Raw genomic sequence first — 121,896 nt, forward strand, 5'->3', positions numbered from 1 at the left:
CTATCAGCTGTTTTCTGAAACGAAATTCTACAAGCCAGAAGGGAATGACATGATATATTTAAAATGATGAAAGGGAAGAAGCTACAAGCAAGAAAACTCTACCCAGCAACACTCTCCTTCAGATTTGATGGAGAAATCAATAGCTTTCCAGACAAGTAAAAGTTAAGAGAATTCACCACCAAACCAGTTTTACAACAAATGCTAACGGAACTTCTCTAGGCAGGAACAAGAGAAGGAAAATATTTACCTATAGAAAATAAGCCCAAAACAAGTTACAAAAATGGTAATAGGACCATACATATCAATAATTGCATTAAATGTAAGTAGATTAAATGCACCAACCAAAAGACATAGACTGGCTGAGCAGATGAAAACATGTGCATGTATGCAATTCCATCACTCTGCTTGACTCTCCAAATTGCATGCAATTATTTTATATTGTTAGGCTAATCATGTTCTATTATGGCTTGCAATTGTAATTATCTTTTATTTTTGTCTGGCTATTGATTGTGAAAACTGATAAACATCTTTCACTATTGTGATTACGTAACTATTACTCATTTAATACCATTTATCATGATTGGTCAACAGAAAAATAATAGAATTCTATATCATCAAAGCTACCACTTTATAGAAAAATCTGTAATCACTTTTTAAAATTCAGATGCTTATCAGAATTATCTTGGAGTTTTTTCAAAAAATACAAACGTCCAGGTATTGCTTCTTCTTTTGACTGGAGTTCCAGATATGTTTCTAATGAGCAGCCATATTTAAAAACAACTGGACAATATGAGGACGTTTTACTTTTATCTAGTCTGTTTCACTTTTCCCATTTCATATTCAATGCTCTCATTTAATTTAGTTTATGTTTTCCAACTTCTCCATCACTTTATGTTCTTTCTCAAACTTTTATTAAACAAAGTAGAAAATCTCCTGTATGCATACATATAAATAATGTCTATTTTAGAAAATTAGGAATTTTGCCTAGCTAAAAATTTATGACATTTTGATTCCACTCGCTTGACTTATTATGAATAAAATGCTATTTTTCTAATTTAGAAAAATAGATACACAACAAACAACAAAGGTTTACTGTGTAGCACAGGTAACTATAGTCGATATCTTATAATAACCTATAATGGGAAATAATTTCAAAAATAATATATGTATATGTATAATTAAATCACAAAAAATTTTACTTTATGAAATTTAGTACTGTTTATCTTTTTGCCAGTTTTTCTAAATGTCCTATGGACACCTGATAATAATGTATGAGACACAAAATTTTAAATATATTTGTGTAGTATATAAGAATAATATAAATTAATAGAAATAGAAATTTATTACATTTAAATTATGAATGACATAATTCAAGTTGCTTTTACTTTTTTCTGCACTTGATAAAGTATTCTCAGAGAAATGTTAATATGTCTCAGTATGATTATAAACATTTTTCTTTTTCCTTCATTTCTTTTGATTTTTGATTTATGTATCTTTGTTTCTTTGTTTTTTAGTTAATGATTTATGATGTCTATCTTCTTTGTGAACTGTACCTTTTATCATTAAAAATATTCATCTTTGCTTCATTTAAAAATGAATTCAATTTAAAAAAGAAAGACTGAGGAGAGAGGAAAGGAGAACTTTACTGTAGCATAATGCATATTATATTATTTTAAGCTTAGTTTCAAGGTCATCTTCCAGTATTGTACGAAATTTATTCATGTACTTTGTTGCTTATTGATAAGTGTTTCTGAATTTATAAATGTCCTTTAACTCCAAAGGTATCCATTGAGTCATCTTTGACCAAGATTCACTTGGAGATATGAGTTAATTCAAGCGGCGAAAAAACTTTTCAATTACCTCTCAGTATAGCTTTGTAAATATTCGTATTGTTTCCAGATGCTAAGCTATACACTTTCTTTTCCTTGAAAACCAAAACCAAATGATAAAATAAAATTATTCACTGAAAAAAAGTACAAGTACTGTTTCCAAACAGACCAACTCAAAGTAACACTCAACAAAATGTCTCAAAGTTAGCCAACAGAAAATGTATAATCCTCCATCAGGATAATGCAAGACTGCATCTTTCTTTGATGACCAGGCAAAAACTTTTGCAGCTTAGCTGGTAAATTCTGATACATCCGCTCTATTTACCAGACACTGAAACTTTGGATTTCCATTCATTTTGGTCTTTACAAAATTTTTTTAATGGAAAAAAATTTATTTCTCTGGAAGATTGTATAGAAGGCATTTGAAATATTTCTTTGCTCACAAAGATTAAGTTTTGGGAAGATGCAACTATGAAGTTGCCTGGAAAATGGCAGAAGGTGGTGGAACAAAACAATGAATGTGTTGTTCAATAAAGTTCTTGGTGAAAATTAAAAATGATTTTATTTTTACTTAACAAACCAAATTGACATTTTGGCCAACCCACTATCTGTCTGCATTGGAAGGACTGATGCTGAAGCTGAAGCTCCAATACTTCGGCCACCTGATGCAAAGACCTAACTCATTGGAAAAGAGCCTGATGCTGGGAAAGAGGAAAAAGTCAGGAGGAGAAGAGGACAACACAGGATGAGATGGTTGGATGGCATCACTGACTCAATGCACATGAGTTTGAGCAAGCTCCGTGAGTTGGGGATGGACAGGGAGGCCTGGCATGCTGTAGTCCATGGGGTCGCAAAGAGTCGGACATGACTGAGCAACTGAACTGAACTGAACTGAATATCTGTCTGCAGGACTTTGTTCTGGATGTAAGTTGTCAACTCTTTTGAGCTGATACCAAGGAACATAACTTTAAGATTATATGGTAAAAATGTGCTTAGTTTTGTAAAAAAGAAAAAAAAATCAAACTGTCTTCAAAAATGTCTAAATGATTTTGCATTTCCATCACCAACAAAGGAGGGTTCCTGTTGCTGACACCTCAGTCAGCATTTGGTATTGCCAGTGTTATGGATTACGGCCATTTTAATGACTGTGTTAAAACTAAATATTAAAAAAAAAATCTAAGATCAGGCATCTGGCCACATTACTTCATGGCAAATAGAGGGGGAAAAGGTGGAAGTAGTGACAAATTTCCTCTTCTTGAGCTCAAAAATCACTGGGAATAGTGACTGCAGCCATGAAATCAGAAAACGTTTGCTTTTGGGGGGAAAGTTATGACAAACCTAGATAGTGTGTTGAAAAGCAGAGATATTACTCTGCCATCAAAAATCCATGCTGTAAAGGCTATAGTCTTCCCAGTGGTCACAAATGATTGTGAGAGCTGGACCATAAAGAAGGCAGAGTGCCAAAGAATTGATGCCTTCGACTGTGATGCTGGAGAAGGCTCTTGAGAGTCCTTTGGACAGCAAGAAGATTAAACCAGTCAATCCTGAAGGAAATAAATCCTGAATATTCATTGGGAGGACTGATGCTGAAGCTGAAGCTCCAATATTTTGTCCATCTGATGTGAAAAACCGACTAATTGGACAAGACCCTGATGCTGGGAAAGATTGAAGGCAGGAGGAGAAGGAGGCGACAGAGGATAAGATGACTGTCAAATTGTATGGCATCATCGACTCAGTGGACATGAGTCTGAGGAAACTCTGGGAAATAGTAAAGGATAGGAAAACCTGGAGTGCTGCAGTCCATGGGGTCGCAAAAAAGTCAGACACAACGGAGCAAATGAACAACAAAAAGTGATCTAAGTGAGTGCAGTTCCTCAGTAATGTGGTTTGTGCCAGTTTGTAGTGTTAAAATAGAAAGTTAGAGGTACAGAAATAAAAAGAGTGAGTCTAATTCTGCTGTTACATGTTTTTCTTCACCAGCTTCTGTAGCATATAATCGTGCTACATATAATCTCTACTTCTGCATCTGACACCCTGTTCAGAACACTCACTTCGTTTAGATTTTGATCTTTTTCTCACGGGTTCTCTCAGCTGTTCTCAGGTTGCCTGTCGGTTCATTAGCATCCACGCTCTGAAAAGAACAGATGTTACTGCCTATGTTCTAAATCACAGCGACTTAGAATAAGCAGAAATCCATCACAAAGGGACACAGTGGGAGAGATCCGTGTAGCGATAGAGAGGACAGACTTGGTAGACCTTTTTAAGGGACTTCCATCCTTACCCTCCTGTTAATGTGTCTGATCACAAATCACTCACAGCCAGATGGAGCTAGACTTGCATGGTCTGATTTTCTGACAAAGACCAGACTTCTGTCACTTCTCACAGCAGAAATGCCCAGTCCTGCTGCAGAGGCTGCCCACTGTTTACATTGCAACATGAAAATTTTTATGCTGTTGTTCTTGCTCCTCTTTGGTATTATAAAACAGTCAAGTAAGATGAATATGGATGGTAATTTATTCCAGTAGCTTGCATTGAATTATACTTGGATGACTTATTAAATGAAGGATATGATCAATATTACATCTGTCATAAGTGAACAACTCCTCTTTTGAGTGAATCTAATCAATTCATTGTTTAATGAGCACAGTGGCCTCTGGAGAGAGGCCACAAATCCAAATAACATCACTTAGTGATGGATTTTAATGTTCTCTTCTCTGGCATGGCTAAAAATTGTGTGAGATCATTATGCAGAATGAAGGTTCTCCTTTGGCAAAGCACTGAAGCATTGAAAGAATAGAAAAGATTCATGAAACTATCAGGAAATGTCTTTGTTCAACTGCAAAGTTTATAAAGGGCAAGGTGGTAAATGGCAGATGGGTAAATATGGCCTCAGTGAACAGAACATTGCACTTAAAATATGTGAGTTATTTTCAAATATCTCTTGATATTGATTTGTAACATAATTCCACATGATAAGAGGACAGACTTTGTATGATTTCAATACCTTTAGACCATGAAATTTTGTACCTTGTTTTATGCCTATGGATATGTTCGAGTGTCTCCTGGTTTGTAATCTATGAATAGAATTTGAATAGAATTTGCATCTTGTGTGAAAATTGTATTAGTCTTAATTATGTTGAATTGGTTCATAGTGCTTCTCAGATCTACTTTTCTGTCTATTCAGTCTATTGATTTTTGAGAGTTTGATATTGAAATTTCAACTAAAAATTTTTATCTACTTAAAAAATTAATTGTAATATATAATGTAACTATATGTAACTTTGTAATCTCCAAGTCTCCTATAAATGTGTTATCACACTTTAATAATTTAAAAAATTTAAAGAAATCAAGAAGAAAAAAGGCACTCTCATTACACCTATCTATTTCAGAGATATTTTGGAAAAATCAACTGCTTCCATTCATCATATTTACATAAAATCTCATAGTAATTTTTTTTAAATGGATGACTACTATTGCAGAGTTCTCTAGAACAATAGCAGTCATATGTTTCTAAGTACTTTTCAATAAAATTAAAATTATTTAATCCTAGAAGACCTCAGTGAAATAGGGGTACATTATTATCTCAATTTTTAGACAAGAAAACTGAGAAACAAAAATATTATTTTCATTTGTTTACATATTTTCTGTGGCTGCTTTTTAAAAATTGAAGTACGGTTGATTGGGGCTTCCCAGGTGGCTCAGTGGTAAAGATTCACCTGCCAGGGCAAGAGGAGGCGTTCAGTCCTTGCGTCAGGAAGATGCTCTGGAAAAGGAAATGGCAACCCCCTTCAGTATTCTTGCCTGGAAAACCCCATGGATAGAGGAGCCTGACGGGTTACGGTCCATGCGGTCGCAAAAGAGTTGGATATAACTGAGCAACTAAACAACAGCAAAGAGTTGATTTACAATATTGTGTTAGTTTCAGGTGTACAACAAAGTAATTTGTTTATACATGTATATATATATATATCTTATTCTTTTCCATTGTAGATAGTGAATGTACTTCCCTGTGCTATGCAGTAAGGCACTGTTATCTCTCTATTTTATATGTGGTAGTGTGCATCGTTAATCCCATACTTCTGATGGATTCCTCCTTCCCTTCTCCTTTGGCAATGATGGTCTATGTCTGTGGGTCTGTTTCTGTTTGTAAATAAGAAATCTGTCCTATTTTCTATATTCCACATATAAGTGATGTACTATTTGTCTTTCTCTGTCTGATTTATTTCATTTAGTATGACAATATCTAGGTCTTCCCATGTTGCTGCAAATGGCACTATTTCATTCTCTTTTATGACTGAATAAAGACATATTTTTTAAAATTGCTTAATATCAAATAGCATGCTTCAGAACTCCAGAACTCTCATTCTTAACCATTAAATATAATATTTCATAAATCACTTGTACAAGAAAATTTCTTACAGTGATTATACATTATTCTACTGATTAAAAGGGCTCATCAAGTGCCCAGCCAACAGAATGAGAAAGATATCTCACCAAAACACATAATTTTGAAATATTACAATAGTAGCAAGGAGTCGTAGTAACTAGAGATTTCAGAAAGAGCAAATATTACCTACAAAGGAATGGAGAACTACATGTCAAAATGTAATTTAATAGCAAGTTTCAATGCATAACAGAAGAGTAAATAGAGTTTTGAGAGAAACAAGTTTCAGGAAACCACAACCAAAACCCAAAAGAACATTACTAGGCCTTCCCAGAAAGATTTCTGTGCCCTAGGCCCTGAGGGTCCTGAGCCAGAACTGGAGAAAAATCACTAAGGAACAAGGTTACTCATTAAAATATAAGAAACGATGGCATGTTTGTAAAGAGAGAGAGAAAAAAAAAGGAGGAATAATTAAGTCATTGTCTTGGGGAAAGGGAGAGAAGGAATATTGCAGAAAGAGGAATTAATAGCTTGATAATGAATATACTTAGGGAAGAATCAAGAATGGGCAGATGTAAGGAAAAAGTTATTTTGAAGCAGAAGTAATTACCAGTTGAGAGAAAATTATCTTGTGCTTCTAAGATGATCATAGTAGAACTTTATTTTATATTTCCAATTAGGCCACTCCCAAAGTAATTTTTTTTTAATCACCTTTTGTTGGTTGGAAAGGAACTTTCTTATGGTTGATGCAGAGTGAAGGAGGAGGAACTAAAGGGCGTTCCTTCCCTACCCTCATCTTCATCTTCATCCTCACCCTTGCCCTATCAACGAGAGGAGAAAAAAACTAAATTCCTAATTAGAATCGACCAAAATTGCCTGGATCTAGAGTAATATTTTCTGCAAGTTCCCAAGCCTATGCTTGTATTGTGGGAGGAAACTGGGGAAGAAGGGTTGAGGAAAGACAGCTTTAACAAAGGAATCAACATTTTAATTTGGGGTAGGAGTTAATGAAGTCAAAGTGGACAGTAGGGAAAACCTTCCAGACTGAGGGACTAGCTTTGTCAAGAAGTGAGGAGACATCTCACATTCTGATCAACATTTCTGTGCGACTACATGGTGAAATATCTCGATTCATGTGAGGAAAACACACCAAAAAGCAAGAGCAGTTCAGAAAATCCTTGGAGGATTGGACCCTGCAAACCTGAGCTATTCAGCATGAAGCAGTTCTGAGTCCATGTCTAAATATAGGCAATTTAGATGTTCCAATATTTTTTTTAAATGAGAAAGGAGAGCAAACACACGTGAATGGAGAAATGCAATTTTACATTAAAAAGTCACAAAGCAGGAAAAATGGTGGAAAGCAATTGTGATCTGAGCAAATAGTTCTACTATTGTAGTTATACATATATTATATATTAATATTAATATATGATATTGTGCATTATAATATTATATAATATATTATATTTAAAATATTATAAACATCATAAAATATAAAATATAATATACTTATATAAATATATAATTATATTTATATGTGTTATTATATATAATGTATATTATATATTAATATAATATTATACATTATTATATAATTATATTATTTTACATATTATTATATATTATATTATATATTATTATATACTATATAATATAGTATATTATATATTATATTATTACTCTTTATTATATATTATAATATTGTATATTATTATATAAAATATTATAATAAATTTATATATTATATATTAATATAATATATACTGTTTATATGTATATATAAATATATAATTATATATAAACAATGCAAAACTAAAGTAAAGACTCTCCTCACCTTAGCCAAGAAATAAAACAATACTACTATGGGAAGAAAAACAGTCATTTCTTTTGATTAAAATCTATGTAGTTATCTAGCTATAAAAATTAAATAAAATGACCAATAATCCTCTACTGTTGCTGCTAAGTCGCTTCAGTCGTGTCCAACTCTGTGCGACCCTATGGACAGCAGCCCACCAGGCTCCTCAGTCCACAGGATTCTCTAGGCAAGAATACTGGAGTGGGCTGCCATTTCCTTCTCCACAATAATCCTCTATTTTATATTAACACCTATTAGGCATCTACAGAGGAAAAGAAGACTCGACATCCTCTCTTTACCCACAGTCAGATTTATGTTATTAAAATAAACAGATGCCTTACTGTGGAGAAGAGTGTATTTCTAAATTCAATCAGGTGGGTTGGTGTTAAACCTATGAGCATATTAGGGAATCTCTAAAGATAAACTTATTTCTGCTGGAATAAAACACTATTGTGAAATAAGTCTCTTGGAAGTCCAGTTATATAATGTACCTGTTTTAAACTTTATTTTACCTGTTTATTAATATCCTGAACTAGGTGTTTCCTTCAAGGTCTATTGTTAGTGAAACGTCATAAGCAAACCTCAGTGGGCAACTAGGGCTCCTGGAATATGAACTCAGACCCCTCACTTTAACCAGTCAGTCTATAGTGTTACATATATGAATACACCTGCCATTGCCCTAAGGGCACGTTACACACCCTTTCCTGTCCTTCTTCCTTATTAGACTGGAAGCTCCCAGAGGATTGGGAGCTTATCTTTCATGTCTTCATGTCATCTTCACTCCCTATCAAAATATTGGAAGTGTAGCAAAGTTAAATAAATACTTGCTCATAGAATTAATATATGTCATCCATTCACACTACTTTTTATGTTGACTTAGCAAGTTATGTGTCTTCCAACATGTCTGTTAGAAAGAATACTGACTCCTAAAAAGAATAACACAATTTGAAATGTTCTATTTTGTGTTTTATCCCCACTCTGTTTATCTGCCCTCAAGGTCTCATGGCTAAGGCATTTTAGGCAGGAAAATAAAATATGACAAGAAAACAGCTTGAGATAAAACTGACCCTCATACTTAGCCCATGCACAATCAAGTTAAGCCCTCCATACCTGATCTGGTTAATTGAAATGGATGGCAGATAATCCCACAGAAAGATGATACAAATGAATTTAGGGGTCTTAAGGACAAGATTGGGAAATTTGCATATTTCTCTTTTCTGGTATTTTTATAACTAAATCTTCTATATTTGGGTCAGCAAGGTTGGGAAGGGGTCAACAACCCCCCAGAATAAAGGATAAAGCAATAAGGTGGCAGTGAGGCTTCGTGAACTAATTGAAATCCTTACTTTTTAACAAGAAAATTACTTTTACCTACATTTTTCTTAAAAGCTAAAGGTATCCTTGTATTATACTTGAATCCCTCTCTTTAATGTGTAGCAATATCATATACATCAAGGTCTTTGCTTAGAAAGCTGTATGCACTGGTATTAAAGTTAACATGCAGGACTGTGTTGGATATCAACATGTGTTTCTTTGTAGACAAAATGTGTGCTGACTGACTCACCCATATACAAGGGAATTCTTTACTTCATTTTAATTTATTTAAAGTATCTTAGAAACTATTTGATGGCAAATCACTTCCACTGAAAGGGAAACAGTGACATCTGGTGGAATAGTTTTATCCAAACAGACAGTCATCAACATATCTATCCCCTCAAAATAAGTGTTTGAAATACATACATTCTTTCCCTAGAGAAAAAGTGTGCCTTTATAATGGAACTGGAGATTCTTCAGTCCAGAGCAATAAATCTTAAAAAAAAAAAGAAGCCCCAAAACGGATTACAAGGATTTGTGTCTTCTATCATTCTAGCTATTTGAGCAATGCAATCTGAAAGTCACAAGCAATATGGTAATACAGAGATATGTAAACATACTCATATATATATATCTATGTATATGCATATATTAATTATATGTTATATGTTTTATGTATAGCCCATTAATTATATAATATATATTATAGTGCTATATTAACTACATATTATATATATTATATTATGTTTAACTATATACTATATTAACTATAAATATATGTGCATATAATACACACATATATATCAATTATGTATGATATTATATACAATGTACATACAGACATATATTGTATATTAGTATTAATCATTTATCCACACATCAGATATTTAATATAGCTACATATGTGTAATACACAAGAAAAATTTGTGAGGTTTGTCAATCTGTAAAAAAGTGAAACATGCTTTTAAAATGCTCATGAGGGCTTAATCTAGACCATAATAAATGTGCAAATATTAAAATGTGTATGTACCATATCTCAACCACTGGACCACCAGGGAAAGTCTCCTTTTTTTTTTTTTCCATTTTCACTAAGAACTGATTGAACAATATATTCACTGTTTTGTTCCACTACCTTCTGCCATTTTTCTGGCAACTTTATAATTTCATCTTCCCTAAACTTTTTATCTGTTTGAGCAAATAACTATTTCAGATGCCCTTTGCAGTCTTTCATGGAACTGAAATTTTTCCATTAAGACAGTTTGGTAAAGACAAAAATCAACGGAAATTTAAAGGTGCAATATCCGGTGAATATGGCGGATGAATCAGAACTTGCCTGTCAAGCTGTAACAGCTTTTATCTGGTCATCAAAGAAATATGTGGTCTTCCAGTATCCTGAGGGCAGACTGTGTGTTTTCTGTTGACTAATGCCAGATGCTATTCACTGAGCGCTGCTTTCGGCTGGTCTAATTGGGAGCAGTACTTGCAGAACTTGTTGGAATTGTACACTGTTGTATAATACATTGTATGACACAGTATGTTATATCAAATATTTCTCATTGTGTAAAACTGTCTGACCTTGATTACAAAGATCAGAGCAACCCAGCAGTTGAGAGCTTGGAGTCTAGAGCAAAATCAGAATGTGGTTCAAATCTTGGCTCTTTCACTTGCTGTGTGGTGTTGGGTAAGTTACTTAATTTTCCTGTGACCCAGTTTCATCATCTATAAAATGAGAATAAAACTCTATCTTATCTCATACAGTTTTATTATGAGAATTTACTATGAGACTTTATTGTGAGGTTTAAATGTGTTTATGCATGCCCAAGCTTTAGAGCTCTGTCTGGCAGGGTAAGGGCTGTATAAATATTACCTCTTAGTATTGAATTATCTAAAATGTAATAACACAGAAATCAAACAGAACACTTGGTCTACTTTCCCAAATAATTTCAAGAGATGTGAGTGGAAAACTTGATCTAAATTTGATTCCTAAAGTGTGTGTGTGTGTGTGTGCGTGTGTGTTTGTGTTGCTTACTCATGACCCCATGGACTGTAGCCCACCAGGCTCCTCTGTCCGTGGAATTCTCCAGCAAGAATACTGGAGTGGCTTGCCATGCCCTCCTCTAGGGGATCATCCAGACCCAAGGATCAAACCCAGGTCTCCTGCATTTCAGGCTCCTGCATTGCAGGCAGATTCTTTCCCATCTGGGGGCTTCCCTGATAGCTCAGTTGGTAAAGAATCCCCCTGCAATGCAGGAGACCCCAGTACGATTCCTGGGTCCAAAAGATCCGCTGGAGAAGGCATAGGATACCCACTCCAGTATCCTTGGGCTTCCCTTGTGGCTCAGCTGGGAAAGAATCTGCCTGCAGTGCAGGAGACCATGGTTCGATCCCTGGGTTCAGAAGATCTCCTGGAGATGGGAACGGCTACCCACTCCAGTATTCTGGCCTGGAGAATTCCGTGAACTGTGGGGTCGCAAAGAGGTGGACACGACTGAGTGACTTTCACTTTCACTTTCTTTACCATCGGATCTACCAGGGAAGACTTCCTAGAGTATAAATAGCCCAAAAGAGAGTTCCATGGCCACTGATCACTTTGACTAACTTATCCATTAATGAGTCTATATACACAACTGAAATACGTAATTCACTTTTCCCTTCTTATGTATATATGATCTCACCTTGGGTGTTGGTTAATTACCCTCACTACTGATATTCAGACATTACTAGGTACATCTGATTGATGGGAATAAACTGTGTTGAGTAGTATTGTGAGTTGAACCCACATGGTAAATAGAAGAAAAATCAAAAAGGACCTTGAATATTAAGGGCTATCTATCAAATGGAGAAGTTTAATACATAAAGTCTTGTTCTTTGACTATCATGTACCATTTCCTGTAATAAAGTTGTTTCTCCTATATTATGCAGAACTGTAGAAGCTCAGGATTGGGTTAGTAAGTGAGTGAAAGTCACTCAGTCGTGTCCGACTCTTTGTGACCCCATGGACTATACAGTCCATGGAATTCTCCAGGCCAGAATACTGGAGTGGGTGGCCTTTCCCTTCTTCAGGGGATCTTCCCAACCAAGGGATCAAACCCAGGTCTCCCGCGTTGCAGGTGGATTCTTTACCAACTGAGCCACAAGGGAAGCCCCAGGATTGGGTGACATGATCTCCTAATTCCAATCAGGCAAGATCCTGTCAGCATCCCTCTTGAGTGATTGTCCATTCTCTGCTTGAACACCTCCAGTGGTTGAGAAACATCATCTCTTGAGATAGCACATGGCATCTTATAGAAAGTAATTACTGTAACTAAAGTCAAACATGAAATACTAAGCAACCGGTTTATCTCCTTTTTCATCACCAAAAACCCAAGTAAAACAAGTATAGCATTGCTTTTGAAAAATCCTGCAAGAGCCACGGATGTTAGTGAAACTTTGGAAGCTGATTTGGCAGAACAGAGAGGCTGAGTTTTAAATCTGCAAGGGGGAAGACAAACCATGGAAAGGCTCAGGTACATCTGAGGGGTGATATGGGGCTGAAAGTGAGAGTTTATTGGAAGGTTGCTTTTAAAAAAGTCAGACACCCAGATTCTCTCTCTCACCTCATAAAGCCAGTGAACTCTTCTCCCTCCCACCCAGGCATATGGATTTACATTCTGAAGATGTTGAACTGTAAAGATTGTCATTTGGACACCAGGCACAGAGGACTGTGAAGCATCTTCTGGAAACAAGGGGTTAAGTGTAGATCTGCATACTGAACACTGAGCCCCTCAGCTGGTCTGCTAACACGGTAGCCACCGCCCAACTCCTTCCCCCATTTCATCTGTGGGAATGTAACAGCCCAGGGGAAATATCTCTGATACTGACAATTAAGAATCCCCCTAAGTGATCTTTCTCCCAAAATGATCACCTTCTGGTGAGGTCTACCATTTGCCTAAGCTCATGCACATCACAGCACTTAATTACCATGCTCTCGTGGATTCCGGATTCACCCTTCAGGGGCTGAGGCAATTCTCCCAGTTGTTGGATGTATCAGTGGCTTATGGATCATAGCTGATTTCCTTTCTGGAAATCACCCCAAATGAAGACAGCTGCCGTGCCCAGAGGACAAACCCAATCCAGTGATTTGTAGATGATTACAATCTTTCCCAGAGGAAAACCCAATTCCAGCACACTTGCCTCAATTTAGTATATCTCTGAGGTGTCATCCCAGTACCAGAGCTTTCCCTGTTATTGCCCGGTAAGTGATTGAAACAATATTTCTACCAATTTCTCTCTCATCCTCTCAGGTGTTGATCCCAAGAAAATCCCAAGTAAACTTACTATACAATCTATTTCCCAGGGAACCTGATCTAACAGACTCACTCTAGAATTTGAAAGGACATCCCAGCCTTTATTTTTAGGAAAGACTCTAACATGAAAGAATGAGTTCAAATCAATTCAAAGTGAGGATACAAAAAGGAACTTGGAGGAGAAAGATAGTGCAGAGAATATTAAGCTAAATTTTTCTCAAAGAGATAAATTTTATTCGTAAAATTAAAAATGAGATGCTCTAAGACAGAACTTTCAGAAAACAAACAAGAACTCTTGAGAATCAAAAACACATTAATAGAAATAAAAATTCTGATAGATTGAAAGATAAAGTTGTGTAACTCTTCAGAATATAAAGCAAATTACAAAAAGATAAAGATTAAGAAAGAGCATGAGAAAATTAGATCCAGGAGGCACCGCGTTTTACTAGAAAAGGAATTTTAAAAATACAAAAAAAAAAAAAAAAAACTAATAGAGAACATGAGAAAATGTCTCAAAACTGCAGGCCAAGAGTTTCTGAAATATCCCACACAATGAACAAAAAACTCCACATTAATGCAAATCACTAAGAAGTTTCAGACTAGTAAAGAGTCTGAAATGCAGTACTTGGGTGCAATCTCAAAAAAAGACAGAACGGTCTCTGTTCATTTCCAAGTCAAACAATTCAATATCACAGTAATTCAAGTGTCTGCCCCAACCACTAATGCCAAAGAAGCTGAAGTTGAATGATTCTATGAAGACGTACAAGACCTTCTAGACTAACACCAAAAACAGATGTCCTTTTTATCATAGGAGACTGGAATGCAAAAGTAAGAAGTCAAGAGATACCTGGAGTAAGAAGCAAGTTTGTTCTGAGTACAAAATGAAGCATGGCAAAGGCTAACAGAGCTTTGCCAAGAGAAAGCACTCATCATGGCTAACACCCTCTTCCAACAGCACAATAAAAGATTCTACACATGGACATCACCAGATGGTCAATACTGAAATCAGATGGACTATATTCGTTGCAGCCAAAGATGGAGAAGCTCTATATAGTCAGCAAAAACAAGACCAGGAACTGACTGCGGCTCAGATAATGAACTCCTTATTGCCAAATTCAGACTTAAATTGAAGTAAGTAGGGAAAACCACTAGACCATTCAGGTATGACCTAAATCAAATATCTTACTATTATACAGTGGAAGTGACAAATAGATTCAATGGATTAGATCTGATAGAGAGTCTGAAGAACTATGGATGGAGGTTCATAACATTGTAACAGGAGGCAGGAATCCAGACCATCCCCAAGAAAAAGCAAAGCAAAGAGGCAAAATGGTTGTCTGAGGAGGACTTACAAATAGCTGAGAAAAGAAGGGAAGCCAAAGGAGAAAAGGAAAGATATACCCATTTGAATGTAGAGTTCCAAAGAATATCAAGGAGAGAAATAATAAAAAGAAAATATAATATGAATAAGAAATAATAAGAAATATTATAGAAAATACATTATATACATACAATATGATAAAAAAGTAATAAGAAGCCTTCTTAAGTGATCCATGCAAAGAAATAGAGGAAAACAATAAAATGTAAAAACCTAGAGATCTATTCAAGAAAATTAGAGACACGAGGGAGCATTTCATGCAAAGATGGGCACAATTAAGGACAGAAATGGTATGGGCCTAGCAGAAGCAGAAGATATAAAGAAGAGGTGGCAAAAATACACAGAAGAACTATACAAAAAATGTCTTAATGACCCAGATAATCATGATGGTGTGATCACTAACCTGGGGCCAAACATCCTGGAGTGTGAAGTCAAGTGGGCCTTAGGAAGCATCACAATGAACAAGCCTACTGGAGGTGGTGGGATTCCAGCTGAGCTACTTCAAATCTTAAAAGATGATGCTGCTTAAGTGCTATACTCAATATGCCAGCAAATTTGGAAAACTCAGCAGTGGCCACGGAGCTGGAAAAGGTCAGTTTTCATTCCAATCCCAAAGATAGGCAGTGCCAAAGAATGCTCAAACTACCACACAATTGCACTCATCTCAGTTCAGCTCAGTTCAGTCGCTCAGTCATGTCCGACTCTTTGCAAAACCATGGACTGCAACACACCAGGCCTCCCTGTCCATTGCCGACTTCCGGAGTTTACTCAAACTCATGTCCATTGAGTCGGTCATGCCATCCAACAATCTCATCCTCTGTCGTCCCCTTCTCCTCCTGCCTTCAGTCTTCCTCAGCATCAGGGCCTTTTCAAATGAGTCAGCTCTTTGCAACGGGTGGCCAAAGGATTGGAGTTTCAGCTTCAGCATCAGTCCTTCCAGTGAATATTCAGGACTGATTTCTTTTAGAATGAACTGGTTAGATCTCCTTGCAGTCCATGGGACTGTCAAGAGTCTTCTCCAGCACCACAGTTCAAAAATATCAATTCTTCAGCACTCAGCTTTCTTTAGAGTCCAACTCTCACATCCATACAAGACTACTGGAAAAACCATAGCCTTGACTAGATGGACCTTTGTTGGCAAAGTAATGGCTCTGCTTTTTAATATGCTGTCTTGGTTGGTTATAACTTTTCTTCAGGAGGAAGGGTCTTTTCATTTCATGGCTGCAGTCACCATCTGCAATGATTCTGGAGCCCCCAAAAATAAAGTCTGTCACTGTTTCCATTGTTTCCCCATCTATTTGCCATGAAGTGATGGGACCAGATGGCATGATCTTAGTTTTTTTAATGTTGAGTTTTAAGCCAACTTTTTCACTCTCCTCTTTCACTTTCAACAAGAGGCTCTTTAGTTCTTCTTTGATTTCTCATGTAAGGGTGGTGTCATCTCCATATCTCACTTGCTGGCAAAGTAATGCTCAAAATTCTCCAAGCGATTCTTCAACAGTACGTGAACCAAGAACTTTAAGATGTTCAAGCTGGACTTAGAAAAGGCAGAGGAACCAGAGATCAAATTGCCAATATCCATTGGATCATAGAAAAAGCAAGAGAATTCCAGAAAAATATCTATTTCTGCTTCACTGACTATGCTAAAACCTTTGACTGTGTGGATCACAACAAACTGGAAAGTTCTTAAAGAGAAGGGAATACCAGACAACCTGACCTGCCTGCTGAGAAATCTGTATGTAGGTCAAGAAACAACAGTGAGAACCAGACATGGAAAAATGGACTGGTTCAAAATTGGGAAAAGAGTACATCAAGTCTATATATTGTCACCCTGCTTATTTAATTTATATGCAGAGTATATCATGCAAAATGCCAGACTGAATGAATCGCAAGCAGGAATCAAGATTGCCAGGAGAAATATCAATAACCTCAGATATGCAGATGACACCACCCTTATGGCAGAAAGTGAAGAGGAACTGAAGAGTCTCTTAATGAAGGTGAAAGAGGAGAGTGAAAAAAACTGGCTTAAAACTCAACATTCAGAAAAACGAAGATCATGGCATCCAGTCCCATCACTTCATGGCAAATAGATGGGGAAACAGGGGAAACAGTAGAAACAGTGACAGACTTTATTTTCTTGGGCTCCAAAATCACTGAAAATGGTGACTGCAGCCATGAAATTAAAAGAAACTTGCTCCTTGGAAGAAAAGCTATGCCCAACCAAGACAGCATATTAAAAAGCAGAAACATTACTTTGTCGACAAATGTCTATGTAGTCAAAGCTATGGTTTTTCCAGTAGTCATGTATTGATGTGAGAGTCAGACCATAAAGAAGGCTGAACGCCAAAGAGTTGATACTTTTGTGGTGCTGGAGAAGACTCTTGAAAGTCCCTTGGACAACAAGGAGATCAAACATGTATCCTAAAGAAAATCAATCTCAAATATTCATTGGAAGGACTGATGCTGAAGCTGAGCCTCCAGTACTTTGGCCACCTGATGTGAAGAGCTGACTCATTAGAAAAGCCCCTGATGCTGGGAAGGATTTGAAGGCAAGAGGAGAAGGGGACGACAGAGAGCAAAATGGATGGCATCATCGACTCAGTGGACATCAGTTTGAGCAAGTTCTGGGAGAGGTGAAGGACAGGGAAGCCTGGCATGCTGCAGTCATGGGTCACAAAGAGTCAGACACAACTGAGAGACTGAACAATAACAAGGTATAAAGATTATTTACTGAAAAATTTCCAGGCGAATAAAAAAAATGAATGTAATGTATATGCAAATGATATTCTCAGGTTCTAAACAACAATCTTGAAAGTTAGAAAACAATAATTCAAACCATGCCTTTAAAATTTGAAAGAGTGTAATTTCCAATCCAGAATTCTAGTCCCAGGAACACTCTTAATCAACTTCAGAAAAGAACAGAAACAGATTGTCAGGTTTCAAAATTTTTATTTATCATACATCCCTTCTGAGGAAGCTTACTGGGAAAAATGTTCCTTTGAAATAGGGAAATCGAACAAGACATAGGATACATAATATTTCAGAAAGAAGTAAGGAGTGTTGAAAAGACCCACAGCTGCCAGATAGGAGTCAGTGAGCTCAAGGCTCCAAAGAGCATTTTCCTGAGGAAAAAAATGGCATTAAAAGATTGACCAACATGTTTACTGCATTGATTGAAGCCCTACAGCTCTGATGGAGAATCTGGAGGATGAATTAACAAAAGCACCCAGGGGAAATAGCAAAAATAGGATAATCATTAATTCTAAGAAAAACAAAACATTGTGTAAAACAGAAAATATCCTCAATACTTTATGTGACTCAGTCATGAGCTATTTATATAAAATAACATTCTAAATATTGATTTAACCAGAAACAGTTATTTAACTTGCTGGGAGAAAAGGAGGGGAGATGATAGACACCCAAATTCCCATGTTCTATAGTAAAAGTGTTTAGATTTAATGTTTTTAGAGCAGAATATACATAACGTTTAGAAAATAGAGGGAAATATTGGAAGAATAAGTGAAAACAGTCCATAATGTTTGCTCTGGGAAGCAAGGACTAGGATGAAGAGAAAGAAAATAGCTGTTGTTTTAAATTACATGCTTTGCACTGTTATTTGTCTCTGTAAACTGTGTGCATGAATTATTTTAATAAACATTTTTTTTAAGTATTAAGCAGTTGAAAGAAAATTTCTTTTTTTTTTATTCTGACCTATTATCTGCCTCTCTACCTTCTGGTCCTAATTATCCTCCTTATGACTCAACATATAAAAGTATTGATCGTTTCTCTTCATCCTGACTATCTTTCAAGTACTTTAAACCAGATATCTTCTTCTTCCTTCAGTTTGCATGTATAAGGGCTACAACCTCCCTTTTCATTCAACTGCACGTTATATGAAACCATTGTCTCCTTGACCTGATTTCTTGTCTCTTTACTCAACAGCATGGTATCCAGAGCTAAGAAGGATACTCCAGAGATAGTCTGTCTAATTTACAGGAACATCATCACTTCTTTCATTCTGTACATTATAATCCATTAAAGACAACAAAGATCACATTAACTGTCTTAGAATCTGAAACACATTAATGCTTCACAGTGAAATTTTAAAGTCTCTTCCACCTAAAATATTCTTAAGTCACCTATCCATAGGGTGGAATTTGTTGTTTGAATTTCTTTTTCTGTATCTTCATGAATATCCTTATATTTACTCTATTAAAGTGCAATTGATTAAATTCACCTTATAGTCAAATTAAAAAGAAAATATATTTGGCTCCTGATTTATTCATAGAAAATATTGCCCATCTCTTCCAAATTTGCATCACACATAAATGTGTTATCTATACTTTCAATTCAGGTCTTCAGTAAGAATGGCAAACACCACCAGGTTAACAACCATCTGTTAGCCTGTTTTAAGTTTCAAGTTGTTCAACTGTCAATAGATCATCAAATCTAGCCAAGAACCAGATACACCAAGTAGATAACAGTTCTATAGTGTAGCCGTTTGTTAGTGCAGTCATTGAAAAGACAAATTAATATAATTAAATGTACTGCTCTTTTTTTCTGATATGAATTATTATGAAACAAATACAGGCAGCTACTATCATGTCTATTTTATTAGATATTCAGACACAGAGCTGTCATCTGACTGCTCTGTTACCTTATAGAGGCAGACCTTGGTGCAGGTTTTGATTCTGGCTCCTGACTTATAGGCCTGTTTTCTAAAAGTATCTTGGGGTATGTTACTATTGTTGTTGCTGTCGTTAGCTTAACGTGAGTTTGTGAGTCAGAGACTTTTATCTTCATACTCACACCCTGAAACCCCACGTGGACACAGCATAGCTCAGTCCTGGAGGTCATGCCATATATATTTAAATTGTAATGGGCAAACCCCAGCCTCACCAGACCCAGCTATTCCCGTTGCTTTCTGCCAACTGACTGAAGACACAGCTTTAAGCCATTGGAACTTCCTAGGCAAAGAGTCTGTACTTTGACATTTGCATTTATCTTATTATGTTTGATTGGCACATTGAGATCCATAAGCTTGTGGTTAATATACTGCCAAGGATTCTTAATTAAGCTGGTTGTGCAAAAAATGCATCAGAGTCTCTTGAGAAATGTATAATCTTTGCCAGTCATTCACATTGATTTTCCTTTGCTGCTCTGGTGGCATAGCAATAGTGTTACAGGGAAGATTGGAGGTTTGACATAACAAGCTTCCAGTAATCTGGTCCTGCCATTTGAGATGGGAAGCTAGAAAAACCGTCATGATAGAGAGGGGAGACAGCAGAATTTGTTGTTGTTCAGCCGCTAAGTCGTGTCCAACTCTTTGTGACCACATAGACTGTAGTACACCAGACTCCCCTGTCCTTCACTAGTTCTCAGAGTTTGCTCAAATTCATGTCCACTGAGTCAGTGATGCTATCTAACCATCTCATCCTCTGCAGCAGCCCCCCTCCTTTTTTTTGCGTTCAAACTTGCCCAGCATCATAGGCTCTTCCAATGAGTCAGTTCTTTGCATCAGTCGGCCAAAGCATTAGAGTTTCAGCTTCAGCATCAGTCCTTCCAATGATATTCAGGCTTGATTTCTTTAGGATTGACTGATTTGATCTCCTTGTTGTCCAAGGGAATCTCAAGAGTCTTCTCCAGTGCCACAATTGGAAAGCATCAGTTCTTCAGACCTTAGCTTTCTTTATGGCACAATGCTCACATCCATAAGTGAGTACTGGAAAAACCACAGCTTTGACTATATGGACTTTTGTTGGCAAAGCGAGGCCTCTATTTTCAATATGCTGTCTAGAGTTTCCCTGGTAGCTCACGCAGTAAAGCATCTGTATGCAACACAGGAGACTCCGGTTCAATCCCTGAATTGGGAAGATTCCCTGGAAAAAAGAATGGCAACCAACTCCGGTATTCTTGCCTTTAGAATTCCATGGACAGAGGAGCCTGGCAGACTACAGTCCATAGGGTCGCAAAGAGTGGGACATGACTGACTTTCATTTTCACTAGCTTTGTCATAGCTTTTCTTCCAAGGAGCAAGTATATTTTAATTTCATGGTTTCCGTTTTTTCCCCTTCTATTTACCATGAAGTGATGGGACCAGATGCCGTGATCTTAGCTAGTGTCCTGTAAGGCAATGGGTCTCAAAGTTTGCTGCCAGGACCAGCAAGACCATTATCAACTGGCAACTTAGAAATGCAAATTTTCAAGTCCCACTACAGAGCTTTTTAATCAAATCTTCAGGGAAGGGCCCAGAAATGGATGCTTTAACAAGTCACCCAGATTGCTTTGAAGCAGTCCAGTTTGAGAACCACTGCTATAAAGGAACCACTGAGATTTTCCAAGATGGGAACCTCTCAAAGGAGATGATAGAGTGATTCTGAGCAAAGCAAGGACAGCTTGTGGAGGACTCAAGGCTGAGTGGACTCATTTTCTCACTTTTTCCCCTGTCTGCTTGGCTGTCATTGCATTAGCATCCTCTGTGTGGCCAAAGTCACAGGGACCCCAGTGTCCATCAGACATCCTTAGAAGTTCCTTCAGGAAGCAGCATTCCCGCAGAAGAGGTATGATGGCTTTTCTCCCCATGATCCATTACCTGCCAAAGTAACTTCCACTTTTATCTTCTGTTTCCTTCACTCTACCTCAGGACCATAAGCCTGGGGGAACATTAACTTTGTAGACTTCAGACATTATGCATTAATATTGTTCACATATTCTCTCCTTATCCTGTTCAGGGTTACTCCAGGCATTCCCTCTGTGGCCTGACCAGCAGCATGTGGTTTAAATACAGTCAAGAGATCAGTAGTAAGCCACTGAGGGCTGGGCAGCTCTGTTTCCTTTACACCCTGTTGAAATCAAATGATCCCACTCTCAGTTTTGTTCCAAACCCCTAAGTGATGTTGAGACATCTCAACTCTGATGTGCACGCTGAGAATCTGCTAAATAAAGAGAATAAGTGTCAGGCTTTACTCCAAGTAGGATTTGGTGCCATTTCTCTCGATTGTCATATATACCAAATATCCCTATAACATGCAACCCTGCACACCAGTTATCCTACTATTAACAGAAGGCCTATGAGGGTACATGCTGAAACAAGTGCATTTAAATCTTTTCAATCTGTAGATTCCTAGGTTGTTTTCCTCTTGCTATTCACTCGGTGTGCCTAACCTTTGGCAAACAACTGCAGAGCTGTGATCGAGCCACGAGTTTTATTTACTGCCTTTAGTCATTTTCAGTTTCTTTGCAAAACCAAATGCTAGAGTAAAAGTTAATGGAAAGCAGGTTAGTGTAAGCTCCATTCTGACCCCACATATTACCAAGAATCCCTGCATGAACTTAAGGCAAGGACGTAGTTTCTGCTTTGACCTGGAACACCATAAATCCAATAACTATGGTTCCACCACCCCCAAGACAACTGGCATGGCTGCTTCCCAATATTTATTACCACATGTAAGAACTTACAAATGCCAACATGAGTATATTGCCTACACCTGGAAAATTATTTCTGGTTTGTCAGAAAATCCAAAATGCTTTTGTTTGATGTTAGTGTGGTGCAGTTATTGTTCAGTGCCATTTGTATGACAATCACTTCACAGCATCAGAAGGGGTGGGAGTCTCCAGGAGAACCTCCAGGTCTCATATTGTATCATCCTTTTCTCCATAAATGCCAACTAACAAGCCTCTCTTCATATGTGCCAGCATTTAAAGATTTCAAAGATGCAGGTAGCCAGTGAGTTGTATTCATAGTTATCTGCTATAGTTAGTTGAGTTGTTATTTTGCATGAGTGAGAAAATGTGTTTGATGAGCAATTCCATGAGTATCGCGTCTGTGTCAGCCACTGTGCTGGGGACAGTGGACCCTGCCCCTGCCTCAGGAAGCTGACATCCTTTGGCACCATTAGGAGTCCAAGTGGCTCTCTCCCTGCTGGTTTACCAACACACTTAAGTATCTCATGTTATCTGAGCAGTTCTTAGATATTCTTTGTTGCACTATGGGAAGGAGTTAGTTATATTGGCATTGTAACATAGCTACTAAAAAGGCACTTAAAACTCTTAATTCATAGTGTCTAATAGTCAATTCACTTCAGTTCAGTCGCTCAGTCGTGTCTGACTCTTTGTAGTCCCATGGACTGCAGCACATCAGGCTTCCCTCTCCATCACCAACTCCCGGAGCTTGCTCAAACTCATGTCCATTGAGTCGGTGATGCCATCCAACCATCTCATCCTCAGTCATCCCCTTCTCCTCCTGCCTTCAATCCTTCCCAGCACTGGGGTCTTTTCGACTGAGTCCGTTCTTCACATCAGGTGGCCGAAGTATTGGAGCTTCAGCTTCAGCATCAGTCCTTCCAATGAACATCCAGGACTGATTTCCTTTAGGATTAACTGGTTGGATCTCCTTGAAGTCCAAAGGACTCTCAAGAATCTTCTCCAACACCACAGCTCAAAAGCATCAATTCTTCAGTGCTCAGCTTTCTTTATGGTCCAACTCTCACATCCATACATGACTACTGGAAAAACCATTGCTTTGACTAGATGACCTTTGTTGGTAAAGTAATGTCTCTGCTTTTTAATATGCTGTCTTAGTTGGTCATAGATTTTCCTCCAAGAAGTGAGCATCTTTTAATTTCATGGCTGCAGTCACCATCTGCAAACCCAAGAAAATAAAGTCTGTCACTGTTTCCATTATTTCCCCATAGATTTGCCATGATGGACAAGATACCATAATCTTCTTTTTTTGAATATTGAGTTTTAAATAAGATACAGTTTTCAGGAAGAAAGATTTTTCTTTAAAAAATCAATAGTAACAATAAATTATGTACTTAGAAAAAAAATATGAATGTGAAACCACATGTAATCTTGACCACCAGGGAAAAAAAAAAACTTGAAATTTTTGTGTAACTCTGTAAATACAACTATTTACAAACACCAAATAAAGATTAAATTTGTATTAAGTAGCTTCAAATCTGGTTTTTATATGAGCATTTTTCTTTTCATTTAAGTTACAATGGTTACATAATATTCCACTATTTGAAATATGCTATGATTTTTTTAAACCATCTTCTACTGTAGTACATTTAATCTTCCTAAGGTGAAAGAGGAGAGTGAAAAAGTAGACTTAAAACTCAACATTCAGAAAACTAAGATCACGGCACTTTATGGCAAATAGATGGGGAAACAATGGAAATAGTGACAGACTATTTTCTTGGGCTCCAAAATCACTGCAGATGGTGACTGTAGCCATGAAATTAAAAGACTCTTGCTCCTAAAAAAAGCTATGACGAACCTAGACAGCATATTAAAAAGCAGAGACATTACTTTACTAACAGAGGTTTGTCTAGTCAAAGCTATGGTTTTGATGTACTGATGTGAGAGTTGTTGTGTATTCATGTATGGATGTGAGAGTTGGACTATAAAGAAAGCTGAGCGCCGAAGAATTGATCCTTTGAACTGTCATGTTGGAGAAGACTCTTGAGAGTCCCTTGGACTGCAAGGAGATCAAACCAGTCAATCCTAAAGGAAATCAATCCTGAATATTCATTGGAAGGATTGATGTTGAAGCTGAAACTCCAATACTTTGGCCACCTGATGCAAAGAACTGACTTATTGGAAAAGACCCTGATGCTGGGAAAGATTGAAGGCAGGAGGAGAAGGGGACGACAGAGGATGAGATGGTTGGATGGCATCACCGACTCAGTGGACACGAGTTTGAGCAAGCTCTGGGAGTTGGTGAAGGACAGGGAGGCCTAGCGTGCTGCAGTCCATGGGGTTGCAAAGAGTCAGACACAACTGAGCAACTGAACTCAACTGAACTGAACTGAATGTTTCATCAGTTTTAAGGACTGATGTTCTATGACTAACATTCTGATACATATTTGTCTTTATTTCTAATTTATCCTTAGGCTGTATACCTAGAAGCAGATAAATACCTAGGTTAAGAATTATTAGATCTTTTACTATCTTGGTTACGAATTGGCAAAAATGTTTTCCAGAAATGTTATACCAATGTAAATTCTCATCAGGTATATTTTAAGAGCACCTCTGAGACCATGAGTTTATTTGTTTGTTTGTTTTTCAAAATCTTGTATAAGACATTAAAACATCTTATAAGTCAAAAAGTGTATAGTTTTCCTAAACAATCTTTTCTCCAACTGACTGTTTTTAACATTATTCTTTGTACCATTTTGTTCAGGATATATGGGCTGCACAGATCAGATGAATGTTTTCTAGAACAGTAATCTTATAAAAGCTATGATGTGGTCATACAGGGTGTATCCTATGCCCTTTTTTTGCTTATGCATGTGTGCACAGTCGTGTCTGATTCTTTGCAACCCCGTGGACTGCAGCCTACCAGGCTCCTCTGTCGATGGCAAGAATACTGGAACGGGCTTCCATTTCCTCCTCTTTGCTTATACCATCCTGTTTTTTCTTTTCTTTTGGAAAAGCATATCATATCTTCCCTTAGGCACCGGATATACAGGGTGTGACCAAGGCTGGTTATTCCAATATGGTCATATGATTTTACTGGAACAGTCACAGTGTTTCCTAAGAGCTAAGAGGGAGTCCAGGAAGTCATTCTGACGATCACAAGAGGAGCCCCTGCCTGCAGATGGAAATTAAGTGGAGACAAGCGAAAGAGTGCAGGAGAACCCTGAGGACAATTTCTGATTGCCAGGATGCAGCTATTATCTGAAGTTGGCTCTGTTCCAAGAATTCTAAGTTTCATGAGACAGTAGTTACTATTTAGTTCAAATAGGTTATAGACTTTTTTGATACCTTCAAACCAAAAAAAAAAACCTTATTTGAATATACAACTCCAAACTATCCCACAGAGCTATAGGAGATATAAAATCTTAGGCCAAGTCAGAACCACATTGAGTAGAATGAAGTTTATGGGGTTGGTGGAACAATTTATCAGTTTGATCAGAACTACATATCTAAGGAATGGAACAAATTATCAGGTTAAATAAAATGAAATGTTATGTTATGCTCTATAAATAGATTTTTCAAAGATTTTCAGCTTTCCTATAGGAAAAGGAAAAGTGATGGCAGAGGATGAGATGGTTAAACAGCATCACCCACTCAATGGACATGATTCTGAGCAAACTCCAGGAGATAGTGAAGGACAGGGGAGCCTGGAGTGCTGCAATCCATGAGGTCACAAAGAGTCAGACACGACTGAGTGACTGATGAACAGCAACCAAAGGAAAGAATCCGAGTTCATCGATGTAAATGGTCATCTCTGCCTATGGGGTTAAAATCAGATGGTCCTAGATCTTTTTTTCTTTTTTGGCTAAAAACCTCAAAAGAAAGGAAAATGGACACAATGGTGTTGAGTACAGATGAGTGAAAGAACTGGTTTGATTCACAGCTTTTTGTGAAAATCAATGAAGAAAATTTTATGCTATGATTCCATCAAACTCAGCACTGCATTGTATTACGGGGCTAAAACTCTCTGTAAACCTGCAAATATACGGCGGTTGGTGTAGTCGCTGAGTCATGTTGGACTCCTGGTGACACTGGACTGCAGCCCAGCAGGCTCTCCATCAGCGGGATTTCCTAGGCAAGAATATTGGCGTGGGTTGCCATTTTCTTCTCCAGGGAATCTTCCCAACCCAGGGACAAACCCGTATCTTCTGCATTGCAGGTGGATTCTTTACCGCTGAGCCACCAGGGAAGCCCATCTAGTCATTTGAAGCACTAAATAATCATTTGCTATTATGATAAGGAATGGTTGAATATTCGTTGCTAGGGAGAAAGGTGGACACTATAAGAATAAAAGGAACAATTATCTGGAAACATAAAATGTCAAAAATCATTTCATTCAATTTCATTGCTTCAAAATATATGAAATTTAAAACGGATAGAATGACAATACTCGTTCAGCAATCCATACAAATGGGGGCAGAGTTTCATGCAGCTTCTCAGTAAATGATAGATCAGAAACTGCTAAGGACTGAATGTTTGTGCTCCCCAAAATTCATATACTGAAGTCTAACTCTCAAGGGGATGGTATTTGGAAGTGGAGCCCATGGCATGTAATTAGGGCACGGGGATGGCGCCTTCATGAATGGGATCAGTGCCCTTACAAAACAGACCTCAGAGAGCTCTCTTGCTCCCCTCTGCCACAGTGAGAAGATAGTCACCTATGGACCAGAAAGCAGGCCCTCACCAAACTTCAAACCTGCCAGCCTGGATCGTGGGATTCCCACCTCCACAACTGTGAGAAATGAATTTCTGTTGTTTATAAGCCACCCAGTATTTTTGTTGAAGCAACCTGGCTTAAGACAGAGGACAATATTTTAAAATTATAAAAAACTTTTGAATATATACATATATATATATATATGTGTGTGTGTGTGTGTGTGTGTGTGTACATATATGTGAGCTTCCCTGGTAGCTCAGCTGATAAAGAATCCGCCTGCAATGAAGGAGAACCCAGTTTGATTCCTGGGTTGGGAAGATTCCCTGACGAAGGGATAAGCTACCCAATCCAGTATTCTTGGGCTTCCCTGGTGGCTCAGTAATCTCCCTGCAATGCGGGAGGCCGGAGTTTGACCCCTGGGTTGGGAAGATCCCCTGGGCATGGCAATTCACTCCAGTATTCTTGCTTGGAGAATCCCACAGACAGAGGAGCCTGGTCGGCTACAGTCTGTGGAGTTGCAAAGAGTTGGACATGACTGAGCAACTAAGCATACATATATATATATATATATATATATTTCTATTAGAATTAAAATACTGTTTACAATTACTTGCTATCAATCTAGTTGGCTAGAATTATGTACATCTATTTATCAATTCGGAGGTTGTTTTATCTCAAGTAAAATAAAATAATATTAAATTACTAAAATTGCTTTTGGAGGTTGGTTGAAGTGAACAATACAACATAATTTGAAAATGAAACACAGAGGCTGTCTGATGCAAGTTCATGCAAACTGACTTGGAGTTTTATTTTGAATATTAGAAAACAGACTTAAATTGGGAAGTTACAGAGCTTTCTACGAACAATTGTGTATGAAAGTGAAAGCCACGTCCAACTCTTTGCGACCCCATGGACTATACAGTCTACGGAATTCTCTAGGCCAGAATACTGGAGTGGGTAGGCTTTTCCTTTTCCAGGGGATCTTCCCGACCCAGGAATCGAACCAGGATCTCCTGAATTGCAGTGGGATTCTTTACCAACTGAGCTATGACAGAAGCCCCAGTTGTGTATAGGTACATCAATTTATTGTTGTTAATCTTTGAAAAATGAATATGAGGCTTAAGTCTGGTGATTGCACATACCAGATTTGAAATTGAGAGAACAGCATCGAAACATGTGTATTATCAAGTGTGAAACAGATCACCAGTCCAGGTTGGATGCGTGAGACATGTGCTCGGGGCTGGTGCACAGGGATGACCCAGAGGGATGGGATGGGGAGGCAGCGGGGAGGGGGGATCAGGATGGGGAACACATGTAAATCCATGGCTGATTCATGTCAATGTATGGCAAAAACCACTACAATATTGTAAAGTAATTAGCCTCCAACTAATAAAAATAAATGGAAAAAAAATTGATAATTGTAAGGGTGAAGTGAAGTTGCTCAGTTGTGTCCGACTCTTTGCAACCCTGTGGACTGTAGCCTACCAGGCTCCTCCATCCATGAGATTCTCCAGCCAAGGATACTGGAGTGGGTTGCCATTTCCTTCTCCAGGGATCTTCCCAACCCAGGGATCGAGCCCGGATCTCCCGCATTGCGGACAGACGCTTTACGGTCTGAGCCACCAGGGAAGCCCAATTGTAAGGGTATCTACTCTAAGGGCTTTACCTCAACACTTGGCTTAGTCTCCACTGGATTGCTGCTTGTTAATCAGTCTCACTTCACAATGCTTAGGAACCTATGTCCTAAGGGCGATTTCCTTTTGGTTTAATCCCATTTATTTTTCTAACTTACATGTTGACAAAATACTATAAATTGACTTATTTATACTTTGTATAAAATGAAAGCAATAGCATTTGTTCCTTTCTTTGTTCCCATAGTGTATAAATAAAGTGATAATATGAAGGTTCCTACAAGTATGTCCAAAAGCAAATTGATAAAACATCCCCAAACACAAAAATAATTCCTATTTAAAATAGTAAACATAAATTGCAAAATCATCCATCATTTAACAAATATTAATTTGGCACTTTCTCTATCTCAGACACTATGATCAATGACAAAAATGAAGAAGGAAGGGTCCCTTTTTTCCAAAATTTTACCACCTAATAAAGGATATGAATAAATATAAAAGGGTAAATTCTGTATGTATGAAGAGGCTCTCAAAATATAATGGTCAGCTTAATCTGAAGTTATCAAGAAGTAACTTGGTAAGATTTGATGTTTAAACAGAATCTTGAAGAATTATTCTTCAAGCTCATTCACTTAAAAAATGAAGAGAAATGCTGTATCAGACACAGTGACATATAATGGGAATGTGTTCATGTGGTACTTTATGGCTACACATTGAATGTATGAGTTTCAATTATGTATATAAATCACTACTCTGATGCAAGAGAAATACAGCTCAAGTGAACTTAAACATATAAGAGAAATCTGAACTGCAGAAAGTCAACAGTAATCTTTAGGGCAACGGGATCCAGAGACACAACTTCTGTTAGTGCTCTGTTTCTCCATCTTTGTCTCTAATCTCTTCTTTGTTTTGCATCTTATTGTTTGTTCTTTTTCACTCTGCCGGGATCTCTCTACAGGGTGAAGAACACGAACACAGGGAGTTAGAGTCCCACATGCTGATAACTCCATCAAGAGAGAAGAAAGATTTTTCTCTTCCAGCTGCAGAATGAGAACCTCCAGGGAAGGAGTAATAATAAAATAGGTCCAGTCTGAGTCTTAAAAAAGGAAGCAAATATAATAGCTCCAAACATGATTACAGGTAAGGTAGGTCATAGTCGGATTATTGAGAATGGTTTAAGCTATGCAACATTTGGATTTCACCCATTATCTTAAAGGGGATCAGTGAAGGGCTTTCAATAGAAGAGTAATATATCTGGTTTCTATTCTTAAAGCACAAAGAAGGATGGGGTAACAGGAGAGGGTAGGGGGCAGGAGATGGTTGCCTTGATCTATATGCAAGATAATAATGGTTTGAATCAGAATAATAGCAGTAGAAATTTAGGAGAAATTGAGTAAATGGGACTAGTACTCACTAGTCATATGTGTGTGAGAAGGAAAACTATAAGGAATGACTAGAAGATTTCTGGTTTGAGTGCTAGGTACATAATGGTACTGTTAACCAAAATGAGACAAAGAGGAAAGAGACAAATTCAGCCTGAACAAATTGAAGATTAAGTGAGATATCGAGGTGATGTCTATCAGCATCTTGGTTATCTAAGACTATAGAGAAGACTATAGTCATCCAAGCTGGGAATATAAAGTTGGGGAATATTCATATAGACATGGTAGTCAAAGTCATAGAGAAGACTGAGGTGGCCAGGAGAATATGTAAGGCGAGAAAAGAGAACAAAATGCAATTGTCCCTTGAAATTCTCGGGGACTCATTCCAGGACCCCATACAGATGCTCAAACTCATCATACAAAATCATGTGGTATTTGCATATAACCTACACATATCCTCCCATATACTTAAACTTATCTCTAGATTACTTATTAATATAATGCCTAATACAATGTAGATGCTATGCAAATAGTTGTAAACACAAGGTAAATTTTGAAATAAATAGTAAATAGTAAATTCTGAAATAAAAAAAATAAATAGTTCCTGGTGCAGGGCAAATTCAAGTTTTGCTTTCAGAAACTTTCTTGATTTTTTAAAATATATTTTTGGTCTATGTTTGGTTGAATCTGCAGTTGTGAAAATGAGAATATAAGAAGCATATTACATAGAACTCTATAGACTTAATGCATGACTGTTGACTTTGTAAACTGCCTGTTTGACTGAACTATATTCCCATTATCTTTTTGGTACATTTCCAGTTGAAGTGGGCTAGTGATTCTCTTACTAGACATAAGGAGGCAGAAAGGAGCTGCCTTTCTAGATATAAGGCATATATCTAGATGCCTTATATGCCTAGATATAAGGAGGCAGAAAGGACAGCTATTTTGTTTTGTTGTCTAATATGTGGAGAATGTTCCATGTGTCCATGAGAATATCTATTCTGCTCTTGTTGGTTGAGATATTCTGTATATGTCTATTAGGTCCAACAGTCTATAGCGTTGTTGAAGTCCTCTGTTCACTTGCTGATCTTCTGTTGGATTGACCTACCCATTACTAAAAGTAGAGTGTGGCAATCTACTGCTACTTTGCACTATTTCCCCCTTCAATTGTGTCAATGTTTACTTCATGTAGTTGGATCCTCTGCTACTATGAATATAAGTATTTACAAGCATTATGTCTTCCTGGTGAATTGATTATATATGATTACATAATGTCTTTCTTTGTATTTTATAACAGTTTTTACTTAAAATTTATTTTGTCTGATATAAGCATAGCCATCCCTATTCTCATTTGGTTCCCATTTGCTTCATATATATTTCTCCATTCTTTTACTTTCAGCCTAGTCATGTCCTTATATCTAAAGAACATATATGCTCTTTTTAAATAGTATATAATTTGACCTTGTTTTTCACCCATTCATACACTCTATGTCCTTTGACTGGAGAGTTTAAATCATTTATATTTGAAGTAATTGATGATAGAAAAGAACTTTATATTGTCATTTTGTTTATTGTTTTCTGTATGTTGTATAATTATGTTGTCCCTCTTTTCCTCTCACTGCCTTTCTCTGTGGTTTATTTTTATACAATGACAGACTTTGATCCCTTTCTCATTTTCTTTTGTGCATTTTCTACAGGTATTTTCTTTACCGATTATATAAAACATATTATAACTAAAATAATCAATTTTAAACTGATAACAAATTAAGTACAGTGACATAACAACTCTACTTCTTTAAGTCTTCACCACTCCTTTGTTATCAATGTCAAAAATTCATCTTTTTAAAAATATTTTTAACCCATTAACATATTTCATAAGTATATTTTTATAATTTAAGCTCTATATCTGAATTGAAAATGATTTATGTACCACCATTAAAGGATTCTGTATTTATCTATATACTTCCCTTACCAGGGAGAGTTTTATATCCTTTTGTGTTCCTGCCTAGGGTCTTTTATTTTAACTTGAAAGACTTTCTTTAGCAACTCTTGTTAAGGCAAGCCTAGCAGTGATGAGCTCCCTCAGGTTTTATCTGGGAAGTTCCTTATTTTTCCTTCATTTTTGAAGGACAGTTTTGCTCCATTTAGCATTCTTGGTTGGCAAGTGTTGCTTTTTTTTTTTTCTTTCAGCTCTCTGACTGTATCATCCTACTCCCTCTGGCTTGTAATGTTTCTGCTACAAAATCCTCTAATAATTTTATGAAAGAACCCCTGTATATACCAAGACTTTTTTTTTATTGTGATGCTTTCAAGATTCTTTATCTTTGTTTGTGCGTCTCATACATTTATCCTCCTGAGTCAGCTTACCTATGCTATATCACGCCTGCTGCTTAGTTGTGTCCAACACTTTGCAATCCTATGGATGATAGCCCACCAGGATCCTCTGTCCATGATTTTTTCCTGGCAAAAATACTGGAGAGGGTTGCCATTTCCTTCTCTGAGGTCCTTCCAGAGCCAGAGATCAAACCCATGTATTTTGTATCTCTTGCATTGACAGATGGATTCTTTACCGCTGGGCCACCTAGGAAGCCCCATGGGTAAACTGAAAAATGAAACTCCTGGACTTGCAAACCCAAGAGCAAAACCATGGCTTCCTAATCAGTTTATTTCCCAGGAAGCCCTCTCTTAACTGTAAACTGTGAGCTCCTTCCTTTCTCAGTGGAAGCTTCTACATGGACTGTTGGGATCAGAGCTCCAACCCATACAGGCATACTTTTACTTTTAAATTGATCCTGCAAGATAATCAAGCAAAACACTGGATTAACACCTAGACAATGTTTGAGCTCTGTACTAAATAATTTTAAAGCTAGTAGATGGAGTGAGCTGATGAGGAAGACTACGAACAAGTCATGTTCTTCAACTCGGTCAAACTGCTGATGGTCATACAAGTTAACAAGAAGTTAAGCCTGTTCTCATTAAATCGGCTTAAAAGAAATAGAATACTAAAACAAATTAGTAAATCTTGTTTTCTTAATAAACATTGTATCATCTCTGCACAGCTTTGTTACTGGCATTAATAGAATACCTTAAATAATAACCTGTCACAGTGAAACGGATTCACATTCTATATCTATTCACATCTATAATTGATGCCATAGCTGTTTGACACTATTGCTTGAATGAATACAACTTATGTGACTTCACAAACTACAAACACTACTAACATAATAGGTATTAAAATACCTTGAGTGATATGAGCACTAAGACTTAGAGTTGCTCTCATGAATGATAGTATTATTCACTCCAGCCATGGTACTGGAATCTGTACATTAACACCCCTGCAAAGGAAACTGAAAGGATAGAATACTTGTCTATACTAAAGGAACTTCATAAATATAAATTTAATCCTACTGTAATCATTCAACATTGTATATTTTCTTTTAAACTAACTTTCATATCTGGTCTACTCTAACCTCTTCTGTATTCACTTTATGCTATACTTATTGCTAACAGTTAAATTACCATAGGAGCTCTAATTAATTATTTTTTTACTTGCAATGCTAGTGATAGAACCAAAGGCTGATACATACATCAAACAGAAGAAACATAATGGAAACTGTAAACAATTTTATGTAATAACACTGCCGTGCTCCTATACAGTCAAATGGACACTCAAAAGGACGTGATTTTCCTGAATGTTTATTTCAGAAAGTTAGAACTGGATGACTGCAAACAATAAAACTAATAGTATATTAATATATAATAATAATAATATACAGTTGGTTATTCTTTTTCCTATTCTACCACAGCTAACTGACTGGAAGTCAGTTTTAGTAACTACTACTAACATAAGACCCTCACCAATAAGTGAAGATATATAGGAAAATCCATAATAGATCTAAAAACCATCAAAGATAAAAATGATGACAAAAAAATACAGGGACATCTTAGTTGGTATAAGAAACAGGATGATGATGAAAGCAAAGCCAACAATCATGTACAGGCCATGGAAGCCTGTAGCTGTGATGAGTGTTGACTTCTCCTTTATCTGAGGTTGTAAAAAGTGCTTGGTAAAATGCTGAGGTTTGCAGCAGTTCTAACCTCCTGAAGAGACTGCAGTAAAAAGTGTTTCTAGAATATCCTGACGATTTCCATCTACTAGGCCATGGTGAGCTCAAGTAATACATACTCCAGAGGACAGAAGACAGACATGTTGGGAAGTGGGAATGACTTCTACTGCACGTAGGGAGAAAGGGAATGTTGCACAATAGAAACACTGAGTTTTCATGGTCTCACACAAAATTAGACTCACTTATGACTTTGCTTTGAGAGGAGTTCAACTACTCATTGTTAAAGAGAAATGATCCTTTCTTCTCTGAAGATTTGTTAATCATTCAGTTGGGTGTGGTGAATAAAATACTTAAGGATCTAATACATAAAAATGCAATAGGCAAAGCACATAGATTTTTTGCTCCCTTCCTCAAAGGATGGCATATTTTGTATTTGCACTGATTTTATGTCTTGAATTCATGTACAATTATATATTGATATTTTTAGTTGAAATACAATAGGACTAAAAATATTGATATAATACTAATAAATCATGTTGGTATGTGTGGTTGTCACATAGGATTCACAGGAGATTTAAATTCACAGTTGTCAACGTAAACAATTAATGCTATTTAGCTTCTTCATGAATCTATACCATGCATGAAGAGCTTTTCTCAAAATATTTCACTGAGGGAACTACAAGGATGATAGGCATGACACTATGCTTCAACTCATGCATTTCTAAGCATCGCTCACAACACAGATCTGATTTTCAACATTAGGGTTCTTTCAGTGTCCTTGAACAGCATTTGTTTCTCTGTATACAGAAGAAAAAAACTCATGACTATCAAACTTGTTCACATAAAATGAGTGTATGAATTGTTATCTTCCCAACCCAGGGATCAAACCCACATCACTTCCATCTCCAGCACTGGTAGGCAGATTATTTGCTGACTGTGCCACCTAGGAATCAATATACATTTCAATAACCACAGCCATCAGCTTCTCCTGTTCATGACCAGGGTAGAAGAAAGAACACTGGAAGAAGTACTTGTAAGCATTATTATTTAGTCAAGGAACTGTTATACTGGGTACTCCAGTTATTACTGGGACAAGTCAGTTCCTCCGATGATGATGGGTATAACTGAAAAATTATTACAAATTCATGGGATGCGAGGTCTACATGATAAATGTGTTCATCTTACGCTGCTGCTTCAGGTATGCCTACTTCAGCCTGAAGGACTGCACTTAAAGAGATGCCTACTATTCCAGCTCAAGCAACAGACAGTGAAGTGCAGATCATTGTCCTTTGTTGAAAATAATCAGCAGTTTGTCAACATATGTAACATGCCAGAGCAAGCCTTGGGATGGAACTCTAAACACAGGTTAGGCCCTCTTTTTGCCAAGCCCTGCAATAAAATACAAATCAAAAAAAGAAAAATAGCAACAATTCTGTCAGGACTTCCTCACCTTTTCTTTCTGGATGGCAGGAAGCAGACATTGAGGCCAGATGACTTCAGGATTTAATTGTGAGCTAACACTGGAAGGGGTGGAAGCTCATCACTCTAGTAAGAATGTGGCTCAATTAAACTGTTTGACTTTCATTCACTTCATGTACATAGAGTTCTATAATCCTTCGTTAAGGAATTAAATAAGTTATACTTCCTTACACCTTCACAATCACTTGGTTTCACGAATATAAATTCCTAGTTCAGCACTTATACAATGAGTGTTACAGGTAATAATAGTGCAAAAATGATGATGAGCAATGACAGGAAGTTTATTTATTCTGTTTGAATTCTCTATTTTTATACAATCAAGCAGTGAAATATACTTACAGATGTGAATATTTCAGTGGCGTGTATAAATACATGTTGACTAGTGCTATGATAACTCATAGTGTTGGCACAATACTTATCATGGTATTATGTCTTTTTCATATATTCCTTTTGAGATTCTGTTCCATTATATGTTATCATAAGATATGCAATACAGTTTCCTAAACTATACAGTAGGTCCTTGTGGTTTCTTTCATATATAGTACTATGTATTTGTTAATAATTCAAACAAAAACTGGTACACAAATATTCACAGTGACATTATTCACAATAGCCCAAAGGTAGAGCCCACTGAAGTGTCCATCGGTGGGTGAATGAATATGCAACACAGGGTAGATTCAGAAGCTTGAACAGTATTCTACCGTACAAAAAAATAAACTGAAATGGTTCTGCCGCTGTGCAAGACATTACAGAAATTACTGCAAAACTAACACATGGAATAAATATATATTTCAATTCTAATTCATGTTGTGTACCCAAAAGGTTTGGAAAACAGCGCTGAAAAATGCATATTTCTACAGTCATATTCACAACAGCATGATTCACACTAGCCAAAAAACAGAAGCAATCTAAGTGTCCATGGACAGCCAATTCCATAAAAACTGTGGTATACACACAATGGAATACGATTCACCCCTTCAAAGATGGTAATTCTGACAATGCTACAATGTGGACGAACCTTAGGGTCATCATATCAAGTGAAATAAGCCAGACCAAAAAAGAACAAACGTTCTGTGATTCCATTAGTATGAGATATCCAAACAAGTCACATCCAAAGCCAGAAAAAGCAGAAAGTGATTCCCAGGGATCGAAGACAATTCATGTTTCATGGAACCCACCCAATTTCCCTTGGGGAAACTGACTTCCCATGACATCTCCAAAACCAATTAGACAACTAATTGGAAGCCATATCCAGTCAAATGAATGTAAACATAATTTTACAATTTACACCAACCTCACTCAAACTTCTCAACAGACAAAAGGCAAAACTGTATCTATGGTACCTCAGCTTTGCTTAAAACTGTGTATCTACACTACCTCAGTTTTGCTTATGAAATTTAACCAAAAAAAAAAAAACAACACTAAAGTATACCCAAAAAAGGATATAAAATTTATAACATGAACTTTAAAAAATTATAAGTTTAAACTGTGAAAAACTGTATTCACAAAATTTAAACACAAGCCACAGAAAAATATATTTACAAAATACATATTTGATAAAGGATTGTACTCCAACTATACCAAAAAATCTGGAACAAACAACCTCATTTAAAGTGTATAAATCTGAACACCTGGCCAAAGAAAATATACAGATAGTAAATAAGCATATCAAAGATACTCAAAATCATATACCATTAGGAAATTACAAACTAAAACAACAGTGAGGTAGCACTGCACACCTATGAGATCCAGTAAACTCAAAGTGGGCGGGGCTTCTCTGGTAGCTCAGGGGTAAAGGGGGCGGGGCTTCTCTGGTGGCTCAGGGGTAAAGGGGCGGGGCTTCTCTGGTGGCTCAGGGGTAAAGGGGGGGGGGCTTCTCTGGTGGCTCAGGGGTAAAGGGGGCGGGGCTTCTCTGGTGGCTCAGGGGTAAAGGGGCGGGGCTTCTCTGGTGGCTCAGGGGTAAAGGGGCGGGGCTTCTCTGGTGGCTCAGGGGTAAAGACTCTGCCTGACAATGCAAGACACTCAAGTTCCATCCCTTACACAGGAAGATCCCACATGCCACAGAGGAACATAGCTGGATTTTCCCACAGCTAAACAAGGCTCACCTGTGACCTGAGCACTACACATCTAGTACTTAGTAAACAGCTTTGAAAAAGCATCCAGACAAAAACTATCACACAATTATACACAACAGCTCTACTTGTAACAGCTAAAAACTTTCAAATATCAGGATGTCTTCAGGTAGATGACTGTGCAAGCAAATTGGGGTACATCCAAAGTGAAAGGGTGCAAATGCTACCCCAAACTATACCGCTTCAGCATGACAATTAGTTGGACCCAATTAACTTTTTTTTAAGAAGACACATGATCATCTCTGAAACCCAAGTTCAAGACGGCTCTTCTGTGAGTCACATTTACAAGAGAAATCTCATTTCAAAGGAATCCTCAATATAAACCAGATAGAAGGATAACAGTTTTGTGAAACACTTTTTTTAAACAATAGGGAAAGCTAAGACGTAAATCTGTACAACAACCATACCCTTCCTTTCCTTTGGTTTTATTTTTTTAATATTTATCTGTTTTTTTATTTGGCTGAGCCAGGTCAACCTTCGTTGAGGCAAGCCAGATACTTAGCTACAGCATGCAAACTCTTCGTTGTGGCATGGGAGATCTAGTCCTCACATTAGGGATTGAACCCAGGCCTCCTTCTTTGGGAGTGTCCAGTCTTAGCCACTGGACCACCAGGAAGCCCCTGTTTTGTTTTTAGATGAAGATGTGATCTAAGGTGATATCTTGGGCCATTTCAGTCACTGACTCAGTTTCCTGAGTTTCTCCAAAGCATGCACAAGGTACACATTATTAAACTGGTTTGCAAAACAAGTAAAGGTAGTTCATACGACAATACTGTATGGTTACAAATATCTATGTGGTAAATGGCATGCTATTTATTTTTAATTACTATGGGGGAAAAAAAAAGAATGCAGGATCCATACATGTTACAACATGAATAAACATTACAACCACTTTTAGTGAAAAAAATTCATATAGAAAAGGCCACCCAGATCCCATATTCACCATGTCTGCTTTAAATCCATCAAGTTTGTCCAAATAACTGAAAATCTCAGTAACACTCTTAAAGGCGGGGGCGGCGGGGGGGGGGGGGGCGCTGAGGAAAAGGATGGGAAGAAAAGATATATTCATACAACTGAACAATTGATGAAAGGGAAGTGGGGCTGTGGATTACATTATAATGTAGAAACCATATGATTTCCTGATTTTGGAGGTTATGTGCTGGTTCTGCAGGAAAATACATCCATTTTGGATAAAACACACAGAGTATTTTAGATGATGTGGCAAATGCAAGCACTTTTTCCCATTGCTAGGAGTTTTCTGTACATTTTAAATTACTGGAAAGTAAATTATCTTTCAAAACAACCTTGTCAATACCATAAAAGAAAATCAGATTAGACAGGCATGAAACTTTCTTATAGAAGCCAAGACTTACCCAGACGAAGTTCAAGGGAAGCTGGGATGCTCACCGCTCTTGAAGGAGTCCACATGGGATGAAGAAGTACTCTGGGAAGTCTATTAGTAACCACCATGTCTTGAGTCCTCCGGATGACCTATTGCAGGAGAAACAGATTTTACAAATGAAATTTTCCCCATAACTTCACAAAAACTTGTTAAACTACATTCAGTAAAGTTGAATACTTTCAGATCACTGTACAATGATATAAAATAATACAATTTACAATCCAACCAATATACAAAACTCACTTGCATTTCTATACACTAATAACAATGACACAAAAATTAAGAAAATCCCACTTATAACTGCATCAAAAAGAATAAAACATCTAGCAACAAACTTAATCAAGGACATAAAACACCAGTAATCAGAAAGCTAGAAAGTACTGTTAAAGAAATCAAAGAAAACACAAATAAACAGAAAACTATTCCACGCTCATGCACTGCAACACTGAGGAATTAAAATGTCCATTCCAACCAAAGCCATCAACAAATACACTGACTACAATCACAAAATAATATGCAATGGCATTTTTCACAGAAATAGAAATATTCCTAATATTAGGCTGCTAATATTGAACAGGACCGTAAGCAGCCAAAAAGACTCTGAGAAAGAAGAACACAGCTGGACGCATCTTCCTCTCCGACTTCAAACTACATCACGGAGCGGTAGGAAGCACCACAGTGAGGAACTGGCACTAACACAGACACGTGGACTCGAGGAAGGCATAGAGAGCCCAGGAGTGAACCCACATGTATGCGGTCAGTTCATGAACATCAAACCAGGAACGAGCGAAGAGGAAAGGACAGTCTTCTCAAGAAACAGTGTCAGGAAAACTGGCCACCTGCACTGAAGAACATCACTGGTCATCCTCCAGATCATCTAAAAGAAATCTAACTGAAAACCCGCTGTTTTGCACATGGAGCTCTCCCCCCGCGCCCTGAGTCCCCTGAGATGGCCCTCCGGTCAGCACTCAGCTGGACACAGGAAACGTCTACTTTGTCCTCATTTTTCCCTCCTGCAGCGCCTCCCTGCTGGGGCACTGAGGCGAGCCCGCTCCTCTCAGCCTGGACGCAGCCCCGTTTCCAGAAGCCCGAGCCCTGACGGCCCTGAGGAGAGAAAGCTCCCGCCAGCTGCTCACCCAGCCCAGTCTGAGGGCAGAGAGTCCTGCGCCCGCGGGTCAGAGGGGGCTTTGGCGCCCCCTGCGGGCCGCCGGAGAAGAGCGGGCAGCCCCGCGCTCACACAGCCCAGAGGGCTCACCCAGAAGCAGCTCTGCGGGAGCACTCAGACTGGAAGCCCAAACCCAAATGGAGCCGAATAGCTCCACGACCCTCCTCAAAACACGGTAAGGAACAGTCAGAGCCTGCATGGAATGCGGCCATAAAAAGGATCACATTTGAGGCACTTGTAATGAAGTGGATGAACCTAGAGCGTATGAAACAGGGAAGTCAGTCAGAAAGAGAAAAACCTGGACTCTAGAAGGATGGTCCTGATGAATCTGTTCACGGAGCAGCAGTGGAGATGCAGACATAGGGAACAGACTTACGGACAAGGGTGGGCAACGAGAGGGAGAGGGTGAGGTGAACGGGGAGAGCAGCACGGATGCGTGGACACCAACCTTGGTAACTAGACAACCACTGGGAATTTGCTGTCTGCCTCAGGGAACTCAAACTGGGGCTCTCTGAGAGCCTAGGGAGGTGGGAATGGGCGGGACGTGGGAGGGAGATTCAAGAGCGAGGGACCACACGCACCCCTACGGTACATTCATGTTGATGTATGACCAATCAAACCAATATTGTAAAGCAATGATCAATCAACTAAAAATAAACAACTTTAAAAAAAAAAAAGATGGAATGAAATGAACGTAAACACAAGCTTTGCAACACTGTAATTCCATTTAAAAAACTATAAACATATTAGAAAACAACAAAAGATCTACAAGACCTTTGGTCTGGTGATCAGTTCTAACACACAACAAAAAAGCCATCTTACCAAATTATTAATATAAATTATTGAAAACACTGACTTCTATAATTTTATACATTTACTTTGTGGAGGACCTTACTCGAGAGAACCAAAAGACAAACGGTTAAATGAACCACTGACCACCCACCCTTGCCAGGCAACAGAGAAGAGAAAACACTTGCAGCAGTCATCTTACAACAGGAGGTCCTGGTAAGGAACAAGGAACTAACAAGCTACCACCAACCAGGATTCTGGAGAGGTCAAAAAGAGATGGGAGACTCCAGTCCAGAGGTCCTACCAACTTCCCAGCATCCTCCTCGCTGGAATCCATTTCGGCTGAGTGATGCATGTGCCCACAGGAAGGATCCCAATTCAGAATGACTGGCAAGAGACAAACCAGAAACTATAAAACCTGAGACTGTGAGGCACGTGGCAGAGCAGTTCTCTCCGTTTCCCTCACCCCCTGCCCTCCGCCCCGGCAGCCCCTCCCAATAGTCTCTCGCTTGGACAGCACTCCTCTCCTCAGACGATTCATTTCCAAGTGTCAGACAAGAACCCACTCTCAAGCCCTGGGAAGGGAATCCCCTTTTCTTCATCAAAACCACAATCCAGGAGAAAATAACTTCAAAATGCTATCTTGCAGAGAAGGAAATGGCAGCCCCTCCAGCATTCTGGCCTCAGAAATCCCAGGGACAGAGGAGCTTGGTGGGCTACAGTCCAACAGCAGGGCATTTCTGAGGGGAGGAAACAGTCCCAGGGAAGCTGAGGCACTCGCCAAAGGCCCCAGAGCTTTTGATAGCACAGCCAGAACTGTGGCTGTGGATTTCCAGGTGCCAGGCCTCTTGATCCTGGCCTCTTTCACCAGATACATGTGTGGAAAACTAGAATCGAGAATATGCCCTGGTGGCTCCGTGGTAAACACTCTGCCTGCCAGTGCTGGAGATGCAGGTGTGATCCCTGGGATGGGAAGATCCCACATGCTATGGAGCCCGTGTGCCACAACTGCGGAGCCTGTGCTCTGGAGCCTGGAAGCCACAACGCCGAGCTGACATACTGCAACTACTGAAGCCCGTGAGCCTGTGCCCCACACGAGAGGAGCCGCTGCAGTGAGAAACCCGCACACCACTAGTTATAGCCCACGCTCACCCAAACTAGGGAAAAGCCCACACACGAAGACCCAACACAGCCAAAAATAAATACAATCGTTTTCCTAAAAAAATGCATGTCTGACAAAGAATCTGCACTCAAATTGTCCAAGAATGCTAGAGCAAACAAGTCCATTCATAACTGGTAAAGACTGAAATAGACACCTGGCCACGGAGGGTATACTGAGAGTAAACTATCATACAAAAACATACTCAAGATACTGGTGGAATGCATGCACAGCCCCCTTTGGAAGACAGTCTGACAGTTTTTTCAGTAACCACATGGGACAAGCACTGAATTCTATACATGACAAGTGGTGGAAGCCAGGTATCTTACCACTGGAATGGGAAGTTACAGATAAACAAAAGGAAAGGTTACAATATCTATGGAGACATCATCACACACTACCTTTAACTGAATATGTTCAAAGGTAAGTTGGAATACATGTATATATTTCCATGTATTGTCAGCTGAGCAAATTTAGCTCCTACATGTATGTTTTAAATATCATTCTCTAATAAAAGGGAACAGGAAACGTCCTTGGTGGCCCGGTGGTAAAGAATCTGCCTACCAATGCAAGGAACACAGGTTCAATCCCTGGTCCTAGACGATTTCACATGCCCGGGGGCAACTAAGCCCCCATACAACTATTGAGGCTTGCATGCTCCAGAGCCCAAGTTCTGCAACCAGAGAAAGCGCTGCAATAAGAAGCCATGGCACAGCACCTAGAGGGTAGCCTCTGCTCACTACAACTAGACAAACTAGCAATAAAGACCCAGCATAGTCAAAAATAATTCAATGTTTAAAAAAAATGGACAGAAGTTCTTTGAAGAAATGACTGAGACTAGGGGTGAGACAGTAAATATATGAGCCAGGGTAATCTTAAATTATGAGAAAGTAAAGAAAGTAAAGACAACTATCAAGCTGTCCAAACTGATAAAAAATGAATGATTACACAGTTTTTATCTGTATACACTAGCAAATAACAATCTGAAAAGGAATTTAAAAAAACAATTCCCTTTCAATAATGTCAACATTAATAAAATACTTTGCCATGGATATAATGAGGATGACAAGACTGGCACACTGAAAATTATACACGATTGCTGAAAAATATCCTAAATACATGTACAGATATTCCATAGCAATGGAAAGACTCAGGATAGCAATACCATGGAATGCATCTTCAATCTGAAATGAAGATTCAATGTGAATTACAAAAGGCTGAAAGGTTGTTGCTAGACCATGAAAGATGCCAGGATTCTTGGCCTCCAGAGAAGAATTCAATTCAGGGCCAGTGATGAAGCTTGATCACTCAGAGCTTTTGTGTCATAAAGTTTTATTACAGTATAAAAGAGATAGAGAAAGCTGCTGACATAGACTACCCCCTGCTAGTCTTCAGCCAGATGTTATACAGCCACTAGCAGTCTGCTAATGAAAGAAAGGCAATGTCTCAGAGAATGGCACCAGGCCCCTCACCCATAACATGCATTGAGATAACATTGGCAGCAGGTGAGTCATCCCGGGCCATAAAATGATTGACATGAATCTTGGAAAAAGGCAGATTTCTAAGCAAATATATAGTTTCATTAACATAGATTAGGAGAACAAGGTGTGAGTAAAACATACTGGTTTGTCAAGTTGGTTCTGAGCCTTTAGGAGGAACCGACTTGAAGACAGAATCTAGGGTAAATACATAGTACATTAACATAGCTTAAGACAAACATTTCCCTAAGAAAAATGCATTGTTTAGCTCAAGGTTTGAGAAAAGTTAAATTCAGGTGGAGCCAGGAGTCATCATGGCAACACAGAATTTTAAGAGAAACCTCTTTTTAAATTTGTATGGAGAAGGGGAAAAAATGTAACACTAGTTTGCTTCTCTGCCTCTTAAGAGAGAGATAAAAAAACATCTGACACTTGCAGCCTATTTTATCTGTCCGGAGACCCCTGGCTTTCCTGCCTGTTACCCTCTGGAGGCCTTTAGGAAGCAATACACAAGCTGACCCTAACATACATGTGTAATGACAACGGACTCCAAGGAGCCAAAACAATCACACGAGTCTGCAGCTCAAAGGCCCTCTGGTATGCTGTGCTAAGTCACTTCAGTCACATCCGACTGTCAGAGCCCGCCAGGCTCCTCTGTCCACGGGAATTTTCCAGGCAGGAATACTGGAGTGGGTTGCCATGCCCTCCTCCAGGGGATCTTCCCAATCCAGGGATCGAATTCCTGCATTGGCAGGTAGGTTCTTTACCACTAGCACCACCTGGGGCAAAAGTGCCTAAATGGAGAACACGGAAACCCAGTTAGGGGAAGGGACTCAGAGAAAAGGAAGTGAGGGAAGGAGATTCTTAGTCACATTCAGAGAAGCCCAGCAGGTAGTTCTGCAAGTGGAAGAGGAGGAGGAAGCAGGCTGGAGCTGTGCAGAAGATGAAAGAGGGAACTAAAGCAGGGGCCAACCTCTAGGATCTAATGCCTGATGATCTGAGGTGGAGCTGATGAAATAATAATAGAAATAAGTGTTTGGTCACTCAACCATGTCCAACCCTTTGTGACCCTATGGACTGTAGCCCAAAACACTCCTCAGTTCACTGAATTCTTCAGGCAAGAATACTGGAGTGGGTTGTCATTTCCTTCTCCAAGAGATCTTCCAGACCCAGGGATTGTACCCAGGTCTCCTGCATTGCAGGCAGACTCTTTACCAATGGAGCCACCAGGGAACAGAAATAGAAATAGAGTGCACAATAAATGGACTGCACTTGAAACATCCCCTAACCTTCCCCCACCCCTGTCTGTCAAAAAACTGTCTTCCAAAAAAAACTCCCGAGGTCAAGGAAGGACCTTCGAGTGTACTCGGCTGTCCCAGGTTGCTGGCTTAGGGAGATGCTGAAGCAGGGGTGTCCTAGGAGGTAGAACCTCCCTTGCGTGGGGAGTCCCTGGCCCTGCGGGATTTGCCTAGGGGTCTAGTCTGGGAAATTCTTACACATCAGGAGATGGCTCCGAGCTGGATTTCCACAAACAAGAACATCCACGCAAAGGACAAGCCTGCTGAGCTCTGTGCCCATCAGCCACAGGAAGAGACTGCCGCCCGACAGCCAGCAGCATTTACAAGTGACCTCCTAAGGCCTTCGCCAAACTACAGGGGCACCTCTGAATTTTCTGTTTCCCTCACTTTTCTGACTCTTTTCTTAAAAAAAAACGCACATTTCTTCATAGAATACCACAGTGGAAGGAAAATAGGCCTTCAATTTTTAGACCTCAATTTGCAAAAACTTTGGAGCTTTTTTAATTAAAGCACCACATAATTTAAAATTTTTACACGTTCTGATTATTCAGTTCCAAAACACCACACTTATTGCACAGGGTCCCCATGGAAAGACCCTCTCTCAGCAGGACAGCCACAGATTCCACCATGAAAGGGCACCAAGGTGCCCTCCTCCCTTCTTTTCTGCCTGGGTGGCCAAGGTTTTTAAATCCATGCACCCTACTAAGGTTCTAGGGTGCAATTGGCGGACCCTTCCCTTTCCCATCCCAGCAGGTGATTAAGGGCCCGCTGGACTGCAAAGTGCCAGAAGCAGGGCTGGGCCAGCCGGCCAGACTAAGGGTTGTGGAGTCCCAGCAGGTGAAACCACCAGGCAGGATAAATCCCTTGGACTTCCTGGGGACCTCGCTGCAGGCACTAGGCTGCTTGGAAAAACCGCGCGGGTCTGAACTTTATGCGAAGGGGTAAAGTGGTAAAGGCCTTGACCCCAATGGCGAGGCCTTTCTGCGACCGCCAAGTTAGGGGGCTCCGACACTGTGCCAACAGAGAGGGCGGAATACGTGGTTCCCCGCTCCACCCTGCACCACCGAGCCCCAGTTCCCTTACGTGTGGTCCGTACCCCTCCGCTCCACTCACTGGATGCCGATGGATGGGGACCCAAGAGCCCACGAAATGGGTGTTCCCTGGTGCAATGGAGACCCTTGAGACCTGGAACCCACTGCCTAGGAGCTCAGAGGAGGCGCGCTCCGCTCCCAACGCGGGCCAGGTGTGCTCCGCCCATACGCCCACTTCCAGGAGAGGCCTGCGGGCCTCGCTACTGCTGCCAGGTGAAATCCATCCAGGAGCAAATCCACCCCACCAAGACAACCAAGCTTTTTATCAGCTGTGAAGTGAAGTCACTCAGTCGTGTCCGATTCTTCCTGACCCCATGGACTGTAGCCTACCAGGCTCCTCCGTACATGGAATTTTCCAGGCAAGAGTACTGGAGTGGGTTGCCATTTCCTTCTCCAAGGGAACTTCCCAACCCAGGGATCGAACCGGGCCTCCCGCACTGCAGGCAGACGCTTTACCATCTGAGCCACCAGGGAAGCCCCACGCTAGGTACCTGGAAAAGGGGAGGCGGGCGAGGCCCACGGCGCGCCCCAGGGGCCATCAACCGGACTTCGACCACCACCGCCCGCCCACAGGCTTCGGCGCTGCCGGCCCGTGACGCATGGGGGCCCTACCGTGCCCTGGTCGACCGCCGCCCGGAGGTCCCCGCCGATGCCAGACGACCATCCCCAGATCCCCCTGTAACGGGGCAGAGCCCTCCCCCACCACCTCGCACACCCTTACGGCTGCCCCCCCGCCCGGACCCCGTTCTCTCCCCTCAACCACCGGGACCCCTACCCGCGCCCGCGTCCCAGGCACCCTTCTCCCCCCACCACCAAGGGCAGAGGGAAGGGGCTCCGACGGGAAGCGTGGCGCCAAGCGGGCAGGGGACACGACAGAGGTGAGAGGGCGAGAGGACCGGACAAGACAGCCGCGGGAGGCGTGGGGTGGGGGGGTGGGGGATTGGAAGCAAGCCCCGAGGCTCGGAGGGCGTGGGGAGGCGCCTGGCGACCGCGCGGCAGGCCCTGCGCAGCGGACGACCGACGACCGGCCGAGGCAGACCTGTCCAGGGCCAGCGGCGGGAGGCGACGGGCAGGCACGCGGCCCCGCGGCGAGGAGCCGCCACCCATCAGGCCGCACAGCCCGCGAGACGCGACCCGAGGATCCGCGCCGTGTGGTCGGTGGCCGGGGGGAAGGCAGTTGTGACTGGCGCCACGGGCAAAGGCGCGTGGGGTGGGGTGGGGGCGCGCTGAGCACCTCCCCCCCGACCCCCGCCACCCCAACCCTCGGACCCAACCTCGAGGGAACGTGGCGGGGAGGTCGGGCGGAAGAGGGACACAGGAGACGACGCCACCGGGCACGGGGGCAAGAGTGGCGGGGCGCCCGGCTGGGGATGGAGGCGCTGAGGGGCCGGCGGGGCGGGCGGGAAGGCGGAGGAGAGCCGTCTTTCCCACCCGACCCCCACTCTGCACGCCGCCCCACACCTCGCGCTGCTCCTCATCCCCTACCTCCGGAAAGGCCACCGGACCCGACGGCCCGCCCGGGGCGTGCCGCCTTCCAGACGTCCTTCCCTCCCTTCCTTCCCATCCCGCGCCCCTCGGGTGGAGGAGAGGCTCACGAGCCGGGCGGCGCAGGGCGAGGCGAGGCGAGGCCACAGTGCAGCTCTCCAGCTTCCTGAGCCGACCACGTTAATGATCCTTCCGCAGATTCAACTAGGTAAACCTTGTCAGCTGATCTGTCTATAATTCAGGGATAAAACTATGACTACAGAAAGGCAAGATGACCTGACCTAGGATGGCCATGATATTCTATAGAACCAGAGAAAATTGGTTAAAATAAAAAAAAATTTTTTTTCTTGGAAACTGTAAAGCTGGTTCTTTTGCATATGCAATTAAAAACAATTAGCTTATTAAAAAGGCCTGCCTAGGGCAAAGCTTGAAGTTAACCCTTTCCTTGAAAAACACTGCCCACTTTGCCTGAGACCTCAGCCTTGGGCAAATGAGAACTTCAAGCGCCGCCCCCCCCCCCCCCGCGCGCCCCAAAAAAAGGAGGTCAAAGAGATATTTTAAATCTTAGGCGGAAAACTAGAAGATCTCTGTCTGTGTGGATTTATGTATGTCTCAGTGTGAGTCTTCTGTTTTTTTATAATATTGCTGAAGTTGGGAGTTCTTATTTAAATAATCTAAAGAAAAGGAAGCCCTTACAAATCAAACAGTTCTAACTACAAGAAAAAATTGACCTGAGTGATTTTTAGATTCATGTGAACTGGGAAATAGTCAATATTAAATACTAGTATTTTTTTTCCACAACTCTAATATAGACATGCCTAAGAGTCATTAACATTAAGCATAAAATTTTCATAGTGCCTAGGTTTATTATAAGTTAAGTATTGCTATATTGTTATATCTGTCACAAGCTTGTCAACAAAGAAAGTACCTCTAAATACAAACCAAAAAAACTCCTTAACAAATGTAAATGCAATATGAGCTTTTAGATAAACTATTAAAAATAATTATACTTTAAAATATCTGTCTATAATAGTCGCACTGGGAAGACCCAGAGGGATGGGGTGGGGAGGGAGGTGGGAGGGGGGATCAGGATGGGGAATACATGTAAATCCATGGCTGATTCATGTCAATGTATGGCAAAAACCACTACAATATTGTAATTAGCCTCCAACTAATAAAAATAAATGGAAATATATATATATATGTCTATAATAGTCTCTATTGAAGGCAGAGGAGAAGGGGACAACAGAGGATAAGATGGTTGGATGGCATCACTAACTCAATGGACATGAGTTTGAGCAAGCCCCGGGAGTTGGTGATGGACAGGAAAGCCTGGCAGCCTGCAGTCCATGGGGTCACAGGACATGGAACAACAGACTGGTTCCAAATAGGAAAAGGAATATGTCAAGGCTGTATATTGTCACCCTGCTTATTTAACTTATATGCAGAGTACATCATGAGAAACGCTGGGCTGGATGAAACCCAAGCTGGAATCGAGATTGCTAGGAGAAATATCAATACCCTCAGATATACAGATGACACCACCCTTATGGCAGAAAGGGAAGAAGAACTAAAGAGCCTCTTGATGAAAGTGAAAGAAGAGAGTGTAAAAGCTACCATAAAGCTCAACATTCAGAAAACTAAGATCATTGCATCTGGCCTCATCACTTCATGGCAAATAGATGGGAAAACAGTGGAAACAGCAGCAGACTTTATTTGGGGGGGCTCAGAAATCACTGCAGATGGTGACTGCAGCCATGAAATTAAAAGATGCTTGCTACTGCTGCTGCTAAGTCACTTCAGTCGTGTCTGACTCTATGCAACCCCATAGACAGCAGCCCACCAGGCTCTGCCATCCCTGGGATTCTCCAGGCAAGAACACTGGAGTGGGTTGCCATTTCCTTCTCCAATGCATGAAAGTGAAAAGTGAAACTGAAGTCGCTCAGTTGGGTCTGACTCTTAGCGACCCCATGGACTGCAGCCTACCAGGCTCCTCTGTCCATGGGATTTTCCTGGCAAGAGTACTGGAGTGGGTCGGCATTGCCTTCTCCGAAAAGATGCTTACGACTTGGAAAGAAAGTGATGACCAAACTAGACAGCATATTAAAAAAGCAGAGACGTTACTGTGCCAACAAAGATCCATCTAGTTAAGGCTATGGTTTATCCATGTGTCATGTATGGATGTGAAAGTTGGACTATAAAGAAAGTTGACCACCAAAGATTTGATGCTTTTGAACTGTGGTGTTGGAGAACACGATTGAAGGTCGCTTAGACTACAAGGAGACCCAACCACTCCATCCTAAAGGAAATCAGGCCTGAATATACATTGGAAGGACTAATATGAACCTGAAACTCCAATACTTTGGCCACTTGATGCGAAGAGCTCACTCATTTGGATGTCACTTTGATTCCCCTGTGAGTGTGGGAGCCCAACTTAGGCGCAGGGCCTCAGGGGCTATTGCCACTGAATAATGACGTTAAAGCAAGTCTGTTCCAGCCCTCTGTGACTCTCAGCACACAAGAGGCTGGGAAAGCTATATATCTTGGAGGAAAGAAAGGCAGGCGACAGAATGTGTTTTCAGGGCTCTCCTCGCAGCAGGGGTTTGGCTCCTCAGAGGTCGGACCTCCAAGCCTGCTCCAAGGGCCTCAATTCCCAAGTAAGGGCTGTGTGTCACCCTGCACATTCCCAGCCTTGCAAACGCATTTCTAGGTCAACACAGTACTGCCCAGGGGGAAGGAGCCTGCGGGAGTGTGTCTGAGGGGGCCAGGTGCCATGCTGGGGTCACATGGCCGAGGGCACCTGGCACCTCCAACGGGACCCCAGCAAAGGGTGGTGGCCCAGCACATAGCTTGCAAAAAACCGAAGCAGGTAGCAAAGCTAGCTCTGGCAGAAGGAAGCAAACAGCCATGGGAGGCCTTTGCAAGCAGTTGCTGGACCACCCTGCATTAGGGATCCCCTGGCAAAAAAAGCCAGTTTGGGCCCCAGGTCCAGGCTCCAGGTCGGCGCCCAGGGTGTTCTGCCCACAGAAGCTGAGCACAGTGCAGATCGGCCTAGGCTCAAGAGCTCTCTCCTGCAGAGCAAACGTGACGGAAGAGCCGTTGGAGGTTGGCTGGACATTCCCTGGGAGTGTGGGAGCCTCCCTGGGCGCGGGGCCCCAGGGGCCAATGCCACTGCAAAATGACCTCCCAGTCAGGGCTTCCTAGCCAGGGGTGACTCTCAGCCCGCAGGCAGCTGGGGATGCTATCTTCCTGGGAGGCAGGAAAGGCAGCCCCAGAGAGTTGGTTTTCAGGCCTCTGTCACGCAGCCAGTCTGTGGCTCCTCAGACGCCAGACCTCCGGGCCTGCTCCAGGGCCTCAATTCCTGAGTCAGGCCTGGGTGTCTGCCTGCAGTCTGCAAGCCTTGCAAACACATTCCTAGGTCAGCGCAGTCCTGCCCATGGGGAATGAGGCTGTGGGAGTGTGTCTGAGGTGGCCAGGTGCTATGCTGGGGTCACCTGGCCTAGCCACCTGGCACCACCCATGTGTCCCCGGCGAGTGGTGGCAGGCCAGCCCCTGGCATGCCCAATGCCGGAGTGGGGAGCAAAGCTAGCTCTGGCAGAAGAAGCAAACAGCCACGGGAGGCCTTTGGAAGCAGATACTGAGCCGCTCCGCGTTAGGGCTCCCTGGGAGAAAAATGCCAATTGGGGCCCCTAGGTCCGGGCTCCAGGTGGGCGCCCAAGGTGTTCTGCCGGCAGGTGCAGAAAGGCCTAGGCTTGCGAGCTCTCTCCTGCAGAGCAAACGTGACGGAACAGCCGTGTGGGGGTTGCCTGGACGTTCCCTGGGAGTGTGGGAGCCCTCCCCAGGCGCGGTGCCCCAGGGGCCATTGCCACTGCCAACTGACCTCCCAGCCAGCGCTTCCCAGCCGAGGGTGACTCTCAGCCTGCAGGCGGCTGGGAACACTATCGTCCTTGGAGGCAGGAAAGGCAGCCCCAGAGAGTGGGTTTTCAGGCCTCTATCGCACATCCAGTGTGTGGATCATCAGACACCAGGCCTCCGGGCCTGCTCCCAGGGCCTCAAATCCCAAGTCAGGCCAGGTGTCTGCCTGCACTCTGCGAACCTAGCAAACACCTTCCTAGGTCAGTGCAGTCCTGCCCACGGGGAAGGAGGCAGCATGAGTGCATCTGAGGGGGCGAGTGCCATGCCGGGGTCACCTGGCCGAGGACACCTGGCACCTCCCATGGGCCCCCAGCGAGGCGTGGTGGGCCGGCCCCTGGCGTGCCCAGTGCCGGAGCGGGGAGCAAAGCTAGCTCTGCCAGAAGAAGCAAACAGCCACGGGAGGCCTTTGGAAGCACCTGCTGGGCCGCCCCAAGTCAGGGCTCCCCAGGCGAAAAATGCCAGTTGGGGTCCCTAGGCCTGGGCTCCAGGTGGGCGCCCAGGGTGTTAGGAAATGCCAAAGAATGTTCAAGTTCAGTTCAGTGCAGTCGCTCAGTCATGTCCGACTCTTTGCGGTAGTTTAAGCATTCTTTGGCATTGCCTTTCTTTGGGATTGGAATGAAAACTGACCTTTTCCAGTCCTGTGGCCCCTGCTGAGTTTTCCAAATTTGCTGACATATTGAGTGCAGCACGTTCACAGCATCATCTTTTAGGATTTGAAATAGCTCACCTGGAATCCCATAACAATTGCACTCATTTCACATGCTAACAAAGTAATGCTCAAAATTCTCTAAGCCAGGCTTCAACAGTACATGACCCATGAATGTCCAGATGTTCAAGTTGAATTTGGAAAAGGTAGAGGAACCAAAGATCAAATTGCCAACATCTGTTGGATCATCAAAAAAGCAACAGAGATCCAGAAAAGTATCTACTTCTGCTTTATTGACCACACCAAAGCCTTTGACTGTGTGGATCATAACAAACTGTGGAAAATTCTTAAACAGATGGGAATACCAGACCACCTGACCCGCCTCCTGAGAAATCTGTATGCAGGTCAAGAATCAACAGTTAGAACTGGACATGGAACAACAGACGGGTTCCAAATCAGGGAAGGAGTATGTCAAGGCTGCATACCATCACCCTGCTTATTTAACTTACATGCAGAGTACATCATGAGAAACACTGGGCTGGATGAAGCACAAGCTGGAATCAAGATTGCCGGGAGAAATATCAATAACCTCAGATATGCAGATGACACCACCCTTATGGCAGAGAATGAAAAGGAACTAAAAAGCCTCTTGATGAAAGTGAAACAGGAGAGTGAAAAAGTTGGCTTAAAGCTTAACATTCAAAAAACTAAGATCATGGCATCTGGTCCCATCACTTCATATCAAATAGATGGGGAGGCAGTGGAAACAGTGTCAGCCTTTATTTTGGGGGTCTCCAAAATCACTGCAGATGGTGACTGCAGCCATGAAATTAAAAGATACTTACTCCTTGGAAAGAAAGTTATGACCAACCTAGACAGCATATTAAAAAGCAGAGACATTACTTTGCTGACAAAGGTCCATCTACTCAAAGCTATGGTTTTTCCAGTAGTCATGTATGGATGTGAGAGTTGGACTATAAAGAAAACTGAGCACTGAAGAATTGATGCTTTTGAACTGTGGTGTTGGAGAAGACTCTTAAGAGTCCCTTGGACTGCAAGGAGATCCAACCAGTCCATCCTAAAGGAAATAAGTCCTGAATAGTTACTGGAAGGACAGATGCTGAAGCTGAAGTTCCAATATTTTGGCCACCTATTGCAAAGAACTGACTCATTTGAAAAGACCCTGATGTTGGGAAAGATTGAAGGCAGGAGGAGAAGGGGATGATAGAGGATGAGATGGTTGGATGGCATCACTGACTCAATGGACATGAGTTTGAGCAAGCTCTGGGAGTTGGTGATGGACAGGGAAGCCTGGCATGCTGCAGTCCATGGGGTCACAAAGTGTTGGACACAATTGAGAGACTGAACTGAACTGAAGCTCTTCCTAACTAAGGTCTTGATGATGACTCTACCTAAGACCCAGACACTGTCATTAATAACCTAACTCTTTCCCTATGTAACACCCTAATTGTGGCCCTAACTCAGGACCTGACAATGGTCCTATTTCTCTGATCCTGTTCCTTGGTAACCTCAAGAACCTCCTCCTCACAAAGGCCCTGACACTGTCAATAATGACCTGACTTTTTCCCTAAGTAACACCCCGATTTTGTCACTAACTATTGCCCTGACACTGGTTCTAACTACAGCCCTGATGCTGGTCCTATGGAAAGCCCTGAGATATCCCTAAGGAACAACCTTACCTGAAGCCTTGACACTGTCCCTAGCGTAGGCCTTGATGCTGTCCCTTACAGTCTATGCTGTCACTAAATATCCCTCTGATTCTGTCCATAACCAAGGCCCTAAATATGTCCCTAATAAAGTCTCTGAAGTGTCCTAATGAACAGCCTTAACTGACTCATGCTAAGGCCATCAAGTTATCTCTGAGGTCCTGACACTGTCTCTAAGGCCCTGATGCTGGCTCTAATGGCCTGACACTGACCCTTACTAAGTCCTTGCCCAGGAGTTGACCCAAGCTGCTGGGACAAATGTTTTCCTCCTCTCTCGCCAGCTGCCGGCCATGGTCATTCTGAGATTCTGTGATGCGGTGGTCCCACATAGGGTGTGCCTGAGGAGGCTTACCTGCTGGAGGATGGTCACGGCCATTAAGACATTCTGTGATGTGGTGGTCCCACATAGGATGTGCCTGAGGAGGCCTACCTGCCGGAGGACGGTCACGGCCATTCTGAGGTTCTGTGATGCGGTGGTCCCACATAGGGTGTGCCTGAGGAGGCTTACCTGCCGGAGGACGGTCACGACCATTCTGAGGTTCTGTGATGTGGTGGTCACACATAGGCTATGCCTGAGGAGGCTTACCTGCCGGAGGACGGTCATGGCCATTAAGACATTCTGTGATGTGGTGGTCACACATAGGGTGTGCCTGAGGAGGCTAACCTGCCAGAGGACGGTCAAGGCCATTCTGAGATTCTGTGATGTGGTGGTCCCCCATGAGTGTGCCTGAGGAGGCTTACCTGCCGGAGGATGGTCATGGCCATTCTGAGAGTCTGTGATGCGGTGGTCCCACACAGGGTGTGCCTGAGGAGGCTTACCTGCCGGAGGACGGTCACGGCCATCTGAGATTCTGTGATGCGGTGGTCCCACAAAGGTGTGCCTGAGGAGGCTAACCTGCCGGAGGATGGTCATGGCCATTCTGAGATTCTGTAATGTGGCGGCCCCACATAGGGTGTGCCTGAGGAGGCTAACCTGCCGGAGGATGGTCATGGCCATTCTGAGATTCTGTAATGTGGCGGCCCCACATAGGGTGTGCCTGAGGAGGCTTACCAGCCGGAGGACGATCATGACCATCCCACCCTCCAAGGGACAGTGGCTCAGGGTGGGAATCTCTTAGCCAGTGTTTGACCTCAGGTTCAGTGTCGCTATTTGTTGTAAAAACCTTGGAGTTACTTCAGTAACATTCTAAATGGATCTCCCCCTTGGCATATTTATAAGATAAATTTTTACTGAATTAAAAATCAAGAACAACATTATTAGAATGAGCAGGAAGACAAAGGATGCCCCCCAATGATCTATTACTTAGAAGATTTTACAGTTCTCATCAGAAAACACTCACTCTCATCACCCTCTAGGCATCAGCACGAGATAGGAATCATCTGCATTCTTTATTTATCCCTCTGAATCTTTCAGAACCTTTCCTTCAGGAGAAATCTCTGGGCTCTTCAGGAACTGTGAGTGGTGATGTCAGGTAAATCTGAGACTGAAAAGCAAGAGGAAAAGAGAAGGTGAGGAGATGAGAATTCTTGATGGAGAAGCAGGGGCATCCACGTTCAAAGTCAACCTGAGAGTCTGAATTAGTATCCAATGAAGGGAAGGGCCACCAGGACCTGGCCCCACTGGCCTTGTCACCTGCTGTGGGGACTGGAGACACCCAAACTGCCCTGGCCACTTTCAGAGAAATAAAGAAGGTAGGAGAACACCAAGGGAGCCACATTGGAGAAGGTCACTGCTATGAAGTAAGATGTACTTTTCCAGAAAGTGAAGGATGATCCCTTGGTTGTCAAAGACTTGCAAAGATTCCGTGTTGTTTTGGAGACGTGTTGAAGCCTCCAGTCTTTGAGGGCAGTTATGAGAAGGAACTGTGCTCAAAACCATCCAGCACTCACTCCTTGATGGTGCTGAGGATGACCAGTGTCCAGCCCAAGGGTGTTGTGGGCCTAAAACCCCCTTATCATCTGGGATGGGAGGGGCCCCACGGGCACCCCACTGGGCCAGCGGGGTCTCGGCTTGTAGGCTACAGACCTTTTTCAGGTATATGATCTGCAAACATCTTGTGCCATTTTGGATGGCAGATCTTTTTCCTTATTCCTTTTGTGCACAACACCTTTTGTTTTGAAGAAGTCTAATTCATCTCTTTTGTCTTTTTTTGTTTGTGGTTTTGGTAGCAGATCTAAGAAATCATGGCCAAATACAAAGTCATAAAGTTTTTCTCTCATGTTTTCTTCTATGGGGTATATAATTTTGGTTCTTACATCTAGGCCTTTGATCCATTTTGAGTTGATTTTGAATAGTGAGGGAAGTAGGGGTCCAACTTTGTTCTTTTGCATGTGGGATCTGGTTGTCCCAGCACCTGTATTAATTGTTTGGGAAAATATCTGCAAATGATGCCACCAAAAACGTCTAATTTCCAAAATACACAAACAGCACATGCATCTAAAACAAATAAACAAATAAATAATGGGCAGGTATAAATAGACATTTCTCCAAAGAAGACATACAGATGATCAACAGGCACATAAAAAGACACTTCACACTGCTAATTATTAAAGCAATGCAAATCAAAACCACAATGAGGTATCACCTGATAGTCATCAGAATGGCATCAATAAAATGTCTACAAATAACAAATGCTGGTGAGGGGGTGGAGAAAGCGAAATCTCATACACTGTTGGTGGGAGTTGATGCAGCCACTGTGGAAAACAGTATGGAGGATCCTCAAAAAACTAAAAAGTTGCCATATGAATTACCAGTCCCACTCCTGGGCATATATCCAGACAAGACTATAATTCAAAAAGATACATTCACCACTATGTTCATAGCATCACTATTCACAACAGCAAAGATGTGAAAGCAACCTGTCCAACAACTGATGAATGGATAAAGATGAGTGTGTGTGGCTATGGTGTGTGTGTGTGTGTGTGTGTGTGTGTGTGTTTACAGTCCATGGGGTTGCAAAGAGTCGGACACGACTGAGCAACTTCACTTCATGAGGTACACACATTATTTAACTTACTTGTGCAACCATGTGAAAGTAATTAATATCACAAAACTGCATACTTAAAATGAATTAAATGGTTAATGCCACGTTTTGTATTTTTAATGACAATGAGAAAAAAGTGTAGTGGTTGTAATTGTTACAACATAAATGAATAGTAAAAACACCCTTAGTGAGAAAAGCCATACCATAAAAGGTCACCCAGATCCCATATTCATCTTGTCTGCTTTAAATCCATCAAGGCCGTCCAAATGAGGGGAAACTCAGGAATGGCTCCAGGAAAAGAAACCTGGATCAGGATGGAAAAAGGTATCTTCACACAGTTGGGGCAGCAGGTGAAAGTGCAAGTGGGCCTGTGTATTAAACTATGACACAGAAGTCATGATTTCCTCATGGGGGGCTAGGTGTTGGTTCCTCAGGAGAGTGTCACTGTTTTGGGTAAAACACACTGAACTGTGTGAACTGGCAAATATGAGTACTTTTTACCATTATAAAAATTTTCTGTACATTTTAAATTAGTGGAAAGTGAGTTACTTTTCAAAACAACCATGATAGTACCATTCAAGAAATCAGGTAAGACAGGCATCAGACTTTGTTATAGAGACCAAGACTTACCAGACCAAGTTCAACCAAAGTTGTGACACTTATTTCCCTTGTAGGAGTCCATACGTTATTAGTATTAAGAGGCATCGTGGGAAGAGGGTGTTGGTAGCCATTGAGTCGTGGGTCCTATAGATGATCTGGATTGCAGGAGAAACAGTGAGATTTTAGCTTCACAATCTTTTACATTATTTCAAAAAATACATTAAAAGATAAATTCAGCAAAAAAAATACACACAAATCAATTTTTTTCTATACATGAATAACAAACCACCAAAAAGAATAAGAAAACAATCCCATTCGAAATTCAAGAAAAAAAAAAAACTATCTAGGAATAAATTTAACCAAAGACATAAAAGACCTATAATCAGAAAACTATAGGGCATTGATAAAGATATTGAAAACAGAAAAAATAATCCTATACTCATGCATCAGGAAAAATATTTTTAAAATATTTTCTACTGAGCCCAAGAGCCTAGAAGCCCATGCTCCACAGCAAGAGAGGCCACTTCCAAGAGAAGCCCCACAACCACAACTAGAAAAAGCCCATGCACAACAAAGACCCAGTGCAGCCAAAAATAAAAATAAAATAACTTTTAATAAAAGTCTATCAACAAAGAAAAAATAATGTGGACTTTATAAAATTAAAATTTTCTACTCTATGGAAGACCTTATTCAGAAAACCAAGAGACAAAGCACATACTGTATGTATGCTCAGTTACTTCAGTCATGTCTGACTCTTTGTGACCCTATGGACTGTAACCTGTCAGGCTCCTCTGTCCATGGGATTCTCCAGGCAAGAATACTGGAGTGGGTTGCCACACCCTCCTCCAGGGGATCCTCCCAGCCAAGGGATCAAACCTGCATCTCCTATGTCTCCTGTATTTGCAAGTGGGTTCTTTACCACTAGTGCCGTTTCCAAAACACATATCTGAAAAAGGATCTGACTTAAATTATACCAAACGACCTCTTTAAAATTTGGTAAAGATTGAAATACACACTGGCCAAAGAAGATAGATAGTAAATAAGCACACAAGAGTACACTAAAGATGCTGGTGGAATGCATGTACAGTCAAATTTGGAAGACAGTTTGGCACTTTTCTCCAAATCTAAAGTCTCACCTCAGGATCCAAGAAGTGCATCGCTTGTATTTAGACCACTGCTTTGCAAAACTGTGAAATAAAAGCTAGCGTCAAGTAATGTATGAGAGCTCTATTCATAATAGTTAAAAACTTAAAGATATCAGGATGTCCTTCCATAGATGCATTCTTAAGTAAACTAGGACACAGACGTGTCAAGGGGAGCACAATACAGCACACCCAAAGTATGCAAATTTGACAAAAGGATTATTTTGGACTGATTAATTTAAAAAAACAGCAGCACCAGGAGAATCTTGGAAAACCAAGTAGAAATGCCATTTTATGAAGCAGATTTACATTTATTAAGGATATCTCCATCTGTAAGGGTGCGTCCCTCTCTGGGACAGGAATCGGATGATGATAAATATCAAGAAAAGCTTGTCTAAGCTGGATGTTAATCTGCAAAACCACCATACCCTTATTTACTGTGATTCACCTAATAAATTCCCTTAAATGTCTTCTTCCATTCCCTAACCTCCTTCTTTCATTCTTAGTTGATGATAGTGTTTAAGGTAAAGTCCTGGACCATTTCTTGGACCAGTCATGGAATGCAAAAGTCAAGAGATACCAGGAGTAACAGGCAAACTTGGCCTTGGAGTACAAAATGAAGCAGGGCTAACAGAGTTTTGCCAAGAGAATGCACTGGTCATAGCAAACACCCTCTTGCAACAACACAAGAGAAGACTCTACATATGGACATCTCCAGATGGTCAACACCGAAATCAGATTGATTATATTCTTTGCAGCCAAAGATGGAGAAGCTCTATACAGTTAGCAAAAACAAGAATGGGAGCTGACTAGAGCCCAGATCATGAACTCCTTACTTCTAAATTCAGATGTAAATTGAAGAAAGTAGGGAAAATCACTAGACCATTCAGGTATGACCTACATCAAATCCCTTATGATTATCCAGTGGAAGTGACAAATAGATTTAAGGAATTAGATCTGATAGACAGAGTCCCTGAAGAACTATGAATAGAGGTTCGTGACATTGTACAGGAGGCAGTGACCAAGACCACCCCAGAAAAGAAGAAATGGAAAAAGGCAAAATGGTTGACTGAGGAGGTCTTACAAATAGCTGAGGAAAGCAGAGAAGCTAAAGGCAAAGGAGAAATGAAAGATATACCCATTTGAATGCAGAGTTCCAAAGAATAGCAAGGAAAGATATGAAAGCCTTCCTCAGTGATCAATGCAAATAGAGGAAAACAATAGAATGGGAAAGACAAGAGACCTCTTCAAGAAAATAAGAGAGAGCAAGGGAACATTTCATGCAAAGATGGGCTCAATAAAGGACAGAAATGGTATAGACCTAACAGAAGCAGAAGATATTAAGAAGAGGTGGCAAGAATACACAGAAGAACTATACAAAAAAGATCTTCATGACCCAGATAACCATGATAGTGTGATCACTCACCTAGAACCAGACATCCTGAATTGCAAAGTCAAGGGGGGCCTTAGGAAGCATAACTACAAACAAACCTACTGGAGGTGATGCAATTCCAATTGAGCTTTTTCAAATCCTAAAAGATGATGCTGTGAAAGTGCTGCACTCTATATGCCAGCAAATTTGGAAAACTCAGCAGTGGCCACGGGACTAGAAAAGGTCAGTTTTCATTCCAATCCCAAAGAAGGGCAATGCCAAAGAATGTTCAAACTACCACACAACTGCACTCATCTCACACACTAGCAAAGTAATGCTCAAAATTCTCTAAGCCAGGCTTACACAGTACGTGAACCATGAATGTCCAGATATTCAAGCTGGATTTAGAAAAGGAAGAGAAACCAGAGATCTAATTACCAACATCTGCTGGATCATAGAAAAAATAACAGAATTCCAGAAAAACATCTACTTCTGCTTTATTGATTATGCCAAAGCCTTTGACTGTGTAGATCACAACAAACTGTGGGAAATTCTTAAAGAGATGGGAATACCAGACCACCTGACCTGCCTCCTGAGAAATCTGTATGGAGGTCAAGAAGCAACAGTTAGAATCAGACAAGGAGCAAGGGACTGGTTCCAAATTGGGAAAGGAGTACATCAAGACTGTATATTGCTGCCCTGTTTATTTAATTTAACTGCAGAGTACATCATGTGAAATACTGGGCTGGATGAAAGACAAGCTGGAATCAAGATTGCTGGGAGAAATATCAATAACCTCAGATACACAGATGACACAACCCCTATGGCAGAAAGTGAAGAGGAACTGAAGAGCCTCTTGATGAAAGTGAAAGAGGAGAGTGAAAAAGTTGGCTTAAAACTCAACATTCAAAAAACTAGGATTATGTCATCTGGTCCCATCTCTTCATGGCAAATAGATGGGGAAACAATGGAAACAGTGAGAGACTTTATTTTGGGGGGTGGGCCCAAAATCACTGCACATGGTGACTGCAGTCATGAAATTCAAAGATGCTTGCCCCTTGGAAGAAAAGCTATGACCAAATTAGACAGCATATTAAAAAGCAGAGACATTACTTTGCCAACAAAGGTCCATCCAGTCAAAGCTATGGTTTTTCCAGTAGTCATGTATGGATGTGAGAGTTGAACTATAAAGAAAGCTGACTGCTGAAGAATTGATTCTTTTGAACTGTGGTGTTGGGAGAAGACTCTTGAGAGTCCCTTGGACTGCAAGGAGATCCAACCAGTCCATCTTAAAGGAAATCAGTCCTGAGTATTCATTGGAAGGACAAATGCTAAAGCTGAAACTCCAACACATTGGCCACCTGATACGAAGAACTGACTCATTTGAAAAAACCCTGATGCTGGGAAAGATTGACGGCAGGAGAAGGGGATGACAGAGGATAAGATGGTTGGATGGCATCACTGTCTCAATGGACATTGGTTTGAGCCAGCTCTGGGAGTTGGTGATGGACAGGGAAGCCTGTGTGCTGCAGTCCATGGGGTTGTAAACAGTTGGTCTCAACTGAGTGATTGAACTGAACTGAACTTGCACCATTTCAGGAAGTGACTCAGTTTTCCCAGGTATCTTTTAAGTATACACGAATGCATGGCATATATTAAATCTCTGATTGTTTTTCTCCAGTTCATCTCCCTTTCATTATGAGGATCTCAATAAAGAACATCAAAGGGTAGAGGGAAAACTATCTTTCCTCTCATATAAGACAACACAATAGTATTCAGAGATACAAACGAATGAACCACCAACCCATTTATTAAAAAAAAGCATGAATCTAACACTTATATTACTAAGTGAAGGAATCCAGCCTCAAGTGCTACACACTGTACAAACTTATAAGACATTCTAGAAAAGGCAAAACAGACATGATAAACAGTTTATGGAATATGTGGCTGAAATATTTCACATGGTATTGTAGTGATGAATACCTGCCACTGTGCATTTGTCTAAGCACATAGATTTTTGTTTTTAGAACCCAACAAGTAAATTATTACCTATTCACATTTATTTATTTATCCAAGTCAAAGACTGGAATGCAGAATTTAACAAAGAATCTAACTGACTGAGAAATCTATGAAAAACTTCAGGACTTCCCTGGTGGTCCAATGGTTAAGACTCCATGTTGCCAATGCAGGAAAGGTGGGTTCAATTCCTGGTCAGGGACCTAAAATCCCACATACCATATAGCACAGCCAAGAGATTTTGTTTTAAAAGAAAAGAAAGAAAAAAACCCACTCTTAGTGGCAGGACAAAATGAGCTGACCTAAGTTCACTGTGGAAATGAATGGAATCTGCAGGCCAAAGGCAAAATATACCATGCAGAAACAATGGACTCTGTACGTTCTTTCCTATGGGAGGTTGTAGCTAAGAGGACTGAAACTACTATATCAGTCATCGAATGGAAGAAGCACTGAATTTGATAAATGACAAGTAATGGAAGCCAGATTTCTTACTGCTGGAGTGGGAAGTTACAGGCAGACAAAGGGAGAAGGCTACAATACCTGTGTCAAAACAGATCAGGTTGGAGTCACAATTATAAACTATCTTTAGCCTAATACAGAAACACATAGCTCTGTTCTGCCCGTAGTCTGAGTCCCCGGTCGGGAAAGAAGACTCTTCGAAACAATGCAACTCGCAATAGGGGAATTTATTACTGACTCCAGCCAGGGCCTCCCGCCCTCATCAGGTGTGTGAGGATGAAAGGCCCCGAGCCCCAGTTCTCTCGGGTATTTATTAGGTCAAAATAAGCAGCAGGTAGTTGGCGCAATCGATTGGTTACACAGTGGGTAGTTGGCACAAGCTGATTGGCTACACATTTGCAAGGTAATTTTTGTTGGCCCAACGTGGGGCTTTCAGCTTTCCCCTGATAGGTTCCCTTTTCTCTGGCTAGGCATATGTTGATTGGCTGGCCCCAGGAGGCCTGATTATTATGTTACCCTGGGAAACCAGGCCTACTCCTAATCCAGGCTGCCTGCCATGGCATTAGCCGTGATAGCCTCACATTTCCCCCCTGTCTGTTGTTCAAGTAGAGGAATCTTCCTCTTTACCCTGTGAAATTGACTGATATTGTTGTCTCAATACCATAATTTGGATGATATTTAGGCGCTCTTTAATAAATGAGACCAGACGGTTTAAAATGCATGGACCAAAGGTCAGTAACAATATTAAAATTATAAGTGGACCCAGGAGGGTGGAAATCAAAGTGGTCAACCAGGGGGAGCGCTGAAACCAAGATTTAAACCAGCCTTGTTGGGCTTTTTGTTTTTTCCTTCGCTGGGCTAGTCTCTCTCTTACTTTTTGGAGAGATTTTTGTACCGTCCCTGAATAGCCGATATAGAAACAGCATTTTTCTCTCAGTGTTGCACATAATCCTCTTTGTTGCAGAAACAATAAATCTAAACCTCTCTTATTCTGTAACACTACTTCAGCCAAGGAGCTCAAGGATTCTTGGAGGTGCGAAATAGACTGTTCCCGTGGTTTCGCAACCCCAAGCAGCGCAATAAAAAGAGTCAATTCCCCCACATTTTTCAATTTGGTTTCAATCTCTTTTTCCCCCCAGGCAGACATAAACAGGCACCTGTTTGTAGTACTGTGGGCCTTTTCGCTCACAGTTACAGGTGAACAGACCGAAAGAGCCGTGGGCAAAGAACTTGGTCAGTTGGTGGGGACCAAACCCACTACTGTCAGCCACCAGCACGCACAAATTAAAGGTCAGTACTGGCCACCATGTCTCTTTGGGGGCCATGTTGGAGCTCGAATTAAGCACTTTTCTAGTCTCAGGATTGTAGATCACTCAAGTCAGGTTAGCTGGCTGATGGGGGTTGTGGCTGGTTGCTTCTGGGCCGATGAAAACTGTTATCAGCAGGAGAGTTAAGAGGGCTCCCGTCGTACGAGTTTCAGTTTCAAAGGATTTGACGGGTGAGGTCTTGCCTCCCATTCTGCTTGTGCCTTCTCCTGTTCTTCCGGGGTGGCTTGCCGCAAATGATTGCAGTGAACCTAGGGCCCGATCCCGTCGACCTTAACAGCAGTAGGAGTGGTAAGGAGAACAACATAAGGGCCTTTTTATCTAGGTTCTAATGCTTTAGATTGGTGTCGTTTTACCCAAACCCAATTACCCGGGCCAATATTATGTGAGGGGATGGTCCCCTTGCTTGTTACTTAATGCCATCAGTGTTTGTTGGAATTGTCCCAAGGTAGGGGGTGGTAGGCATTTTAGGACACACAGGAGGGGGTCTTTCATACAGAATCTCAAAAGGGGTAAGATTCAGCTTATAAGGGGTGTTATGCACTCGAAAGAGCGCGAAGGGAAGGAGGGTCACCCAGTCCCCGCCAGTCTCCATTGTCAACTTTGTTAGAGTTTCTTTTAGGGTCCGATTTATTCTCTCAACCTGTCCTGAGCTTTGGGGATTATATTTACAATGTAACTTTCATTTTGTCCCCAGAGCTTGGGCCAGCCCTTGTCCAATCTGGCTCACAAAGGCAGGTCCGTTATCAGAGCCCATAGTCACTGGCAGCCCATACCTAGGCATCATCTCCTCTAAGATCTTTTTAGCAACCACTGTTGCTGTCTCTCCCTTAGTGGGGAAGGCTTCTACCCACCCCGAGAAGGTATCTACCAGAACCAACAGATAGCGATACCCGTACTTGCCTGGTCTTACCTCAGTGAAATCTATCTCCCAGTGTTGCCCTGGCTCTTCCCCTCGGTACCTCGTTCCAGTGTGCTGCCTTTTCCCTGTCCTCATCAGCTGGCACGCTTTGCAAGCCTGGATTATCTCTCGTACAGTTGCATTTTGTCAAGGGAACCTCAGGCAGGCCGTCTGGAGAAGAGTCAAGGTCTTTTTCTCTCCCAAGTGTGTAGTTGTGTGCAGGTGTTCACATAGGTGATGACCCAGGATGGCAGGCAATATCAGGTTGTTGTTTTGATCTCGGTACCATCTATCTTTGTCATCTTTCTGGAGGGTGGTATCCTCGTTGATCCAAACGAGGTCAGGGAGGGAATAGTCGGGGACTGGCAGCAGAGTCCCCATACCAGGAGGTGGAAGTCCCACGGCTAATATGGGGGCGGCGTAGTCCCTGCTGGCCGCTTCTAGTAGGGCCCGTCTGAGTGTCTGGAAAGCCTGTTTCATTGGCTCAGTCTAAGTCCAGTTTGGGGTCTCTTTACTTCCCTCATATAAGGGCTGGGCCTTCTCAGCAAACCCCATGATCCACAGTCTACAATATCTAACAGTCCCCAAAAGCTCTCTCACCTGGCGGGGGTCTTGGGCTCTGTTATCTGCAATATTGTTTTTTTCATGGCCTGAGTTAGCCACCTTTGCCCCTGTCTGATCTTATACCCCAAATAGGTGACCTCTTGCCGGGATATTTGCACCTTCTTTGCGCTAGCACGATATCCCAAGGTGCCTAGAGTCTGTAAGAGGTCACCGGTGGCATGGCTGCATGCCTCCTCTGTGGTTCCAGCCAACATAAGGTCATCCACATATTGCAGCAGGATGACCTCTGGGTGGTGAGTCCGATATTTATAGAGGTCCTCACTCAAAGCCTCATTAAACAAGGTAGGGGAGTTTTTGAACCCTTGTGGGAGGCGGGTCCAAGTTAGTTGTACTACCGGTTGGCCTTTCCCTTTAGTCCACTCAAAGGCAAATATTTCCTGGCTCTGGGCCGCCAGGGGTAGGCTGAAAAAGCATCTTTTAAGTCCAACACAGTGTACCAAGTGTACTCAGGCAGCAGACTGCTCAGGAGGGTATACGGGTTGGGGACAGTAGGGTGTATGTCACTCACCCGCTTGTTGACTTCTCGTAGGTCCTGGACAGGTCTGTAATCCGTACTCCCTGGCTTCTTTACCGGTAGTAAGGGGGTGTTCCAAGGGGATGGGCACCGCTTGAGAATTCTGGCATCCATGAGCCATCGAATGTGGGGAGTGATCTCCCGCCGAGCCTCCTGGCTCGTAGGATATTGCTTCACCCTCACAGGAGTTGCCTCGGCTTTTAGTTTGATGACGACCGGTTGTCTCTGTTTAGCCAGTCCCATTCCTGCTGTTTCTGCCCATGCCAACGGGTATTTGTGGACCCACGGTTGTATATCTGGTGCTATAACCTCTGAGGGCTTAGGCACAAAAAGTCTGTATTCATCTCTTAAAGCTAGAGGCAAGACATGTATCGGCTGTCCAAGTCCATCCGTGACTGACATTCCCCCAGGGTCAAAATGGATCTGAGCATTAACTTTAGTCAACAAGTCCCATCCAAGTAGAGGGGCTGGGCATTCTGGTATCACCAAAAACGAATGGGACACCTGATGGGTCCCCAGATTTACTTTCTGTTCTGTGGTCTAACAATTTTTTTTTTTTTTTGTCCCCGTGGCTCCCTGCACCAAGCTGGTTTTCTTAGACATTGGTCCCAGTTTTTTATTTAAAACAGAGTGTTGGGTGCCAGTGTCCACCATGAAGCCAACGGGTTTCCCCTCCACATGTATGGTTACCCAGGACTCGGGGAGGGGTGTCGAGTCTTGACTCCTCTAGTCACTGTCTTCCCCCACATATAGAACTCGAGTTCCAGGGGAAATTTTCTCTCTGGGTTGTTCTTTTCTTTGGGTCTCTCTTAGGGCACTCATTTTTCTAGTGCCCCCGTTCTTTGCAGTAAGCGCACTGATCTTTTTTTAGGGCCTGCCTTTTTGGTCTCTCTGTTTCTCCCATCTGGGGGCCTCGAGGCTCTCTCAATTCTGTTCCAGCCTTCATCCCCGCAAAAAGAATCTTGGCTAGCTCTCTCTGGTTCTTCCAGTTTTCCTTCGCCTTATGTTCCCTATCTTTTTTCTTGATCTTTTCAGCTAGTTCTCTTTTCTCTCGACGAAGTCGTTCCTCTCTTTCTTCTGGGGTCTCTCTATTATTAAATACCTTTTCAGCTGCTTTCAGTAAGTCTTGTATTGTCTGTTCTCCTAACCCCTCTATCTTTTGTAATTTCCTCCTAATATCCGGGTCTGCCTGATTCACAAATGCTAGCAGAACTGCAGCGCGTGATTCCTCAGCCTGGGGGTCCATAGGTGTATATTGCCTAAAGGCTTTCATTAGCCTCTCTTGGAAGGCTGACGGGCTCTCAGTGGGCTCTTGCCTTACTAAATTTACCTTCGCCAAATTTGTCGGCTTCCTAGCTGCGGCCCGCAGGCCAGCCATTAGAGTCTGGCGGTACACTCGGAGACACTCCCTACCTTCCACTCGCTCAAAATCCCAGTTAGGCCGCAACAGAGGAAACCCCTCGTCCACAAGATGAGGCTGGGCGGTTGGTCTCCCGTCGACCCCCGGGACCCGTTTTTGCACCTCTGCCAGGATTCGCTCCCGTTCTTCCGTGGTGAAGAGCACCTGCAACAGCTGCTGACAATCATCCCAGGTGGGGTTATGAGTGAACAAAATGGAATCTAAGAGGTTAATGAGGCCTTGGGGGTTCTCCAAAAAAGGAGGATTTTGGGTTTTCCAATTATACAGATCACTCGTGGAAAATGGCCAGTACTGATAGGTTCGCTCTCCATCCGGGTTAGCTGGCCCCACTCGAATGGGGAGTGCCTGTACAGTAGATGAAGGTAACTCTGGGTCCCCATGATCCTGCTCACCCCTATTTCCTCTATTCCTTCTCTGCAGTCGTGGTTCCCTTATCCCTTCTGATTCATTGGGGGGGGGGGGGCTCTTCCCCCCGGGGGAACCTGCAACGGAGGAGGGGCATATGGCGGGGGCCTAATTTCCATCTCCAAGTCAATCAGGTTCTGGTACCAGGATTCCTGCAAGACCGGTTTTAGGCCCTTATTCTTCTTGGCTTCCTCTGGGGCAGTGGGGGTTTCCATAACCAGGGCTTGTACATTAGGAGAATCAGGGAGTTTGTGAACAAAAGGTTTTAACCATTCGGGCGGATCTTCTACTAGATCTTGCCAGACCATAACATATGGGACTTGGCTCGGGTGGCCCCAGGTATCAGGAGCCATAACTTTCTCTTTCACCGCCCGAATAATAGAAGGTTGAAAAGTTCCCTCTGGAGGCCATCCAACTTGGAAGGTGGGCCACTCTGCAGAGCAAAAGGTTATTAATTTACTATTTGTAACCAGTAGCGACAGATCATATGTTCTAGCCCTGACATTCGAGAAATGATCAGTCATGAGAGAGAGTGGGGTGGATTTTCCTTGCCCCATAGCGAGAGTCAGAAGAAAGTCACTGAGAATTACCACCAATAAATCCTGTTGGGAGTGGTGGCAGCCAGGAGGTTGGGCTTGTGGTATGCTTCGTGGAACTATTTGAGTGCCTTAGTCATTGCACTGAAGTTTTCTTGTTGGGGGCGGGCACCCTAAGGGTTTCTAGCCCATTCCGTGACCCCCTTATCCTTTCACGGGAGTCTTCCAGTGGCAGGCGCCCTATCGGCTCTTAAGTGCCTGTCCCGTGCCCACACAGACGGGTTTTCATTTGGCCAGATTCTCGGTTTAGAATACGAGAAAAAAGAAAAGAGTTTCACCCTCTCGGGCTCCCGTTACTGGGGCTGACTTGTTGGGAGGCCTTCAGAATCCGCCAGGGAGTAGCCCTGGCCGGGACTCGTCAGTTGCCCTGACAACTGTCTGCCTGTTCACTGAAACTCTCAGAAACAGAAGTGAGGCTCCAAGGCTTTATAGGAGGAAGTAGACAACGACACACTAGAGAACAACGAGACAGGAGACAATGCCGGCAGTTATACAGATGCAGAAAAACACATAGACAGACACACATCGGCCGACAACACAGAACTGGGGGGCAGGACCCCCTAAGTTTCCCTATCCTCTGAAACAAGGGTCACCTTACCGAATGGCGTCCACTGTTCCCCAGATCCGGGCTTAGGAGAGGAGGTCTCCTTCCCGCAGAGCTGGCTGCCTTCCAGCAAGCTCACTGGCCTCGGCCTCACGCCAGCTGGAATGGCCAATCCGTTCCCTCACGGAAAACTTTCCTCACGCCAGACACCTTCCTGCTTCACAGCAGGGCCTCGGATTTACACTGGGCTTCCTGCGCCAGATACCTTCCTGCTTCACAGTAGGGCCTCGGATTTACACTGGGCTTTTCCAGACCTGCCTGAGCACCGGTGCTATTACCTGTCCTTTTTCCCCTTTGTTCCAAAGAGCGTTCTTCCCCGGTCAAGGGATCCTGGACGAGCCCCCAAATGTTCTGCCCGTAGTCTGAGTCCCCAGTAGGGAAACAAGACTCCTCGAAACAATGCCTTGGCCCTGGCTCGAGTCAGTAATAAATTCCCCTATTGCAAGTTGCATTGTTTCGAGGAGTCTTCTTTCCTGACTGGGGACTCGGACTATGGGCAGAACAGGTTAAAACCAGTTGAATAGGTTTTGACCCCCTTTTTTTCTTTTTCTTGTATTAAATTTGCATATGTACACCCTTTAAACAGAATATGGTTGACGGCATCCAGTAAATTATTCTAAATGACTGGTAGCTAGCTGTACTATTGAGCATCTTCTTTGGATGCAAATGTTTCTAGAATTAAGAAAATTGATACCATGACCACTATTACTTATGTGAATGAAATTATAAATACAATGAAATTAGACTTTGTGTATGCATCAGAGTGGTTGGAAACAATATCAGGGAATCCATGAAATGCCAACAAACTGCTCTGAGAAGGAAGCTATATTTACTTTTGCAAATATAACTGGAACTTGTATTCATGTTGCATTGTCTATAACCTCAGGATAGTTGGAATCAATATACACTTCAAGAACCGTTGCCATCAGCTTCTATTCATGACAGGAGTAGTAAGAACATGGGAAGAAAAACTCAAAAGCTTATACTATTTAGTCAAGGAAATGTCAAACTAGATACTCCAAGTATTACTAAGTCAGTTTCCAAGTCCTCTGATGCCTATAACTAAAAAATTATTACAAATTCATGGGATGCTATGGCTACATTATAAATGTGTTCATCTTATGGTACTGATTCAGGTACCCCCTACTTCAGCATGGAATACTGGATATCAGCACCAAATAGTAAATATATAGAGTGCTGATCACTGTCATTAGGAGAAAATGATCAGCACTTTGTGAACATTTGTAATGTTATGTTTAACCCTAACCCAAGCATGGCGCCCTGACGTCTTTCCTCTCCAGGACCTGACTCCGCCTCTCACTGCTCCCCGAGATCGTTCCTCTCTAGGACCTGACGCCACCGCTCACTGCTCCCTTAGGTCTTTCCTCTCTAGGACCTGACAAGGCCTCTCACGGCTCCTTGGCGTCTTTCCTCTCTAGGACTGACGCCACCTCTCACGGCTCCCTGGCGTCTTTCCTCTCTAGGACCTGACGTCGCCTCTCACTGCTCCCTTAGATCTTTCCTCTCTAGAACCTGACAGGGCCTCTCACGGCTCCCTGGCGTCTTTCCTCTCTAGAACCTGGTATCACCTCTCACGGCTCCCTGATGTCTTTCCTCTCTAGAACCTGATGCCGCCTCTCACGGTTCCCTGACGTATTGCCTCTCTAGGACCTGACGTTTTTCCTCTCTAGGACCTGACACCACCTCTCACGGCTCCCTGGCGTCTTTCCTCTCTAGAACCTGACGTCGCCTCTCACTGCTCCCTTAGATCTTTCCTCTCTAGAACCTGACAGGGCCTCTCACGGCTCCCTGGCGTCTTTCCTCTCTAGAACCTGGTATCACCTCTCACGGCTCCCTGATGTCTTTCCTCTCTAGAACCTGATGCCGCCTCTCACGGTTCCCTGACGTATTGCCTCTCTAGGACCTGACGTTTTTCCTCTCTAGGACCTGACACCGCCTCTCACGGCTCCCTGACGTCTTTCCTCTCTAGAACCTGACGCTGCCTGTGACCGGCCCTGGCTTTTTTCCTCTCTCTGTGCCCTGAGACTGCCCCCTTCAGGTCCTCTCCACAGACCCCCGTGCGCCGCCACTCGTCCACTTATGACTCCCCACCCCAGGTCGGCTAGACTGCTCCCCTCAGGGTCCTCTCCGCGGACCACCACCGCCCCCGGGTTCTCTCTGTGGGCCCCCCCCCAGGTCCTCTTATTGGCCGTAATCGGGTCCCCACGTCCTCTCGACAGCCTGCCACTGGTCGCCTCTTGTCGCCTGCCACTGGTCCTCGCCTTGGCCCACTGCTGGTCCTCACTACATCCTGACCTTGGACCTCACTACGGCATGTCTCTGGACCTCACTACGACCTGACTGTATTCCTCACTATGCCCTTACTCTGGACCTGACTACACTTTGATTCTGGTTCTATGTCCTGACATTTTTCCATTCAATTCCTGACACTGCTTCTCACTTTGCACTGACACTGGTCTCATTACATCCTGACTTAGTTTACTCTAACTCCAGATTTGGGCCCCACGGCAGCCCTAACTCTTTGCCTCACTTGGACGTGACTCTGATCCACACTCAACCTGTCTCTGGTCTGCAATTGGGCCTGACTCTAAAATAGCTGTTGAAATATGCCATACAATATCAACATAAACAGGGTGAAGTTATTTCAAACAAATACAGATCTCTTAAAAGCAAAGGAATTCAGAAGCACCTTCCAGATAAGATTTGCTGGAATGAACAACCACCAAAATGGGAACCAATCACCCTAAGCCTACAGAACCACAGAGTGCATGCCAGCGAGTTATCACACACTATCTGATTTTTGCAACACTACAAGTGCTACTTTCCAGGTTTCCCAGATTAACTCCTTGGAGCAGGACATTTGGAAAAGTCCGGTCAGGATGAAGAGAGGATCGTCCTAAGGACAGAGTTGGACTTGGCAGCGGCGAGGGCAGTCTCTCTTCCCTAACCCTAACATGACCCTGACCCTAACCCAACCCTACCGTAACCCTAACCTAACCCTAACCCTCACCCTCACAGTCACCCTCACCCTCTAACACTCACGCTAACACTCTAACCCTCACACTCACCTTCATCCTAAATCTCTAACTGGAACCTGAACCAGAACGACTACCCTAACCCTAACCCCGAACCCTAACCCCTAACTCTAACCTTACCCCTTAACCCTAACCCTGAACCCTAACCCTAACCCCAACCCTACCCTAACCCCACACCCAAACCCAACCCCAACCATAACCATAACCCTAACCCCTAACCCTAACCCTAAAACCCTGACCCCTCTACCCTAACCCTTAACCCTGACCCTGAACCCTGATTCTGACCCTGACCCTGAACCCTAACCCTGACCCTCCCTGACCCTAACCTTAGAAGGTCAAATGAGACTACTAATAAAATTTGTAAGACTATTAATAAAGCAACAGATGATCCTTAACTTTGTAGCATGGATGAAATGAGATTTTGCTATAGCTGGATGGGTTCCTGTGGATTACTGTTGGGCTCCTGTCCATGGGGTCACAAGAGTCAGACACGTTTACTGACTAAGCCACCACCACCATTTTCATGTAACAAATAATCCTTAGATTGTTTACATACTGGTACATGTGACTTACAAATGAGAAGATAGTTATTGAACTGTAGCCTGCCAGGCTCCTCTGTCCGTGGGATTTTCCGGTCAAGAGGACTGGAGTGCCATTTCCTCCTCCAGCAGAAAACCTTCATAAAGCTTTCATTTCCAGCATTACCACATTTGGGCGTGTGACAATCCTGCCTCTTTGTGACCATTCCCTGCAATAGCAACCTTAAAATTTTTGCTTATCAGTACCTAATGTGCACAAAAAATGCTGTGTTCTAAATGACACAAGCTCAAGAAACCTCCTGAGTAAAGCAATAAAAACATGCAACGCAAGGCAAATTATCATAAGAAAATATCAAGAGGTAAATAAAATCTTCAAGGTTTTAAAATAAAACTACATGAAAAGTCATTCAGGTGAGTAGACACAGGAAAATCAATCTGACGATGATGAATCACCTTGGAGAAGTGAAAAAGACCAATCTCAAAAAAGTCTACAGACAAGAAATGCTAGAATGAGGTGAAGAAAAAAGACCCTAATGTGGTGCTGGTAAAATATCATTGTTAACAGTTGTCATGAGGATTTCCATAGATGAGCCCTTTTTAAAAATGAAATAGATCTCCTATATAATCTGACAGTCCAACTCCTGGGAGTGTATGTGGAGAATATCAGATTTTGTAAAACGCATCACTGAAGTCTGCCCTGCAGCAGTACCTACAGTAGCCATGACATAGAAGTTAGCAGGCTATACAGGGACAGGTATGACTCATTTGAAAAGCCCCTGATGCTGGGAAAGATTGAAGGCAGGAGGAGAAGGGGACGACAGAGGATGAGATGCTTGGATGGCATCACTGACTCGATGAACACGAGTCTGAGTAAACTCTGGGAGTTGGTGAAGGACAGGGAGGCCTGGCGTGCTGCAGTCCATGGGGTCGCAAAGAGTCAGACACGACTGAGCACCTGAACTGAACTGAATAGGGACAGGTGAATGGATAAAGAAAAAGTGGGATACAATGAAGCATGACTCTAACTTAAAGAAATGAAGTAATGCTATTCGAAGGGATAGATAGATCTAGAGGTAATCTTAGAAGGTAAAGTGAGTCAGATTGAGACAGGGAAACATAGTTTGATATCATGTACAGGTGCGAAAGAGGTACTCACTGGGAATGAACTTATTGACATGTGAAACAATCATACAGTCTTAGGCAACAAACTTATGGTCATCAATGGGGAATGGTGGGGAAAAGTGGTAAATTAGGAAGAAGGGATTAACTCATACCCACAAATACGTAAAAAATAAATGATCAGCACAGACCACCTTTTAAAAGGGCGTTAGACTAAGCACACTTTAATAACCTATGTGTTTAAAAAAAGATGAATAGATAAGTATGAACAAGATTTTGTACACCTAAAACAAACACAACACTTCTAAGTCATTTTTCCTCCAATAAAAGTTACATATTATTATGAGAAGCAAAATAATTAAAGAGACAAAGCTTTCGATGGCTTCTTCTCACTTATTCTAGTTTACAGCCAGGCACTACCACCACAACTCAGGCATGAACACCACATTAACAAGCAAACTAAGTGAACAGAAACACATGAATGGACAAAGAATAGGGTTTATCACAATGCAATATTACTCACCCACATAGACTGAGCAAATAATGCCAAGTCCAGTCAAGGGAAGGAAATAGACAAGATGGTAATAAGTAAAGGAGGAAGTTATGCCAAGTCCAGTCACAAGGAAGGAAGTAGGGAAGAGCATACCAAGTGAAATAAAGGAGACAGGGAGACACGTATGTCATATGAAGTCACTTCAGGTGAAATCTAAAAATGAATACAAATGAGCTTCCTGACCAAAAAGACACAGGTCAACATACATGAGGAAAAAGCCTATGTCCCCAGAAAATTAAAGAGTGGGGCAGTGAGAAATGAGCTGATTCAGACTGACAGACTACTATTTATAAAATAAGCACCAAGGACCCACTGTGAAACACAAGGATCCCTACTTAACACATAACCTCTTGGGAAAAACCAAAAAAAGAACACATAGATCTCTGTCTAAGCGAATCTTGTTGCTACCAGTCAAAAAGGGAAAAATAAACCCCACCCACAATATTGAAATTCCCCTATATACTCCAGCAAAAATTACAGAAGCAAACCCACCCTCAAACAAAAAAAGGAAAAGCAAAAGCTGACTCTATGCCCTTCATACCCTGGTGACCTGGGCTGGGGTCACATTTATGGAGGCTGAGCAGACTTGGGTCCCAAGGCTCCACTGTTGTGAAGCTCGGGGAGCCGGCAGAGCTTGGCAGGCAGTGTGCCCCGCCCCCATAGTCTTTCCCCTTGCTGCCACTTTGTGGCCGTTTTCCATAACAACTTGAAAAACTGAAATGATGGACACTAATGCATTGGAGAAGGAAATGGCAGCCCACTCCAGTATTCTTGCCTGGAGAATCCCAGGGATGGTGGAGCCTGGTGGGCTGCTGTCTAAGGGGTCGCACAGAGTCGGACACAACTGAAGCGACTTAGCAGCAGCATCAGCAGCAATGTTCAGAAGGTCTGAGGCACTGTAAGTAACATCACCTTTCCTCAAGAGATATCCTAGCAGTGGTCACCAAAAACAATTCAAAACAGAGCAGGCATTTAAGAAGCCATATCAAGAAGCAAGTTTATCTAAGTGTGAAAGTGTTAGTAGCTCAGTTGTGTCCAAATCTTCGCAACAACATGGGCTGTAGTAGCCCACCAGGCTCCTCTGTCCATGGGATTCTCCAGGCAAGAATATTGGAGTGGATTGCCATTTCCTTCTCTAGGAGGATCTCCAGGGATTGAACCTGGGTCTCCTGCATTGCAGGCAGATTCTTTACCACTGAGCCACAAGCGAAGCCCCTAAAGTTTATCTGAAAGTGAAAGGTGCTCAGTCGGTTACTGACTCTTTGTGACCCCATGGACTATATAGTCCATAAAATTCTCCAGGCCAGAACACTGGAGTGGGTAGCCTTTCCCTTTTCCAGGGGATCTTCCCAACCCAGGGATCGAACCCAGGTCTCCACACTGCAGGCAGATTCTTTACCAGCTGAGCCGTCAGGGGAGCCCAAGAATACTGGAGCGGGTCGGCTTTTCCTTCTCCAGGGGATCTTCCCGACCCAGGAACCGAACCGGGGTCTCCTGCATTGCGGCGGATTCTTTACCAACTGAGCTATCAGGGAAGCACCTAAAGTTTATTTAAGCCATGTGATTTTTTTTAAGTTTATCTAACAACCCTTAAAAAAAAGTCAAGATGTCAATATTGCAAAAAATTAGAAACATGCAAATCAAAACAACAGCAAGGTATAACCTCGCACCAGTCAAAATGGCCATTGTCAGAAACTCTGCAAACCGTAAGGGCTGGTACATCCCTTCACTGATGCTAGAAATATAAACTGGTAAAAGATACTGTGGAGGACAGTGTGGAGGTTACTGAAACAAAAAAAAATGAGAATGAGGTTGGAATACCCCCCTCTCACCGTACACAAACTCCAAGTAATATAAAGATCTAAATATCAGAATGGATACTATGAAATTCTTGAGGAAAATATAGGCAAGACAGGATTTGATGTAAATCATGGCAAGTTCTTCTTGGGTCCACCACTTAGAGTAATGAAAACTAAACCAAAAATAACAAAAAGGAATCTAATTAACCTTAAAACTATTTGAACAGCAACAGAAACCCTAAACAAATGACAAAGACAACCCTCAGAAAAGGGAAAAAATAATTGTAAACAAAGATCAGTTCAGCTCAGTTGCTCAGCTGTGTCCGACTCTTTGTGGCCCCATGGACTGCAGCACACCAGGCTTCCCTGTCCATCACCAACTCCTGGAGCATACTCAAACTCATGCCCGTTGAGCTGGTGATGCCATCCAATCATCTCATCCTCTGTCATCCCCTTCTCCTCCCACCTTCAAACTTTCCCAGCATCAGAATCTTTTCAAGTGAGACAGTTCTTCGCATCAGGTGGCCAAAGTATTGGAGTTTCAGCTTAAGCATCAGTCCTTCCAATGAATATTCAGGACTGATTTCCTTTAGGATGGACTGGTTGGATCTTCTTGCAGTCCAAGGGACTCTCAAGAGTTTTCTCCAACACCACAGTTCAAAAGCATCAATTCTTCGACACTCAACTTTCTTTACAGTCCAATTCTCACATCCATACAGGACTACTGGAAAAGCCATATCTTTGACTAGATGGACCTCTGTTGGCAAAGTAATGTCTGCTTTTTAATATGCTGTCTAGATTGGTCATAGCTTTTTTTCCAAGGAGCTAGTGTCTTTTAATTTCATGGCTGCAGTCACCATCTGCAGTGATTTTGGAGCCCCCCAAAATAAAGTCTGCCACTGTTTCCATTGTTTCCCCATCTATTTGCCATGAAGTGATGGGACCAGATGCCATGATCTTAGTTTTCTGCATGTTGAGTTTTAAGCCAACTTTTTCACTCTCCTCTTTCAATTTCATCAAGAGGCTCTTTAGTTCTTCTTCACTTTCTGTCATAAGGGTGGTGTCATCTGCATATCTGTGGTTATTGATATTTCTCCCAGAAATCTTGATTCCAGCTTGTGCTTTATCCGGCCCAGCGTTTCACATGATGTACTCTGTATATAAGTTAAATAAACAGGGTGACAATATACAACCTTGGTGTACTCCTTTCCCTATTTGGAACCAGTCTGTTGCTCCATGTTCTAACTGTTGCTTCCTGACCTGCATACAGGTTTCTCAAGAGGCAGGTCAGGTGGTCTGGTATTCCCATCTTTTTAGGAATTTTCCACAATTTGTTGTGATCCACACAGTCAAAGGCTTTGGCATAGTCAATAAAGCAGAAGTAGATGTTTTTCTAGAACTCTCTTGCTTTTTTGATACTCCAACAGATGTTGGCAATTTGATCTCTTGTTCCTCTGCCTTTTCCAAATCCAGCTTGAACATCTGAGAGTTCACAGTTCATATACTGTTGAAGCTTGGCTTGAAGAATTTTGAGCATTACTTTGCTAGCGTGTGAGATGAGTGTAACTGTATGGTAGTTTGAGCATTCTTTGGCATTGCCTTTCTTTGGGATTGGAATGAAAACTGAATTTTTCCAGTCCTGGGCCACTGCTGAGTTTTCCAAATTTGCTGTCATATTGATTGCAGCACTTTCACAGCATCATCTTTAGTATTTGAAATAGCTCAACTGGAATTCCATCACTTCCACTAGCTTTGTTTGTAGTGATGCTTTCTAAGTTCCACTTGACTTCACATTCCAGGATGTCTGGCTCTAGGTGAGTGATCACACCATCATGGTTATCTGGGTCATGAAGATCTTTTTTGTACAGTTCTTCTGTATATTCTTGCCACCTCTTTTTAATATCGTCTGCTTCTGTTAAATAAAGATACCCATAAGGAAATCATCTCCAGAAAATATAGTCCACTCATGCAGTTCAATATCAAAAATACAAACAACTCAAGAAAAATATGTGCCTAAGATCAAAAAAGATCCAGACCAAGCTGCCCTCTCAGGTCAGCAGAAATCCCAGGCCCTCAAAACACTTCTGCTGCCTCCATTAAACTAAGGAAATTCAAACTAAATTCAAGCCACATATACCATGACTCCTCCAAAATGGTTACGGGACAATTAGCTGGAAACTATATGAAATGAAATTACTGTAAATACAAACTTGAAAAATTTACACCAAATTCACTCAAACTGATTAAGATATTTATAATACAAAATCATCAAAATTACAAAGAAACAGAAGAAAATCTACATGATGCGGGGTTTGATCCATACATCATAAGCTTTGAGTTTTAATACACAAAAAGCCAGTCCATGTGAGAAAAAACAATGTGGGCTTTATAAACTTAAAGGTGTCTACTAAGAAAGGTATTGACTTAAAAAAAAAAAAAACAAAAAAACACATGGCCTGAGAGTTGCGAGTCAAATTTTATTTGGGGCAAAATGAGGACTGCAGTCCAAGAGACAGCACCTCAGGTAAGTCTGAGAAACTGCTCCAAAGAGAGGGGTGGGGGGGAGGGAGACAAGGAGGTCAGTATATATATGTGATTTGGGTGAAGGGGAGATACGAGCAATCAAGCACATATTTTTTCAAATATGTGGTTTCTACTAGGTTTCTGCTGGTCTCATGAAGCCTTTGCTAGTCATGAGGAACAGTCACCACCATGAAGGATTTTACTGCTTTTCTAGAGATGAGGAGATACAAGAACTGGGCTCATAAGATCAGCTCCTGAGAATGTCTATCTGAAGGCTTATCCTGTTAGGTTTGCTCCCCCCACCCCACCCCAGCTCTGAGGGCCTCATTCCTGCTCTCCACCCTGAACGCCTTTCAGGGAGGGTTCAAGGTCAGCAGCTGCAGCAGCACATGATTTACTCCCCGTGCAGGCAGATGGCAAGCACCCACGGCAGGTGCCACTTTGTAGTCGGCAAAGACATTATTCAGAAAGTCAAAAGACAAGACACAAACTGTGAGGAAAATATTTCTAAACCACAAGTCCAAGAAAGGATTTGGGTTCAAAATGTTGCCGAAAGAAGTGTGGTGGGGTCCAGCTACTCACCACCCAAAAGCTCCGTAAATAGCCCAGGTTGGTGGAAAGGAAAGTTTGCTTTATTTCAGGTGCCAGCAACTGGGGCAGGGAAGGGTGGTGGACATCTGTCCAAAGGCCCCTCTATCCCTGACAAGCAAGGGATGAGAGCTTTTATGGACAGAACTGGGGTGGGGGGGGGGGAGCTACATGCAGAAACAGCACAGTCATCTCTAATGGTCACCTTCAACTGGTCATCAGTGGTCTGACAAGTGTCATCTTGGTTGTTTTAGGTACTTCATCTTCAGGCCCAGGGTCCATTTGTTCCCATTTCTTTGCAGTCAATTCTCAGAATTGTGGCAGCTCATGTTCTGGGTTCAGCCTGATCATCATGTAGTGAACTTCTCTTCCTGGGGTTTCAGTATCTGTAAGACAGCTCATAGGATATGGCAAAGAATATTATCTATAGCCCTTGAGAAATAAGTAAAGGTCCTTGACTATGCTTAATGCCTACGTTACTATTATTTAGTCTCCTTTGACTGTTTTCCTTTGTTTCAGCATTTCTCATTTCTCTGGTGAAACTTATTCTTTGACTAAAGTTTTCCACAGACTAAAGGGAGTCAGGGGACATGGTGGGGACGAGCAAGGACCATACGGCCCTGCTACGTTTCAGAAATAGACAAAAACCTCTAAAACAAACCCATGCTAAAAAAAAATGGGTACGGATCAAACAGACACCTGGCCAAAAAAAGACTTACACATAGTAAAAATCATACAGAAATTATACAAAAATATCATACTACTAGGGAATTACAAATTAAAATCATGAGATATCACAGCACACCTAAAACCTATATTTGAAGTTTAGGACTGCTAAACTTCAAATATATGACCATATCCACCGCTGGAGGGTGAGGAACAACAGGAATCTCCCTCAATGCTGGTCGGATGTAGGTACAGCCACTTCATAAGACAGCTGGGCGGTGTTTTCTAAAGCTAAACGAGACCCAACAATCATGCTTTCAGTTTTTAGTTAACTGCTTTGAAAATCTATCTCCAAATTCAAACAAGAATGCAATTACACCCAGCAGCACTATTCATGATAGACAGGGTACAGAGCCGGGCCGCAGGGTAAGGGACAGGGCGGAAGGTAAAGGGCGGGGAGGCAGGGTAAGGGGCAGGGTGGAGGGTAAAGGGCGGGGCGACAGAGTAAGGGGTGGGGCGGCAGGGTAAGGGGCGGGGCGAAGGGTAAAGGGCGGGGCGGAGGGTAAAGGGCGGGGAGGCAGGGTAAGGGGCGGGGCGGCAGAGTAAATAGTGGGGCGGAATAGGGGGCGGGGCGAGGTAAAGGGAGGGGCGGGGTAAGGGGCGGGGCAGAGAGTAAGGGGCGGGGCGGCAGTTGGTAAGGCGCGGCGCGGCAGGGTAAAGGGCGGGCGGCAGGGTAAAGGGCGGCGCGGCAGGGTAAGGGGCGGGGCGGAGGGTAAAGGGCGGGGAGGCAGGGTAAGGGGCGGGGAGGCAGGGTAAGGGGCGGGGCGGCAGAGTAAATAGTGGGGCGGAGTAAGGGGCGGGGCGGCAGGGTAAGGGGCGGGGCGGCAGGGTAGGGGCGGGGTGTGAGCGGAGCGGCAGGGTCTGAGCAGGGCGTAGAATAAGGGACGGGGCCTCTGGTAGGGGCGGGGCCAATGCGGGCTGCTCCTCGGAGCCTCCTCCAGGGCAGAGCCGGCCTCCTTCCGGTGAGGCGAGAGCTGGCCCGGGTTTGTCTGGAACTGTCGTGAAAGGGGGCGTGGCGCTCCGCGGTGTGCTCTGACGTAACAGGAGCGCGACGCTTGCGCGGCGGCCGGCGGCGCGGGCGCTATGGAGCGCTGTTCTGGTGCCTTGGAGGAGGCGGCGGACGGGGCCCGGCAGCAGGAGCGGCACTACCAGTTGCTGTCGGCGCTGCAGGGCCTGGTCAAGGAGCTGCCCAGGTGCGCGGCCGCTGGGGCGGGCAGGCTGGGGGGCCGGGCGGGCGGGCCGCGGGCTCACCGCGCTCCGCCCGCAGCTCCTTCCAGCAGCGCCTGTCCTACACCACGCTCAGCGACCTGGCCCTGGCGCTGCTCGACGGCACCGTGTTCGAGATCGTGCAGGGGCTGCTGGAGATCCAGCACCTCACCGAGAAGAGCCTGTACAACCAGCGCCTACGGCTGCAGAACGAGCACCGAGGTGCGCGGGGGCGGGGGCGGCCTGCCCGGGCTGCTTGGTCTCGGGCGGAGCCCTTCCCCGGGTTCCGTTCGGCAGCAGCCCCTGAAATCGACCTCATTGAGGGAGCGGGGCTTGATGGCATATGGGGTCCAGTCAGCTCCACGTTGTCAGTTGCAGTGTCACCTTCGCGCGGGACCCCCAGAGATGCTCTCACCCACTCCCAGGCGGGATCCGTCAGCCCGTGAGCAGCTCTGGCTGCGCGTAGCCCCGCAGCGCCCGATAGGGCCCGTTCCCTCTCCAAGGTGCATCAGGTTCCCATGCACGGAGCCCCGAGGCACCCTCTGGGCCCTGATAACTCGTCCCTTGGAGCCACACACTGGGCAAAACCTCCTGAGCCTTGGCCCCTCCCAGGCATCCCTACAGGGGTGGGAGGGGCCTCCGGAGCCCCTTCCAGCGGGGTGTGCCGGGCCGCTTTTCTGGCCCCCTCAGATTTCTCACCTTTGTCGTTTTATTTTTACCCAACTTTATTTTTAAAATAAACAGGAAAGTTGAAAGTACACTATAATGAATACCCATACGTTCTCCAGCTCCACTCAGTAATTAAAGTTTTGACAAGATTCTTTTTGTCCATCAATGTATGCAACACCGCCGACTTCCCCAGAAGCCCTCAGCATTCCTCTAGAGCAAAGTTTTTAATAGCAGCGATGCTGGAATCTGTGGCTGGACAGGTCTTCATGGTTCTTTGCAAAACATTAAACAGCATCCCTGGCTTCTATACTAGACGAGAGTGGCACCTTCCCCCAGAGCCAACAGCCAAGAATGTCTCCGGACATCCTTGGGGTCAGCCTTGGTCCAATGTTAGAACCAGCGATCTAGAACAAGAACACTGCTGTGTAACCACAATGGATAGAAATCAGTCATTCCAGGGTGCGTTCTGATGTTCAGACACACCAACACTTGTCTCAGATTATCCACTGACAAGGATCCAGTGTGTGGTTGTGCATTGCGGTTTGGCCTCTGCTTCTGAAAGAATTCCCACCATTCACTGTGGTGCTGACTTTTTGAAGAGTCCGGGGCATTCTGCCTTAGAACATCCCCACTCTGCATCTGATGGACTGCCTCATGCTGACATCCTCCCTCCCTGTCCACCTTCTGTGCTCCCTGTGACCTGGACAGCATGACGATATGTGCTAAATGTTTGTGGCAAAAGTGCCTCCTGGTGATGTGAGGTCCCTTCCCTGTGGGGCGGGTTTGATGGACGTCTGTCCCCGGATGAGTGTATCTGTCAGGAATGGATGTTGGGTTTTGTCAAAGCTTTTTTTCTGCATCTTTTGAAATGATCAAGTGACTTTTTGGTGACTAGAGTGAATTAACAGTATTTTTTAAATTCCTGGGATAAACGGTGCATTTTTTAAATTCTTAGGATAAACGGCATTCCTGGGATAAATCCTACTTGGTCATCATATCCTTGGGCCCCCTACGGTCTGTGCCACCCTACTCCCTTGGGAGCTGTAGACAGGGTGTGCAGGGTGGCTCCACCCCTCCGCCAACCAAGGACAGCAGAGGAGTGACTGCTGTACCCTGGAGCAGAGGTCATCCTGCTTGTCCTCCTTTCCCGGGCCTTTGCCTGCGTGGTCTCTGGGACATCTCAGTGGATATCCCACAGATGATAGGCCTGTCACGCCGGATTCCTGGCCTGTAGCCATGTGGGCCTAGAAACCTCCAGCCCGCAGTCTCTCCCATCCCCATCTTCCAATTCCCTGCGCTCAGGCTGTGGCCCTGGCTCCACCCTCACCCCACATGCCTGGCCTCCCCCTCCTCTAGGAGTCTGGAGCCCTGCTGCTGCAGACCACCATACCCTGGGTAAGAGCAGGCCCGAGTGGGCTGGGGGCTGCATGTCCGGAGCTCCGCCCAGCATCCGGTGCAGGCCTCTACCACATCCCCACCATTCACCTCACCCCTCCTCACCCTTCGCCACCTGACGGTGCCTCTCTGGTCTCGTCCTCTCCCAGTGCTCAGGCAGGCGCTGCGACAGAAGCATCAGGAAGCCCAGCAGGCCTGCCGGCCCCACAACCTGCCTGTGCTCCAGGCGGCCCAGCAGCGTGAGCTCGAGGTAGGGGTGTGGGCATGGGGGGGGGCCCACCTGCACTCCGCTGACAGGGCCATGTGGAGGGGATCGGAGTGGTGTGGGAGCCGACCTGGGCTGGGCCGCAAGGGCCTGATGTGCCTGCGTGTTGCTCTTTGGATGGGTGTGCTAAGCATGGGTACCACAAAGGCCTGACGTGCCCATGTATTGCTCTTTGCTGGGGGGTGTACACTTGGCATGGGTGAAGAGTGTGTGGTGCCCCCACCCCTCCACGTGCTCCCACAGACCACAGCTCCTCAGCCTGGGCCTTTGCAGGGCAGGTGTGAGTGGGGGCCACTGTGCCCCATGTCCTTGGGGATGCGAGGACAGTGGTGGGAGGATGGAGCCACCAAGTCCTGTTCCCAGATGGACAGGAACAACCCAGAGGCCCACCCACAACCAAGAACCCCCAGGGGAGGGTGCATGCCCAGACCTGCACAGGGTCCCGAGGCAGCCCCAAGCCAGGGCGTGCAGGAAGGAGGTGCTGAGTGGGGCGGTGGCAGCTCTAGTGGGAGGAGACATGCAGAGGCTAAAAGATGGTGGTCAGCTGGACAGCCAGCAGAGGTGGGGCCAGCATCTGGCCGTTCATGGGGGTCAGTGCCAGGTGGCACCCGGCAGATCAAAGGGAGGACACCTGGCAGGAGGTGGGAAGAAGGGTGTTGGGAACAGGGCTCTGTGTGGGAGGGTCATAGGTGCAGGTGCAGTGCATACACCATCCTTAGTTTTGAACCTGGAGCAACTGGGGAGGGAAGAGGGACCAGAGGTGGCAGGCCAGGAGTGTGTCTGTGACATCAGTGGGCGGGCAGGAGGCTGAGCCCTGAGCCGCCCTCTCCATGGCAGGCGGTGGAACACCGGATCCGTGAGGAGCAGCGGGCCATGGACCAGAAGATTGTGCTGGAGCTGGACCGGAAGGTGGCAGACCAGCAGAGCACACTGGAGAAGGCAGGGGTAGCCGGCTTCTACGTGACCACCAACCCGCAGGTCAGTGCCGTGGGCCTCGCCTGGCACAGCCCAGGGGCTACTGGTCCCCAAAGGCCACATCCCCTCTGGGGGTCTAGCTGGTCACTGGGGGGCCTCTGCCACCGGAGGACAAGCCAGCTGCTTGCAGGGCATCGCCCACCTTGCTCGGGCCCGCTGTGCGCCACATGGCCCTCATCCGCGGTTCCCTGCATCTCTGCGCACCTCTGTGTGTGCCAAGCCAGGGCTGCTGCAGACCCTGCTGCGGGCCGAGTCCCAGCTTCAGCCCGTTTCTGGCAGGCAGCGGCCAGACTTCCCACAGGCTCCCTGCCCGGTGCCCCCTCGGCCCTGATGGTCGCCTCGAGTGCCTGGGGAAAGGAGGCTGCTTCCCTGGGTTCTGCCAGGGCTGAGGAGGACCCCCTGGGCCCATCTGCACCCCAGGAGCTCACCCTGCAGATGAACCTCCTGGAGCTCATCCGGAAGCTGCAGCAGAGGGGCCGCCAGGCAGGGAAGGCAGCCCTGTGAGCCTGGCCGCCCGCAACCACTACCCGTCCCAGCTGGGAGCACCACCCCGCCCCGCAGTGACCACAGGCAGCAGATAACCCCGTGGCACTGGTCTTCCTGAAGCCTGGCCACCACTCTCCCAGCAGCCTGCAGGAGGGGCACCCTGTGAGGAGAACCCAGGTGGACCACGCTGCCCCTGCCCCCCACCGTCACCCCAGCTGGTGAGGGTGGGCAGGCAAAGGGCACAGCACGCCCAGCTATCTGGCTGCCTACCCTGGCCTCCCTCTCGGCCCCTCCCTTGGTAGGTGCGGCCTCTGAGAGGGACAGGCTTCCAAACTGCGTGTGACCCCGAGAAATAAAGCTGCCTCAGCGTGACCTGCACATGGCTTGTGTGACACTCTGTGGAGCCTGTCATGACCGGGCCCACACAGCCCTCATCTGGGGGCTCCGTGGTCTACAGAAGTAAGAAGATGCCCCCACCCCCCACATCACAGGGACCCCTCACCAGCCAAGTCCCAGGGCACTTGGGCCACAGCCAGCCTGCTCCGTGGGTTGTCAGAGCAGCAGGAGTCTGGTATGGGTCACTGGGGGGCAGGGGTGAAGGGCACGGGGCAGGGAGGGTCTCAGGGGAAAGACCAAGGCCGGGCAAGCATGAAACCTGCCCATTGGAGGTGCTATCTATCTGCATTGCTCTGAGCCCAGCTCTGGGGCTGGGGTCGGGGGTGTCCAATGCCCTGCCTGGCCGGGTCTGCATGGGGTGCCTGAGGCTGGAGTGGCTGAGCCTGACCCTAAGGCCTCTCAGGCCATCAGAGCCACTCCCTCAGCCGCAAGCGAGGGCCCGATGCTGTAGAAAAGTGGTTTATTGACAGGCCAGCTTCCACAGCCAGCCGCTGCCCAGCATGGGGCTCAGGGTGCCAGGGTTGGACTCTGGGGAAGGTGGTTCTTAAGATCCAAGGTCGTGGGGGTGGGCAGGCAGTTCCTGACGGCTCCCAGCTCCTCTGGCAAGTGTGGGCCTCAGCCTGCACCTGGCTGCCCACGAGCAGAGCAGAGATCTGCAGGCTCTCCCAGCTCAGGGTGAGGCTGGGGTTGGCCGGAGCCCCGGGACGTCGCCGCCTGGGTGTGGGTACAGGAAGCCTAGGCCGGCTGGTGGAAGAGGCTGCCGGTGCAGAGCCTCCGCTTGAGCTCCTGCCACAGCAGCTGCCGCTCCCGCTGAGCCCCCTTCATGACCCCGCTGTTCTCTAGGGCGCGGCGGGACAAGTAGGGCAGCACCTCCATCACGGGCCCGTAAGGGACATACTTGTACACCGGGAAGCCTGCCTGGCCTGCACGCAGGGGAGGGATTGGTGAGGCCCCGCCCCTGGGGAGACCCAGCCCCACCCCCGAGGCTACCCCCGCGCCCGCACCCAGTCCCACCCTTGAGGACATCCAGCCACGCACCCCGACTCCACCCCCGGAGGCCCAGCTCCGCCCCTTGCGCTACAGCCCCGCCCCCCACCATACAGCTCCGCCCCTGCACCCTGGAAACCCAGCCCCACCCCTGTACCCCGCCCCGTCACCAAAGAAGCCCAGCCCCACCCCCGGGAGGCCCAGCTCCTCCCCTCTGCGTTACAGCCCCGTTCCCAGAGAGACCCAGTCCCGACCCCGGGGAGGCCCGACCCCGCTCTTCTGCACCCGGCCCCACCCCCAGGGAGGCCCAGCTCCAGCCCCACCCCAAGGAGGCCCCTCACCCAGCGGGAAGCTGATCTGGTCGCACATGCCCAGAAGCTGTCCAAAGTACACCTGGCGGTCGGCGGGGTGCAGGCCCAGCTCCTCCATCCTGTAAACAGGCAGAGTGCGGGCTGAGACCCTCTCCCCTCACCCTGAGACCCCTACCTGCAGGGTAGGGTGAAGGGCATAGGCTCTGTCCTGCCTACTGCAGGCCTCCGCCCAGCTGCTCCTGCCGCGGGCCAAGGCCACCAAGTGTCCCCTTCCCCAGCCAGCCTCCCCTCCTGCTGTGCTTGCCCCCAGCTGCCCAGAGAGGCAGACTCACCCAGCGGCTGGCCCTCTGTATGGCCTGGGAGGCCCTCAGCCCTCCCACCACACCCTCCTCAAATCCTCGGTACCAATACTGTGTTCCCAGCCCCGCAACCCTGCCACCAGCCCCTCACCCTCCCCTCGCTGGCTGCTCTGTGCACAGTGCAGTCACCAGCCACTGGTGGCCACTGAGTCTCTGGAGGATGGATGGTCTGAGTTGAGATGCACTGCACACATCAAACACACATGGGCCTCTGAAGACAGTGTGCAAACAGAATGCAGAGTATCTCACTGCTTTTCTGAAAAGGTTTAAGTGGTGCTGTTTTGGGTATGTGGGGTTAACTGAAATGTATCAAATTCAACTTCTGTTTTTTAAGTTGACTGCAAAGCATTTGGGATTAATGCCTGTGGTTCACATTTGTCCTAGTGCTGCTCAGACACAGGTGGGGGCCCCAAGTTTGGTCCACACCCTCCCTACTCTCACTTCTGGTCGTAGGATCTTAAAAAAATCCCGAGTTCGAAATACCTATGCACTGGTGATGCCCACACTTTACCTCTGGCTCCTGACCAGGCAGATCTGCAGCTACCACCCTCCCTCCACCTGGGTCCTCACACTCACCCAGGCTGGGCCTGTCATGGGACCCCCATCCCATCCCTGGAGCCCACCACCCTTCTCACCAGAGCACCCAGCGCACCTCACCCTGGACATCCACACAAGGGGCATCCCACAGACACTTCTCTCCCTCCCCTGGGGCTGGGCTCCGAGGTCGGGCCCCAGTCTGGGAACACGCACGTGGCATCCTGTGAGATCTGCCCCTCCCAACCCCCCCACTGCAGCCCCTTCTGTGCCAGCCCATGCCCACAGCTGTGTGACTGCAGCTGCCCCAGCACAGGAGAGGCTCTCCATCCGCCCGGCGACACCTGAGCTGGGCCTGACTCCCTCTGGCCCACAGAACAATAACAAACATCACACGGGCAAAGGCCTGCTATCTCCAGGGCTTCTGGAAGCCTGAGACCACCTGTGGAGAAGCCTGAGCTAGCCTGCTGGACATCCGACCTGGGAACCAGTGTCCTTCGCTGCCCCGGCCACAGATGAAGCTGTTCAGGGCCAATGGGACCCCAGCTGACCACGGACGCAGGACAACCCCAGGCCAGGCCCGCTCACCCTGCTGGCTCACAAAACACTGTGCACAGGCCCCCGAGCTGTGGGTGGGCTCATGACTTGGCCAAACCTAACCCAGGCTCTCTGACGGGGTCCCTAACATGTGGCACCAGAGGCCACAGCACTTCCCCGCGAAGACCAGCCCAAACTCTTCCGGGCCCAGGGCCTCTGGAGCAGGACGCAAGACCCCAGCCTGCCTGCAGGGCAGAGGCTCCCCCAGAACGGCCTGGCCAGGCTGCAGGGCCTGGGACGGCAGGGCACTCGGGTCAGGGAAGCCACGTCTAGGGTCGCAGGACCGGGCCAAGATGGGAGGCCAGACCAGCTCCTGTGGGACGATCCTGAAGTTAGGAGAAAGGAGGCCTTCTGTGGACAGTTACACCTTCAGCATCCTCATGGTCCTTGCCTAGTCAGGCTGAGAGGACCGGCCTGGGACCAAAAGCTGAAGAGCAAAAGGGCAGCCACAGGTGGCGGAGACGGCAATGGGCCTAAGGATGCGGGCGCCAACAGGGCCTCTGTGAACGCCGTCAGGGGGACCATGGGCACAGAGGGACCAGTCTCAATCAAGGCTCCAGCACAAAACTGTGTTTTAAGCCTAAGCAAAAACCAGCTTTTAAAATTTGCAACTCAATCCTGTGTTCCTTCCAGAGTCAAGGAAGCCAGAACTCATCTCCTCTGAGCACAGAAGGGTGCCCCTGGCCACCTCACATCCAAGGACGGGGTGGGGTGTCCAAGGAGGCTCCAGGGAGGAAGAGAAGAAGGCAGAACAGCCCACCCGGCCAGGATGCCAGTCAGACTGCCCCACACCAAGGAAACACCTGACCTCCCCCACAGGACTCCAGAGGCTGCCCTGGCCACCCCGTGGCCTCCACGCTCCTGTTCCCAGTCAGGCGGTTTCAAGGGCAGGCATCAGAAACCGTGGCTCTGAGCTGCAGATTCAGGCTGCAGAAAAGCAGCCCTTGGCAGGAGAAGGCCAAGCAGGACATTGCTGAACCGCTCAGGGCAACCAGTCACCCCAGGCAGCACCAGCAAGTGCCCCGGGCACACCTCGGCACCTCCAGTACCCAGGCCTTGCCTAGGGGTGCCCGCTGTGGGAGAGGGGCCCGCCTTGCTCCTGGGGAAGGCGCGGGCCAGCCAGGCCACCACGCACCCAGCTTCCTGTGGGGGGAGGGGAGGAGCCAGAACCCCTGGTGGGGTCCAGGTTCGGTTGAGATATGAGATAAAAGAACATAGGACGAGGAATCTCCCATGGTTAAGACTCAGCACCTTTACTGCTGGGGGCACAGCTGTGATCCCTGTTAGGGAACTAAGGAGTTTCCCCAATGGCTCAGCGGGTAAAGAACCCACCTGCAACACTGGAGACACAAGAGACTAGGGTTCAATCCCTGGGTTGGGAAGATCCCCTGGAAGAGGAAATGGCAACCCACTCTAGTATCCTTGCCTGGAGAATCCCATGGACAGAGGGGCCTGGCGGCCCACAGTCCATGGGGGTCACAAAGAGTCGGACACAACTTAGCGACTGAGCACTGCACTGGGGAACTAAGATCCCACAAGTCACGAATCAATGCCAAAAATAAAAAGGAATGTATTTCACTTCATTCCTATCTGTGACTTACAAGGCTACCCCATGGGGACACAGACCACGTTAAATCCCAAGCGCAGTTTAAAGTGCTGCGGAGCTGTCTATAAATGAGGTGATACGTCTCAGGTCGCCAACATTTCACGCTGTGTGAATCACCTGATGACATTTATTTTTAATCAGAAACCTGAGGAAGTCGGGTATTAATGCTAAAAGCCACAGGAACTACAGGCAGCCTTTCTGCTACTGCAGCGAGATGCCCAGCCAGGCCCAGGAGGTCCAGTGGCCACAGATGTCCCCCGAAATCCCCACCTGCCTCATGCTTCCAGCGCAGCCCAGGGCATCGGGGGGGGGGGGTGGGGCAGGACCCACCTACGCAGAGTGAAGCGCACGGTGTCCTCGTTGTGCGAGGCCACCATCACTGCAGCCCTGGCGTTGTGCTTCAGCTCCTCCAGGACATAGTCCAGGCACCTAGAGGGGGACGCGTGAGCCAGGCCGCACAGCCCCCCGGGGGCAGAGGCCACGGGCCAGCCCGGGGTTCCGGGACCACGGGGAGAAGCAAGTGTCCCACTCACCTGGGGTCGTGCGTCCAAGACCACGGAGGCTGGCCCCCCAAGACACCCGGCCCGCCCCTCACGCCCAGAGCCCTGCCCCCTGGGAGCTGGGCGCCACCCACCTGTGGTACACAATGCTAGTGGCCTCGTACGTGGGGTTGATGGGGTCCTCGTAGCCCACCTCCAGCGCACGGGCGCGCTCCTGAGTCATGTACGCACCACGCACCAGCTTCGCCCTGAAACACCAGCCCTCCCGGCGAGCCAGCTCCACGTCCAGGGTGACATTGTCGTAGGCATCCTGTGGGCCACGCCGGAGGTCAAGGACGACTGGGATGAGACTCCCTCCGGCCTGTGTCCCCCAGCGGAGCCTCCCTGGGGCCTGGTGCCCCCAGCGTGTAGCCAGCAGCTGTGGTCACTTGGCGGGGGCTCTGCAAGCTGCCAGCACCTGCCAGGACCCCACCCACCCACTCGCCCTGTCCCCGAAGCCCCGACGCTGACCCCTCCAAACACCCAGCTGGGCCCCGAGTGGCCACCCAGGGTTTGCACTCAGGGTCCCTGAAGCACATGCACAAGTCTGGGCGGGGGCCCAGAGCCTGCGTTAGACACTTGGAGAGAACCAGGATGCAAGGGGCCAGAGAAGACAGCCACTCAAAACCTGGGGGTTGAGGCACTTTAAGTGGACTCAGAAAGCTGCTCCATCCATGTTCCTGCAGCCCCTCATCCCCAGCGTGGGGCAGGAGCACACCCTGAGGTAGCACTGGAACGTATTGAAGATGAGCGGCCTCTCCACGTTGAATCTGCGCTGCATCTCCAGCGTCAGGCGGCTGATGGCTGGCTGGAAGTAGGTCTGCTCCGCGTCCACCATCAGCCGCACACCCGCCTGGCTGGCTTTCTGAAGGACGCAGGGGAGGAGGTCTGTGTGGGCACAGGTGAACGAGCACCCCCCTGACCCTACTGCGTCCCGGGCGTCCCCCCCAACCCCAGCACGTCCGGGGCACCCTCCCGACCCCAGCACGTCCTGGGTGCCCCCCCAACCCCAGCATATCTGGGGCACCCCCATCCCAACCCCAGCGCGTCCTGGGTGCCCCCCCCAACCCCAGCATATCTGGGGAGCTCCCATCCCAACCCCAGCACATCTGGGGCACCCCCATCCCAACCCCAGCGCGTCCAGGGCACCCCCCGACCCCAGCACATCCTGGGCGCCCCACCTTGGCCAGCACGTCCATCCTTTGCAGCATGCGTGTCATCTGCCGCTCCTCCTCCTCTGTGAACCGTGACAGCAGGGGCTCCAGCCGTCCCGTCTGGGGGGCAGGGCCATCTGGTCAAGGCGGGCTCCCTGCCTGGGCCCCTAGGCCAGCACGGCCCACTCCCATGGGCACCCTGTGCCCTGTGCCCCAACGTCCCGGGCCTGGTACCCCGGCCCCGCTCCCCACCCTGCCGTGTCCAAATGTGAAGGCCAGTGGCCCACCCAGGGTCCCCAGCCACCAGGACTGCACTGCCCCTGGGAAGCTGGCTCCTGTGCAGGCCCAGCCTGCATCCAAGGAGTCTGACCCCACATGAGGTGACACCCGCGCCTCCCCGAGGAAGCCCCAGCTCTGTGCATGGGGCTCCCCACAACGACACTGTGGGAACCGTGAGGCGGGGACTGGCTGGCCGGGGCACGTCACCTGCATGTTGGGGACCACCAGGTGCCTGGAGAGCTCGGTCCTGCTGTCGATGAGGCTGCACCAGTCCAGCAGGTCCAGCGTGCTGCAGGAAGAGGCATGCCCGTGCCAGCCACACGCCCAGGCCCCACACCAGCCCCCTCCCTGCGGGAGCGCCCCCACACCAACCTCCACGGAACCTGCCTTGAAATACAGATACAAATGCAAATAGTACATCCTCTGGTTATGAAACAGAAGTGAGACACAAGACCCTTCAGAGGATCTCAGCTGCCCTCACACTCCACCCGCCTGCCCGGCAGGTCCGGGACAATGGGGTGTAGCACCCCCACTGGAGAACCCAGACAATTCCCTGGGAAGCTCTGGGATTCAGGGTTCCCATGACCTAGTGGAGAGTTAGCAAGAAGATTGGGAGAGGCCGTTGAGGCTCAGCCAGAACCCCGCCTGGATGCAGGCGGCCACCCCTGGGGGACCTCAACAGGGCTCCGCCTACCCAGACACGCCCAGTGTCTCCGCAGTGAACCAGTCCTCAATCTCCGCCCGGGACGCGATGCCCATCTTGACCACGCTTTCCTGCAGAAGCAGGGAGCATCAGTCCTCCCCGCCCTGCTCCTGGCCCCGCTCACAAGCACCTCCTGCCCTGCTTGCTGGCCTACGATGCCAAGCTGACCTCCTCACACCAGCACGAGACCCGGCTACCTTCTGCCTCGGGTCTCTGCTCCACAGACAGCCTCTCCCTGCTGCCCACCACCCCCCAAGGCTCCCCACATGCCTGCCCCACCCCTGCGGGGCCCCCCCTCCCACCCAGCGCCCGCCTGCCCTAAGTCCCTCCCTGCCTGCACACAGGCCCTGGAGAAGTGGCAGGGCTCAGACACAGCTGGGCCTCCTGGGCAGGGTTCCTCGCGGCCCACCTGCCCACAACCACCAGGGAGGGGCACCCACCTGCAGCGCAGCCACCTCCAGCTTCGTGTCCACGGCGGCCAGCCCGGCCTTGCCCTGCTCAGCAGCCACATGGTGGAAGAAGCGTCTCCACTTAGTCAGCACGTCCGAGAACTGCAGCTGTGAACACCAGCCCTGAGCTTCCACCCAGGCGCCCGTGAGCCCCTCCCGGGACCCCCTGCAGCCCAAGCCCCCAACCCCACCTGTGCTCCAGGCTCCCAGCCTGAGCCCCCTGAGTCTGCCTGAGTGCGCCCAGAGCCCAGGCACCAGCACGTGAGTGAAGGCACCTTCACTTAATGCTTGCAGTGCCCCGCGTTCGTACCAACCCTCTGCGGGTGGGCGGGGGGTTCTGACACTCACCAGAAACTGCGGTCTCCCCAGTGCCGTGAGCTTAATGGCTGAGAAGCCATCCTCGCTGGCTCCGCCTATGAGAAGCCACAGGAAGAGCCATCAGGCCTTGGGGGCTGGGGGGACCCTGAGCCCAGAATCTGTGCCACTCCAGTCAGGACATGTCTCAGCAACATGCAGGAGGCTGCAGGCGGCGGGCGGGGGCCACACCTTCTATGGGTTACCCACGACACCCGGCCTTGAGACTCCCAGAAAGCGCTAATGATCTCACTCAAATGATCCACCCAGTGAGACGGTCGGTGGTACCAGCACACCCGTCCTCCCAGGAGGACACCTACCCGCCCTCACACCCAGGCCCTCGGAATCAGCTCTGGTGGCTGCCTGGCAATTTCAGGTTGCGGGAGCGGCAGCGGGAGGGGAGGGCCCTTCGAGGACCCAGACACCTGGGCCGGGTGACCAGCCAGGGCAGAAGGACACCAATCCCGCATGGCCTGTGAACGCCCTGCACACGGCTGCCCCTGACGCCACCACAGCCAGGCAGGCCACTCAGCGGGCTTGGAGCTGGCCACGTGCGGTCAGGAAGGCGGGGGGCCAGGGAGCGAGGGAGACCTGCCCACGCTCGCCCGCCCGGTTCCTCTCCGGTGGCCTCAGCACCCCGGGCTGCCCCGAGGGCACACAGAGCACAGACTTGCCCGCAGAGCACCGGCGGGAGGCAGACGGCACTCCACCGCCTCTGTCCATCTCGTCTGGCTGCTGGAAGCCCACAATCACACCTCTGTTCATCCACCCCCAGGCCAGAACCAAGGAGACGCCCTGAGCCCTGGACACCAGGCAGCTGCTGTCTGTGCAACCAATCAGGCGCCCGATGCTGACCCCGGCAGGCTGCCTCTGGGTGGTCCTCACTCCTGTCCCTAAAGTGTTCACAAAGTGTCAGGGCCCTAACAGGAGAGCTGCTGGGGACCCGCTGGATTTCCGAGACTAAAGTACACTGAGGCCAGTGTGTCTTCCGGCTGAGCTCACCTTGTGAGCGGGTGGTCCTGCCCCGGGGCCACACAGGGCAGCATCTCCATCCCGGAGGGCGCAGCTGCAGCCCCTGGGACGGTGCTGCCCTCGGCAAAGCCAAGCGCCATGTGACGAGATCCAAGCCCCCCGACAGGTCCGCATCTGGGCACCTGGGGCCAGCCAGGCTCCTCAGGAAGCAAGGGGCTGGACTAGGTGTGTGAGCCCAGGCAGCCTCCCGACCTCGGCCACCGAGACAGGACCAAAGCCTGGGTGAGCACTCCAGCCCCCGCCTCGAGCTCGCCCCCCAGCGTCCCTGGAGCGGGGGCCAAGCAGGCCTCACCTGAGGCCTCGATGCAGTGCAGGAAGGTCTCCATGTGGCTGTCACACTTGGCCTCACTGGCGTAGAAGTAGGTGCGGGCACTGGTGACCCCGTCCCTGCGGTCCCCGAAGGCCCGGTGTGCCTGGAACTGCTTCTCCCTCTTACTGACACCTGGGGGCAGGGGCGCCAGCCTGAGTACCCCGCCCCCACCGCCCTACACATGACCCCTGCCGCCGAAGCTGCACCCGCTCTACCTCCAAAGCGGCCCATGCCTGCTCCCTGACTCAGCCCGGGTCACACCCAGGCCAGGAAGGCAGAGCCCAGACCTCCAGGAGGGCCAGGAGGGCCAGGAGGGAGTGTCACCCATCCAAGTACCTGGGGACACGGGCTGGAGCTGCAGCAGCAGCCCTGGGCCCCAAGCCAAGGGTTGTGTGCGGAGGGCGGGGGGGGCTCACTCCTGACTGGCTCCCCTAACTCACCGTGGCCGTCACGCTCCAAGGCCGAGGAACAGGACCTGCAGGTGGAAGGGGACGGGGAGGGTCAGGCCTCCACTGAGGAGGGCAGGCGGGGGGCAGCTCACCTGCCAGGCGGGAGCGCCCCGCCCCACCCACCCCACCCTCCAAGGTCACCTCCTCCGAGCCTGGCAGACCTGGCTATGCCGACCAGCCCCGTGCCCCACAGTCTCCACCCCTCACCCCAGGGAGCCCCTCCCTACAGCGGATAAGGGGCAAGCAAAGCAACACACAGCCCAAGGCCTGGGTGGGTCCTTCCCGAGAGGAAAAGGCGGGGCCCCAACCAGAGAGAGGGTGGCCGCCAGCTTCCAAGCAAGGCCACACAGCCCTTCCCTCAAGGCTCTCACCCACCCACACAACACAGGGTTACTTTCAAACCCGCAACCCGAAGGCATGTTTCCAGCGCACACCCTCTCTTGGCCGCCCCGGCCATCACACCTGAACACCCAGGTCCTCCCAAGGGCAGGACCCTAGGCCACCCTGGAGGAGGCACCGCAGCTGTGGCCCAGCAGGGTGGAGGGACGCCACGGCCCCCATCCACACCGAAGCTGTGGGGGCTCAGGCCTGCTCCATCAGCGCCCAGTCCAGAGTCCACCTCTCAGGCGACCGCCCGCCACAGAGGGGACACCATCGCTCAGAGGGTCCCAGGGCCGGGGCCGGTGACATTCCCAGGTAGTGGCCGGCCGTCTGCCCTCCAAGCCCCAGCCAGGCTCCAAAACCACAGGGAGCAACCAGCCACACAGCTGCATGTGGGGCCAGGGCCCAGCCTGAGCAGACAGCACTGGGGGGACAGGGCTGTGGTTCTGGAGCAGGCAGGCGAGGGGGTGGGGCCTCCGGGAGACAAAAGGGGCAGTTGACAGGCTGGGGGGAGGGGGTGTCATCTCAGCATGGGGAGAAGGGGGAGCACACTCTGTGCATGCACACACATGCACACACATACACGTGCACACACATGCAGCCATGCATGCACACACATGCAGACACACATGCACACACATACATGTGCAGACATGCATGCACACGTGCAGACACACACATGCAGACACGTGCACATACACGTGCAAACAGCCATGCACCACATGCACACACAACACACATGTGCGGCGGTGTGCACATGTATGTGAACACATGCAGACATGTGTGCCCACATGTGCAGACACACATGCAGACACGCACACATGGGTGTGCAGGCACACACATACATGCACGGCCCAAGATGTGGATGTTAGGTAGTTAGAATAGGGAAAAGGAGTCCAGAATGGCAGTGGCTAAAAGACCTGGAAGGGAAAAGCCCACAAAAATAGAACAAAGAAAGGTCCGAGGACTGGAGTGAGAACCTCAGGTAAAACAAACAGCACTCCTGGCTGGCCCAATTTACATAGGACAAGCCCAGGGAGAGAAAAACATAAAAAGAGGAGCCAAAGCTAGCTCTTGCTCTCTCTCTCTCTCTCTCTCTCTCTCTCTCTCTCCCCCTCTCCCTCTCCCTCTCTCTCCCTCCCTCTCCCTCCCTCCTCCTCTCTCTCCCTCCCTCCCTCCCTCCTGTGTGCTGGGGTACTGGGGTGCTCTTCTCTTCTTGTCTTTGGATCGACGCGCCCTCACACCTTGAAGATGGATTTTCCTGTTATCTTCTAAATAAAATACAGCTGTAACACTAAGCTGTAACACTGATTTGTCTAAGAGCTATAACACAGTCCGTTTGAGACCTGAGAGTTATAGCACGGTCTGTCCAAGACCCAAGAGCTGTGACACGCCGAGGGGGCTTTAATGTCCGTCACCCCAAATCTTTGTTGTGACGAGACAAACACTGAGGAACATACACTCGCCTGACCTCTATGGTGCCGTGACTCACATTTAACCTGGCTATAGCAACCTCAGCGAAACTCCTGCAGTAGAAGCCAAACACGAAGAAAACCCAGCGCAGGGGAAGGCCCAACGTGCTGGAAACTGGAACAGTGGGAAAAATGAATTCAGCAGAAAGCTCACGCAGCTCAGTCTCAGATTCCAGAAGACCTCTGGTTAAGGTAGGAGGTCCTCACTCCTATGGCTGGAGGGACATGCCTAACAAAATCTTAATTCCTTTACAATCTCTCGTTTCTTGTTTCCTTGAACCCCACCCCCACCCCACCCCCCTCGAACAGGCGGGCAGCAGTGGGTGCAATTGAGGGACTCTGGAGAATACTCTCTGGTATGTCCCAAAGGCACTATCTGCTGGGCCCCAGTAGCTGTTACCCAAGCCAGTGGGGGTTCTTCTGTCCTCACTCTTCTTTGTGCCAAGGATCAGACCAATGAAAACTATGAGCACCGGTCAGATATTTAGCAAGTTTTCCAGCAGGCTATGAAGGGGATTCCTTGGCACATTTTTCCCACTGTTTTTTCCTCCTGTCCATCCAGCTCTCTCTCCCAGGACTCGAGCCCGACCAAAACCCAGGATGCCCGGCTTCAGGACCTAATGAAGCTTAGGCTCTGATGTCTCATTGCAAAAATTCAGTGAGAGACAAAGCGATAGGTAAGAGGTAGATTTGTTAAGATTCAAAGACAGAAGTGCTGCGCTTTACAGGGTACAGGCCCTGGAAAGTGGCCTGGCTAGGTTTTGCGAGCGGGGTGAATTCATATGCTAATGAGCAGGAGGGTCATCCCAGCCGTAGGGGAACCACCCACTCCTCTGTCTTTTGACAGTGACTTGGAGCTGTTCTGCCACCTCTGGGTGTGTCTTTTGGCTTACAGATTGGGGATTAAGGTTTACTTGAATTTGACTTGTTATCTTGGACCCAACTGATTTTAATTGGTTTACATTGTGCCCTTGTGCTAAGTCACTCTTTCCAGGGTTGTGCTCTGCCCCCTTTCCCTCCTGTTTCACGCTCCTTCCCTCAGCCCCATCCGGGCCCACAGTGTCGCCTCTACAATCTTCTAGAGGGACAACCAGAAAATAGCTGGCCTTGGGAAGGAAGTACTGTATAACATCCAACCCCTTAATCCTACCTAGTACTGGTCATGCTGGAGACCTTGGGGATGCCCAAACTCCAGTCCAGGGGTCCCAGGAGGTCATCACGCCTTGACCTGCCTAGGGATCTGGTCCTCGAAAGGTTGTCATGCCTCAACCTGCTTGGGGATCTGCCAGTCCCAGGGGTCCCAGGAGGTCATCACGCCTTGACCTGCCTAGGGATCTGGTCCTCGAAAGGTTGTCATGCCTCAACCTGCTTGGGGATCCGCCAGTCCCAGGGGTCCCAGGAGGTCATCACGCCTCGACCTGCCCAGGGACCAATTCTCGGGAGGCCGTCATGCCTCGACCTGCCTGGTGACCTGGTGATTCGATCTCTAGAAGGCTGTCACGCCTCAGCCTGCCTGGGGATCTGCACCCTGACCCGGGGACACCTGGCTCTCAGGTTGCAACAGTTCTGGGTAGGATAAGCTTCAGAAAAACTCACCCCTAAGGAAGTCCACCCATGGAAACAGAAGGAAGCCTATTACTTGTGAGACTGTGCCCAGTCTCTCCTGAGCCCAGTGAGAACCCCATTGCCTTTCCGGAAAGGCTAAAAGAGGCCCTCCAAAAGTTTACCAACCTGGACTTAGACTCTTACGAGGGACCAGTGATTTTAAAGGACAAATTCCTGTCCCAGTGTGCATCAGATATCAGAATTAAGTTACAACAGCTACAGCAGCAGGACCCTGCTTCCTCTTTAGATGAGATGGTCCAGACAGCCACCAATACCTTTTATAACAGGGAACAGGAGAAGGAGGCCAAGGCCCAGGAGAGGGAGAGAAGGAAAGAGACAAGACATGCCCAGATGCTGGCCACCCTCCAGGGAAGCCCTATGGCACACCCTGATTCCTTGAAGGACAAGGCACAAGGCAAATGCCTAATCTGTAGACAGGCGGGGCATTGGGCCAAAGAGTGTCCCAACCATGACAAGTCTCCTAGAACAGCTTGCCACAAATGCCATCAATTGGGACACTGGGCGGCACTCTGCCCTCGGGACCCAAGAGCCTCAAGGTCAAGTGCCAAGCCTTCCCTCACAATGGTTCAAGAGGACTGAAGCGGCCCGCTCCAGCCAGCCCACCTGTCATAGATAACCATCACGGCTGGAGCCAAGGGTGCAACTGGATGTGGCAGGTAGGTCCGAAAATTTCTTGGTTGACATGGGGGCTCCCTACTCTGTCTTGATCTCCTACTCCGGAGCCTTCTCCTCCCAAACCTGTACCATTTTGGGTGCTACAGGAAAAACAACTACTAAAAGATTCACCCAAGCACTTCTTTGTTGCTGGGATGGACAGATATTTTCCCACCAGTTTCTCGTGGTCCCTGAATGTCCTACTCCCTTATTGGGAAATATATACTCACTAAACTGGGGACCACCCTTGTGATGGGAAGCTTTTCAGCCCCTAGGGCCCTACAGCTTCTGGTTACTACTGAAGAACCCATTACACCTTCTCCAATAGAGAGGGACCAAAAACTATGGGAAGACAAAATTAACCCCCAGGTGTGGGACCAGAGGATTCCTAGACAAGCCCACCAAGCTGAACCGGTCATCATTGTCCTCCGAGATCCCACTCGGTTTCCTAACTGGAAACAAAATCCTCTCAAAAGAGAAGCTCGGGAGGGACTACAGCCTTTAATAAATAAATTCCTTGCTTGTGGGCTATTGGTCCCCACCAGTTCACCATGTAACACCCCAATCCTCTCAGTAAAGAAAAAGGACGGAACCTGGCGAATGGTTCAAGATCTCCGGATCATAAATGAAGCTGTAGTCCCCCTCCATCTCACAGTACCCAATCCCTATGTAATCTTGGGAGAAATCCCACCCAGTGCGAAGTGGTTTACAGTCTTGGATCTCAAAGATGCAGTTTTTTGCATACCACTGGCTAAAGAATCCCAATATCTTTTTGCCTTTGAGTGGGAGGTCCCAGGAGGAAAACACCAACAGATGACTTGGATAGTATTACCTCAGGGGTTCAGAGATAGCCCCCACCTGTTTGGACAGGCCCTTAGCCGGGATCTCCTAGATCTGGACCTGGGGCCTAATGGGAAAATATTACAATACGTAGATGACCTACTGATCTGCTCTCCAGATGAGAAAAGTGCCCAACAACATGCAATTCAGGTTCTAAACTTTTTGGCAGAAAGCGGATATAAAGTCTCCCGTGCTAAGGTACAGATGGTCAAGACAAAGGTCACTTACCTGGGATACCAGATTACACATGGGTCTAGAAGGCTGTCCTCTGATCAGGTACAAGGAATCCTCCAGTTGCCCCTCCCCCACAACTCAAAAACAATTGCAAGCTTTCCTGGAGCTAACTGGATATTGCAGAATCTGGATACCCAACTATGGTCTAATTGTCCAGCCCTTATATGAAAGCTTGAAGGGACGAGATGATTCAATCCCACTGATGTGGGGAACTCCTCAAAAGAAGGCAGAGGCTACACTAAAATAGGCCTTAACTCAGCCACCTGCCTTAAGGTCGCCAGACCCAGAAGAAACATTCCAGCTTTAAGTCCATGAAAGAGAGGGAATAGCCTTGGGAGTGTTAACTCAAAGGTTGGGATCTGAGCCCCAGCCTGTAGCTTACTTATCCAACAGACTCGATCCAACCGCCGAAGGCTGGCCCCCGCTGCCTTCGAAATCTTGCAGCTATTGCAATCATGATATAAGATGCTTTAAAACTCTCCTTTGAGGGCAAACTAACTACTTTTACCAGCCACCAAGTAAAACAACTCCTAAATGGGAGAGGCCACTTATGGATGTCTGATCAAAGAATCCTCAGATATCAAGTAATACTGATGGAAAATCCAGGCCTGACTATATCCCCTTGTGTGGTTCTTAACCCAGCCACCCTCCTGCCTACCCCCAAGGGCTCTCTCCCTTTTCACTCTTGACTAGAAACCTTGGACCACTGGACAAAACTCCGAGAGGGATTGTCAGAAGATCCTCTGACCAATCCTGAGGAAATCTGGTACACTGATGGAAGCAGCTTTGTCTTGGACGGAAAAAGAAGAGCTGAATATGCAATAGTCTCCAATTTTGAGATCATAGAGGCTAAGCCTCTGCCACCAGGTACTTCAGTCCAATTAGCTGAGCTCATAGCCCTGACTCGAGCTTTAGAGCTGGGAAAAGGAAAAAGAATAGCCATTTATACTGACTCCAAGTATGCCTTTCTGGTGCTACATGCACATGCAGCTATTTGGAAAGAAAGGGGCCACTTGACCACCCAAGGGTCCCCAATGGAATATGGTGATCAAATCCTTAGGCTCTAGGAGGCAGTCCATCTGCCCACAGAGGTTTCAGTCTCCCACTGTAAAGGACACCAGAAAGGGAGCACAGAAGTGGCACGAGGGAACCAAGCAGCTGATCAGGCAGCTAAGAGAGCAGCGTTACAGAACCATGACCTAATTGGGATTGCCACCTTAGTTCCACAGACTAACTTGCCAGAAACTCCTTCATATACTGAAGGTGAGACTCTTAAAGCTAAGAGTGAGGGCTTTCAAGATCATATGGGGTGGTTCCAAAAGGAGGGACTCCTTTTTCTGCCTGGGAACCTCCAATGGAAGTTGGTTAACTCCTTACATGCCACCACTCATTTAGGGGAAAAGGCCCTTCAAAGATTACTAGAAAGGTCCTTCAGAGGAACAGGCCTCCAAATGACTATAGGGCAAGTGGTCTCCTCTCGTCCCACTTGCCAATTAAACAACCCCCAAGGAGCTCAAAGACCCCAGCTGGCCCACATGGAACATGGGACCCATCCAGGAGAGGACTGGCAGATGGACTTCATCCAGATGCCAGTTTCTCAAGGGTATAAATACCTATTAGTCATGATAGATACATTCACAGGATGGATTGAAGGCTTTCCCACCCGGATTGAGAAGGCTGAAGAGGTAGTAAAGAAAAAAACTACTCCATGAAATCATTCCAAGATTTGGTCTGCCCAGGTCATTACAAAGTGACAATGGGACATCATTTACTTCTAAGGTCACCCAAGGGGCCTCTAAAGCATTGGACATTACTTATTATCTCCATTGTGCCTGGAGGCCTCAGTCTTCAGGAAAAGTAGAAAGAGCCAACCAATTCTTAAAATCAGCAATGAAAAAGATAACCCAGGAGACTTCCCTGGGATGGAAAGAGGCTTTACCAATAGCTCTCCTCCACACCCATATTGCCCCTAAGGAACAGGTTGGTCTTAGTCCTTATGAGATGCTATATGGGAGACCTTTTGTTTATGTCAATGACCTCTTCCTAGATCCAGAGATTCAGACCCTCCAGTCTTATACCATGGCCGCTGGGCAGTTCCAACAGGATATATGTTTGTGGGGTATGAACCAGGATCCAAAAGATTCTAAGGAGTCACCACTCTATGCTCTGAAAAGATGGGTCCCCAAAGGCTCAACTGCAGCCCACATGGAAGGGCCCCTACCCTGTAATACTTTCTACCTCCACAGCAGTCAAGGTACCAGGACATGACTCCTGGATTCAGGAGTCAAGCTGTGGAAGAAAACAGAAGGGGACACTCAATACACCTGTGAGCCCCTGGGAGATCTCAGATGCCTATTCAAAACTACAAATGAGTGCCATTCTAATGAACAACCCCAAAATCTGGTCTCTGGGGATAAGATTTCTCAGGATAACTCTAAAGAGCCAACACAGCTTGGCAGGGATAATACTCCAAAACAGACAGGAGATAGATCTTCTGATCCCTAAACAAGGAGGGACTTGAGCCATCCTGGCGATGTGAATTTGGAATTGGCTAATGCCCCTGCTAGTCCTTGCTATGCCATATTGATGCTGCTTATGATTGTTCCATGTACTGTCAATTGTCTAACCTGTCTTGTCTCTGCCCAGGTCAAGCTGCAACATGCAGTGCCAGTTCAACAAAGATATAAAACTACAGCCGACCATGGAAAACATCAGTCACCCTTAGATGGACACCACTATAAGGACTCTGAGGCTTGAGACTAGCAAGAGGGGGAGGCCCAATACCCCTTGCCATCCCAGTTCATAGCCAGTAAGACCTCAACGTCCCCATTCCTAAAGAATTGGGCCTCCCATCTCTTGAGGGGGGAATGTTAGGTAGTTAGAAGAGGGGAAAGGAGTCCAGAATGGCAGTGGCTAAAAGACCTGGAAGGGAAAAGCCCACAAAAATAGAACAAAGGAAGGACGGAGGACTGGAGTGAGAACCTCAGGTAAAACAAACAGCACTCCTGGCTGGCCCAATTTACATAGGACAGGCCCAGGGAGAGAAAAACATATAAAAAGAGGAGCCAAAGCTAGCTCGCTCTCTCTCCCTCTCTCTCTCTCTCTCTCTCTCTCTCTCTCTCTCCCCCCGCCCCCCGCACGCTGGGGCACTCTTCTCTTTGAGTCTTTGGATCAACGTGCCCTCACGCCTTGAAGATGGATTTTCCTGTTATCTTCTAAATAAAATAGAGCTGTAACACTGATTTGTCTAAGAGCTATAACACGGTCCGTTCGAGACCTAAGAGTTATAACACGGTCTGTCCAAGACCCAAGAGCTGTGACACGCCAAGGAGACTTTAATGTCCGTCACTCCAAATCTTTGTTGTGACGAGACAAAAACCAAGGAGCATACACTCGCCTGACATCAAGAAGGGAACACAGTGTACCAGGAAGGGGCAGGCACAGGACAGAATGGCAGGAATGACAGGAAGTCCCGGACCGCGCCCTCAACCATCTCTAAGCTCAGCTCTACGTCAGGAGATTTGCTGGCTGGATGCCTTACAGGAAAAAATTTAAAGTGGGGGGGGGGGGTGATCCCCAGGTGGCACAGTGGTAAAGAACCCGCCTGCCAGTGCAGAACACTGCGGAGACACATGTTCAGTCCCTGGGTGAAGAAGATCCCCTGGAGAAGGAAATGGCAACCCACTCCAGTATTCTTGCCTGGAGAATCTCATGGACCTGTGTGGTGGGCTGCAGTCCTCAGGGTTGCAAAGAGTCGGTCACGACTGCACGACTGAGAATGCACACACACATAAGAGGTGAGGAGAGACCACGCTGGCTACCCCCACACTGAAGGAAGAAACAAAACAGGCTCTATCTTGAAAGCAGGACTCCATCTTGGGCCGGACTGTGGACTTTGAGCTATATGCCCAGTATCTATGGAAACGACATACCACTGGAAAACCAGGCCCCAGGAAGGAAGAGCCCCAGGGCTCTCCATGCCTAAAAGAATACCCTAATTATCTGTGTAACCAAATAGTATCATACATTCTATTATGCTTATTGGGGTATGACCACAGGCCTATTGATAATTGTCCACTGTTAACTACCTAGGCTTAAGGCATATGAATCACAGGGTAACTTTAATTGTATCTTTCTTTTTCCTTTTTCAGACTAGGTTCAGGGAACCTTATACACTCAGGGTATATAAGGTTTTCACAAACATGGGTCGGGGTCCTTGGCTAAGAGGAGACTCTGCCTTGGGTCTGCCAGTGTAATAAACTGCACTCCACTATCTGCATTGTCCTTCTGAGTGAGCTTGTTTCCCAGAACGCGTGGCTACACCACCACCAGCTCTGCCCTGATTAAAGGCGGGAGGCAGGAGAGAAGCATGGAAGAGCCTGGCGGCCCCAGGCCCTGATTCCAGGCAGCAACCAAGACCCCGTACACAATCCTGGCCACGACCTTCACCCTGGGGACCCAGGCCAGGCCTGGCACAGCCAGGACAGACATGTCTGCCATCCACAACGTCCCAGCCACTGTCACAGCCCATCATCGGGAAGAAACCTCGCCCTCGCCCTCGCCCTCGCCCTCTCCCTGGCCCTGTGGTGCTCAGCCTGCTGGGGGGTGCCCTGGGGGGCTCCTCTCCCGGACCAAGGACCCTGGCCTCCACCTTCTAACAAGTGTTCTGGGAACCACCGTCCCACCCTGCCTGGATGGCCACTCTGCCTCCCACCTCCCACCCTGGGAAGCCCCCCAGGCCCCTCCTCCTGGCGGCAGGGGTGTCAGCATCATTCCCGGGGCAGGGTTTAGGGGCCTGTAACCGCTCCGTTCCCCCCGCAGGAGCTAGATGGCTGGATGTCGGATCAGCACCCATGAGCCCAGCTCTGCACCCTCAGCCTGACCCCACCAAGCACACGGGATGGCCTGGCAGCTGCAGACAGGCTGCCATGTGAGGACAGGGAGGGACCGCAGCTCACGGCCCAGAGGCCAGCCAGCAGGGCTCCAGCAGGACCAGCCGCCCAGGGTCACGGGCTCCCAGCCCTAGAGAGAGCTGGCCAGCCTCCCAGCGATCCCCTGCAGGGCGAATTGCCCGGGGAAAGGAGGCTTTTCATACCAGAGAAAGAACTTCCATTGTGAAACCACCAGCCCCCACCCAGACCCAGTGGGACGCGGCCCATTAGTTATTCAAAAGGTAGCCCCAGGCAGCCACCAGCCACCAGCCCCCAGGAACAGGGGGTGCAGAACTGGAGAACCCCGCCTTCCCGACAGCAAATTGAGAGACAGGGGCTTGGCTCCCCAAGCCAATCCAGCAGCAGCTCCGCTGGGACATTCCGTTCCCAGGGCTGGAGTCTCCTATGACCCGTCCCCTCCCCGCCCCTGGTCAGAGAAAACACCAAACCTGAGATGGGGCGGGCAACTCAGGGAGCCAGTTCCCCAGCCTCACTGGCTCAGGCACAGCTGCCTTCAGGACTCAGCTCGGCCTGGCCTGGAGGGGAGCAGAAACCAGCCCAGCAACCAGGCAGGCGTTCTGCAAAGCAAGGGCTGGATCTGCCTGGGTCTCCAATGGGGGGCCTATCCTGTGGCCCAGGAGGGGGGGTGGGGGTGGGGGGTGCCCACCTGTCCCCACACCCCCTGCCCAGAGAACAGACCCCTGCAGCCAGTCAGTGACCTCAGCAGGAGCCACTGGGCTGGCCCGCCACATGAAGCCGGCACATTCCATTTTCCTCGGATGCCCCCCGGGCAGGCTCCAAGCCTACCAGGACAAGCCCAGCTGCTAATCAGGAAACAGTCTAAGGGGCCAGGCAGAGGGACCGCCCTGGGGGTCAGAATCCTCAGAAGAGATGCTTCACCAGGAAGCCAGAGGACCACCAATGCCAGTGTGGTCGTCTGTGCCGCTGCCCCTCAACTTTGCCGCCACCCCCCACAGGGTGACAGCAACCTGAACTTCATATAATTTTCACGAAACACAAGGTGTTACTCTTGTTTTGCTTCAACCATTTAAAACTGCAGCCATGATCCTTAGCCTGCAGACTGTCCAAAACCAGGAGGATCAGACTGGGGGCCAGGGTTGGCCAGCCCCAGCCTAGGGCACACAAGGCCTTGGTGAAGGCTCAGGCCATCTTCCTCATGGGACAAAGGCCCAACCCCAGGCAGGCCCAGGAGGGCTGCAGAGGTCGGGCGGCCAGAGCTCCCTTGGCGGTCCCTACCCGTCCCGCCCCCGGGCGTCGCGTGGACCTTACTCCATCTCCGTGCGCTCAGCCTCCTCGGGCGTCAGGTCCTCCTCCACACCGTAGTCCAGGATGGAGCCCACGCCGAAGGCCCTGTTGTGCTGGATCAGGGGCCGGATGGACTCCTGGTCCTCGCCAGCCACAAACTGCCCGTAGAAGGTCATCTTCATCAGCGTGTTGAACAACCTTTGCCCCAGAAGTCTCCTGGCGAGATGAAGCAACTGGAAGGCAGGGGGAGCGGCTGTCTGGGGCCACCTGGGCTCCCGGCCCCCAGCAGGACTCCCTGCCTCCTTCCCAATCAAGCAAAGCCCTGACAAGCTCCCCAGGGCCACACACAGCTCATGTCCCTGGTTTTACAGCCATGCCACTCAGAATGGTTTGCTTCCCGCTCGCAGAAGCCGGCCATCCCCCACTCCTCGTCGAAGTTGGCCGGTCCCTGGCACTGCTCTGATCCCCCTCCTGCCCTGCAGGCTCACAGGTGACCCTGGAGGCATGTGGCAGCCACCTGACCACCACTGGGTGGATACAGGAACTGGCGGGCCTCTCTGGGAAGAGCAGCGGTGAGTTCACAGCGTTGTCTGTATCCACGCCTCGGCTGGGGATGACAGGGACTGGTGTGACTTTCTCGGAGGCAAGCACCCAGAGTTTTCAATGTTTTGCTCACTACTTATTCCAAGTCCCTAAAACACTGTCTGGCAAGGGGCCGGCCCCGCAGTGGGTGCTGAACAGATGAACACACAGAACTCCGAGTAAGCACGAGTTCCGCTGGAGGCAGCATGGGGCAGAAATGAGCCGGGTAACCGCCCCCAAGGGTCCAGGAGACGACCGCCCAGGGCAGGCCAGTGGGGGCTCAGCACAGTCGTGCGGCCACCGCAGACCAGCAGCCCAGGGGTGCGGGCCCCAGAGGAAGACAGCCATCCCTACCACTCAGCTTTCTCCTCTACCCACCCGCACCGCACCCCAAATTCCTGCCATCTTCATTCAAATGGGCTGAGCAGGTGCCTTCTGCCCAGCGCAGTTCTAGGCTGAGCGACAGAGGAGGGGCTCCCCTCCTAGTTGCGGGCAGACCCAGAAGGTGGGAGGGGCAAGGTCCTTCACAGGATTCAGAATGGCGGCGAGGGGGTGCTGGACAGGGCTAAAGGGGGGCTCTGCCAGGCAAGGAGGCGATGAGGCGGGAAGGAATCAGGATGGGGGCCAGGGGTGACTGCTGGAAGACACACCCACCACCTGTCCAGGAATCGCTGTGCCACCTCCAGCTCCAAGACTGGGACAGTCTATGGTTTCTCAACCCCAGTGAATAACAGAACCCCACTGTCTTGTGGGGATCAGGCCTCAGGGAACATCTCCAGTCCAAGCAAAAGCATGGGTGAGTCACACGCCTTCATCCCCAAACCAGCGTCAAACGGCGCACACCACCCCAAGGCTGACACAGCTGCCCTGCACCTGGCGCTCCAACAGACACTCAGGGGGCCACATGGCACCCTAAGGGCAAATGTTTCTAGGCCATCACCTCTGCCCGGTGGCAGCCTCTGCCCAGTGTCTGAATTTATTGCGTCTCATTGTTTTTATAAAGATCGGAAATGGAAAGTGAAAGCACCCAGCTGGGAGCGGGCAGCCTTCTCCCACCTCCCAAGAGCCCCGGCCAGAGGTCAGGGAGTCTGTGGGCCTGGGCAGCCTCACGGAAGGGTAAGTCAGGTCTCAGACAAATCCCAGTTCACCCCAGAGGCAGATGAGGCAGAATCAGGGACCTGAGAGCCAGCACTCAGCTGTGGGAAACCCCTGACATCATACATGCCGATTCTGAGGACTGTCAGAAACACGGAGTGGACGTGGGCCGACTGTCTGCTGTTGGGCTGGCAAGCTTGCCTGCCCAGGGACACGCGGTAAATAATCTAGGCTGTGCAGGCCACACAGTCCGTCCTAGCCACCCAGCTATTGTGGAAGAGCCCCAGCCAACACTCACTGAAGGAGCAGGAGCAGGGCTGATGCTGAGGTGTGGTCCAGGGACCTACCGGTCCCCTTGTGCCTCTGTGTTGTCAGGGGCAACAACACTAAAGGCCCCACCAGGTCCCACCCTGGCACAGGAGAGGCCAGCGATGGAAGCACTGGGGCAGGGCTGGCGGTTTGAAGCCCAGAGCAAAGCAGCCTGTAAGCTTGTCCTGTGCCCAGTGAGCCCTGTAGGCTCATCCTGCTGCCCAGGGTGCCCTGGAGTGGCTCCGTCCGAAACCAGGCAGCCCCACCTCTTCCCCAAGTAGCAGCATCCTTCGTGAATTTAGAAACTTGCACCAGGAACGCAGACACTGTAAAAGACTCAGAGATGCCTACAGGTGAGGACGAGTAAGGCCAGTTCTCTCACCTCCCTGCCCACGCCCCTTCCCCCAGGCTCTCCCCCGCTGCCTCATATCCAAGCATAGAGGCTTTCATCACAGAACACCTGGATGTTCTAAACCATCCTCAAAAAGGCCTCCCTGTGGGCAAGTGCGGGCCCCCACTGGGTCCGGAGCCAATGCCACAGCGCAAACTGGGCTCCTGCAAGCTGAAACTCCCTGGGGCAGGAGCTGCACAGACCTGCGCCGGCTGTGCAGGAGGAATTTCTGCTGCAGGCCAGACTGCGAGAAGGCCCAGGTCTGGGAGCAGCCCACAGGCCCAGAGTCTAGTCTCTGCCCCGTTTCCTCCAGCACCAGGCACCAAGGTCACCGTCACCAGCAGGACCACCAGCAGGGACGACAGTAGGACAGACCCCTCGGAGGTGGGGCAGAGCAGCATGCACCGTGACTGGGCTCCGTAAACATGTCCCCAGGGCACCGGCAGAGCGCCAGGGGAGAAGCCACCTTGCTCTCCAGGCACCTACAGCACGGTCCAGGGGCACCGGCCCCGGCAGACGCCCGAAGGACAGCAGAGCTGGCCCGTCCCTCCTGTTGTCCCCGCAGTGCCCGAGGACTCCAGCTGTGCGGGCTTCTCTGTGATTTTGAACCTAGCCCTTCCAGAGCCACCCAGCTCTAACTCTGCCTTCACCACCCACCCGTTGTGGCCTCACTTTCACCTCTGCCCAAGGTGTGGCTAGGTGCTCCTCCTGGGTCCAATCTCCCTAGTCTCTCCCTGGAGCCAAGGTGCCCTCCACACAGCCTCACTGAGACGTCAACACCATCTGCATGCAGAGCCTTCAAGACCCTCAGCGTCAACTGGACCCTTGCTTTTAAACTGTTCCCAGGGTCACCCTGGCCAACAGCAGCTAAGACACTTCTGCTTTTTAATTTCCCAAATCCTTCACACTTTTCAAAGTAATTGTGCTCAAGTTTCGAAAGTCAGATATTTGAGCAGCTTCCCATTCTCTCTCAACACTGTCTGTTCACGGTGGCCATGTGTGGGGACCCCAGCTTCCAAGAACTCTGGGGTTCCAGGCTATGAGCCACACACGGCCAGGCTCCCTTTTCGGCAAAGCAGATGACATTCAATTTTAATCTCAAGTGAACACTGTGTATTACTGCAAGCACTATACAGCTTAAACTTTAGACTGGTTTTTGTTTTTAGTTGCTATGGTGAAGAATTTGCCTGCAATACCTGACACCTGGGTTGGATCCCTGAGTTGGGAAGATCCCCTAGAGTAGAAAACGGCAGCCCACTCCAGTATTCTTGCCTGGGAAATTCCATGGACAGAGGAACTTGACGGGCTACAGTCCATGGGGTCACAAAGAATCGGACACGACTGAGCGACTGAACAACCACCCAAACTGACATGTAATAAAATTCACTGCCCGAAAACCACGTGCAGGAAACACCTCCCTTCCTAACTTCCCGGCCACGGGCGATGCTCCACAGTACCTGCTCTCCACCTGAAACCTTGTAACGGCTCCCAGACGGGCGAAGGTCCGCGGGGCCCGGCCGCACCCCCGCCCCGCGCCCCCGCGGCCCCGCACACCTGCTCGTGGCGCGCCAGCAGCGCCGGCGAGGCGCAGAGGCGCAGCACCAGCAGGCTGCGCACCAGCTCCCAGCTGCGCCGGCTCCGGTACGCCTCCTGCGTGTTGCCGAAGTCCACGGCGGGCACCGGCGGCCGCGCGGTTTCGGCCGGCCCGCGCCCGGGCTCGGCTCCCGGCCCCGCTGCGGGCTGCTCTCGGGCCGCTGGCGCGGTAGACAGCGGGGCGCGGCGACAGAGGGCAGAGAGCTGCACCCTCGGCGCTCGCCTGAGACCCATGGCTGCTGTCCGCCCACCCTGGGGTTGCTTAAATAGGCGCCCCGCCCCGCCCCGCCAGGCCCCGCCTCTCCAGGCCCCGCCCCCGCCAGGCCCCGTCCCGAGCTCCGCTCCACGCCCCTCCCCGAGGCTGCGGCCCCGCCAAGCTCCGCTCCCGGCCCCGCCCCGCGCTCCGCACCACGCCCCTCCCCGAGGCTCCGCCCCCGCGCCCTGCCCCTTGGCAGGCCCTGACCAAGGAGCCACTCCACGTGCACCCGAGCCCCGCCTTCTCAGCCGGAGGCTGCGCCGCAGAGAAGACCCCGCCTGCTTGGCTGACCACCCTGGCTTCTCCTGCACACGTGCACACATTCACACCTGGGCTTTGAGACGCCGGGTCTGCGGAGAATCCGGGAAGGCGAGGGTGATGCTGCTTCTCCCCCAGTGTAAAGGCGCTTTGGGAAACACTCCCACCGACCGGTCCTCTCCGGCCTAAGGCAGGAGCGTGGAAGGAGTCTTGCCAACTCCGTTCTCTCCCGCCTTCCCGGTCCCACCGCCCACCCACGGGGCAGGCGTGGACCACCAGGCTCCCCTTGGACGCCCTGACCTGTCCAGCACTTGGGGACTGCGTGACTGTGCAGCGGTCCTGTGCATCGCAGAATCTTAAGCAGCACCATTCCAGGCTTCTCCGTGCCAGACACCAGCAGCACCCCTCCCCCAGACCTTGCTAACGTCCCCTGGGGACCCCATCATCACGCCCACATTGATGGAGGCTTCTCGACTTTGTCACTGGCCTCTTCCCCGCTTCCCCCTGTTGGAGCTGAAGACAAAAAGGGAGAGACACGGGGGATGGGCGAGTCAAGGCGCAAGGGGCAGGGACTTGAGGGTCCTTCCATCAGCTCAGAAACTTAGCTCCCCTGGGGCTCCCCTGGGGTCCAGGAGTGGAGACTCCACACTCCCAGAGCAGGGGGCCCAAGTCTGATCCCTAGTCAGGGAGCTAGATCCCTCATGCTGCATCCGAGACCCAGTGCAACCAAAGAAAGCAATATTTTTTTTAAAAAAAAGAAACTAAGCTCCCCAAGAGTGGCCCAGCAACAGACTGTCCCATTTTCCTTTCACGGATAAGCTTCCCTCCTCCCCAAAACCTTTCAGGGACTCCCTACTGCTATCCGTACAAGGCTGCTGGCTCAGCTGGGGTCATCGGCCCCCAGAGGCCAGGGCCCCCTACTCCCACCTTACCTCTCGCCATGCTGGTCGGTCTGCCAGGCCCTCCTCTGAGCTCCGGGTCCTGTGAGGGCTGCCCGCTGCTCTCAGCCACCTGTGCCCGCCGCCCGCCCCTGCACCCAGCCCCCTCCTTCCGTTGCCCTCCTCCTCAGGGCCCGTTAGCAGGCACACGCATCCCCAGCTGGGCACTGACTGGACTCCAGCTCCCCCCTCTTGCCCTTGACACTCAGGTACCTGTGTGCCCCCCGCAGCTGCCTCTTGATGTGTCTTTATTGAAGGAAAGAGCGTGTCTGACGTGGGAAGTCTGACGCCAGGCTCCAGGCTGGTGATAGGGTTGGGGACTCATCCTCTGGGCCCCGCCCTGAGCCCTGGGTTGCCCTGGAGTGCGTCCAGCCCTCGCCTGGCACCCTGGCTCTGGCTTTCCATGCAGACACTCCGCTGGTGCCAGTCTCTCCTCGGCTGGACGCACCCAGCTGGTCCAGGATGTATTCCCCCAGTAACACCTGCACCCAGTTACCAGCAAAGGACCAGACTCCCAGCCCTCTGCGTCTGGCCAGGACGAAGTGCAGCTTGTGTTAGGGGCCAGGGTGGGGGGTTCGTTGGCATCCTGGGGTCCCACAGCTCACCGCGCTGAGAGTGGAGAAGACTGATCACACACACATTTGGGCAAAATGACGGTACGTGTGAAAGGCCAGATCCTCTCACAGGCTGACCTTCCTGTGCCCCCGTCCTCCAACAGCTCCACCCTTGCTCTGACTCAGGAAATAGAGGGTAGAGTCCAGGGCAAAACACAGCTGACAAAGGAGAAGTCCAGGCAAATCACAGACCAGGCGGCACAGACGTGTGGCCATCAGTGCTGGGCCTGGCACCACGCCCTGGCCACCCGGGGCCAGTCCTCCGGGGCCTGCCTTCCGCACGGGGGCCATGCTGGGTTCGCCATCTGACGTCACCTCTGGGTTCCCACCTTCCAGCTCTGGTTCCCATCGCCCAGTTAGCTGAGGTGGATCTGAAAGGGTCAGACCCCTGGGATCTCAGTGGTGCGGCCATACGGTCAGCCCCAGGGAAGTGCCCATTGGAAAGGCCGAGGGCTCCGGGAGGGAGCAGCTGGGTGATGACTCCAGTGGGCGGCCAGCCCAGCAGCTCAGGACACTCGCCCACCCATCTCTGCCACATCATGTGCCCGGCTCTTCCCAGAGCACATGTCCTCTGGGAGTCTCCTGCTCCCTGTTGTCTCCTACCGATACCTGGGGATCACTCTGTTTCCACTTCTTCGGTGAGCAGGACATTGACACTCTGTCAAAGTTACTATTTTTCCAGCTGCTTCTTACCCACGTTTCCTGAAATATTGGTCTGCCCAAATCACAGCTCCCTGTCAGAACTCACTCTGATTTATGACAGTTTGCTGCTTTGCTCTGCACCCATTTCTACTGATATATTGGCTCTGTCTGCACACAGAGGAATTCATTCACATTTGTTTAATTTGGGGTTTGTCTTCCTCTTATCAACCTGTACCAAACAGTGCCAGTATTTGCTCCCCCAGAATGTAAATTCTATCCTGGGTACATCATCCCCTTATCCACTCGCTGCTGGCACTCCCAGATTCTGCCCGAGCTCTCTTTCACTCTGGGGTTTGTCATCTTTCTCAGCTACTAAAATGCGACTGCATCCCCTGATGTTAAGACTGTCTGCTCCATCCCAGAACACACTGCTGTGTTACGTGGGTGTCACTCTTCACCCCATGGCCATTCTGTCTGGTGACTTTCAATCACTCGTGCATGCGTGCTCCATCACTCGCTCAGTCCTGCCCAACTCTTTGTGACCCCATGAACTGCAGCCCGCCTCAGTCCATGGGATTCTCCAGGCAGCAATACTGGAGTGGGTTGCCATTTTCACCTCCAGGGGATCTTCCTCACCCAAGGATCAAACCCATGTCTCCTGCATTGGCAGATAGATTTCCTTACCACTGAGCCAGCAGAGAAGCCCTTCAATATGTGTGAGGAAAGGCATTCAGGTTCCCCAACCCCAATTCTTTCTCTGTAAAAACTGTCTTCTACATGCTGGCAAGCATGGCAATCACAACCTTCCACCCGGGGAGCTATGACTGCTGACTGGGTTTATGCAGGAGAAACTGAGACCCAGCGGGGAGGAACAACCTGCCTAGGGACCACTGCAGAATTGGAAGGAAGGGTCACCACACCAGACTAGGGGTCTGCAGGCCAGGGAGGCAGGCATGTAGGGCGCCTGCCCTGGCTCGGGCCTTGAAGGGGACCTGCAGCCCCTGGTATCAGCAGGGAGGGCGTGAGAACGGAGCCAGGCTACTAAGCCTATGCATCCGAGGTTGGCGAAGGGCCTGCCCAGGGAGGGCCGTAGGCTCAGCTACAGACGCCTCTAACAGGACAGGGTGGGCGTGTCATGTGAAGAAAGACCGGAATGACATGGCAGGGGAACAGCAGCCAGTGGTGACCCAGGTGGCCATGGCTCTGGGCCAGAGAAGGTCTGGGACCTCTTCTGCCAGGAAATGAGAGTAATAGTACCCCCACCCCGCCCCCGCTGTTGGGGTCACTATTAAGATTCAGTGGGTTCTGAGGGCATTTAGCACAAGCCCCGGGCCCACCGGACAACCCGGAGCTCTGCTCTCCTATCTGCAGATGGCCCCTGGGAGGGCTGGAGAAGCCTCAGAGACCAGGTGTCCCACAGGCCAGGGGGACCCAGGGGATCCCAGGGCTTGGTGATGAGCAGGTGGCAGGCAGGGCTCCTGTGTGCAAGGGGATACCCTGCCCCCATCTGTCCTGGGGCTGTGGACCTAGAAGTTCCCCTCACCCAGAGCTTCCTGTGTGCTGGTCATTCCCCGGGGGTGACGGCTGGGCACCAGTGCCTGGACCTTGTGGGCAGCCAGCAGGTCCTGGGCCATCCAGCAAAGCTATGATTTCGGTCCCCTCCACTGCAGCCCTCCCTGGACGCCCCCCACACCCCATGAATCTGAGCAGGATGTGAGAGATGCCACCTGGTCCCCTGGGGTCGACCAGAAGCCAGGACTCGGTGACACTGGGCCAGCAACACCCTTTGTGTGCAGCCCAGTGATGGTGACTCCCAGCCCCATTCGACTCCTCCGGGGGGCCCGCCTGGCCTCTCCAGGGATGGGGGTGCTGCTGGTGACAGCCACTCTAGTGGTCTCTGCGAGTGCCTGGGCCCAGTGGGGTCTCCTGGGAGGGGGGCAGCAGGACAGACATAGCCTTGCTCTTTACATGCCTTCCAGCTTGGAGCTTTTTATCCCAACAAGCAGGGTGACTTCTGTGATTAAAAAGCTAATTTGAGGGACTTCCCTGGTGCCCACAGAGGCCATGGAAAGGGGTGAAAGTGGGGCAAGAACAGGTGAATCGAGGAAGCCAGGGCTGGGTGACTCTTGTCTTTTATGGTAATATCTTTGTATCAATTGCCCTTTTTTATAAAGAGTCACCATCATTTTTTGCAAAAGTAAACATGTCATAAAATAACTGTGTAGCTTATACTGTGGTGCGTAATAATCAGGGCAGGTCAGAGACGGACACGTGGGCCCCTGGCCGGCCCCTCACCAGCTCTCTGCACCCCAGGCTCACTGGGGCTCTGTGGAGGTTGGTTCGGTCGGGGTGCAGGCTCAGGCCTGGGCTGTCTCCGGGTCGCTGTTCAAGGTCCCCAGCTCTTCTCTGGATCCATCCCTGTGCACGGTCAGCAGTTCTACTTTAGCTGGGCCAGGAGCCCGACCACTGCAGGACATGCAGGCCCGGGTGAATAGCGCCCCGGGTTCCAGCCTGCTGGCACTGCTGCCCCAGGTTCCCACGAGGAAGGTGCAAGGACTTGGGGCCCCCAGCAGGTCCCTGCATGCCCCAGCTATGGCTGCTGGTAGTGCCTTAGCCCAGCATTGATCTTCCCTTCCTGCTCCCGCCATACTTTGAACTTTGGACTTCATACTTTGGACTCCGGTCTCAGCTGTGCGTACCTCCACAGGCTCCGCATGCTGACCTTGGCCTCCCCGCCCCCGGCAGCGCGCACAGTCCTCCTGTGCGATGTGCCACCTCCTGGAGAGGCCAGCGTGCAGCCCAGGGCACAGACGACCCAGCCCCTGACCATCCACGCGGATGCCGTGTGGCAGAGAGTGGTGCACACGGGCCTCCCCTCCTCAATTACTGTGTAAACATGCGTGAGGGAGACGGGGGGCCATGGGAGCAGAGAGTTCTGTGCTCCGTCTGCTCTAGGGAGGCTGCAGGGACGCAGGAGTCTCTGGGGGATAGCTGCCTTCCTCTTCTGGGGCACAGAGTGGGGAACGAGGTGCCCACCCCAGGTGAGCCCAGCAAGCTCCCCAGGGCCCAGGCCAGAGCAGGCTGCGGGGCTCAGTGGGCAGGCTCCACCTCCAGGCCATAAGGATATCAGCTGGGGGGTCCTGGTGAGGACGGGGGCCGGGAGGTGCAGGATGGCTGATGAGAAATGCAACACATACACACATTTACACACACACACACACATACATGTGCATGCATACACATACACACAGATACTCATACACATACACACACGCATACACATGCATATACACACACATACACACATTTACAAACATACATATGCATACACACATACTCATACACATATATATACACACACATTTACAAACACACACACATACACATGCATATACACACGCATACTCATACACACATACACACATGCACATACATGTGCGCACACATACACACATGGTCATATACTCATACACACATACACATACATACACATGCACACACATGCACACATACACACATGGTCATATATATATACACACTTACACACATTTACACACACATACACCTGCATATACACACACATACTCATACACACGCACACTCATACACATACACACATCCTCATACACACACACATTTACAAACACATACACCTGCATATACACACACATACTCATACACATATACATACATACACACATTTACAAATACATACATGTGCATATACACACATACACATGCATATACACACATACTCATACACACATACACACACATGCTCATACACATACACATGCATATACATACACATACACACATACTGATACACATACACACACATACACATACACACACATACTCATATACACATACACACATTTACACACACATACACACATATACATACACATACACACATACTCATATACACATACACACACGTACACACACACAATACTAAAACAGAGTCCTGAGGCGCCCCAACTTCTGCCTTAGTCCCCCTCCCACGGTCCAGGAGCCTCTCTCTGGACCACCAAGGCCTTACTCTCAGCCCCTCAGAGTACTTCACGGGTTTTGAATACTGCCTGAAGTTTTGAAAAAGCTGGTTTCCTTTCTTTTTAACACGCTTTATTTATTTACTTTTGGCCATGCCAGGTCTCCGTTGCTGTGCAGGCTTTTCTCTAGTTGGGGTGAGCAGGGCTATCCTTCTTTGAGGAGTCCGGGCTTCTCATTGCAGAAGTTTTTCTTGTTGCGGAGCACAGGTTGTAGGGCACGTGGCCTTCAGTAGTTGCGGGCGGGCAAAAACCCTGGAGTGGTAGCCGTTCCCTTCTCCAGGGGACCTGCCCGGTCCACGGATTGAACCCCGGTCTCCTCCTGCACTGCAGGCAGGTTCTTGACCGTCTGGGCCGCCAGGGAAGCCTGAAGCCTGGCCCTTGCACCTCCTGGTTTGTTTTCTTGGGGTCCAGGCCCTTTGAGCCTGCTGGGGATCTGAGGGCCAGGGCTGGCCGGCAGAGGGCAGCAGAGGACTGTGGAGCTGCCTTACAGACGGCCCGCCCCACTTAGGAACGAACAGAGGCCCTGGCCAGCCCGCGCTCGGCCCCTTCCCCGCACAGAGCAGAGGCCATCTGCCCGGCCCGGCCGGCTGGCTGGCAGGGTCACCCCCGGACCTCCCGTCCCGTCACTGACTTTCCTCGCTGCATTCACCCGCTCTGTGCCCGTCTGAGCCCCGTTTCACAATGCCCACTCATCCAGGCTCAGTGGCCTGAGGTCTCCAGCGGGCGCAGGGAAGGGGGCCACGGCTCCCAGCCTCGATGGGAGGGCCAGAGACTGCCTGGGGAGAGTCCGGCCACACGGAGTCCGGCGGGGAGGTGGCATTGAGGCCCGAGCGGCATTGAGGGGTCCTGGCCTGAGCTTGGGCTCCCTGTCTCTCAGACCTCACCTTGCTGCCCCTCATCTCTGCAGGGAGCTGACGTGGGATGGGAGTATCAGACGACTGTGGTGGGAGGACGTCCTCCTCGGTGGGGCTGGCGGGGGTCGGTGGGAGCCGACGGGCAGGTGGAAGCCCAGCCCTTTCTCTGAGCACCAGGAGCAGCTGGGGCCCATCTGGGCAGGAGACCTGCAGCGGTGGGCGGTGGGCACAGCCCAAGGTGGTCTAGGAGGGGGTCGCAGTTCGAGGAGCACAGTTCCCCAGGCCCCCTGAGCTGGAGGGTCCCCCTTCAGAATGGGCAGGGTCCCCTGGGGAGAAGGAGCCATGAGCTGGCCGCCAGCCCGCACGGCCCACCCAAGCCCACCCGTGCCTTCCCTTTCCGTGCAGTCCTACCTGGCTCCCGGGAGCCCTCACTCCCCGTCCCTGGGTTCAGATCCCAGAGTTGACGCTTGGGTCTCCCCCAAACCGACGCAGAGGCCATGGGGAGACCCAAATCAGTGCCACAGGGAAGGCAGCAGCCCGGCTTAAGGGGAGCAATGTGAGGGATGCGAGGGGTATGAGGGGTATGTGAGAGGTTTGAGGGGTGTGTGAGGGTTGTGTGAGGGGTGTGAGGGGTGTATGAGGGGTGTGAGGGGTGTGTGAGTGTAGTGTGAGGGGTGTGTGAGGGGTGTGAAGGGTGTGAGGGGTGTATGAGGGGTGTGAGGGTTGTGTGAGGGGTGTGAGGGGTGTGTGAGGGGTGTGAGGGGTGTGAGGGTTGTGAGAGGGTTATGTGAGGGGTTTGTGGGGTGTGTGAGGGGGGTGTGGGGGGTGTGGGGGTGTGTTGAGGGGTGTGAGTGGTGTGAAGCGTGTTTGAGGGTTTTGTGGGGTGTTTGAGGGGTGTGAGGGGTGTGTGAGGGCTGTGAGAGGGGTGTGAGGGGGGTGTGGGGGGTGTGGGGGTGTGTTGAGGGGTGTGAGTGGTGTGAAGCGTGTTTGAGGGTTTTGTGGGGTGTTTGAGGGGTGTGAGAAGTGTGTGAGGGCTGTGAGGTTTGTGGGGGGTGTTAGGGGTGTGTGAGGGGTTTGTGGGTGTGTGAGGGGTGTGAGGGGTGTGTGAGGGGTGTGAGAGGGGCGTGAGGGGTGTGTGAGGGGTGTGAGAGGTGTGAGGGGTTAATGGGTGTGTGAGGGTTGTGTGAGGGTTTTGTGGGGTGTGTGAGGGGTGTGAAGGGTGTGTGAGGGGTGTGAGGGGTGTGAGGGGTGTGTGAGGGGTGTGTGGGGTTTCTGAGGGGAGTGAGGGGTGTGTGAGGGTGTGGGGGGTGTATGAGGGGTGTGTGGGGTGTGATGGGTGTGAGGGGGTGTGTGAGGGGTGTGTGAGGGGTGTGTGAGGGTGTGGGGGGTGTATGAGGGGTGTGTGGGGTGTGATGGGTGTGAGGGGGTGTGTGAGGGGTGTGTGAGGGGTGTGAGGGGTGTGTGAGGGGTTTGTGGGGTTTCTGAGGGGAGTGAGGGGTGTGTGAGGGGTGTGGGGGGTGTATGAGGGGTGTGTGGGGTGTGATGGGTGTGAGGGGGTGTGTGAGGGGTGTGAGGGGTGTGTGAGGGGTGTGTGAGGGGTGTGTGAGGGGTTTGTGGGGTGTCTGGGGGTGTGAGGGGTGTGAGGGGTGTGTGAGGGGTGTGTGGGGTATATGAGTGGTGTGAGGGGCTGTGAGGGTTGTGTGATGGGTGTGAGTTGTGTGGGGTGTGTGAGGGGTGTGAGGGGTATGTGAGGGGTGTGAGGGGTGTGTGAGGGGTGTGAGGGGTGTGAGGGTCGTGGGGGGTGTGAGGGTGTGTGTGAGGGGTGTGAGGAGTGTGTGATGCATGTGAACGTTGTGTGATGGGTGTGAGTTGTGTGGGGTGTGTGAGGGGTGTGACGGGTGTATGCAGGGTGTGTGGGTTGTGTGAGAGGTGTGAGGGTGTGTGAGGGCTGTGAGGAGTGTGAGCAGTGTGTGAGGGGTGTGAGGGATATGAGGGGTGTGTGAGGGCTGTGTGAGGGGGTGTGAGGGGTGTGTGAGAAGTGTCAAGAATGTGAGCAGTTTGTGAGGGGTGTGCGGGGGTGTAGGGTGTGTAACGCGTGTGAGGAATATGTGAGGGGTGTGAGGGGTGTGTGGGGTGTGTGGGGGGGGTGTGAGGGGTGTGAGCGGTGTGTGGGGTGTGAGGGGTATGAGGGGTGTGTGAGGAGTGTGATGGGTGTGAGGGGTGTGTGACGGGTGTGTGACAGGTGTGAAGGGCGAGGTGTCCAGTTGTAATCGGAGGAGACACCCGCCTGCCCTAAAGTTCCCTGAGGCTGAAGCAGCCGGCACAGAAGTGCGGGAAGCGTGGTGCGGATGAAAACTCGCCTATGGCGCGTGGGGCTAGACCCGGACTCCTGGGCACAGGGGCCCGCCGCTTCCCCGGCAGCTCGCCCAGACCTGAGTGGAGGGGCCCGGGTGTTTTTAAAAGTGCAGGGAAACCCCTGCTTCCCGGGCGTGGTTTCTGGGAGGCCCCCAGGTCTCTGGGTCAGTATCTCCCCCAGCCCGTGTCCCTTGCACGTGGCCGCTCAGGGACGGGTGTGAGCGCTGAGGGGCGCTCGGGGCGGGTAGGGCGGGCAGCTGGAAGCGGGGCTCTGACGGTGGGTGCAGCGGAAGCAGGCAGGACGGCCGGCGGCGGCCCCAGCCTGACGTCGGAGGGGGCGTGCACCAGTGGCAGGGGGCGGAGTTGGGGGGGGTCTGCCGGGGAGTCCCGGCGTCCCGCCCACCCTAGATTCTCCCAGCTCTGCCCTGCCTCGGGGCCTTCGCTCCTCCTCTGAGAGGCCCTTAGGTGGCACCTGAGTTCGGCCACACTGCCGCACCCCCTGCGCCCGTTCTACCGAGCACGACCTGCAGACTGGGGTGCAGGGGACGGCCGGGCTTCCTCCGCCCCGGGCCTCTGGGCCGCTTTTCAGGCTGGGTGTGCGCCGGATGCTCGCTGCGGCCCTGCCCCTGACTGATTTCCCCCCGTGACTGATTGCTCTGCCCTCTGGGACGGGCCAGGGGACCAGGGGCTGTGCGGGCAGGTGCTGGCCGCCACAGCCTCCAGAGCTCGGCCGGGCCCCAGCCGGGAGCAGCCTCGCTCCCTGCGTTCTGCCCCCGTAAATAAAAGGCCCCTTCTCCTTCTCCTCCCAACCTCACGCTGCCGCGCTGCCGCAGCCGGCTCGCCCGGCCCTTTGTGCCCGCACGTCGCCATGGAGACGGGATTCAAAGCCCTGGCACTTCAAGGCTTTCCCTCCTGTCCCTGCGGGCGGCTGGGGGAAGCCGGGGTGCTGACGGCTAGTGCTCCCTCCTCTCCGTCCCGTGAAACGCTGGGCTCCGCCACGACCAGCTCCCGCCGTTTCTCCCAAGATCTTATTCAGAGCGGGGCATCGCAAGGGACACCAAGGCCTGGCGGCCCCGGCTCCCGCGGTCTCTCTGCAGCCCACGAGGCGCTGGGCGCGTGGGTGCCGTGGGGTGTGTGCAGTGGAGTGGACGTGCCCTCCTCACTCCCGGGCAAAACTGCCTTTGCCCAGGGCACAGCTGTGGAGTGCCCACAGGGTCCATGAGGCTCAGGCCCCTGCACGCCCACAGCAGGCACGGCCCGGGGTCCCTGATGCCAGGCCACCTGCCCACCCCCCGTCTGCACGTCCGCTGCGCACCCCTGAGTCTGAGTCACTCCATTCACGATGTCTCGGTCTTTCTCCACACCCTGAACACCACTCACACTTCATCTCCCCATAGTCCACCCTCTAATCACCTCCTCAGACTCATGCAACTGCAAACGTCCCCAGCAGAACTTCCCAGTTGCGGCCACTGCCCTCCTGAGCCCTGGCATGGTGAGGAGAGCTGACCCTTTGGGGTGTCACCTGCTCACTGTGGCTCTCAGGGGCATCTGGGACAACCTCGAGGCTCAGTGGTCCCCTCCGCCTGATGGAAGCAG

At 48.0% G+C, this 121,896-nt stretch overlaps 2 protein-coding genes and 3 long non-coding RNA genes across 8 annotated transcripts; 2 read left to right on the forward strand and 3 right to left on the reverse strand.

The window, feature by feature from the left end:
- Positions 1-27,116: 27,116 nt before the first annotated feature.
- LOC122693518 lies at positions 27,117-32,831 on the forward strand. 2 transcript variants are annotated; one of them, XR_006340934.1, is made up of 3 exons: positions 27,117-27,262; positions 29,775-29,956; positions 32,756-32,831. It is a non-coding gene; the product is annotated as an uncharacterized LOC122693518 (long non-coding RNA). The 2 variants fall into 2 exon arrangements; XR_006340935.1 differs by having other exon boundaries at positions 29,775-29,961; positions 32,756-32,824.
- Positions 32,832-55,381: 22,550 nt separating this feature from the next.
- On the reverse strand, positions 55,382-74,904 carry LOC122693519. Its single transcript, XR_006340936.1, has 3 exons — positions 74,805-74,904; positions 57,649-57,773; positions 55,382-55,518 (listed from the first exon to the last, which is right to left on the reverse strand). It is a non-coding gene; the product is annotated as an uncharacterized LOC122693519 (long non-coding RNA).
- A 5,624-nt stretch (positions 74,905-80,528) lies between these two features.
- DGCR6L (DiGeorge syndrome critical region gene 6 like) lies at positions 80,529-85,273 on the forward strand. Of its 2 annotated transcripts, none has more exons than XM_043900992.1 (6): positions 80,529-80,592; positions 80,944-81,092; positions 81,167-81,327; positions 83,319-83,419; positions 84,272-84,412; positions 84,830-85,273. In XM_043900992.1, exons 2-6 carry the CDS (start codon positions 80,983-80,985, stop codon positions 84,911-84,913), a joined length of 597 nt encoding a protein of 198 aa, XP_043756927.1. In that variant the 5' UTR covers positions 80,529-80,592; positions 80,944-80,982; the 3' UTR covers positions 84,914-85,273. The 2 variants fall into 2 exon arrangements, with proteins under 2 accessions (XP_043756927.1, XP_043756928.1); XM_043900993.1 differs by having other exon boundaries at positions 80,547-80,553.
- Positions 85,274-85,734: 461 nt separating this feature from the next.
- LOC122693520 (proline dehydrogenase 1, mitochondrial) lies at positions 85,735-110,594 on the reverse strand. Of its 2 annotated transcripts, none has more exons than XM_043900990.1 (14): positions 110,290-110,594; positions 106,383-106,591; positions 94,946-94,980; positions 94,488-94,637; positions 93,158-93,222; positions 92,801-92,917; positions 92,352-92,431; positions 91,865-91,946; positions 91,406-91,498; positions 90,943-91,089; positions 90,320-90,495; positions 90,016-90,114; positions 86,620-86,708; positions 85,735-86,214 (listed from the first exon to the last, which is right to left on the reverse strand). In XM_043900990.1, exons 1-14 carry the CDS (start codon positions 110,560-110,562, stop codon positions 86,027-86,029), a joined length of 1,803 nt encoding a protein of 600 aa, XP_043756925.1. In that variant the 5' UTR covers positions 110,563-110,594; the 3' UTR covers positions 85,735-86,026. The 2 variants fall into 2 exon arrangements, with proteins under 2 accessions (XP_043756925.1, XP_043756926.1); XM_043900991.1 differs by having other exon boundaries at positions 92,801-92,911; positions 110,290-110,568.
- LOC122693522 lies at positions 96,523-103,739 on the reverse strand. Its single transcript, XR_006340937.1, has 3 exons — positions 103,496-103,739; positions 103,348-103,349; positions 96,523-96,737 (listed from the first exon to the last, which is right to left on the reverse strand). It is a non-coding gene; the product is annotated as an uncharacterized LOC122693522 (long non-coding RNA).
- Positions 110,595-121,896: the final 11,302 nt, after the last annotated feature.

Source organism: Cervus elaphus, chromosome 5 (assembly GCF_910594005.1).
Source record: "Cervus elaphus chromosome 5, mCerEla1.1, whole genome shotgun sequence".
In the NCBI taxonomy this organism is placed as follows: Eukaryota; Metazoa; Chordata; class Mammalia; order Artiodactyla; family Cervidae; genus Cervus; species Cervus elaphus.

Excerpts from the sequence above, each read along its gene's own strand:
- DGCR6L (XM_043900992.1), top strand. The coding sequence starts at position 80,983 with ATGGAGCGCTGTTCTGGTGCCTTGGAGGAGGCGGCGGACGGGGCCCGG. Across the intron at positions 81,328-83,318 it reads GCTGCAGAACGAGCACCGAG|TGCTCAGGCAGGCGCTGCGA; the intron begins GTGCGCGGGGGC and ends GTCCTCTCCCAG. Across the intron at positions 83,420-84,271 it reads CCCAGCAGCGTGAGCTCGAG|GCGGTGGAACACCGGATCCG; the intron begins GTAGGGGTGTGG and ends TCTCCATGGCAG.
- LOC122693520 (XM_043900990.1), bottom strand. The coding sequence starts at position 110,562 with ATGGGTCTCAGGCGAGCGCCGAGGGTGCAGCTCTCTGCCCTCTGTCGC. Across the intron at positions 94,981-106,382 it reads GCTGAGCGCACGGAGATGGA|GTCCTGTTCCTCGGCCTTGG; the intron begins GTAAGGTCCACG and ends TTCCACCTGCAG. Across the intron at positions 91,947-92,351 it reads GAGACACTGGGCGTGTCTGG|CACGCTGGACCTGCTGGACT; the intron begins GTAGGCGGAGCC and ends CTCTTCCTGCAG.